The 144,179-nt window shown below is 38.0% G+C and overlaps 1 protein-coding gene across 1 annotated transcript; it reads right to left on the bottom strand.

Annotated features, from left to right (window-relative positions):
• Positions 1-39,569: 39,569 nt before the first annotated feature.
• Positions 39,570-115,195, bottom strand: Macc1 (MET transcriptional regulator MACC1). The gene is made up of 5 exons (XM_060388299.1): positions 115,106-115,195; positions 62,169-62,291; positions 58,423-60,464; positions 56,238-56,426; positions 39,570-42,131 (listed from the first exon to the last, which is right to left on the bottom strand). The coding sequence occupies exons 2-5, from the start codon at positions 62,281-62,283 to the stop codon at positions 41,919-41,921; spliced, it is 2,559 nt and encodes an 852-aa protein (XP_060244282.1). The 5' UTR covers positions 62,284-62,291; positions 115,106-115,195; the 3' UTR covers positions 39,570-41,918.
• Between the last annotated feature and the right edge of the window lie 28,984 nt (positions 115,196-144,179).

Here is a 144,179-nt window from a genome sequence, read left to right as displayed (position 1 = left end):
TACCTCAGTGGTGATTCAACCAAAGGAAAAGTGAATGCTGCTGGAAGTTGGGAAATCGATATTTCAGAGAGGTCATAATGTTGGCTGAAAATGTAGTGTATGAACTAAGATTTGCAGGAAGGAGGGGCAGAGATTAGCTGAGTAAAGAGGCATTGCTCTAGGCAGAGGCAATAAAATAGTATGTGATCTGTTTTGTGAAAGGCAGGCCTGTTTAAGTGAGTGAAAGAAATCAGTTAAAGGGCACTGTGAAAAGCAAGATAGGTGAGAGTGGGTGATTTCCAGAGAAAGGGGCCAAATCCTGGCCAGGACAAGATTAGGGATCCTTATCTTTGGGTAAATAGATAGACCAAATTCATGTTACTGAATATACAGAGAATCGCCTTTAGCTAGAGCACACAGAGAAGAAACAAACAAATGAAAAAACTACTGCAGACTCCTTAGAAGATAGATAATGATTACACAAAAAGAGAAGGTTGCAAAATAAAGTTACAAAATAGTTGGAGGGTAAAGTTACAAGACTTGGAAATGAATGTGGTGTAAACAGTAGTTACCTATAGCTACTGCTGATACTGTGTCTTGCCTGGTGGGATGTCTCCACCATACAAAAGAACAGAGCTGTCAACCTGACTAGCCTAGAATCACAGAGGGCCACGACTCCAGACTTACATGGTGGAATATCTAGATTCAATTAACTAAAGTGGGAAGATCTACCGTATTTTGAGATGAGGTCCTGGACTGATGGAAGATGAGAAAGTGAGCCCAGCAGCAGCATTCTTTGCTCTCTCCACCCTGACTGCAGATGCAATGTGCCCAGCTACCCCAAGCTCCTGTTGCCATGACTACTCCAGATGACTAGCTACATCCTTGAACCTTGAGACAAAGTTCAAAGTTCATGCATGATCTGTGGCATTCATGATCCCTTTGGCTTTATTTTCTAGAAAGCCTGGATGGGTAACAGATTATAAACTACATTTTAAAGAAAGAATATGTGAAAAGAGCGTCCAACTGCTCAGACACAAGTAAGCGAAATTAAATAGCACAAGTGTAAAGGAAGCATCAATGTTGAAGTTATCATAAGCCTACACCAAAATGCACCTTATTCTATGAGACATTGGACTGGAAAAGGAGCAACCAAATACATTTGTTCTATATGGGCAGATGCTTTCACTGACAACCAATTATAAAGAAAGCACTAGTAGCTTAAGGGTGTAAAAAACACCAAGACAATTTGCCTGACTACTCAGCAATGTATTGTACCTCAGTTCTAGTTTCTTGGCTGGAATTTAATAGTTGTGTGACCTTGGACAGGCATTTAATCAATCTGTGTATCTAATTACCCATCTTTAAAATAAAATGGCATCTTCCTAATAGCATGGAAATAATATACAAATACACTTTTTTAAAACTTAAAGCAGTTTTGTGTTAATGTTTTGCACTTATACATGAGAGTTAGTATTGTATTATCAGCAAATATAAATATTGCTAAACAACCGATACTGAAAGAACTAGACATATGAGAAGTAGACAAGCATCTAACAAGTATAAAGTACAGGCAAATCTACAGGGAAGCGATGTGTTTAAGAACAGGTAGGATAAAGTCAGCACTGTGTGTTTATGCTTTGAAAGGTCTTTCAGGTACAGAAAAATACAACAGTGGAGCAAATGACAACAGCAAGAAATTATTCTGATATTAGAAATAAATTGGGACTTTGTACTGATGTTCATTTAGGTGTCAGAGATCAGACCTCTACTCTTGCCTGATGCGTCCAAAACAAAAAGGGGGAACTGTAGAGAGTTGCGTAATGCCACGCCTGAAAGATGGAGCTGGTTTCTGCCTTCCACCTTCCCGATGGTGAGTGCTCTCTGTCACAAACAACTCCACATTTGGCTAAGGCTGAGGATCTGGCTTGCTTCCATGTATGTGGACCTATCTGCATTGCCCACGTGGCATGCTGAGGTTGGCTACCCAGAGGCTATTTAAAGTGGGCTGGCTTTACCCAGGGTCAGATGATTGTTCAAGGTTCCTGAATAAACTGCATTGAAAAAAAAAGAATATTTTAATGTGGGTATATTTAATAATTTTATCAAAATTATGAATGTAAATTTAAAAAAAAAGAAATTATTCTGTCAAGAACAAGAGCTCAGAGGAGGGCTTCAGGTAGCCTTCTTCCCTCCTTTCTTTCTTCCTTCTTTTCTTCTTTCATTCTGTTTTAGTCTTTCTCCTAGAAAGTTCTAGAAGACTTTGCTTTTGAGTGTATGAGGGCTGGCAACATTATCTTTGCTTTAAATTGTGTGGAGATGTATGTGTAAACTTTTTATCTCCTCATATTTTAATATCCAGAATGTTTTCTTGGAAATTGCAGGAATGAAGTGCTTAACAGCTGATCCTAGAAACCAGTGAAGATTTGAGTGAAAGAAAGGTGTACCACAATTATAAATGTAAGTATTCAAGAAAATGTTGTACATATTCATTCCTTCATGCTAGGACATATTGTCCTTCAGTTTTTCACATTTCAAAAATTGGGAGGCAGCTTATAACTATATGTACTTTCAGTGTAGAATAACCTTATATACACATATATCTTCTATTTTATTGCTATAGCTATGATAATTAAAGGTATATTTTAGTGAGAAAACATACTATGCTGACTATATTAGTCATTTTTATATTACTGTGACCAAATACCTGACAGATATGACAATGCAGGAAGAATTTATTTTGCCTCATGGCTTCAGAATGTTCAATTCATGTTCATTTGGCCTCATGTGTTTGATGAAACTATTATGACTGAAGGAAGCAAGCTCTTTCACTGCTTGGTATACAGAGCAAGAATAGGGAAATACAGTGAGTTATGGTTCCAAGAACATGGGCCCAGTGGTATGATTCTTCAATAATCCCATAGCTCTGCTTCTACCACCTTGAAATAGTGATATCATATTATGAATCCATCAAGGGAGTAATTCCTTGATTAAGTCAGAGCTCTTGTGACCTAATTGTGTTTGGGAATGCCCTCACAGTCACATCCATTTCTAACACTCAAAAATAACCATCACACCAACTTACATAGATAACTATTTCTCAAAATAATTTTGACAATAAAAGCAAAGCGGAACTGTTGTATTAGGCATTGATATTTACTATTGCTATATCTTTTAGTAATGCTGCGGTTAATCCTAAACAGCTGTATAACCAAATTACCACACAGAGACTAGGTTTTATTTAGTTAACCTAGAACACAATGTTGGGCAATAGTTACTCCATCCTAAACCTCCAAGCCCGCATAGTTCCTACTATTCAGATTTTACCCATTATACTTGCTTTTAGTGATATCTTAGGTCCGGTTCATTTCTCCATGTCATTCCAAGACCTCTCCTCCAGCCTCTAATCTCCCAGCTTCTCTCCTGCTGCTTCTCCTCCTCCTCTGCCTTGCACTACTTCCTGTCCTCCTCCTCCTTCCTCTCCTCCCACTCGCTGAACCAGGATCTCCTACCCTATCCTCTCCATTGCTCAACATTGTGGCTGGTTGTTTTGACAGTATAGAGAACAAATGGTGGCATGTTTACACAAACTTGAGACAGGATGCTTAGAATAAGTATCACAATGCAATGTCCGGATTAAAACTAGATAGTAGGGGAGAGAAATCAGCATTTGAATGAACAAGGGTAAGGTGTATACATTTCAAAAGAACATTATACCAAAACAGAACAATACATAATTACTTTGTAAAAATATATCATTTTGAAGAGATTATTAATATTCACTTAATACACTTTTATTAATAAAATGTTAAGGTTGAAGTGTGAAATACCCCAGTAGTCATACTTAGTTCCTAGCTGGTGCTGTTTTGGGGTGGTTGCAGTACCTTTGACAGGTATGACCTACACAGGCAATAACTATACCAGAAGGCATGACTGTGAGGGTGGGACCTGTTGTCCTTTCTCATTTTCTGTTTCCTGTCCACAGGAGGTGGGACATTTCTCCACCACAGTGATTCAAAATGAGGAATACATTAAATGGTACCAAGAACCATAGACTGAAATTTCTGAACTTGTAAACTAAAGCAAAATTTTCTTCTTTGGGGATATCTTGCCAGGTATTTTGTCACTGGAATGCAAAGTAAACTAACACAAAAATTCAGTACCAGAAAAATAGGGTTGATATGATTAAGTCTGACTGTGTGTGTTGTTTTGGAACTGGTTTTCAGGAGAAATTTGGTTTCCAGAAAATGACTAAAGGAAATCTAGAATGCTTTTAGATCATTCTGTGGGTTCTGATAACTAAAATGTAGATAGGAATATATGCATTTAAAACTGTATTTATTTTAATATTGTATGTGGAAAGAACTCTGACTAGAAGTCACACAAAATATATTCTAGCAAATAATTTGCCTATATTTTGTTTGCTTCCTGAAACTATGGGAGGCTGAGTTTTAAAACAATAGACTATTATTCACACAAAGGAACTTTTAAGGCATTCTAGCCTCGGGGTGTTGGCATAGTTCCTGCTGGCCACATTAAGGTAAATTATAGGGAGCCTCAGAAGCAACATAGATTGGAATAGATTGATAAACTTGTCGTATGATCAAAATAATCTATGTAAAGTTAGGGCTAAAAAAAGCATGGCTTCTGAAAAGCTTGTCACCATTAAGAGGAGCCATCTACTTTGCATTAAGACAATAGAAAATATTCCTTGGTATCATTCAGTAATTATTCAGGCCCCAGCCAAGGTAGGCTCACAAGCATGAAAGTAAAGCCATTTAAGACTGTCTTTGAGAAAAGAATACTCCAGGGCACCCTGCTCCTCCTGCAGGTTCACCTACTAAATTATTTCCTCAGCACCCTTTTCCATGTGTTCAACCATTTATTTAGACACTGAAAAGCTAATGTGCTTACAGTTCATATGGACCTAATTATTGCTCCAGCTGCTAGCAGACGATAACATTGTCTACATGATACTGATTTTTCAGGAATACAGAATTTGAGAGTTATGGGATCATGAAGGTTTCCACCATAATTTTTTAATTAAATTTTTATTTTTATATTAATTACAGTTTATTCACTTTGTATCCAGCTGTAGCCCCCTCCCTCATTCTCTCCTAATCCTACCCTCTCTCTCTCATCTCCTCCCATGCCCCTCTCCAAGAATCAATCCTCACTCAGAAAGGCTAACTGGGATGGAAGAAGGAGAAAAGAGGAAACAGGACAGGAGCTTACCACAGAGGGCCTCTGAAAGACTCTATCCAGCAGGGTATCAAAGCAGATACTGAGATTCATAACAAAACTTTGGGCAGAGTACAGGGAGTCTTAGGAAAGAAGGGGAAGATAGTAAGATCTGGAGAGGACAGGTACTCCACAAGGAGAGCAACAGAACCAAAATATCTGGCACAGGGGTCTTTTCTGAGGCTGATTTCCACCACAGTTTACAGGAATGAATAGTCAATACTGGTGTGGTTGGAGCCCCTACAGACAGTCTCTGTGGACCAGGTCAGAATCACTGAGGTGCATTCTAGGCTGAAATGGAGTTCCCAAGATAACAGAGACACTGTCAATATGTGACAGACAAGGATCTGAATTGAAATGAAACCTGAAATAGCGAGTTAAAACAATGACTTTCTCCCTTACAATTGTTTGTGTGGGTATTTTGTCACAGCCATAGAAACAGAACTAGAATAGGCCTTTTGGGCACAGAATGAAACTTTTTGGCTTGAATTAAAATATCCCCCATAAGCTCATGCTTGATTCCCAGCTAATGATGATCTTTTGGAAGTTTGCAGAACCTTAGGAGGTGGGGCTTATTTGGAAGTAGGTCATTAGAGTCATGACTTCAAAGGTTAGTTCTATATTAATTTTTTCCTATCCATCATGAGTTGAAGAGCTTTTCCCATAAAATTCCCCCACACCATGTTTTTTTCAAACTTAATGGAGCTGAAAACTATGAACTGAAATCTCTGAAATTGCGAACCAAAATAAATTATTCCTTTCTATTATGTTCTCATATCTGTGCAAAAGTAACTAACAGAAATGGTTAATAAGTGTTAGTCTTAATAAAACAGAACTAATCTTATATGCTCTTAGAGGGGTATATAGAGAAGCCATCCTATGTAGTGAGACCATTATTCCCAACTGCTCCTTGGATGACCTTTGCCATGTTTCAAGGAATCTTACCTTGAGGCATCTACTTGCATTGTCTCTCTTTTTTCACCTTAAGTACTCTGTTCAGTCTAGTAAACCTTCAAGGACCATCTGGCTCTTACCCAAGGTTGAATGGAGGTCAGTGATTATGAACTCCTTTCCAGAAATCATGACCTATTTGGGGGTTTCCTTACTATAGGATCCCCAATCAACATGTGTGTTCACCAGTTAATTCCAATGAAATATAAGGTGAATATTAATAAACAGAATTCCTAAGGTATAACAGTAATATTCAGTTTTCTCAGCAAGGCATTTAAGACTTGCTACAGTTTGCATATAGTTGAAATGCCTCCCATATTTCATGTATTAAAATACAAACTTATTGTGATAAAGTAATTGTTATTCTAGTGGGTTTTAACACAGATTAGATATTTCTAGTATAAATTGAATTCATTATCTGCAAGAAAAATGAAAGAATGTAGGAAAAATACTCATCAAGAAACCAGATGTTAATTATTTTGTATTTATCCTTCTTTTATTAGAATACTACATACCATGATTCATGGGATAAAGTTAAACTGTTACTTAGCTATTTCAGTGTCCAAAATTAATGCATACTGTAGTTTCTGTCTCTAGGTAATTTGTTGGTAATAGCTATGAAATAAGTTAGGTTAACATGTAATCCAAAAGAACAAAGTTGCACACTGACTTAAAAAAAAAGTTCTTATAAAAATGCCAGGCCACAGAGGAAGACAATGCAGCCAGTCTTGATGAGACCTGATAGGCTAGGATTAGATGGAAGGGGAGGAGGACCTTCCCCATCAGTGGACTTGGGGAGGGGCATAGGGGAAGAAGAGGAATGGCAGGTACAATTGGGAGGGGGCCACAGACAGGATACAAAGTAAATAAATTATAGTAAATAATAAAAAATTTAAAAATAATGCTATCTAAAAGAAGACTTTAATATTTCTTTTATTTCATATGAAGAAATTAAGACATTAAAGTATTTTTTAAAGAAGATTATTTGGGTGGGTGAGACAACTCTTCCTGCCAAACCCAAGTACATGATCTCAGGGACCATATAACAGAAGCAAAAAACTAACTCCTACAATCATCCTCTGGCCTCCATGCAAGCACCACAGTGTTCTTGTGCTCATCCACATACATGTAAATAAATGTATGTATGTTATACATATATATATATATATATATATATATAAAACTTATAATAAGAAGTGCTGGAGAGACATCTCAGTGGTTAAGTGTATGAACTGCTTGTACAAAGACCCAAGTTTAGTTTTTAACGCTCACAAAATAGTTCCAGAATAATATTGCAGCACACTCTCATATAAAATCACCTTTCTTTGAACTGTTAATTGATAAATACAAAATTTAATCATTAAACCAGATGTAACTGTACCAAATTGCAGCAGCATCAAATCCAAGTTTCTCTGAAAAGATATAACATGATACTTCATTAAAACAGATGTATTATGTCTATGGTTTGCAACTAACATGTACAGTAATTCATGAAGACAAAAAAGAAAAAGAATGACATAAGTTTTATAAAACAATGTTATTACTAAGCTTATCTCATGTTCCCTTCCCTGACAATCAACACATTCATCAGGCTATATAGGTATATGCAAGGTACCACACTAGGCAAGAACTATGAACCCAGCCACATTTTAAAGTCAATTAGGATTTTGTGAAGAGATGATAGAAATATTTGCCATTTAGAGTTATGTCAAGAAGAATACGTATGTAAATGTGTACATATATGTATATGTTACTAGAAAGAACCATAAGTGGAGAAAGTGGAACTTTTAAGCAAATATGCTATAGACCTTCCTTTGTCACAATGGCTTAAGCTTATAAGTGGGGAATATGAGAGACAGAAGATAGTCATTTGGGCAAAGGAATCAGAAATTGTCATGCATCTTCAGAAGCGTATAATGAGAACCAATATTTGCACTGCTAATATTGTTGTACCTAAATCCAGGAGTAGGGATGAATAGCAAAATAACTAGTGCCAAACCTGTTTTAAAACTCAAAGAGCCTGATCCCAACAGTCTCTAGACAAACCAGGTAACAACAAGCAAACTACAAGCCTTTCCCCATTGACTCTGAAAGAACAGTAGAAATAACTATCGTCTTTTCCCTTTGGTTGATAAGAATAAATATAGAAGTGATATAATTTCATGTAATAAATCAATGTCTATTAATAGAAAAATCCTACTCAGCACTGTGTTTTCATTGGCTTGAAAATGGATGCTCAGAACCATATATGGTTAGAATTGAAGTTCAGCTCCTCAGCTTGCTGTAAGTTTGTTAACTATGAAAACTATTATAATAAATGTTCTTAATTAAGCTTATCTCATGTCCCCTGGCAATCAACATATTCATTGTCCTATATAGGTATTCAAGGTACCACATTAGGCAACAAGATGTTAACCCATATCTGTTCCTTATAATTTAATATTTACTATAGTTCAATATTTCTAAAATGCTTGTTATAGTTATCTGACAAACCTGCATGCATACATACTAGCTCCTTAGATGTGTCATTTTTTTTCTGTGACATATTGGAATACTTGTGTTTGCTTCAGCATTTTGTCTTTGCAGATGGTTCATAATTCATAATGAAAAAAAGGAATAAAGATTCATCTGTTTTCTTTTCAGTTTGGCTTCTTATATATCTTGAGGACACATAACATTCCCAAATGCTTTAGAATGAAGGATCAGTATCATTAGCCATTTTGCCTCTTTGCTGCTCATTTCACTTTTAACTTTTCAGTTCTCAGTCAGTCATGTCATCCTCCTCAGTGGAGCAGAATGTCCCTGCTTTCCCTTCTCTTGTCTGAAATATTTGAGTAAACACAAAATTGATTCTTGAAGCAATATTTACTTTATTTTGAGTGCTTATGACCTTCCCTTTCATAATCGTAACTCATTATTTCCGAAGTCATTTCATTTCAGTATTGAGCTATTCAGACTGTTCAGCTTTTATCAAGCCCAAACACAGGTATCAAATTGTTGACCCTATTCTAACTTATGAAACCAAATAATAACAGTTAAATGTCTATCCATGTGCAAATATAGCCTTATGTTAACTAAAGTTTAAAAGAAATTTTTATTTCATGTGCATATATGTATCTATTTGGCTGTATGTGCACCACATGTGTGCAGGTGACCTGAGTTCATAAGACATCAGATCCCCTGAGAACCAGTTACAGTTGGTTGGGTGCAATTTCTCCATTTCTTAGATAACATTTTCATCAAGGATGTGTCACATACATGAAGGTAGCTCTCATAAGATTATAGTGATGAACCATCTTAGTTTGTATAAATATGCCATAAAGAAGTCATCTAGCCACACACTTTCAAAATCTCTTGGTGTTGTAAAACAATAAGGCTTTTATATAATCCTATTAAATGTTAGCATTTTTTAGTTCAAAAGTGACAGTTTGACTTGGTTTACTAATTAAAATGTCTGAATAAAATGTTTCTTTGTACAGACAAAAATGTTAATTATCTTATAGTTTTTTATTGAATTATTGTTTCACTCATGTTCTCTGTTTGAAAAATAAGAATGACTATTTCAAACTGACTCTCAAAGACACATACAAAATAGGGTGTTTACATAAACAAACTGAAGGAGAAAAAACACATGATCATCTCCTTAGATGCTGAAAAAGCATTTGACAAAGTCCAACATCCATTCATATTTAAAGTCTTGGAGAGATCAGGGATACAAGGCACATATCTAAACATAGTAAAGGCAATATACAGCAAGCATATAGCCAACATCAAACTCAATGGAGAGAAACGTAAATCAATCCCACTGAAATCAGGGACAACACAAGGCTGCCCACTCTCTCCATACCTCTTCAACATAGTACTTGAAGTCCTTGCCAGAGCAATAAGACAACTAAAGGAGATCAAGGGGATACAAATCGGAAAGGAAGAGGTCAAAGTGTCACTATTCGCAGATGATATGATAGTATATATGAGCGACCCCAAAAATTCAACCAGAGAACTCCTCCAGCTGATAAACACTTTCAGCAAAGTGGCAGGATACAAAATCAACTCAAAAAAAATCAGAAGCCCTCCTGTATACCAAAGACAAAAGGGCTGAGAAAGAAATTAGGGAAACAACACCCTTCACAATAGCCACTAATAACATAAAGTACCTTGGGGTGACACTAACCAAGCAAGTGAAAGACCTGTTTGAGAAAAACTTCAAGTCTCTGAAGAAAGAAATTGAAGGAGATATCAGAAAATGGAAAGATCTCCCGTGCTCATGGATTGGTAGGATTAACATTGTGAAAATGGACACCCTGCCAAAAGCAATGTACAGATTCAATGCAATTCCCATCAAAATACCAACACAATTCATTACAAACCTTGAAAAAAAAGATTCTCAGCTTCATATGAAGAAACAAAAAAACCAGAATCTCCAAAACAAACCTGTACAACAACAGATCATCTGGAGGTATCTCCATCCCCAATCTCAAGCTGTACTACAGAGCAATAGTAATAAAAACTGCATGGTATTGGCATAGAAACAGAAAGGAGGATCAATGGAACCGCATAGAAGACCCAGAAATAAACCCACACACCTATGAATACTCGATTTTTGACAAAAAAGCCAAAACCATTCAATGGAAAAAAGACAGCATCTTCAACAAATGGAGCTGGACCAACTGGATGTCTACATGCAGAAAAATGAAAATAGATCCATATTTATCACCCTGCACAAAACTAAAGTCCAAGTGGATGAAAGACCTCAACATAAAACCAGATACTCTGAATCGGTTACAAGAAAAAGTGGGGTACAGCCTAGAACTCGTTGGCACAGGAGACAACTTCCTGAACAGAACACCAACAGCACAGGCTCTAAGAGCAACAATCAATAAATGGGACCTCATGAAACTGAAAAGCTTCTGTAAATCAAAGGACACTGTCATCAAAACAAAACGACTGCCTACAGATTGGGAAAGAATCTTCACTAACCCTTTATCTGACAGAAGACTAATATCCAGTATATACAAAGAACTAAAGAAGCTGAAAAGCAGCAAACCAAGTAATCCAGTTAAAAAATGGGGAACAGGGCTAAATAGAGAATTTTCTGTAGAGGAATATCGAATGGCAGAGAAACCCTTAAAGAAATGCTCATCCTCATTAGCCATTAGGGAAATGCAAATCAAAATGACCCTGAGATTTCACCTCACACCCATCAGAATGGCCAAGATGAAAAACTCAAGTGACAACACATTCTGGAGAGATTGTGGAGTAAGGAGAACCCTACTCCACTGCTGGTGGGAATGTAAACTGGTACAACCACTTTGGAAATCTATCTGGCACTTTCGCAGACAATTAGGAATAGTGATTCCTCAAGACCCAGCTATACCACTGCTAGGTATATACCCAAACTTTGCTCAAGTACACAAAAGGGATACTTGCTCAACCATGTTTATAGCAGCTTTATTTGTAATAGGTAGAACCTGGAAACAACCCAGATGTCCATCAACAGAGGAATGGATAAAATGTGGTAGTTTTACACAATGGAATACTACTCAGAAATCAAAAAGGAGGAAATCATGAAATCTGCAGGCAAATGGTGGGATCTAGAAAAGATCATTCTGAGTGAAATATCCCAGAAGGAGAAAGACAAACACGGTATATACTCACTTATATAGACCTATAAGATATGACAAACATAATGAAATCTATACAACAAAAAAGATAATCAAGAGAGCGGACATGGGGTAAGATGATCAATCCTCATTTAGAAAGACAGATGGGATGTGCATTGAACGTATGACAGGAGTCTACTGAAGGCATCTGAAAGACTCTAACTAGCAGTGTTTTCAAAGCAGATACAAAGACTCATAACCAAACCTTCGGCAGAGTACAGGGATTCATATGAAAGAAGGAGAGTTAGTATGATGGGGAAAGGATAGGAGCTCCACAAGGACCAAATATATCTGGGCACAGGGTCTTTTCTGAGACTGACATTCAACCAAGGACCATGTATGGCTATAACCTAGAACCTCTCTCGGATGTAGCCCATGGTAGCTCAGTAATCAATTGGTTTCCCATAGTAAGGGGAACAAGGACTATTTCTAACAGGAACTCAATGGCTGGCTCTTTGACCTCCCCACCCCCCAAAGGAGGAGCAGTCCTGTTAGGCCACAGAGGAGGACTTTGCAGCCAGTCCTGAAGATACCTGATAAAACAGGATCAGATGAATGGGGAGAAGGTCCCCCCCATCAGTGGACTTGGAAAGGGGCACAGTGGAGATGAGGGAGGGAGGGTGGGATTGGGAGGGAATGAGGGATCGGGATACAGCTGTGATACAGAGTTAATAGAATGTAACTGATAAAAAAAAATAAAATTAAAAAAATATGGTGTTTAAATTTTAAAAGCCAATTTAGTTCATTAATTCTTTACCAAATGAAGAAGTTTATATTTCAAGAAATCTTAGTGAAAAAGAAAAGGCATATTATTCAACAATTAGTGAGCATTTTCTCAGAATGCAGGAAATTAGAACTGTTCTTTATCTGGCTTAAATAACATCTTATCTGTGGAGCCAGCCTCCTTCCCGCCAGCCTCAACCAGCCTTCAGCCATCCCACATGTTTGTTTGTTTATCTAGTGATGATAGCTCTATTAAGATTTGATGTGTAGTGTTTGGCTTTCTATCTAAATAGTGGGTTACCAAAAGGAAATAGAGTTAACCATTTCTACCCCAGGAACATGGTGAAGGATCAATAGACACAAATTGACTGGAATTAGAAAGCTGAATTAACTACATATCCCAAAGACAGTCTGAATAACTTCTATCAATTTGTTCTAAAGTCATAGAAAATGATGATTTAGAAGGAAGCCAATGCAGCTTTTCTGGTTTGCTCTCTATTACACCATTTAGGCATATCCTGAAAACACAGCCATGAGAGAATCTCATAAGTCTTAGTATGCAGAGCATACAGAAATTTTTCATGTTACAGTTTATAATATTGTGTGTTTATAATTTATAATATTATAATACCTACTCTCCTAGGTAAGGGGATATTTTCTAGCATAGTTGCTCTCAGATGGATTCCTTAAATGGCCATTCTGTTTTATGCTGAGTCATTATCTGCAGAATCTCAGACATATCCTAATTATTTATTCAATTTTCAGAAAAAGTTGTGTTATTTAATTATCTGTGTATTTATAGAGGATTTTTATTAGTCAAAAAAAATAGAACATTCTAAGCTTATTTGAGTAAACAATCTAATTCCATTGGAAAAGAATAGTTCAATAATAAGCTAGATTCTAAAATTCTATTATTAGCTGAAAATGAACAGGCTAATGAAAAAATACACCTAAAGAGCAAAAAATAGATTTTTTGTATCAGATTACTGTCACCAACCCCACAAAATCTAACTTTAGGACATTGACAGAGGCCCCATTACTATACAGTGATTAAATTTGCATCACCTCTGAGACTTACCAATGTCTAGGAAAATTCTGAAGCCATCTAAGGAAACACATGTGAGAGCGTGTGTGGCACTGCTTAGTTCTGAGTGTTTGAATTGTGTCCTGACATCCTGGCAGTAGAGCAGTAGAGTTGTTTAGCTGAAACCTAAGTTATTGCCCTTCTAAAGATAAGTGATGCCACCTTCCCTCAGCCTGTCCATACAGCTACCGAAGATGCAATTGACTTAGAGGTGAATAACCATAATATTGAACCTAATAATTCAGTTCAACTTCTTCTCCCTGTCGGTATTTATTTAGGGACTGATCCCCAAGCGTCCAGTTATTTTAGGAGCATCTAATATATGAGAAATGTGCTGAATTCTAAAGTGCATGGAGTGTACTCCATGTACAGACTTGTAATTCTGTGTACATAAGTTGCCTTTGACTTCTTCAGAACTTCAATTACCTGTCATTAAAATTAAAAGTGTAGAATTAGGTATTTTTCTCAAGTTTTGTAAATAGTTAACAGACCAAATTAAAAATCTTGTATTTTGTCTTTCCTATACTTTATTTAGCAAGATTTATCAGTGCTAGAAAATAGAGATTCAGAGCTGCCACTGAGAGCGTTGAAATCATGACATCACCATCTCAGAGCAGGCTACTTAGCACACTAAGGGATAGACTCTGACAGTCTTAAGCAAATAACTCAACCTATGTCTAAATTCTCACATAGATGCATATGAATATTTTGTTTTGAATCAGAAATGAGTCAGCCAATCCATACTCCATTGGTGTATATGTATTTGAACATTTGCTTTCCAATTGGTTCAGTGTTTAAGAAAACTGTGGAACCTTTGGAGTGAGAAGCATGGCTGACAGAGGCGAGTCATGAAATGTGTGCCTTTGGAGGTTGTAACTTGGCCCCATTTTCTGCATAAATTTTCTGTTTCCTCTCTGAACCCAAAAGTGAGGAGCACCACCAGCAGAAGGTTCTCATCACCAACCCCATGATGCCTTCTCCACCATAATGTGGAAAACAAGATAAAACGGCTGTCTTTATTTATGTTCTTTTTGCCAGGCATTTGGTCACAACAAAGAGGAAAGTGAATATTAGGAAGATTTACCTATATATTTATCTTTGTTTCTTAAGCAAGCCGCTTTCCTTCTTGACATCTCTTTTAGCAGCTGAAAGTTAAGATTATGGTTACTGAATAACTATTTAACAACAATGACAAAAATTAAGTTAATAATTGATACTCTTGATGTGTTTTACTCAACTTTCAGCATACACTGTTTTTATTTTCATTCTTGGTCAACATAGAAATCTGTGACCTGTCTCCAAAGTCTCCTGCTATATACAACAGAGGTCTCTAGAACTGTCTAAAGAGGCCTGTTGAACATGGGTAATTCTTTGTGTCCCACATAAAACATGAACTATTACTGACATATTTGTGTTTCAGATTATTGTCATCTTTCAGAGATAAAACAAAAAAATTGTATTTAAAAAACTAAACAGACTTTATTTTTACTGTTTCAGCTTTGAAACTAGTATTGCCATCTATAATGAAACATAAAAATGAGTTCCTTCTGTGTCTACAGAGTGTATAAAGGTGGTGTGGAAAGTATGTTGTTTGTGAGTTAGCTGTAATAGGAACAGAGCAAGTCTGATTATGATGCTGTAAATGTCAACAGCAACCAGTAGCAAAAACACACTTTATAGTGACATAAAAGAGCTTTTGATATTTCACCTGCTTGTTATTGTACTCCTTAGCTATTGAGGCTACATCTCACAACCTTTTCTGTCTTATAGCTGAAGCCACAGCTTTGCCAACTGACTTGTAGTTTTCATAACATACCTTCTTAGCACCCATTCTTGCTCCTATCTATGTTGTTTAGGCCATGTGAAGACCTCATCTCTATCTTTTCTTCTCTTCTACATTTGTCCTTTAAAAATCAAGAGTTGTGTCTGCAAATCTTGCAGAGTATTGACTAGTGAATGGCATGAAATATATGTACAACTAAACTATAATCAATGTCACTAAGAAAGACTTAACTTAGAGTTCATTGGCTTAAATTTGAGAACTATTATTTGATTTCTGTTTATTATAGATGAGAAACAATGACTTGGGAAAAGGACAGTTTCTAGAGAAGATCCTGGTTATCAGTGAGTGTTGGAAAAGATACAACACAGTAAAGAAGACTCAGAACAATTTAATGCTTTTATAGATGGATGAAATGCAAAGTAATCTAAATTATCAGAAATAGTTTTACTATCTATAGAGTAAACTTAATATGCATAGGAAGAAACTATAATATTTTCTTAGAGGCTGAGATAAAATATTTTAAACCATTAAAGGAATGATATATGAAAAGTAATTTTATTTATTTGAACAGATTAAGGTTATGTGGAATATTTACACAGTTCTAGATAAAATAATACTTTTTCATTTTAAAGTTATATAGAGAGACTATATATATATTCCAAGATGGCAGCGCACAATGCACATAGTATCTGAAAGCCAGGTGAGCAGAGACTGCTGACCAAGCATATATCCTGGCTGAGGCTCCAAAAGGCTATCTTTTGTGTTTTCCAGACCAAAGGAGGCATCCTGGGAGCTAGGGATACACAGTCCTTGTCCCCAGTGGACAACTCCCAGACCTAAGGGACACATGGACATTCAGTGCTTTCTGCCTACCTGAACACAACTCCCAAATACCAGAGGTCCAGCCACTGGACACCAGACACCTTCAAATTCCTAGAGGACAGTTCAGTCTACAGGGACATGATCCCTATCCTCTAGCCCATGGTTCTACCTGTCTCCCTGGGGGCACCAGCCAGACAATAGGAACATACAAAATCTGATTCCAAGATGGCAGAGCCTAGCACCCATGGAATCTTAGTATCTACTGTGAGCTCAAAGCAACCACCCATGCTAATGACTCCTAAATGCCAGTATCCATTCCTGTTTTCTTGGAGAGAGGAAGAGGTCACAGCAAACAGACATGCATGGGTCCAGCCTCAGACCTCCTGGCTAACATAAGGATGACTCTAGATTGAAGAGATTTAAAAATCCACCCTATGGTCCATAGCTCTAGCAACTACACTGAGTAGACATTCCCAAACTCAGGCACACACACAAGGTAAACACACACACACACTAATCTTCCTGCCTATGGGTCCTACTGGGAAAAAAAAAAGCCAGAAGAGAAAAGCTGTAGGAGTATTACAGAAACCCAGCCCTCAGCACGAAGCCCAGGGAGCGTTTCTCCTGCATGTCTGAAAATCCCAGTTGACTACAAAAATAACCAGCCAATACCAGCAACCAACAGATGCCTAAAGACCAGTGTCAGAACAAAATCAACAAAAAGTTAGGGCAATATGGCTCCACCAGAACCTGTAATAGCCACTGGATACCCTAAAGCAGCTGAAACAGGGGAAAGTAGCCTTAAATCAATGCTTATGAAGATGTTAGAGGATTTTAAAGAGGAAATGAATAAATATCTCAAAGAAATACAGGAAAATTCAATAAAACAGAGATATACAGGAAAATACAATCAAACAGGTGAAGGAAATGAATGAAAATGTTCAAGACATGAAAATGAAAATAGATTCAATAAAGGAAACACAAACCGAGAAAATCCTGGAGATAGAAAATCTAGGGAAGAAAATAGTAGCTACAGAGAAAAACATCACCAACAGAATACAAGAGATGGAGGAGAGGATCTCAGGTGCAGAAAATACAACTAAAGAAATTAATATATCTGTCAAAAATATTTTTAAAAAATCCTGACATAAACATCCAAGAAATCAAGGACATAAGGAAAAGACAAAACCTAAGAATAATAGGAATAAAAGAAAAAGAAGACTTGCAGCTCCAAGAAATATTTTCAACAAAATCGTAGAAGAAAACTTCCCCAATCTAAAAAATAAATGCTTTACAATACAAAATACTTACAGAACACCAAATAGATTAGAGAAAAATAGAAATTCATCCCACTACATAATATTTAAAACACTAACTGTACAGAGCAAAGAAAAATATTAAAAGCACAAGCAAAACAAGATCAAATAACATATAAAGACAGACCTATTAGAATTAAACCTTACTTCTCAACAGAGACTATGAAAGCCAGAAGGGCTTAGACAGATATCATGCAGACCTTCAGAGAGAACAGATGTTAGCCCAGACTACTCTACTCAGCAAAATTTAAATTACCATGGAGAAAACAAGATATTTTATGACAAAACCAAATTTAAACAATAGCTATGCACAAATCCGGTCCTTCAGAACATACTTGAAAGAAAACTCCAAGCCAAGAAGGATAACTAACCCAAGAAAACACAGGATATAAATAACTTCACTGCAACCAAACCAAAAGACAAGCACATACAATTACTGCCATCAACATTAAAATAAAAGGAACTAACACTCATTGATCACTAATATCTATCAAAATCAATGGACTGAACTCTCCAACAAAAAGACACAGACTAACAGAATGGATACCTAAACAAGTCCAAACATTCTACTGCATACAGGAAACACATCTCAGCAACAAAAATAGACTTTACATCAGAGTAAAGAGGTAGAAAAAGGTTTTCCAAGCTAATAGACCCAAGAAACAAGCCATCCTAATATCTAATAAAATAGACTTTCAACCAAAATGGAACAAAAGACACCAGAAAGGCCTCTTCATTCTCATCAAAGAAAAAAAAATCCACCAAGAGGTCTTCTCAATTCTGAACATCTGTGCCCCAAATACAAAGGTACACACATTTGTAAAAGAAACATTATTAAAGCTAAGAACAAACACTGATTCCTACATATTAATAGTGAGGGACCCCTCTCTCACCAATGGACTGATCATTAAAACAGAAACTAAATAGAGAAATAATAAAGCTAACAGAGGACACAAGGAACCAAATGGACCTTATAGATATCTAAGAATATTTCACCCAAACACATACAAAAAAAAAATACCTTCTTCCAGCACCTCACAGAACCTTCTCCAAAATCAACTATATAGTCAGTCACAAAGCAAGCCTCAAACAATACAAGAAAACTGAATTAACCCATTGTATCTTATCAGATCACCATGGATTAAAACTGGATATCAACAACAATAGAAATTAAAAAAACCTACACACTTACGAAACTGAACAACTCCCTACTCAATCAAAATTGTGTCAGAGATAAAATAAAGAAATTAAAGATTTCATGAAAATGAAGACACAGAATTCCCAAATTCATGAGACACAATGAAATCAGTACTAAGAGGAAAATTGATAGCACTAAGGACCTTCATGAAGAAATTGGAGCGATCTCATACTCGCAGCTTAACACCTTATCAGAAATCTCTAGAATAAAAAGAAAATAAACATATCCCAGAAGAAGAGACAGCACAAAATAATCATCAACCTTGGGGCTGAAATCAATAAATTAAAAACAAATAACAACGGAAAGAATCAAGGAAACCAAGAGCTGGTTCTTTGAGAAAATCAGCAAGACAGACAAACCCTTAGCCAAACTAACTAAAAGGCAAAGACACTATCCAAATCGAAAATACCAGAAACAAAAAGGAGGACATAAATACAGACATTGAGGAGACCCAAACAATCAGGAGGTCTTACTTCAAAAGCCTGTATTCCACAAAACTGGAAAATCTAAATAAAACAGACAATTTTCTTAATAGATTCCATTTAGTCAAGATCAGGTAAACAACTTAAGTAGTGCTCTAACTCCTAAGGAAATAGAAGCAGTCATTAAAAGTCTCCCATCCAAAAAAAAAAAAAAAAAAAAAAAAAAAGAAAAAAAAAAAGAAAAGAAAAAAAGAAAAGAAAAACCCACAGCCAGATGGTTTCAGCATAGATTTTTACCAGGCTTACAAAAGAGAGCTAATACCAATATTCCTAAAACTATTCCATAAAATAGAAACAGAAGGATCTTTATCAAACTCATTCTATGAGGCCACAGTCATGCTGATACCTAAAACCACACAAAGACCCAACCAAGAAAGATAATTTCAGAACAATTTCTCTTATGAACATTGATGCAAAATTACTCAATAATCTTAAGCCAAAATCAAGAACACATCAAAAATATCATCCACCATACCAAGTAGGTTTCATCCCAGGTATGCAAGGGTGGTTCAATATATATGTAACAAAAAACTGAAAAAAACCACATGACTGAAAAAGCATTTGACAAAATTTAACATCCGTCCTTGATAAACATTTTGGAAAGATCAGGGATAAAAGGCATATACCTAAACATAATAAAGGCAATATACAACAAGCCTATTGCCAACATCAAATTAAATGGAGAGAAACTTAAAAAATTCCATTGAAAACAGGGATAAGACAAAGCCTCTCACTCTCTACACATCTCTTCAAAATACTACTTGAAGGTTTAGCTAGAGCAACAAGACAACTAAAGGAGATTAAGGACATACAAATTGTAAAGGAAGAAGTCAAATAATCACTATTCACAGATGTTTTGATGCATATAAATGACCCCAAAAATTTTATCAGAGAATTCTTAGTACTGATAAACACCTTCAGCAAAGTGGCTGGATACAAAGTTAACTCAAAAAAAAAAAAATCACTAACTCTCCTGTACACAAACTGGCTGAGAAAGAAATTAGGGAAACAACACACTTCACAATAGTCACAAATAATATAAAGTATCTTGGTATAACTCTAACCAAGGAAATGAAAGACCTACATGAGAAGAACTTCAAGTTTCTGATGAAATAAATTGAAGATGGTAAGAAGATGGAAAGATCTCCCATGCTCATGGATCAGCAGAATTAACATAGTAAAAATGGGCATCTTACCTAAAGCAATCTATAGATTTAATGCAATTTCCATCAAAATACCAATGCAATTCTTTATACACCTTGAAAGAACCATTCTCAACTTCATATGGAAAAACAAAACATCCAGGATAGCTAAAACAACCTATACAATAAAAGATCTTTTGGTGTGATCTCCATCCTTGATTTTAAGCAATACTACAGAGCAACAACAGTAGTAAAAACTGCACGGTACTGGTGTAGAAACAGACTAGTTGTTCAATGGGATGGAATTGAAGACACAAAAATAAATGCATACACCTACAGACATGTGATTTTTTGATAAAGAAGCCAAAACCATATAATGGGGAAAACAAAGCATCTTCAACAAATGGTGCTGGTCTAATGAATTTCAACATGTAGAAAAACACAAATAAATCCATATCTATCGTCCTGCACAAAATTCTAATCCAATTAGATCAAAGACCTCAACATATAAGCAGAAACACTGAATCTATTAGAAGAGAAAGTGGGGAAGAGCCTTGAAATTCGCTGACACAGGCAACAACTTCCTGAACAGAGAACACTAACAACTAAGGCTCTAAGATCAACAATTAATAAATGGGACCTCATGAAGTTAAAAAGGTTATGTAAGGCAAAGGACACTGTCAGTAGAACAAAATGAAGCCTACATATTGGGAAAAGATCTTCACCAACCCAACATCTGACAAAGGGTTAATATCTAAAATATATAAACAACTCAAGAAATTAAACACCAAAACCCAAATAATCCAATTAAAAAACAGAGAATTTTAAACAGAGGAATATTGAATGGCAAGAAACACTTAAATGCTTAATTTCCTTAGTCATCAGGAAAATGAAAATCAAAATGATTCTGAGATTCTATCTTACACCCATCAGAATGGCTAATATCAAAAACTCAAGTGACAACACATGATGGTAAGGATCTAGAGAAAGGGGAACACTCCTCCATTGCTGGTCAGAGTGCAAACTTGTATAACCACTCTGGAAACCAATCTGGTGCTATCTCAGAAAACTGAGAATAGGTCTACTTCAAGACCCATTATTGGGTATATACGCAAAAGATGCTCTATCACACAACAAACACACTTGCTTAATTATGTTTATAGCACCTTTATTCTGTAAAAGCCTGAATCTGGAAACAACCTAGACGTCCCTCAACAGAAGATGGGATTTAAAAAAATGTGCAGTACCCCAGCTCCTGAAATAACGACTTTGAGGTTTAAATATATTTAGAAAAGTCTAATCCAATATAGCTAGGCATGTTTTCTCACTTGCTTATTTATAACTAATATCCTGTTTATTCTAGTCTAAGTTCTGCCACATGGCTGGTTACCTCTATTAAGTTTTATATGTCCATCATCTTCAGAATCCCGGGGCAAAGCCCAACTCTTAACTGTCCCCCAGAGCCTCTCTCTCTCTCTCTTTCCCTATCTCTTCCTCCCTCCTTTCTTTCAGACAATGGGCCATTAGCTTTTTACTGACAGGTGATACTTCCCTACAGGCACAAGAGAGTCCTTCTACACTGGGAAATGACTGGGATAGGGGTGCATGATGTGAAATTTACAAAGAATCAATAAAAAATCAAAATATACATATATGTATATTTATTTATTATATTTAGTATATATACATATATTTCTATGTATGCACATATATACATATGTGTGTATATATACATATATATAATTATATATATATATTTATTTATATGTGCCTTCTGACTTTATAATCAATATGAACAGCTGCCTTCTAAAGCTCCTGCCACCATTTCTTAATCACATTGATGAACTACTCTCTGGAACTGTGATCCAAAATAAACCCTTCCTTTTATTGCTTCAGTCAGAATACTTTATCCCAGAAACAGGAAAGTAACTAATAGGTGTAGTGAAAATTTTTGGTTTCCTTAAAAACACAGAAATTTTTTGGGAATATGTTTCATTTTAATCTAAGGTGTGAGATATGGGGCTGCTTCAGATTGATCATAGCAGCTAACTATGATTTGTCTCATGCTCTGAAAGGGCATGATTTTGCCAGCAGAACATAGTTTACATTTAGAATTCTGGAGAATCTTATAAATGTGAGAGCACCGAGGGGAGTTGAGAACATCAAGGGGGGTTGGGATGGCTGGTGCCCCCCGCCCCGCTGCTGCTGCCCCTGCTGTTGCTACTCCTGATGACGATGATGATTGCTGTTTGTTGCTTTTTGCTGTTGCTGTTGTTGTTTGCTGTTGGGAGCAAATGCATGCTGGTTGGCAAAAGCCAGAAAGTGAGCTTGCCTCCTGGAGGAGGCTTACTCATGTCTGCATGGCTGATGAATGGGTGTTTCCCTGGTTTGGGCAACTCTAATCTTGAGGATTTTGAGGATTTTTGCCTCAAGACTGCTTACTGTTAGTATACCACTTTCTTCTGCTTATCTCATATATCTGGCATGGCAGAGACCCTCACTGCCTGTAACATATTATCCTTCCATAGGCACTACTTTCTCTGTTGGACAGATTTCCTACAAATGATTTTATAATTCTTGATAATGATTTCTAAATTGATTCAAGTAACTTTAAACCCTCCTGTAATATAGCAAAAGCTGTTAGGAGCTCTATGAACCTCCATGTGAATTACACCAAGAAGGAAAACAGATTGAAACAAATTACTAATCCAGGAAATAGATTCATCCTAGGTTTAGTCCAAGGATAAGGCCCAAATGTACACATGGTAAGAAAAACCATATGACCACGACAACCCAGCAGCCTTGAGGGAAGACAGCAACCCGAGAAGGCCATCGTCCTTTACAGGTGTTTGATCAAAGGACGTATCAAAGCAGACACTGAGACTCATAACCAAATCTTTGTATCTATTGTATCTATTTTCAAATGAGGTATTTTTTTTCCATACAGAGAGAACTATTGTATTAGACTGCATAAAATATGAGGCAGATTTAAAGTTGTTGAAGCAGCTTGCTTCATCCAAAAATGTGTCTGTCTGATTTTATATGTATGTATGTACGTATATATGTGTGTGTGTGTGTGTGTGTGTGTATGTGAAATTGTGAAACATGTTAGAACTAGTTTGTTGAAGCTTCCTGCTTCATCCAAAAATATGTTCATTGGTCTGATTGTTTATATATGTTTTTATGAATTGTCATGGAAGCTCCCTATGTTTGTGTGAATATATAGTTTTCTCTCTTTCTTTCTCTTTCTCTTTCATTTTTTAGCATTTTATTTTTTATTTTTTTTAAATTCTTTATTAATTACACTTTATTCTCTTTGTATCCCCTCTGTGGTTCCCTCCCTCCTCACGTCTCAATCCCTCCCTTCCTCCACCCTCTGCATACATGCCCCTCCTCAAGTCCACTGATAGGGGAGGTCTTCTTTTCCTTCCTTCTGATCCTAGTCAATTAGATCTCATCAGAAGTGGCTGCATTGTCTTCTTCTGTGGCCTGGTAATGCTGCTTCCCCCTCAGGGGGAGGTAATTAAAGAGCAGGCCAATCAGTTCATTCAGAGACAGTCCCTGTTCCTATAACAATGGAACCCACTTGGATACTGAACTGCTATGAGCTACATCTGTGCAGTGGTTTTAGGTTATCTCCATGCACAGTCCTTAGTTGGAGTATCAGTCTCAGGAAAGACCCCTGTGCTCAGATATTTTGGTTCTGTTGCTCTCCTTGTGGAGTTCCTGTCCTCTCCAGATCTTACTGTTTCCCACTTCTTATATAAGATTCCCTGCACTCTGCCCAAAGGTTGCCTTTAAGTCTCAGCATCTGCATTGATATTCTGCAGGGCAGAGCCTTTCAGAGATCCTCTGTGTCAGGCTTCTGACTTGTTCCCTCTTTTCTCCTTTTTCTGATGTCCATCCTCTTTGCCTTTCTGGATAGGGATTGAGCATTTTAGTAAGAGTCCTCCCTCTTGATTAGTTTCTTTAGGTGTACAGATTTTAGTAGGTTTGTCCTATAGTATATTTATGTCTCTTTCTCTTTTTTCTTCTCACTACCCCAAATAACAAGGCTACCAGCCTGAAAGGTTAAGAGGTAAAGTACAGCAGCCAGAGCCATCAGCCTGACAGTTGAGAGTTAAGAAAGTTCAGAGTTTCTCACCTTGATCAGCAGAAGCCTCTAAATAGCCAGAAAGCTTGAGCAAAGTCTTTGGAGCCTCCTTTTTACAGACACTGCAGTCCCAACTCAGCCACCCCTGAGCCCCGTGGATGTAAAAACTTCTTTTTTTTTTTTTTTTTTTTTTTTTTTTTTTTTTTTTTTACTGTTTGCAGTTTGTTGCTGTTTGTTAGATTGGTGGTTGCTAGTTGGAGATATTCTAACAAAAAAGATCAGACTTGTCCCTAATTAGCAAAAAGTAATCTAATTATATTGATACACCCTTTCCCCTCTAACCTCCTTTCTCTCCTACCTAGTGTTATGGGGATAGAGGGAATAGGAGTGGTATAGGGAGGTAGGAAAAAAGCCCAACAAATAGCTTCAGAAAGGAAGGATTTATTTTGGCTTAAGTTTCCAGAGGGATAAAGCCCATCAGCACAGTGGAGTCATGTATAGTGGCAGAAGGAAGAAGCTGGCTGATAACATTTTCATTCCAACACAGGAACTAAAGGGAGAGAATACAACAAGTGGGGGAAGACTACAAACCCTCAATACTCTCCTTCAGTGATGCACTTCCATTGTCAAAGCCCTGTCTCCTAAAGGCTCTACAACCATCCCAAGCAATGCCACCAACTGGGGAGCATGTGTTCAAATACATGAGTGCATGGGGGGAATGCAGTACTCATTTTTAAAACTCTATTTTACTTGGGATATTTAGGCCTCAACCTCCCTTCCAACCTCCCAATGCTACGTAGGAGAGATGTTAGTGGGGAGAGAGGGTCTCTTTACCTCTCCTGGCTGTTTAGGGTTTCTATACCAATCTCCATCAACAGCAAAAGCAGCCAATAGTCTCCTTCAAGATGCTGCCTTTCCCCCGAAGCATTTCATGTGTCTGTCTGCTCCAAACCCCTACACTGTCCATCTTTTGGGTTTCTCCAAACTGCTGCGCACCATGTGCCACACGCCAACACAGCACATCATGCCACTGTTTCTGGGCTTTCAATTTCTATCCTCCGAGTCTTAGACCACGGCCCTCTCCATGCTGAATATGGAAGGTAGTTACCAGTTAGCAAAAGCCACGCCCCACAAAAGACAATTAACAAGTATGGACAAACTATGTAGCTCAACTGAAATCACACACTTGGGATAAAAACAAAAAAACATATTTACATAACATAACTAGTTTACAAAGAAATCAAAACTTCCATTACAGGGGAACTTTCCCCATTAGAATACAGTATTTTGTAGCACAAATATGAGTTATTCTCAAGATAAAATGCTCTGTCATAGAGCACAGAGGGGACAGACTTCCCAGGCTGAGATTAAAATGACAGAGAAGTGATGTTTGTATCTAAGATGTTGCTTGGACTGGGTCATAAGCACAGAAGCTGACACATGGGAGAAAAAGAAGAAGAAAGACAGACAAACACTATTATCTCATAACGCTGAAAACATAAATTTACTTGCTTATGCCATAAATATTTGCATCTTTTCAAACTGATAGTGATTAGAAACATGTCAATATGCTCTAGCTTACCTCTATCCTGTAAAGGTTTGTTTTGCAATTATTCTGTTTCTCCTGTTTGTTGTTTTTATTTCTGTTTGGGTTTTGAGACAGAGTCTTACTATGTAGCTTTGGCTGTCCTGGATCTGCTATGTAAACCAGGCTGACCTCACATTCACACAGATCCACTTGCTTCTGCTTCCCATGTGCTGAGCTTAAAGGCATTTGTCACTTAGACCAGCTCTATTTCTCATGTTTTAAATTCTGATTTCGCTGCATCTTCTGCTGCATCTCAAAGTCTTCCATTACACCCTACTTGCTTAACTCAATAAACTTGCTATATTTGGCCTGTATATGGAGCTACAAACCTGTTAACTTAAAACACAAATTTAAGTCACAAACCTATGATGATCCATTTCTTTATTTGCATAGCACAGGCTAAAACTGGAAGTATTTTTACCACAATTAGGGAAGCAATTGTCTAGCTCAGTCATTCTGAAACTTGGAACATGAGCCTCTCGGTTCAGCTATTATGTTGTTTGGGTTTGTGTGAGAATGCTCTGAAGACTTGTATATTAAAACTTTGGTTGCCAGGTGACTGACATTTGGGAGTTGACTGGGTCGTGTGTGTATGAGTCCATCCATTAGTTTGATGGCATTATTGGAAGGTGATAGTGAAGCACCATGATGACTTGCTTACTATGGGCAGAGAAACAGTGGAATCTGCCGACCATCTTCAGTAACCTGTGACATTATAAGACAAATCTTTCCTCTCTCTGTTGGGGAGTTGGTCTGGTGCTTGTATTTTGATACAAATTATTAGCCCATAAGATCTTGTTAGTATCCTGTCCTTGCTGTGTAAATCTGCCTAAGACATTACTCCTGACTGGTTAATTAAAAAGGCCTGTACCTGGGTAGGGTGGAAGGAAGTAGGCATAACTAAGGTTCCTGGGATTTTAGGACAGGAGAATCACAGGAAGAGACAGATAGATGGGAAGAGAGAAGGAAGGAGGACACCACGATGGGTTAGTGTGTAGAAGTAACCATATGGGCAGGGAGAAAGGACTCCAAGAATGGGGTGGAAAGGACCAGATGAAAAATACAAGCAAGTATCATGGGATTATGGATGGAAGGTAGCCCACATAGGAATGGCTAAGGCAGATGACATAGGATGGGGCTGAAAGATATGAGACAGAATAGGTGAAAGATCTGCCCAGCTCAAGGTAAATAAGGATATTATAAAATCTAACAGGTATCTGTATCTTACTGATTGTGATAGTTAAGTAATATTGCCATAATAATTAAAGAATAATAATAAATAATAAAAATAATATTAATAATAATGTTTAGCCCAATACCATTTATTTTCAATGACATCTCTCTAGAGTATTTTTCTCAACTATTTGTCACAGAAAAAAAAACCTCTAAAACATGGCTGTATTCATACTTGTATAACATGTAATAAAGTCTAAAACTTTCGAAGTTTATGACTGAACAGATGAGTATGCTCCAGGTGAGGTCGGGTCTCGTTCTGGGCATATAATGAAGAGGACTAAGAACAAGCCACAGGGAAAGTCTTGTAGGCACTGAAGAACCAAACAACTGTTTGAAATAGAGTCTTTTTAGATGTGCAGCTTAGGGAGGAATGTTTAAACATTTGACAGAATAATTATCTCCAAATGCCTAAGGAAACACATTCAAAAGTGGCTTCTTAGCAACTTCAAAACCCATGAAAATAGGGAAGTTATCTTGTGTCATTTCATCCCCAGGCAGGCTATGCATTTGATTAATATATATTAAATGATGAATTCCTGAATGAACGGGTAAAAAAGGCAGATTTGGGATAAAGTACCAGTAGATTTGTACCAAAGCAGAAATGTTCAAAACCTGAGTGATCTGCATTTTTAGATAATCAATACTGGAATATGTAAGTTGTTGGTTTTTTTTTCGGGGGATGTTGTTTGTTTTTCTGACTGTCTGTCTGTCTATCTGTCTGTTTTCTGAGACAGGCTTTCTCTGTGCAACCCTGGTTGTCCTGGAACTTGCTCTATAGACCAGGCTTAAATTCAGATTCACCTGCCTCTGCCTCCCTAATGCTGGGATTAAAGGTGTGCACCACCACCATCAGGCTTGTAATTTGTAAGTTATTGAAATGAAATGTAAGTAACTATCAGATGGGTTTATAAATTGTAAGATATTCTAATTATAAAATGGAATTGTAAGGAATTTCTCTTTTATGTCCCTTTTAGTTCTAAAGATGTATATTCAATATGAATGTGACAAATTGCTTCACCAGGAAAATTATCTAACAATCTAGGTATTGGTGGTATCAATATAGAGTCATTAGAAAAGAAATACAAATTGGCTATGTCAGTCTGTCATTTCTATCAAAATAAAGTCACTGGGACCACAACAGGACTTAAAGTAGACTTTTTATACAAGTTAAATAAAGTACCTTTAACAATGTTTCTTTGTTTCAAACAAGACTTTTATAAAAATAAAAAAATATAAATTTTTGCATTTTAGATTTCTCTAAAAGAACCTTGCAGTTGATGGATTGATTGGAAAGGGCTTTTCTATGTAAAGGATCCCACATAGATCTAATTCTAGATAACACTTCATAGCTATGTCTTGATACTCTACAGATTTATGTGTTGATGTGGTTTTGGGAGACAGAACTAAAGCCTTTGGTGCTCCATCTTATCTAATACCTAGATTTTTCTATCTTCAGTCATTGAAACATTTATTTTTTTCAAAACACAGAAGGAGCCTTGTCAAAGTTATATCTTTATAAGTAGTACTTTCAGGGCCTTTTCTAGCTTCAAATATTCAGTGGTAAAATTATTTCTTTTTGAGTATTCTTTACCCAAAACTGGTAGTATTCTAAGATTCCTTCAAACACAGGAATGCTGTGGAAATATAATCTCCTTCATTAATGTAAAAGGCCTACCCATAAACTTGGGCTCGTTCTGTTGAGTCAGTACTTACTGATAGATTCCTGAATTATACAGAGCTTAAATGTTGTGTTTCAAGTGCCCTTTGATCCCAGGAAAATCAAACAATGAGCTAATGTGGTTCTTGATGTAATATTTAATAAGGAACCTCGCATAGAATTTTAGAAACTTTCCATTTGAGGGTGCATCCTGCTCCTAAATAATACAGAAGATATCAATAAACAAATAAGGGTAAGATGTTTTATATTGTGATTAAGCTGCATTCCTAGGACATGGAGTTTAAGAAGTCCAGAGGGAAGGAAATACCCTGTGCTACATGAAACACATACCCTCTCTTGTCTCATACGTACATATGCACATGGAATATCTTACTACAGTTGATATTTCCATTTTTGGATTACTACTTGCACATGTGGTGTGTAACTTGGTACAGATCATGTTCATAAATGTAACTAAAGCATTTGTCATCTCACTTTCTATTCTTGATAAAATACTACAACAGAAGCAACTTAAGGAGCAAGGGTCTATTTTAGCTCACAGCTCCAGGTTCGGACCATCATGGCCCAGGAGGCTAAAGCAGCTGGTCACATCACATCCACATCCAGGAAACAAGAGACAGGTGAATGCAAGATCAACTCTCTCCATTTTAAACAGTCCAAGATCTCTGCCAGAGTATGACACCATTTCCATTGGGTGTATTTTCTCACCTCAATGAGCAGAGTTAAGCTAATAACTCACAGGCTGTTCAGAGGCCCAGCTCTCAGGCAATTCTAGATCCTGTCAAATTGACCATTAACACTAACCACCACTGTTAGTGTAAAATGCATTTTAAGACACTATGTACACTCTCCTGAAAAGTTTCTTAATGCTCTTTATACGTTTTTTCTCTCTTCTATATCAATTATTAATCAAGAAAATGCCCAAAAGATTTGTCTACAGGTCAAGCTTATAGAGACGTTTTCTCAGTTACAAGTCCCTCCTCAGAGATATGTCTAGGTTTGTGCCAAGGTGACAAGCAGCACTTCCAGTTGCTTACTTCAATTCTTTTATTAGGGGTCTACAGTGAGGGGAGGCACTTTGTCTCTCATATAAAAGTCTTAGTTCAGACCTTTGCCACACCCTGTATCAAATACCTGCTCCACTTGATCTAGTTTCTACTAAGACCAGGGTGTCCTTTTACTGTTCATTGTACCAAGAGGTTTAAGTCCCTCCATGGGTTCAATTTGCTCTAGAGACATTTTCCCCCAGGTATCTCAGAGTTCACCAATTAAAATATATATTCAAAGTGGTTCATATTCAAGTCTTAGACCCTACCAATGATACCAAACTCTTTGACTATCTTCTTTTTCTACTTGCCAAAACAACACTCCACACTGAAGACTGAGGTTTGAGTACAGCCCAGGAAGCATAGCAATACCATCTTAAAACACAGCAAAAATAAGCCACTGTTTGTTTGTTTTTTTTTTCTGTAGCACTCATATTTTAATAGAACAACAAAGAGAGCCATTAGACCTCGTACAAACATGCATTGTCTTTATGGCTGTGGCTCACTATTAGTTCTAGTAAGCAAAGTCGACTAAAAGTGTAGGCACTAGTTTTTTAAATTCTGCTTTGAGTTTTCTTAAGCCTCTACCTCCCTTCCAACCTACAGCCCTAGGTATGAGAGAAAGAAGGTTAGAAGGAAAAGAGGATGTAGACCTCTTTACTTCTTCTGGCTGGGTAGGGTCATCAGGTTCTTTGGGGGGCAATACCAACCTTGATCATCAGGCTATAGAGCAGTCCAGGTAACCAGCAAACCAACAATCAGTCTTTTTTGAAGCCTTATCAAAGTGTTTTGTCCATCTGTCTCCTCCATGCTGCTGTGTCCCCTCTCTCTGGGCTCTCATATTTATACCTTTCAGAGTCCTCAGAATTCAATTAACTCCATCTGGCAAAGACCATGCCCCTGCAAAAGGCAATTATCAGCTGTGGACAAACTAAAATCTCACACTTGGGATTAAACCAAAAACATGTTCATATAACATTATTGAGTTTTTTTTAAAGAAACCAAAACTCCCATTACAAGACAGTACGCTGGAGATTAGAAAATGATGCAGAAACAGTTCCAGATGTTGAGATTAGCTGGTTCTGTCATTCTGTGGTTCTGAGTAACCCTTCATTCCTCAGCCGTTGTTGACTTTCTGGTGATAAAAGCATGATCAGGATCATCATCATTATCATCATTGTCATCATCACATCATCATCATCATCATGCTTACTTTCTGTAAAATTTATTTGACAAAGTAGTTAATTGCAGTAACAAACAAAAATTCTGCTAAGTCATCCATGAAAAATAAATTAAGACTATAATGAAGCAAATATTTAATGGGAACTAAATGCAAAGAAAAATGACTATGGGGTTAAAAAAATGAACAGGTGGGTGGATTAAATGTTATCTGAATTACATCTTAATGAAGCTGACATGCATTTAAAAATAAATAGCACCTTTGCCTGTAATATTCCTTTCATTTTGTCTTAAAGCCATCTAAGTAATTTCAGTCTTTATTTCTATTGCTACTTGGGTGGCATTTAGGGTTATTATGTATTCATAAGAGACATTAATCACTTCAGTGAAATCTCAGATGGCCAAGAACAGTGGAATAAACAACTAGCCTTAAACTGTCTCCTATTTTTCTTCAGGTATTGCTCCATGGGATCTTTGAGATATTCTCATTGCTGTCAAGTCACTCAATCCTAAATTTTTGCTTTTCTGAGCTGGTATTCTGGAAGCACCCCCTCTCCCTCTGTGTCCACCAGTTTCTTTTTAACAGCAGGCGAAGTGTATCTCCATGGTGTTAGGGCCTGCAAAGTAATAGATCTACAAGAAAGATTCAGGTGGCTCTGTCCTGTAATGGACAGTCTAAATTGGCATACGAAGGGCAGAAATGGTCTATGGAATTCTGATTAGTTAGTATTGAGTTAGTGCAGAAGTTGACAGAAGCAGACCCATTGCCCAATCTCAGGTACAGAACTCAGACGATGAGCTTCCTAAGTTAGGCTTGAAGGAGAAAGGTTTCCCAGGTTAATCTCACAGAACATTTTTAGAAGAAATTTTAGTAGAAAAACTCACTGCCCTACCATCTACTTATTTGAGTTTCTAGGAAATAATTCTGTTCTCACCTGGAGAGATCAATGATTTCTACTCTCTGACCTGGTGGTATTGATGAGGTACCAATGAATTAACAGGTGACTGAGGTCAGACCTATCAAAACAAAGAAACAAACAAAACCCCACTAATTACAGCCCTCAAAGACTGGCTGAGGGACAGGCACTAAGCTACAAGGTCCATATATTGGCATGCTCACGAATGTTATTCAGAGTTTCCTCTGGCTCTTTCAGTTCCACCCAAAGGTCAGATTGAAGGAAAGAATTTGCTGAGATTTGTTGGGCACTGGCAGATAGGTTTGTCTTTCCTTGACAATAGCCTTGCTACTATGAAAAGCTTACAGGAGAAATAATAGTCTGGCTGTAGAAGGGCACTAACTCCTGACAGGAGTTTTAAGAATGAGAAGCCTGGGATTCTGGGAAACTTTTACTGCAGGTCATTTAATTGCCCTTAGTCAACAAGCTGAAGCAGACACTAGAATATGGCTTGACATGTATGCACTGTCTAAGATATTCATCTGGGGCATACTGTTACCTGTTAAATCTAAGCCTAATTTCTCTTGTGACTAGACCAATCAGAGCAAGGAATTCTGGGAAGCACTGCATAATGTAGGCCATATTGGCACACTTTGAGGCCAGAGCACCTTGAAATTTAGGTATAAGCGTGTTGTCCACATGAAAGCAATGCAAGGTGAGCCTAGAACTGTTAGACAGGTTTGGGGAAGCCCCAGAGTGAAACTTGCATAATAAAAACAGAGGAGGAGAAAAAAATCAAACAAGACCAAACAGTAGCTGAATTACACATTTTAAGCCCAGAATCACTAGATGACTGAAAGTTCCCCCAGGGATTTCAGTTGATTGAATACACATTCTTTAAGCATACCACACTTTGAATAGACATTCTAAGAGCAGACCTTCAAAGAGTGATAAAAGGTAACTTTAGCCTGGGGCTTCTGTAAATGGCGTGATTTAGTCACTGTTTTGTTGCTGTAAAGAGACACCAAGACAAAGACAACTATTATAAGAGAAAACATTTAATTGGGGTTTGCCTACAGTTTTATAGGTGATCATATTTTAAATCTCAGGAGACTCTGTATTCTTACATAGTAATGAAACTGAAAGACAGGGACTTTTGAAATTGGACTGGATGCAGTTTGCTTTATGATATGGCTACAAGTCTGTGGGGACCTAGGTGTAGAGTGTGAAGTTAAAATGAAAATAGGTTCATACATTTAAATATTTGGTTTCCAGTTGGTGGAACACATAGGAAGTATTGGGAGGTATGGCTTGTTGAAAAAGATATGTCACTAGGAGGGTAACCTGTGAGGTTTCAAAAGCGCACATACCAAGCCCAGTCTCCCTCTCTAAATGCCTCTTGTCTGTGGATCAGAATGGAAGTTCTCAGCTACTTTTTCTTTAGCATCATGCCAGCCTGCCTGCCACCATGCTTCCCACCACGAGGATCATGGACTAACCCTCTGAAGCTGTAAACCAGCCCTCCAACCCCCAATGAAATGTTTTCATATATAATATACCTTAGCCATGGTATTTTTCATAGCAATAGAACAGTAACTAAGATAGGACCATAAGAATGGGGCTTTCAAGGGAAGGGAGCACAGTGGTCTAATGGGCTAAAGGGGAAAATTGGAATAAGAATAGTTAAATGGGGAGAGGGTTGGGAGGACAGAATAGTAAAGGAAATATGGAGAAGAAAAACTGACACTAAAGATTTTTTCAAAAAGTCATATGGAATCCTATTGTTAGAGAAATTTCTTTTAAAAATTTTATTTACTATAATTTATTCAAGTTGTGTCCCACGTGTAGACCCCTCGCTCACCCCCTCCCAATCCTGCCCTCCTTCCCTCTTCTCCTGCCATGCCTCTCTCCCAGTCCACTGATAGGGGAGGTTCTTCTCTTTCATCTGACCCTAGCCTATCAGGTCTCATCAGGACTGGCTGCATTAGCTTCCTTTGTGGCCAGTTAAGGCTGCTCCTACCTCTGGGGAAGGTAATCAAAGAGCCAGCCTCTGAGTTCATGCCAGACACAGCCTCTATTCCCCTTACTAGGGAACCCACTTGGAGACCGAGCTACCATGGGCTACATCTATGCAGGTGTTCTAGGTTATCTCCATGCATGGTCCTTGGTTAGAGGATCAGTCAAAAAGACTCTAGGCCCAGAATTTTTGTTTCTGTTCTCTTTGTGGAACTCCTGTCTCTTCCAGGTCTTAGAAGTCCAATGTGCTATCCATTGTACCACAGAGCCACCTTAGAAATTTCTTAAAACACATACACACAATCACACAGATACCACAGACACACACACACACACACACACACACACACACATTTTTAACAAGAGAACATCCCAAACATTTGTTTTTACCAATAAAGACTCAGGAGCCAGTTGATGGGGTGAAAACTTGCTAGCTCAGAGAGGCAGAAAAAGCTGACCTTCCTAGTCAACAGAAATCTCAGAAGGAAAAAGCTTTTTCTCCTTCTCCAAGCTGTCTTAAATACCCTTCACCTAAATGTCCCTCCTTTCTGCTTCCTGTGTGTCTCTTATATATCCTCCAGACTTTCTCTTATTCTTTATGGTTTTTGACCATGTTCACCTTCTGTCAATTAGTTTCCTGCTTTGGCTCCTGACACAGGGTTAACTCCACTTAATCCTGTTTACAGAAAGCTCTTGGATTAAATGTGTGTGCTAGGGCTGAGCCACACTACAATTAGAAACAGTTTTTCCAGTACACAATCTTGGAGTTCAGTGTGATCAAATATCCTACGACACATACATCAAGCATTAAAATAGAGCAACAGTGTCCCTACTAGATCACAGAGGGTAACAAATAAAAAACTCAGTCTATAGAATGAGTTACATTTTTGGTGTTGAGCTGTTGGCCAGTGAGGTTCCTTAGTACACAAATGTTACAGGCTATTTTGCCAGTGCTCTTGGGTACTCTTCAGAGCTTGAGGTAAGATTCTATTACTGAAGACACCATGTACTCTTGTCATAGACTCATAGATATAAAGACTAATACTGCCCTGGAAGCTTCATCTTTACTAGGTAGCTATCATAATGCCCTAAATAGAATATCTATAGCACACTCACTCCTCTCAGTGCTAAGAGGTTCTTATGGCAGGAGTAAATATAATCAATATACATTCACAAAATTCTCAAAAACTAATAAATAGGACAAAATAAATACAAAATAAATTATGAGCAATTCAATTTTGTGGTTCTGGGGATTAATCCAGGGACTTAATACATAGAGAAAGTAAGTTACTAGGGGTGTGCCTTTGAAGGTTATACCTGGGCTCCAGCCTCTGCTCCCAATCTAGTAAGGGGCTTTCCTCCACCACACTTACTCACCATGATGTTCTGCCTCATGGCAGACGTGGTAACACAAAGCCAAAGAATGAATGGGCTGAAACTTAGGAACTGTGAGCCAAAATATAACTTTTCTTTCTAAGTGTTTTCCTATTAATTATTTACTTCAGTGATGGAAAGTCCAATACAGTATATTATTTATCTGCTATCCATCATCCATATTGGTAATTGTTTTGATATGGATGTTTTGTATTCAAATTTTTGTTCTTCACATTCTCCCTCCTAACAAAACAAATAAAGCCACAATGTGCTCAACTTGTTATATACTTATAAACACTTAAATGTAAGGAGAGCTTTAGCACTTACCTACCCTGTTTTAACTTCTTTTACTAAGAAACCAAAGTCCAGAAGGCTGAGTGACTGCTCTAAGGGCTTACTTAGACTAGCGGGCAAACGCTGGAAGCCACAGCCCTCTACTTCTGCCTATCCACTTTAACAGGAAGCTTTCTATGCCACTCAAAGTTTTCTCTTTGGTTTAACTAATTATTATCCAGTACTGATCTTTCACCTGATTCCCTCTCTATAAACTGATACTATTATTCAAAAAAGAAAACTATTCATTAAATGTAAACTATACATACATAAATGATCAGTGTGTACTGTGTATGTATGTTCTGCAGCAATATCCAGTGAAATCCTGAAATCAATATTGACACATCACACATTAAATATCAGATATATATCAGATGCTAGCCCTGAGCAAACGCAACATTTTGTGCATATATAGTCACTTTATAGTCTGTAAACCAGTGAACATGCATGAAAGAAACCAGTTTCATATGTTATTTCATATGTTATTCTGAAAACTGTCTATGTATTCTCCTACTCAGCATGATGGTGAGTCTTTGTGTTATATGGCTATACATCATTTCTCAATGTTCTATACAGCAGCACATAAGAAGAGGAACTAATTATGTTGTATAAACAGTAGAAAATCCATTTTAATTTCAAAAACCTACACTGACTTAAGTTTTGACTTTTATATTACTTCAAATACTCCTTAGGCATAAAAAAATCAGAAAATATTTTATGTATAGTAATGTGACTTAAAATTTTAATTCGAAAACTCATGTCACATCTTCAAAGTTGTTTCCTAGCAGCACCTTTTCAGTTCGGTGGCATCCAGTTGATTCATGACCATACAAACTTAGTTATGTGCAAGCTCACAACTTACACAGTATTATCCACATGACATGAAGCGTGATGTTTCTGTGATTGATAGAGTTAGTGGCACACTTGAAGGAATTCTTTGGTGGATTCAAGTGAAGCCTCTGAAGAAAGAAGCCAAGGAACTGGGAATTACAAAGAACAATTGTCACATTCTGAGCTAGGGACTTAACTAGACTCCCATGCTAATTTGTGCATCCTTAAATGAAAAACCTGAGGAACTGAAAAGACCATCTAATCTGTCCATTTTTGTAATGCTTAAAGAAGTTTTAGATTAATAGCTTTTGATGCTTCAATGATGTCAAAGAGAGGCTGTGCCTTATTAATTCCATTGACTTCCTGCCAAAAGAGTGGCAATTTGTGATTACTGAATTAATCTATTCTGATTAGGAAAATTCATCACAGCAAAGAAATTATAAAATGCAGAAAGTAGGAACAATTTATAAAAATTATATAAGAACACATTTAAAAGGATAGACTGAACATAGGTTTAGAATTCACTCAGAAAGATACAATAAGAAATAATGAGCTTTATGTGTGTGTTAATATCTAAGCCACTGTTTCATCCTTAAATTACCAAGATTGTTTTCATTTTTTAAAACTATGCTTAAAATTATCAACTACCTTAAAGTGTGATAAGATACAAACCTAATGTGTTTTATTGGTTGTGTGTTTTCCTGTTTGTTTTGTTTTGTTTGTTTGTTTGTCATCTTACTACACTGACCTTGCAGTCTGGAAAAATCCAGACACTAAATCCTTGCTATCCCTTCCTGAAATATTCAAGTTTGCTGACATAGTAACAAGATTACCCTCCATTGCTGGTGGGAGTACAAACTTGTACAATCACTTTGGAAATCAATCTGGCACTTTCTCAGAAAATTGGGAATAGTGCTACCCCAAGATCCAGTTATATCACTGGGCATATATCTGAAAGATGCTCCACCAAACAAGGGCACTTGTTCAACTATGTTCATAACAGCTTTATTCGTAATAGCCAGAATCTGGAAACAACCTAGATGTCCCTCGATCAAAGAATGAATAAAGAAAATGTACATTTTCACAATGGAAAACTACTCAGCTATCAAAAACAAAGAGATCATGAAATTTGCAGGGAAATAGATGGAACTAGAAAAGAACATCCTGAGTGAGGTAACCCAGAACAGAAACACACACATGGTATATACTCACTTCTAAGAGGATATTAGCTATAGAATACAGGATAACCACACTGTAATCCACAGACCTAAAGAAGCTAAATAACAAGGAGGACCCTGTGGAGGATGCTTAATTCTCATTCAGAAGGGCAAATAGAATAGACAGTGTCAGTGGTTGAAGACAAGGAAGAGGATCTGAGCCTACCATAGAGGTCCTCTGAAAGATTCCACCCAGCAGGGAATTGAAGCAGATGCAGAGACTTACAGCCAAACTGGGCTGAGTGCCAGGAGTCCTATGGAAGAGAAGGGGGAGGGGATAGAAGGACTCAGATGTGACAAGAGCTCCACAAGGAGACCAACAAAGCAAACAAATCTGGGTGCAGGGGGCCCTGAAGTGACTGATAAACTAGCTAAGGACCATGGAGAGGAACTAGACTCCCTATTCAGATGTAACCCAGAGGAAACTCAGTCTCCATGTGGATCCCCTACTAAGAGGAACAGGGGTTATCTCTGACATGGACTCTGCTGCTTGCTCTTCAATCACTCCACCTTGGTGGGGCATCCATGCCAGACCACAGAGGAAGAGGATGCAGGCAGTCCTGATGAGATTTGATAGGCTAAGGTCAGATAGTAGAAGAGGAGGGCTCCCTGTTTCTGTGGACTAAGGGAAGGAGTTGGGGAAAGAGGGAGGGATAGTGGGACAGGAAGGAGATGACGGAAAGGGCTGTAATCGAGAAAAAATGAATAAATTGTAAAATAATTAAAAAAATAAACAGGATTCCAACAATGTTCTAAAGGAAGCAAAGTCACCACTTTAAGTCACTGTGCCCTAGGCTAACAAATTGGCTGATTTTTTTTTCTTTCCTCTCTTTGAATTTATTTTCAGCTAAAATAAATTCTGTCCTTGAACATGTGTCTACAAGCCCTTGGTCAGACTGTGTTATCATCAAGTAGTGAATGTCTTTAAGATTGTTCTAAACACTAGTTCAAATTACCTTTGCCAATCAAAACGACCCTGAGATATCACCTTACACCCATCAGAATGGCCAAGATGAAAAACTCAAGCAATAACACATGCTGGAGAGGTTGTGGAGAAAGGGGAACCCTCCTCCACTGCTGGTGGGAATGTAAACTGGTACAACCACTCTGGAAAGCTATCTGGCGCTTTCTAAGACAAATAGGAATAGTGCTTCCTCCAGACCCAGCTATACCACTGCTAGGTATATACCCAAAGTTTGTTCAAGTACACAAAAAGGACACTTGCTCAACCATGTTTATAGCAGCTCTATTTGTAATAGCCAGAACCTGGAAACAACCCAGATGTCCATCAACGGTGGAATGGGTACAGAAATTGTGGTATTTTTATACAATGGAATACTACTCAGCAATGAAAAAGGAGGAAATCATGAAATTTGCAGGCAAATGGTGGGATCTAGAAAAGATCATTCTGAGTGAAATATCCCAGAAGGAGAAAGACAAACATGGGATATACTCACTTATATAGACCTATAATATATGATAAACATAATGAAATCTATACACCTAAAAAAGATAATCAATTGAGCGGACATGGGGTAAGATGATCAATCCTCGTTTAGAAAGACAGATGGGATGTGCATTGAACGTATGACAGGAGTCTACTGAGCGCATCTGAAAGACTCTAACTAGCAGTGTTTTCAAAGCAAAGACTCATGACCAAACCTTTGGCAGAGTACAGGGAATCATAAGAAAGAAGGGGAGTTAGTCTGATGGGGAAAGGATAGGAACTCCACAAGGACCAAATATATTTGGGCACAGGGTCTTTTCTGAGACTGACATTCAACCAAGGACCATGTATGGCTATAACCTAGAACCTCTCTCGGATGTAGCCCATGGTAGCTCAGTAATCAATTGGTTTCCCATAGTAAGGGGAACAAGGACTATTTCTAACAGGAACTCAATGGCTGGCTCTTTGGTCTCCCCACCCCCGAAGGGAGGAGCAGTCCTGTTAGGCCACAGAGGAGGGCTTTGCAGCCAGTCCTGAAGATACCTGATAAAACAGGATCAGATGAATGGGGAGGAGGTCCCACCTATCAGTGGACTTGGAAAGGGGCAGGGTGGAGATGAGGGAGGGAGGGAGGGACTGGGAGGGAATGAGGGATCGGGACATGGCTGGGATACAGAGTTAATAAAATGTAACTGATAAAAAAAAAAACAAAAATTAAAAACAAAACAAAAAAAAAAACAAATTACCTTTGCCAAAATATCAAATACATTAGGGTGGGAATATTAAAAGCTCTAAACTGATTATCCTTTTAGTTTTTACCCAAATGGACATGTTTTATTCAGAAATCCACAAACAAAACCTATTTAGCTTATCCAAGTTATCTTTGAGTTGTATCATTCCTTCCTAAGTCCTACAGGCTTTAGTGACATGAATGTAGTCTCCCACCCTCTACCTTCACTGATGTCCTTTCACCTTTACATCTTTATCCTCTCTTTTTACTCATCACTCTGTTCCTTTATTGCCTTCAACCCTGAGCTATCTGTACACTATCTGAAAGAACCATTGATTTTTAGGTCCCCCACCCCAACATCAGGTATAATGCTTAATTCTCTTCTGGGTTATCATTTGATTCTCAGATCTTGTTGAATCTACTTTCCCCCATTCATATGAAGCCTCTACTTCAGCATCACAGTTTCTCCATTGCGCCTGCCATTGTAGATGTAATTTTACATTTAATGGTGTCATTTTTATTATGCATCCCTAGCATTAATAACACTGAAGCCAGAAACCATGCATTCTTCCTCATTATTATTTTACATCTCAAACACCTGTATGCCTATCATTGGATTCATTCTCCTTTAAGAGAAGTACAATAAGTAAAGAAAGGTCAAAATAAAAAAAAATATTGGCAGCCATTGGGTGATTAGACAGAGACCATATTTTGTCACCTAGGCCAATCATTAATGTCTTAATTGACTCAAGATCTCACATTAGCCTTATTTTCCACAAGTTTTGTGTTGCACTCTGAGATGTTTACACACACATTGCATGTCTTCATGTGAGCACACACACAACAATGTCAGTTTTTAGGACTGAAAGTGTTTTAATGATAGCAATTGTTTGTAGTAACTCAGTGTTATATATCCTGATTGGTAGAAAAAAATATTTTGCATTCTGGTCATGGGAGAATACTTCAAATTAGGTGGATCACATATAGTCCCAAGACACTAAAGGAAAATAATAAAAATTTCTAGTCCATGTTTGAAGACAGTTTTTCTGACAGTGACATATTTTCCTGCTGGTAATTATTCAAGAGCTGTTTAAAAAGAGGAATAAGCTTTGCTTCTCAGTATGCATTTTATTTTCATTTTTATTATTATTATTTTTTCACTATTCTGCTATGTGATATGATTTTTCAATAGCCAGAAACAGTATTTGTGGGTTCTCTTCTGTGGGCATTCCTGGCAAGTGACCATTGGGGCTAACCTGGGGCCACTTCTTCTGCAAAACTATTTAGGCAGAGGTGCTCACAACTTGCTCACTCTTCCAGGAATAAACTATTCTGCATCCTCTTGGCCTAAGATTGCATTGACCTAACTCCTGGTGTCACCAATGGGCTGGTCTCTTGGGAGGAAGACTAACACTCTTCCACCCTTGATTTTTGCACATAGAACTCTGAAGAATATAGGAGGAGATCTGTAGAGAAAAGATGCAGCCTTTGAAGGTAAGTGTCTTCACTCCTATTTTTCTGCCTCATGGTAAACCTCAGCTGCCTATGATAAAGCCTTCAGTTTATTGAGGTATCTGTTTGATGTTATTAAACACTCATGTGTTTTAACTTAAGAAAACTGAAGGAACTTTGAAGGAGAGAGAAGGGCTTTTCTTTCTTTCTCAATAACAGAGCATTTTATGATTTTTCTTTGCAACATACACAAAAAGAGCTTTGATTCCAAAGCCCAGTTCTATTAATAGTTGCAGGCTTTGTTTCAGAAGGGAAAACAGATTTCCAAATCTAAAACATCTTTGTGAGCTCATCCCCCAACCCCTTTGTCACACACACCTTTCCCCCTACCATTCTCCTTGCTCCCAAAACTTGCTTCATTCTATATTTCCTGAGAACTAGTGAAAGCAGTTACTCTCAAAACCTCTAAAGAATTTACTAGTATTAAAGTTCCAGTTAAATCTCTCCACCGTTTGGTGACAGGGTTTTTCATTCTGTCCAAAGCTGATTGAAGGTCTTGTAACACATCTCTGCAGCTATTTCCATAGTGAGCACTCCATGCATAGAGGAAATCATAGGCAGGTTTCCACATTGCCTGTAAAGAAAAGAAAATAGACTGAAGTGAATAACACACAAGCACAGAGAAAGACAGAGAAAAACAGATTTTTTAATGTAAATACTTAAAATAAAATGTAATGCCTACTATGTGAATTTTTGATGTTGCAGAAAAATAATCACTATTATTCCCTGTATCTCTCTGTTTCTAAAATTAGGATTTTCTTTTACTATAATGGCTGTAAGTTGGGCATTTTAATCCTTGATATACTATTCTAGCGGATATTGCTTTGATGTTAATATAAAATTCCTTGCATTACTAAATTTTTACATTTTATTATTTATGTATTTATTTCTTCTGTGTGTGAGAGGTGGTTGAAAGTGTGCTCCAGATACATGTGGCAGTCAGAGGACAATTTTCTGGAATCAGCTCTCTTCTACCACGTGAGTCCCAAGGGTCAAACTCAGCTGTCAAGCTTTATGGCAAACCCTTTACCTACTGAGCCGTCTTGTCAACACCATAATTTTTATAATAACAAATACAATTGAAATAAACTTTTAACTCTCTGATTTTTAAGATTAAAGTTTGTTACATATATGTATTTGTGTTTTTAATGATACTACATATCTTAACAATGTGCCATCCGATATGTTTTGCAATTTTAGTTCATTCTATTCCAGTTAATTTATACATAATGAAAACTGAAGCTTGAGGAACAAATCCAAATAAACACAAAATTATAGTTTATTAACTCAAAACTTACTTTCATGATACATTTTATGATCCAAAGGAGGACAACATTCCATGTTTCTTTACCTTGATTCACCTAAACATCTGCTCACACCAATGACATCACTGTTTCCATAGAAATAAATACAGGTCAAAGGAGAACCTCTCATACAAGCACATACATGATAGTTGCCAAGGCAACAGGCTAAGAGTGAGAGGGAATGAAGGCAAAGGCAAACTAAATAAGACAAGTGGAAGAATATAGACACATATACAGGTTACCATGAATTTATTCTAAGAAAATAACAAGCCTTATGATTAGAATATATGGAATATGAATTTTACTCACTTCTTATTTGGGCTAACCAAACTGACTAATTTATAATTCTACCACGTGTAAAATGTTAAGAGTACTGGCTTTGAGCTAAGCATTGCACATAATTTCTTTCTAAAACTGGTATCTCCATTAACATCAATATTCCATGCAACTGAATATAATTTTTCAGTTGCCTGCCCTATCACCCATATAGTCTATAATTGACGTGGGAAGAATTAAATCTCTATGAGATACCAGTGTGTTTTTCTCCAGTCCACATTAAAAAAAAACTTAAATGGTAATATGATGCTATTTGTTCAAATAGGTATTTCTGAGGAAACATGGATACCCAATCCCTCACCTCTCTTGCAAAGGATAATTCAGGGAAAATAGACAACCAAGTGTAATTATCAAAGTCATGTCATGGTAAGGTGGATGAGACTGAAGCAGAAGTCATCTTAGAACAGTTTTTCAACCTGTGGGTCACAACTCCAAAAGCATCAAAAAACAAAGTTATTTACATCACAATTCTTAGGAGTAGCAAATTACACTTACAAAGTAGCAATGGAATAATTTTATGGGGGACACTGCAGCATGAGAAACTGCAGTAAAGGGTCACAGCATCAGGGAGATTGAGGACCACTGCTGCGGAGTTTCCTCTACAAGCTTCACCCTCACCAATCCTGTTTATGGGAATCTGATCTTTTTATGCTTAAATAGGCCAGGGGGTGACCTTTTGTTCTGGAGGCTTTTGTTGAACACAAACTACCCACTCTACTGGTATTACGAGTTCAGCAAGAAAGACAAATTGACCCATATTAATAGAAGCTTATGTCATGCTCTAGCTCAACCATCACTGTGTAAACACAGAGGTGCACTAAACGAGTAGATTAATCTCTGCAGATTTATCTTGTCTGTCCATGCTCTAAACTTATATTCTACATTGAATCCACTCAGTCACCAATACTCATCTAGCTGAGATAATACTTTTCAGTTTTTCATGCATCGTTTATCATAACGACTGTATATTTAATGGGCCTTAAGACCCTTTGTGACTAAGTTGTTAAAGAAACATATTTAGAAATATTTATAATAGGCGGTGGCAGTAGTAACAGGTGGTAGCACAGAAGATTAGCATAAAATGTCATAGAAAGCAAGTATCTTTTGGAGATTTCAAATGGGTAATTTTAGAGTTCTTTGCTACGCTCTTCATACAAGTGCCATTATATAATGAAGCGTTAAGCCACCCCACTGACGTTCTGGGGCAGACAAGCTCTGCACGGCATGCCTTGCTGCAGCACAGTATGTTAGCGTATACAGAACAGCCTGAGGTGCGTTCAGAAATGAATTGGCTTCTCTGTGCTGTTAGAAGACTGGAAATATACCGAGATGATATATAAATTAGAAACTACATCTCTCCCTGTATTTGTACAGAGTACTATGTAACCTCCTCACATTAACCAGTTTATACAGAGCACAGAGTAGTGCAGCCATCCCTGGATATTCAGAGAAACATGGATTGATTGTTAAGCTCTGATCTCTATCTATGTCTTTGGAAAGAACAAAGGAAGCTCCCAGGAGTACCTACATTAGTCAGGGGGCATATAGTAAGAGAGCATATTGCCTTAAACTCATCTGAGGGCCCCTGAAGTCCAAATCATACCTAGGAAGAAATGGGTGGAGGAGTGTAAGGATGGAAACAACAGGATACAGGTAATCTTCCTGATTTGCACTAAAACATGAATGGGATTTTCCATCCAGTTTTTGTTCCTCAATACAGCAAACTAAGCCACTGGATGTCTTCAGTAAAAAATCTGATTTCCTATACACAAAATCACTAGTGGCTTTCAACCCATATCGTAGAAAAATTCTATCACACACAGTGTAAATGTAAATACATCTTTGTTCACTAATTACTTTACTTCCTAAGTCAAGATTTACCCAGTGTCTATATCCCTCCAAATTTTTGTTGTTATAGCAAGGCATAAAATGAGGAATAAGCATGTTTCTTACTTTTTAGCAGCTTACAGATATGAACAAGTCAGACAGCTGGAAAAACATCAGCACAATGGATGAGCAAACAGGACTCGGTAATTAATAATTACAAAAAGTCTCTCTCAACTGACTTGCTCCAATCAATCTGAGAAAGACATGGCTCTCTCTTCTTTTCAAAAGGTTTAATTGTTCGGTGTGTGTGAACGCTTTGCCTGCATATGTGTATGTGGGCTACGTGTCGGACTGGCACCCTCGGAAGACATAAGAAGGGTCTAGAGCTCCTGGAACTGGGTTACAAGTGGTTGCAAGCCATATATGGATTCTGGGACCAAACACAGTACTCTGCAAAAGCAACCAATACTTTTCTGATGCGTCACTTCTCTTGCCATAAGACATGATCCTGCTCTTGAATGGGGAGTGGTACGCTGTAAAGGAAAGCAAATTTTGTTGCAAAATTTTATGCTCACATCAAGGTTCCATTGCTTATTTGATAGTTCTGTTTGAGCTTTAGATTTTTAAAACTATAAATTGTGTATAATAATTCCCTAGCTTTGTTTCTTCACTAAGGCACCTCAAAAGTTACCATATTATAGTTTACATTAATACTTGTCAGTATACATGGAGGAAAATATGTAAACTTTAAAAAATCAAGATAAAAAAGCTCCTTTTAGCCTGATGGAATGTGAAATAATGGATAGTGGTTATCTGATAAGAATTTAGAATAGACAAATGACCTGAAAGTGGTCAAGGACTGAAAATAATTCACATCATAGTGATTAAAAACAAACAAACAAACAAACAAACAAAAATCCACTGAGTAGAATAAAATGTCAAAGAAGAAAAAGGGATGATGGAAATATAAATTTTAAAGTATACTCTAGTGGATACAATTAAGATACAGAAGCAAAGGTGGAGAGACAGTGGAGAGACAGGGGAGAGACAGTGCAGAACAATAATAATGTTTCAAAAAACAGTATTTCAGAGTTGACTCAAAAGGATATGTAGTGGCTTGTCTGGAGTCAGTTCCACAGCCCCACATAACTGGCTGTTTACGTGTGTGTGCACGCTTACTGTTAAATAAGTAGATTAAAATCATACAAGTTGGGAGTCTATATCATGGAAATTAGCAAAATCAGTGATACAGAAGTTTTCCCTATTGCAAAACCAGTAGTTAAATATTTACTGCCATGCAAAAGAGGACATCCTTTTCTGTCACCCCCCTTACATCCTGTAACACCAAGTGATACAATGAAAATGTAACACAGGCAAGGCTGTGGACATTCTGTCCACCTGCGGCAACCCTAGCGATGTCAGTGTAAAGTGCATAAAGGGGGCGTGCTCCAGCTGTGAACAAGTGCAAAGCAATAGAAACTCCCAGACAAATGAAGCGCAGACGGCATGTGTGCTGGAGGAAGAGAGCCATAACCAGAGGAATGATCAGGGCATAGGTGAAGTTTTTAAAGAAAATATATATATAAATGAACATTCCATAAAGGAAAGCAATTTGTGGTTTAAATCCTAACTTTTTCAGATAGTTATGATTATTGAGGACTGAAGATAGAGTCCATATAAAACATTAGAGAAGAAAGGTTGACTTTCATTAACCAGAAACATAAAACAAAAGGATGATTTTTTCAAATCATTTTGAACTAGATCAGTAATTGTATTAGTAACTTTTCTGTTGGTACAATAAAGTGCATGGCCAAAACCAACTTATGGAAGAAAGAATTTATTTTAGTTAAGGTTCCAGAGGGCTAGATGTCCATAATAGTTGGAGATCTATGACAGAAGGCAGCTGGAACAAGAAGCTGAGAGATCACAGCTCAGCCTCACGTGAGAGCAGAGAAAGCTTGGAGTGTAACATGGCTATCCACTCTCAAAGCTTGCCTCAGTAATGAATGCCCTTCAGGAAGGCTCCGAAAAGTCCCATAACTGCCCTAACCAGGACCGGTAACTGGGGACCAAAGTGAACAAATACGTGAGCCTATGGGGAAAGTCCCCTTTTAAACCACTACAATAAGTAAAGGAACAAGTGAAAATGAAGCTGAGAAAGCGCACAGTTCTTTAAACAGCTATAAACTGCATACAGTGAGAGAAATAGGAAAGTTTAAGAAAACAAATTTAAGTAAACTAATATCAGGTGTACATAACTTTTATATATTAAGCTTTTCTTTCACAAAGCCAGATTTCCTCAGTGCAATGAATGATTCAATCAGATTTTATCTTTTACAGAGAAGATATATGATACTTGGATTCAAGTTCTTGGATATGTGCACATTTAATTTTCAAAATTCATATTTTATTTATACTTGCCTCCATAAAACAAAGATACATAAAGACAAAAATAAAGAAGGTGACTTGCATGTATCAATTGTGTAAAATTCTATATTAAAATATAATACAGGCCCAGGAAGTTCACAAAGAATTTACATTTTATAAGAAATTACAGAGAAAATAAAGTCTTCAACTCTGGAAATGATAGAAGGAATAACATATGTTGAATCAATAATTTTCTTTTCAGATCAACCTAAGTCAACACCCAAGATGAGTTGTAGACTAACAAGACTCCACATTTCTCTTATCCTCTATCTAATCTAAGTTTTAAAAATAGTTTTTCCAGTTTTGTTTAATATCATGACTACGGTAAGACACGCAGCACAATGTTTTTGTGCTACGGATATGAAAAGGAAATGTGCTGAGGAGACTTTGGTTTCACTGAGTTAGTTAGTCTTGACCACAAAGCAAATTCCCTCAGCCTTTTCATCTCTGTCACAAACATTTGATGCACAGCTTCATCCTTACTCCTTTGCTCTCAGATATCCTTTTCTATGTGTATGTATATGTGCTGTGCATTTGTGTACATGTGTACATGTGGGGGCTATGCATGTATGTGTGCCAGAAGGTAGACCAATGATTCCAACTTTGTATATCAAGACATAGTTCTCTTGCCTGTTCACCTAGTCTATCAACTTGTTCCAGGTATTCCCCTTTTCTGCATTGTAGTTGCAAAGGTTGTAGGCAGCTGCCATGCCCACCTGGCCTGTATATGGAAGCTGAGGTTCAGTTAAAAACCTGGGGTCTCTGGCTCATGGTCAAAGTCTTTACCCATGGAGCCATCTCCCCAGCCATTTAGAATTCTTAATAGTAACTTCCTAGCAGTATAGGATCATCCTGGGATAGAAAACATGAGACTAATGGAGGCACAACAGCCTTCATTTTTCATCTAAGTCTTTATACAGAGAGCATTTAGTTTATTAAGTTAAGTGGTTTTCCAAAGCCACAGTATATGTACGAAAGAACTATGTCTTTCCTTTGATTTATCTTCTCTGTATTAGTGGCTACAGTAAAAGTAAGGGAGCAATGATGATATAGCATGTGGGATGCTAGATGAAATGAAACAGAAATAGATACAAGAACAATAAAATTTTACAATTTTATAGCACTTATTTCTGGAAGCTAATGCAACTCATTAGATAATGTACCACATGAGAAATTGCAGCAAGAACAGGAGCAATTCAGAACTGAACACCCCAGTTTGTCTTTTTTTTTAGCTCATAAAATAGAAATAACATAAAGAATGTAATTGATTTTAATTACTCTTGGATAATTGCATTTTGCCACATGAGAGGATTAATAATCTCCGTATTCATACTTGATAAAATTACAGGACCAGCATTTCATTTTAAGCAGCATTAGCTGCAGGGTACTGAGGCATGCTTGCCTTCCACATGATTATTGTATGTGTTCTTTACTATGTCCAGACAGGCATGATGCCATCTCTGATTAGTAAATATGTAAGTATTACTTAAAGAACAGGTGGCTGTTGTCTTTGGCAGAGAAAGAAAGCTCATTTCTCTAGGACACCCTTCTTCAATAAAGATACTGATTAAAATTTGAACGAAGATCGTTTAAGAAACAGAAATATTGGTCTCATAGTAGCCAGCTGTCTTTGCAGTAAAGAATAACCTTTTGGGACTTCTTGGACAAATCATAAACCAGACAATGATGGTGGATCCATTTCTTGCAAGTCATCTGCTCAAATTAGTCAAGCATGAGATGAAAACCTGCTGGGTAAGACATTCTCACCAATTCCTAGTTAGGGAGGCTCCTTATTACCTTCTCCTTCATAGCTACTCTCACCCATCAAAAAGATATCTGAATGTCAAAGCTTGCAAAAATTAAATTTTCTCAAATCCATTCTTTCCTATGTAACTATTAAAGCAGATTCTAGGAAATATGATGGCAAGGATTTAAAAGTGCACATGCTGGGTTCAATGTTAGCCTCGTGGCTGAGCAACTCCAGGATCTTCTACAAAATCTATACTTTTTTCTCTAAGCTTATTTTTCCTGCTGTCAAATAAATGGAACCTTACAAGATGCCCTAAAAGCACCAGTAACCACACAAAGCAAAAGACCTAAAAAATTCTCACACACATTGCTCTGGAAACCTAACCAGGGTCATAATGTTGCATAATAAGTATTGTATCTAAATCACAACAGTTTCTACATTCTCATTTTTAATTTACATATAGGATAAAGTACTTTGAGCACTCCAGATTTAAGTCGGAATAGGAAGGTAAACAAAAAGTGTTTTTAGAGAATACGAAAGAGAATAAACCTGCACTAAGAGACTGTTACACTGTTCTGCATGTGAATAGTCAGAGATGAAAAACAAAGGGTGACTTAAAAGCTTAGCCTCACTGTGTCGCCATGGAGACAGTGGCCCAGTGTGCTTGACAAAGGAACTGCCTCTCTGCAGGCTGCTGGTGTCTGTCAGAGGGGAGGGGACTGGGCAGAAGTAATTTAAAGTGGAAAAGGAACCTAAGGTCTTTAGGGAACAGGAAAGGAAGAGCCCAGCCTTTATTATTAGAGAAAGTGTCCATGGAAGAGAGTCACAGAGAAATTATTCTTACATTTGTTAATGATAACTAGAAAGCTGCCTGAGGATCAGCCTCAGGCCTATGAATACATTAGCTTTGAAATCCCCAGATCTTCTTCTTGTAAAATCAGACTTCTATTCTAATGTCTGCTATTTTTCTAATACATCATTCATTCTTGTATTTTTAAATTAAATCTTCAAATACCCTCAGAAAACTAGAAGAAAAAATTTTATTATTAATTTATTCTCTCATATATTATATCCTGACTGCAGTTTTCCCTTCCACATCTCCTTCCAGTTCCCCTTCCCCCACATCCTCCCTCCCTACTCACCCAACTTCTTTTCTTTTCCCCTTGAGAAAAGGGCAGGCCTCCCAGGAATATCAACCAAATATAGGTTATCAAATTGCAATATGTCACCTCCCTTCATATTAAGAATGGATGAGGCAACCCAGGAGGAAAATGAGGGTTCCAAAAGCAGGCAATGCTAACTATTTAATACTAACTTTCACAGAAAAAAATTAGCATTACTTACATCTTTGTATAGTATAAACACATTTTCTGAAAGGAACATTGTTTTTAAATGTGTTTTTGCACAGGCTAGAGAGATTGCTCACCAGTTAAAATCACTGACTTCTCTTATAATTTGAGGAGGTGCTTATTTTAAAAAGTGACATTTTCAGAATTCTCCAAAGAAGGATTTTTTTCTTCACTCAGGAAAGAACACTAAATGGTCAAAAGTATTAAAATACATACAAAGGGTATATGTTTTTTAAGTATCCCCATTCTTTAATCTGTTTGAGGCTTGATGAAAATGATCAGGCAGATTTTGGAAACAGTAGAACGCTGTTGTTTTCAAGCTAAGTCCTGAGAGAACCTACTGAGATTCTCAGGTTCTCCTGTCCTAGAAGAAAAAAAACTGTACCAGAGGCATAACATAGTGGTAGAAATAGAGGTATTTAGTAAGAAAGAGAATAGTGTTCCCAAGAAGGGACATAGGACAGAGGGCTGGGAAAGTGATAGCCACAGCTCAGGAGGGTCAATGACACAGTACCCTCCTCCCACATTTGGTGACTGTTTCTTTTCCCTCCAACACACAGACTCTGTGACCAGGTTTCCAGTGGGTCTATCAACTGATTTCTTCCAGTTGATATCTATCAGTTTCTAAGTTAATCTACTGCCATGCTAACATAGCTTGAAAAGAGGAAAGGAAAAAGTGAGTAGCCTAACCCTCCAGCCCTGAGCACACGATGTTGGCCTTGTGGTGGTGTGCAGGCTTTAATGCCCAGTCTTGAAGTAGAAGCTCTTTGCTGTGAAGTTAAGTTTAAGGTGTGCTAACTCTAGGACTCATTTCCATATGTCAGATAATATTTTTGTGTCTCTCATAAGCTTTGTTACTTTAAATATCATATTTTTATATTATTTCTTAAAAAGTGCCCAGTACAAGAAAGTGCCAAGGAACTGTCAAACAAAAAGAAGAGAAACAAGTTGAAAAGGAGGGAAACAGAGCAAGAGCCCAAATGTAGGTACTGACACACATGTAGATCATCTATCTGCCAGAGTGGATGGATAAAGAAAACGAAGATGGCAAAGCAAAGAGACACTAAATTTGTGTTTTCTCATCCAAAGCCAGTTCTTTCCACCACACCTTCACATAGAACTATTTATAAATCAACTACTTGACTTGTCAAATTGACCATGTTTAAGCATTTCCAAGGCCTACATCTAAGATGGAGTTATCTCCAAAATACAAAAGGTACTTCCATGAATCAATAGCAAGTAAACAAATGTCTTTATAAACCATCTTAAAAATATTTTTCCCAAAACAATTGTAGTAAATAATTATTTATTTTTTTGAAAAAAATATCTATCTCTTTTCAAGGAGACTAAAACCCTACAATATTTTAAGGGCATGGAAAGTAGCATATACTATCCCTTTAAGTGACCTAAAGTAAAATTTAGAATGACTTCAGGCCAAAATGCCTTGAAGTTTTCCTAAGTGATAACATGGGTCAGATACTAGCTGTCATGATTAGTTACAATGAATTGAACAATTGCCTCTAGAAAACATCTAGGGGCTTTCCTTGATGCTTTTGAGATTTTATCAGCCTAGGACACAGACGTAGTCACTTAGGATTTGGGCTGTGTGAAAGCAAATAATAGAAAAATAGGCTGTGTATTAGAGAGAATCCAGATGCTTAGGAAGGCTGGCAGGATAAACACCTCTCCACTAAGTCTAAACAAAAGTCTTAAAAACAAGGACTTTCTTCTGATGTCCATCCTCTTTGCCTTTCTGAATGGGGATTGAACATTTTAGCCAGAGACCTCCTTCTTGGTTAGTTTCTTTAGGTGTACAGATTTTAGTATGTTTATCCTATATTATATGTCTAATATCCACTTATAAGTGTGTCGTTCTGCTTCTGGGATACCTCACCCAGGATGATCTTTTCCAGTTCCACAGGGAACAGGACAGGAGCCTGCCACAAAGGGCCTCTGAAGGGCTCTACCCTGCAGGGTATCAAAGCAGATGCTGAGACTTATGGCAGAGTTCAGGGAATCTTATGAAAGAAGTGGGAAATAGTAAGACCTGGAGAGGACAGGAACTCTACAAGGAGAGCAACAGAACCAAAATATCTGATCACAGGGGTCTTTTCTGAGACTGATACTCCAACCAAGGACCATTCATGGAGATAACCTAGAACCCCTGCACAGATGTAGCCCATGGAAGTTTAGTGTCCAAGTGGGTTCCATAGTAATGGGAACAGGGACTGTCTCTGACATGAACTCAGTGGCTGACTCTTTGATCACCTCCCCCTGAGTGGGGTGCAGTCTTACCAGGCCACAGAGGAAGACAATGCAGCCACTCCTGATGGGAACTGATAGACTAGGATCAGAAGGAAGGAGAGGAAGACCTCCCCTATCAGTGGACTTGGGGAGGGACATGTGTGGAGAAAGGGGAGGGAGGGTAGAATTGGGAGGGGAGGAGGGAGGGAACTATGGGGGATACAAAGTGAATAAAGTGTAATTAATAAAAATTAAAATAAAATAAAACAAGGCCCTACCACAGACAAAAGAAGGGAAGCTTTCAATTAGATAGCTTTTTAATTGGTTAACTGAATGTCAAGACCAAGTTTCATAATACTCTTTTCTCAACCTCAAAGTTCCTGAATTTTCAACTCACTCAATAAACATTTATATGTATCTGTGTGCTATGCTCACGCTAGAGTCTATTCATTAATAGGCTGAATTCCTTCCTAGGCTTATGGAGATAAGGTAGCTGGTAGGTGGGACATCTGTGTCCAGTCTGGCTGCTCCTGGATAGTTTGTTTAGAAGTCTGTGCCTGTGAGCTGGGCTTCAGGGCTTAGCAGTTGTCTAACTGACCTGCTGCTCGAAGCAGTCAACTCACTGACTGACTAAACCCCTCATGGAAAGGCTGCAGCTTGGTTGTCCAACAGAATTGTTGCTTCACAATAAGAAAAGGAATCTCAAAAGTAAATATCCATCTGCGTGACACAAAATGACACAGAACATGTAGGTTGTGCTTCTAACAGCACCATGTCAAAACAGAGAATATTTGCCTTAATTTAAATACCCTGAAAACGTTTTAACTTGCTTAAAGATACAGTAATCTAACATGCTCATCACTGGAAATATTTTTATTTAATTCAATGAAAATCAGATCACTCAGCTTTTATGTCAATCTAAAGAAATATGTATATGTTATGTGTATAGCAGAAGCGATGTAATAATACTGCTGGTTTCGTGATGAATATTTTTTTATTTAATGCTTTAGTTCTGTGTATGATATTTATAATTCTTACTGTGCAAAGAATTCCAAGAGAGGATATGGCTCTTTAATATCTCCATAGGTCATTTCCAAGGGTTCCACACCATCACGTTCCTAGTGTCCACCCTCAGGCCTTTATTCCCCTTCATGAGTGATTAACTGTGTACTGTGTGCTGGTACTGACTAACACATCTTCTGTGGGTTGACATGGTTGATAGTATTGTTTGACTCCAAAATGTCCCTGCTCTATGCCTAAATTGTAGACTTGTGTCTTCACTGTCACAGTTTAATGGATTAATGTGATCAAAATCCATGTTAATATGAAGCCCAACAAGAGAAATACATTTTTTTACAAGTACAGTCCATATATTTCAGACATTTCTAATAAGATTACTAAAACAATAACTTCAGTTATTAGGTCTCCATGAATGTTCTTTCAATTAACTCATGGATATAGAGAAGACTAAATTGCATTTTCTTTGCTTGACTGCAATTTGTGAACACAAAATGGAACCTACAAAAAAATCTCACCTCATAGGGTGAGTCTCAGGCTAGGCCAGCCATTGGTTGGACATTCCCTATATCTCTGCCCTATCTTTATCCCTGAATGTCAGGCAGGGTAAATTTTGGGTTGAAGTTTTTGTGGGTGTGTTGGTGTTCCCCTCCTGTTTCGTTAGAGGGTGGCCTTTTCAGTCTCCATAACCCCTGGTACTAGGCGTTCAGCTAGAGTCATCCTCATATCCTCCCTGGGACCTACCCTGCCATAGGTCTCCAGCTTGTCACAGAGAAGTCCCTGCCTGAGGTTTCTCTTCTCTCTGCAAACCCTCTGTCATCCTGAGCCTGCTCTACCCATCTCTGATACTGACTTTCATTTCTCTCTGTGTTCCCTCTCTTGCCCTGTTCCTTCTCTTCAACCACTTTCACTGTCTATTCTACTTGTGAGTGGGAGTTAAGCATCCTACCTTGGGTCCTTGTTACTTACCTTCTTTGGGTCTGTGAGTTTGTAGTGTGGTTTCCTGTACTTATAAGTGAGTACATACCATGTGTGTCTTTCTGAGTCTGGATGACCTTACTCAGGATAATCTTTTTCTAGTCTTATCCACTTGCCTGCAAATTTCATGATTTCCTTGTTTTTAATAGTAATATAACATTGTATAAATGTACCACAATTTCTTTATCCATTTTTCCATTGAGGGTTGTTTCCAGATTTTGGCGATTAGGAATAAAGCTGCTAAGAATATAGTTGAGCAAGTGTCCTTGTTGTATGATAGAGCATCTTTTGGGTATATGCCCAGGAGTGATACAGCTGGGTCTTGAGACAGAGCTATTCCCAATTTTCTGAGATGGTGCCAGGTTGATTTCCAGACAGGTTGTACAAGTTTGCACTGCCACCAACAATGGAGAAGTGTTCCCCTTTCTCCACATCTTCATCAGCATATGTTGTCTCTTGAGTTTTTGATCTGAGCCATTCTGAAGTGTGTAAGTTGGAATCTCAGAGTTGTGGGGAGACAGTTAACCCCTGTCATATTAAATGGCAGTCTGCTATCCTTGCAGACGAGAACCTAGCATAGTGTCCTCTGATTGGCTCCACCGAGCAGCTGATGGAAACCCACAACCAAACGTTGGGTGGAGTGCAGGGAGTCTTGTGGAAAAGTTGGGAGAAGGATAAAAGAGGAGACAGGAGCTCCAAAAGAAGACTTACAGAGCCAACTAACCAGAGCACTGGAGGGCCTGTGGAGACTAGAGCACCAACCACGGACCTTGGTGTGGACTGGACCTACGCCCCTTACACAGATGTAGCCAATGAGCAGTTCAGTCCTCATATGGGTTCCCTAGTAAGAGGAATGGGGGCTGAATGATGTGGACTCTGTTGCCTGCTTTTCTAACACTTTCTCCTGGCGGGGCTACCTCTCCAGGCCACAGGGGAAGAGGATGTGCTCAGTGCTGATATGACTTGATATGCTGGGGTAGGTCGGGGGCTGGGCTCCTTTTCTCTGAGGAGTTATGGGAATGGGGATAGAGGACACAGGGAGCGAGGGTGGGACCAGGAGTAGAGGAGGGAGGGGGCAACGACCAAGATGTAAATAAAATTTAGGAAGGAAGGAAGGAAGGAAGGAAGGAAGGAAGGAAGGAAGGAAGGAAGGAAGGGAAAGAAAGGAAAGGAAAGGAAAAGAAAACAAGAGAAAAAAGAAAAGAAGAGTAAAAAGAAAAGAAGGGAAGGGAGGGGAGGGGAGGGGAGGGGAGGGGAGGGGAGGGGAGGGGAGGGGAGGGGAGGGGAGGGGAGGGGAGGGGAGGGGAGGGGAGGGGAGGGGAGGGAAGGGAAGGGAAGGGAAGGGAAGGGAAGGGAAGGGAAGGGAAGGGAAGGGAAGGGAAGGGAAGGGAAGGGAAGGGAAGGGAAGGGAAGGGAAAAAAGAAAAGAAGAGAAAAAGTGAACCTCACCTCGGCTGACACAGCTCCAGATTTTCCCCGGTGAGGGATCTCATATGCCTGTATCTGATGCTTAGTGAGTCCTGCAGACTTCTCAGCAAGTTCCCTCCAGCTTCTTCCAAGCTTGACCGCTGAAGTCAAAATAACAGCCTCTTGGATAAGACTTGCCACTAGCCCTTGGCAATCCATCTTTAGCAGAGCCTGCAGCAGCAAGTACATATCATACTTAGAAATACCTCATTGACTTTTTCCCTTTAAACTATAATTTGCATTATGTTTTCTAGAAATTGGCATCCTTTCCCCACCACACATGTAGTTGAGGCTTTTAAACTCAGAACACTGATTCACATTTAAGAAAGACACACACGGTATATACTCACTCATATAGACATGTAATATAGGATGAACCTACTGAAACTATACATCTAAAAAAACTAATCAAGAGAGAGGACCCTGACTAAAATGCTCAATCCCCATCCTGAAAGGCAAAGAGGAAGGACATCAGAGGAGGAAGAAAACAGGAAACAGGCTGGAAACCTGCCACAGAGGGCCTCTAAAAGGCTCTGCCCTGCAGACTATCAAAGCAGATGCTGAGACTTATGGCCAACTGTTGGGCAGAGTGCATGGAATCTTATGAAAGAAGTAGGAAATAGTAAGATCTGGAGAAGACAGGAACTCCACAAAGAGAGCAACAGAACCAGAAATTTGAACACAGGGGTCTTCCCAGAGACTCATACTCCAACCAAGTACCATGCATGGAGATAACCTAGAACCCCTGCACAGATGTAGCCCATGGCAGTTTAGTGTCCAAGTGGGTTACATAGTAATGGGAAGAGGGACTGCCTCTGACATATCTGATTGGCCTGCTCTTTGATCACCTTCCCCTGAGTGGGGAGCAGCCTTACCAGGTCACAGAAGATGACAATGCAGCCACTCCTGATGAGATCTGATAGACTAAGATCAGAAGGAAGGAGAGGAGGACCTCCCTTATCAGTGGACTTGGGGAGGGGTATGTGTGAAGAAGAGGGAGGGAGAGTGGGTTTGGGAGGGGAGAGGGAGGGGCTTATGGGGGGATACAAAGTGAATAAAGTGTAATTAATAAAAAAAGAATATTCAACAAGCAACCACAGTGATCATAACTATACTAGATTTAGGGGAGTGTTAGTATAGCCTCAGTAGCTAACCATGGGATCATGGATAAACCATTCTACTGGTATGTCTTAATGCCTTTAACTGCTAATAGAACAATATCTGCCCTTTTCTCAGTACCCACAGCTCCTGCAGTTGATAGTTTCTGAATCTAGAGAATTACTCACTCCCCGTAACTTTCATTCCTTGCCTTACCAGAGGATTAACACAGAATCTATTTTAGTAAAATATAACTTAAATTTTTCTAGAATGATGTTTATTGAACAAACATATGATACTCCTTTAATTTTGAACAAACATACAGAAGTTTCTGAATTTAAATCATTGGTCTCCCTCATTATTAATGTGGTTCTATCAATATAAACCACAAGGTAATAAAGCCAAACACTCTCCTACAATGGGAAAGTGGAATGCTATCAGTTTCTCTTTATTTATTGCACACTTAAACTTTCTCCCTTACTATGTGTTTCAGGCAAGTATAAGAGTTGCTTTTAGTACGTTTGAAAAACATAGGAATATAAACATACATATGTATGCAAATGTATGTAAAGTTTCAGACCTGAACCTTCAGATCAGTAGGGCAGCAACTTAACATTAAACTGATAAAATAATTGTTAATGCTTATATATTTGAAGAAAACAAGCACTCAAAAATGAGCCTCTAGTAAGGTTAGGTGTTTTTGTTTAAGTTTGTTCTTATTTACTTTCTTATTATGGAGCTTCTCTGATATTTGAAGGACTGTCTAAATATTTGAGTAAAGAAGAAATAATCTCTTAAGTTTAAAAGATAAGTCCCAACACAAACACAACCTTTAAGATTTCTTCCAAGGTGACCTATTATGGACCTGTTTTCTGAGAAAAATCACAAATGACTTTCCAATCATGAATCCAAAGCTATTACCGTGTAGGAAAAGTTCTCTGTTTCCTGTTCAGTGACTTCAATGTATTCGAGACTACAAGTTTTTCATTTCACCTCTTATCTTTTTGTTTATAAATATCAACAAGTTTATGAACTTCTTTAAAATGAGTTATGATCAACCAGTACTCACCACAATCAGTTCATAAAGAAATTTCCTTGTATTTCTGTCTTCATGGCAATCTTCTTTTAACTTCTTAACAATGTAAGAAACCCTTTCTGCTTCCTTGTCTGCTTGAATTCTATCAAAATTTTCCTGTACCAGATGTGAGTAGCCCAGGACATTAGCTAAAACTTTCCAGTCATGAACTTTTTCTGACACCAGGGTCAATACAACAGAGTATATATAAGTCAGATTTTTAAATGGCAAAGCAATTTGTTCCAGAAGATTCTTAGTTGTAAAAATGCCATCAGACATAGACATCACTTGTTCTTTGGAAATCACCTTGACATTTTTGCAATGCACAAGTCCGATTTTACCTCGGAGAACTCCTACATACCATTCTTTCACTTTGGACTGTCCAATAGCTCTTACTGTACTTTCTCCAAGAAGGGCAATTGTGTCCCCTTTCAAATAGTCAAGTAAATAGTCAATCTTACTTTGCCTCAGTACTGTCTTCAGTGTGACCCCATAATTGGTAAAGTCCAATTTTTTATCATGGAAAGTGGGGTACTGAACAAGCACTGTCGATAATAAAGATATTCTCTGTCCTTTTCTCTCCTTCTGGAAATAGCCTGGCAGATGTGAAAACCTTTTTAAATTTGGGGCTGGATCAGGTGAAGTGACAAAGAACTGTGTGACTGGTTTTCCACTGGTGTGCTCCACTTGAACCCGGAAAACAAACAAGTCCATCTTTCTGCGTTCAACTGAAGAAAAGAAAACGTGTTGATGAACTACCACACCTGTTTCCAATTGCCTTTGTGAAATTACTTTCTTTTCTCCCTCTACCTTTACTTCAAAATCAGGATCACAGGAAAAAGTTGAAATAATTAAATCTTGTGGCTTGTCAAGTAAAAATGAATGCTTCCCCCAGAGGTGAAATACGACTGGAGATGTACTTTTTCCATCCTTCTTAATGTCAGAGACTGTAAACTTTCCTGGCACATAGTTGTGTCCACAAACTGTGAAAACAGCAGTAAAACTTGGATGGATATATTTGGGTCCATAAATTCCAATGGAGGTGGTTTTGTGAATATAATCCCAAATAGTAGCAGCTGGTGGCTGAATGGTCTTAGCTTGTGCAGCTATGACTATGTACATTATCCGGCTCAGGTCAAGAAGCTTTGCTTGGATAGTGTCTTTGTAGAAATAGCAGTTATTTACTGCTCGGAAAGGGCCTTCTCTGTCCAGGCTGTATAAACATACCATTTCTGTCATGACTTGGCTCAGGGGATCTGTTTTGACTTCTGCCCCAATTTTCATCTCCAATAAAATAGCTTCCATGGTATTCAGGTTGTTTAACCTGATTTCCAACAAGGGGCTTACAGTACAGGAGAGATCATGGTTCAGCTTTGGTGGAGGATCCATAAACACTCTCAGAGATATCTCCTGGAATTCTCCTACAGCTACGTGTCCTTGGGGTACATGAATAGTGATATCTGAGTCAGGAAACTGGACTGACCCTCCTTGATGATTTAATTTATAAACTGCAAAGTTTTCTGCAATTTGTGTTTGAGCCCACCCAGGACTCTGATTAATTGTATTCAGTTCCAGGCAAGAGCGGGCCAGCTGACGTTGACTTAGCCAAGCCATTTTATAAGCTTCTCGGTCACTTTGAAGCCATTCTAAGTCTTGCATTAGGATCTGGTCAGAGCTATTCATACTTTGATGAGTGTATGACATATAATCTAAGGTATCCAGGAGTTCTGAAACACTCTTAGACCTTCCTGACTTCCTTGAGGAAGATGGCCTCAGCACCTGATCCATTTCAAGTTCATCACCAGAGGAATCAAAGGAATTTCTTGTTTCTATTTGTCTTAAAAAAAGAAAAGGATCTTCCTTCAAGATAGACATATTATCCCTCTTTTGGTTATTTCTTAGCTGTGTGATGTCATCCAGAAACGGGTTCGAGGCAGACAGCTTACTCCAGGACAGACATGTAGCTTTGGCATCACTATTACCATGGACAGTAGAAACATCTGGCCAGTTGTGAGGCAAGCCTAGTCCTTGGCATGCTTGTTATTAAAAAAAAAAAAAAAAAAAAGCAAACAGAAAATGAAGTGGGAGTCTGAGATACAACCATGATTAATATCTCTAGACTTTAAAAATTCAAAACTTTAGGTTTTCAATTTTGATCTCCACGCTGCTATCTACCACATTCTCAGTAGGAAATGATATCAACTGTTTATAATGAGGAAAGGAAAATTTTATACCAAGTTATTTTGAGTACAGATACATTAATTTTATCTTAAGGTATCATGAAATGTAAAGAAAATGAATGTACAGTAGATAACTTCATATAACACATTAATAATGTATTTACCATGTTTACTTATATAATATAAAGTTATACCTTATTATATTATGTTACATTTACCCAAAGTAAACTTCTGAAAAAAACAAACATTTAGGTTTTTCTAAACATTAAGCTACTGGTTTCATTATATCCAGAGATTAATTTGATGTCTTTTTTTTCAAATGATGTCTAAAAAAATATCAAAGATATCCATGCACAGTCAAAATAGTTTTCAAAACAGTCTTCTAACTTAACATCATCATTAATTATTCATTTTCTGGTAACACTGTATTAATAACTTTAACAATATATTTTGTATGTGTGGGAAAGACACACTGAAAAAACATTTTCAGTGAATTTACTGCCTGTAGTAATTCATTGGACTTTGAGATATTATAATGGTAAAGGATGGGATGCACTAGAAACAGAAACACTTTAGTATTTCTCTGGAAAGGGCTTGAAGAATACCTGAGAACTGCATCCTGTAGCATCAGACATTTCATATTTAGAGTGGCATTTGTTTGGCTCTTTCATAGAAAATATTAGTCACAACCACGAGAACTTTGTGTTTTTAATATTGCTTTAGAGACAATGAGAATCATCATAGACAACTGAGTTAGCTGAAGTTCTTTAGAAAATAATTTAGAAAATTGTTAGACATTTTTTCCTAATATTTGAAGAACATTTATCTTAAGTGAGTTATGCTCTTATGAAAAGGTACAAGGCAGATTCTGAAAAGCAGAAATAAGGTTTCTCTTATTGCCACATATCCGCAATCATCTACCCTAACTCTCTCAAAACTCCTTTCCCCCTCACACAATTACATCTACACATGGAGGCCTGAAGTTGAGATCAGGTGTGTTCCTCTATCAAGCTTCACCTTATTTATTGAGACAGGATCTGTCCCTGAAACCGGAGCTCACTGATCAGTTACACTTGCTGGAGAGTTAGCTCCGGGTATCTGCTGGTCTCTGATGCCCTAGCACTGGAACTACAAATACACGCCTATGCATGGCTTTTAATATATACTGACAAAACAAAGCTTGTCCTTATGCTTAGGCAGCAATCATTGTACCCATGGAGGCATCTCTAGCCCTATTGGCTAGAGATGTTTTCTTATGAAAACATTTATGTTTTTTAGAATTTATTTAATTTTATTTTATGTGCCTTAGTGTGAAGGTGTTATATCTGTTGGAAGTGGAATTACAGATAGTTGTGAACTGCCATGTGAGTGCTAGGAATTGAATCTGGGTTCTTTGGAAGAGCTGTCAGTGCTATGTTTAATGATATTTTAGTCTGTGATAGTACTTACACTTGATAATTTTGTAAATCTTCTATAGCACTTTTTTAAGCAAACATTCCATATGTACTAGAAATGATTTAATTTATTTAAACAGAAACATCAGATGATAAATTTCTGTACCTGTCATATTGTGACTTTTTGAGAGTTTTAAGGCTTCCATATCTATCAAATTTCCTTCAGATCTACTTCGAGCACTTACTCTTGGCCAACAATAGGCTCTTTCACTGGTTAGCATTTTGACACCTACAAAGCAAATATAAACATATTAATTATAAAAACATAAAAATAAGTTGGCAGAGGAAACGATCTAAAAATAGTCATTCATACTCAAATGGAAAACTTCATTTAAGAATATCTACATAGGTTTCTGCTTCTGGTAGATAGCAGAAATACATGTTAGCATTTTTTTTTGTTTTTGTTTTTGTTTTTTGAAAAATTTCAATTTCAGATTAACCACAAAGAATTTACTTTGAAAACATTTATTAGTGAATCAATATAAAACAATAAAGTCTCAAAGATAAGAGAAAGAATAATAGACGGATAATTTCTGTTCAGTAGAAAATTAAATATAGCAAATCTGAAAATTCTCTCTCAAATTCTTCTAAACATCCAATGCAATCCCAAGAAAAATTGCATCATGCATATATTATATATGTGAATATGTCAGTAATTTCTCCATTTTATTTTTAATTGAAAAATCAAAACTGTTATGTTTATCATACACAATATGCTGTTTCTGAAGCATGCTGTTTTAAAACATGCTTGCAAATACTTAAGACAAATGTTAAGATAACCCAGAAAAGGAGCATGGCAGTGCTCACTGTCCACCAGCCACCAGCACTTGTTATAAATGTGTACTAAGTAACACAATTTGAAATCAAAACAGAAATTTACCAAGGATGCAGAATTGAGACCCCAGAAGAAGTTTCACACTCATGAAACCTTGATGTCTGCCTGACTGAGTCAGCCATGAAGAACAGTGAAGAAGTTGTGGGTTATTGGTTGCTCATGTCAAAACAACAATAATACCCCTCCACCTCTCCAGTGTCCTCCTATGTTGCTCTGGCTGGCCTGGAACCAACAGTGTAAACCAGACTAGCCTTATACTCAAAGAAACCCACCTGCCTCTGCCTCCCAAGCACTTGCATTAAAGGCATGCACTGCAGATGGTATTAAGGGAGAAATGAGTAATATGGGGAGTGGGGGTGACCTGAGGATGTGGGAGGAAAGACAATTCAGAGGGAGGAGAGATAAATAATACTAAAGATGTTTGAAAAGGTCATGTGGAATCATATTATTTGTTTAATTAAAATTATGTATATATGTCACACATGTATATAGTTTAAATGAATTTCTGCCACATAGGGTGACAAGGATCCCCCAAAGCCATAAACTATCTAGGAAAACCCCAAGGAAAGAGCACACCAATTGGTTATACATTATCAAACGTTCAGCCCTGAAAACATACATACAAGTATTGTTATTCAGACTGAGCAAGGTATAGTTTTATATTTAGGAATACATATATATGTAACAACAAGAAAAAAGGACCCTGAATTTTAAAGAGGGCAAAGAGGAGTATAGCAGAGGGTTTGAAAGGAGAATAGAGAGGGGAGAATGTAAATAGATTATAATAAAAAAATAATAGGAAGATCAACGTGAATATTTATTAATATGTAAACACAAACTGAACTTAAACAAAATATCTTTTATTATATAAGTGGATAAATTAATTGTGGTACTTTAAAATAACAGAGTACTATTCAATAGTGAAGACAGAAGAATTACAGTTAAAAGTGTAAACTTTTATGTTTAGAGTTCATTTTCTCAGTGAGATTCAGTTACTGTTGATTTTCCTCTGCTTCTTGACTGCACTAAAAACAAATGCTTAAAAATCTGATTTTTAGTGGACTAAAATAAGCCTCAAGGGGTTGGAGAGATGACTGTGTTTAAAGCAGAAGACATGGGTTCCCTTGTAGTGGCTCTCAGCCACTGGTAGCTTTAGTACCAGGGCATTCAAGCCATATTCTGGCCTCTGACAGCACGGCTTGCAGGAGGTACAAAGACACATGTAAGCAAGGAACCCGTGCATATAAAAGAAAGTTTTTTTCAGGCCAAAGTAATAGGATATGACTAACTGGAAAAGCAAGTGACTGACACAGAAATTTTTTTTTCCTAATGTAAGACCCAGCATATATACCTAGTCACACAAGATCCCTGTTTTCTCTTTCTTAACGTTCCCAGTGTTGCACCCTAAGACTACCCAACCTTCCAGCCACATTGCAGCAATAGTCTGTCTTCTTGTCCTGAGTAATATGTTGACCTTCAAGTTGACCTTATTATTTGGAATAATTCTTTTAAGTTATTGACTTCTTTTCAAAAGAAGTTTTTGGGAGTTTGTTGATTTCCGAGAAGTGATGATTCATGCATTTAATCCCAGGTCTTGGGAAGCTGAGGCAGAGGGATTGCTGTGAGGTCAAGGCCAGCCTGGACTACTTGGTGAGTTCCAAGCTAGGGTGGAGTACCAAGAGAAATATAGCTTGCAGAAGGAAAACAAAAGACTTAAAAAATGTGCAAGCCTTTTCTGACTTTATAAAGGGGAAAAAAGATAAGAAAGGACAAAAAAAAAAAAAAAAGGAAGGGAAAGAGAGGCATTTTTTAAGACACAGGTAAGAATATCTTAAAAAGTAGCATATTTAAAAACCTAAATGGTTCAAGAACAAGTTTTTCTGTGATAGGGGAAATTACATTCAAAATCTGAGTAAAAAATGGATTATGCAATATGAAAATTTCCTTTAGTCCTCAAGTTTCCTGGCAGCCCTTTAAAAATTCCGTGGTTGGATTTTACCAAGTATGATGTCCAAAGTTAAAAGTCCTTAGCACACCACAGCTGGCAGCAAATGCTAGTTAACAAAGAACAACAGGTTTTTTAATGGAAACGCATTTTCAGAAAGATGAAGTACATTTTAACTGAAATAATTTAACCATCTCTCTGAGCGCTTTCATTTCTTATGGGGGTGCAACAAAGGACAATTTACATTCCAAGATTCTTTGAAATGAATAACCTTCCAAGTTAAAAAAAAAAAATCTAACCCTTTGAAATAAAACAAGAAGTCCTTACATGGAAAGCCCCCACGGGCCTTGGGTAGTTGTATTAATATTACAGAAGGACCGTGGCACTTCAGGAAGGCCAGCACAAACCTCTTGCTGAGGATTTGTAGCATCTGGGGCACACAGGCATGGGGTCTTATTACTGTAGTTCTTCACAGATTCACCCTTCATCCAGCCACCCCAGTCATCCATATTCCTCAACCTGGTTGTTCAAACCTGTATAACCAGATTCACCTGCAGTTCTAATCAAATAGAGCCTGCTGAGCTCACCTCTGTGTTTCTGCTGTAGAAAGTCTGGGGTTGTAGCCAAAAACCTGAAACCAAAGTTGCCCAGTGATGTGTTTGCTAGAGCCACAGTGAAGAAACACTCCAGTGCTTTCCCAGCTAGGCTGCAGGCTACTCCCAGCCACCTCCTGAAACTCTTCCTGTCCCAATCTTTCAGAACATAAAATTCACCACAATACTATATTCTAAATGTGGATTAGTATGTGGGCAGGGGGAAAAGTGGGATGCGGCAAACAACGTGGACTAGAACGCAGAGCGAAGAGAGTCCACTGCTAAGAACAGGGCTGGTTTACCCAGAGTGGCGAAGAGCAAGCCATCACTGACCTGTGTTGTCTAGATGTTTTACTTAAAGGCAGCATTTGTCATCAAACATTGTCTAGAGAAGCATGAATCTGTGTTTTCTGGAATGAGTAGATGTCCATCTACTATCCACATAATTTGGAACACAGGCTTTCTAAAGTGCCTTTTACTTATTCCGAACCACTACCTTTTCTTAAAGAATTGATGAGCAAAGTGCTGTCCTTGAGTTATTTTGCTAATAGTACACCAGTCCTTAAGCAACTGGGAACCCAACCAAACTCAGAACTTAAGTGTTCCAAGGGTTTTTTGAGGGAGAAAAGAATGGGGAAGGGTGTGGAATTTGGTTTATAAAAAAAAAACAAACTTGAAAATAATGAAAACAATGCACTTTACAAGATTTCTTTCTTTAACGAGTGCCAATGTGTCTTCCCTGTGCTGGTGACGAAGCCAGATGCCTTGTACATTCTAGGCAAGTGCCCTAGCACTGAGCTGCCCCAGCTCTTCGAAATGTTTGCAGTAATCTTTATATAATGAAAATCATTATGTTGTAGGAACAGAATGCTCCAGGTCTCTTTAATAGTCTTTGAATGTCTCAAATCCCTGTGATTTCCAAAGACCTGTATTATTTAGTTCTCTAAATGGTGTGTTATATGGCATTAAAATATAAATATGTCCACATCAGTTATCACTTTTATAGATGACAACAAACACTAAAATGTCAGGAAAGAATCATCCTGAGTGATGTAACACAGAAACAGAAAGAAAGGCGTGGTATACAATCACTTGTAAGTGCTATTAGCCATATAATATAGGATAGCCATCTACAGACCTAAGTTTAACACTAAGGAGGACCCTACAGAGGATGCTTCAGTCTCCTTCAGAATGGCAAACAGAATAGACACCAGAAGCATGGAAGAGATAAAACAGAACAGGAGTCTACTGTAGAGGGTCCTCTGAAAGGATTCACCCAACAGGGGATTGAAGCAGATGCTGAGACTCAGGGTCAAACTCTGGGCAGAGTGCAAGGAGTCTTATGGAGAAAGAGAGGGATAGGAATAGAGCGACATGGAGAGGACAGGAGCCCCACAAGGAGACCAACAAAACTAAAAGATCTGAGTCCAGGGGGTCCTGCAGAAACTGATGAGCAACCGAGGACCGTACATGGAGAGAACCTAGACCCTCTGTTCAGATGTGGCCAATTGGCAGCTCAGTCTCCATGTGGATCTCTGAGTGAGGGGAGCAGGGGCTGCCTTTAGCATGAACTTAATTGACTGCTCTTTGATCATTGGCCCCTGGTGATGCGGTCTTGCCAGGCCACAGAGGAAGAGGATCCAGGCAGTCCTGATGAGACTTAACAAGCTGTGGGCAGATGGCAATAGTGGAGATCTCCCCCTTTCAGTGGACTAGGGAAATAGATAGGGGTAAGAGGGAAGGAGGGTGGAGTTGAGGGGAGTTGAGGGAGGAGGCTTTCATAGGGATATATAATGAATAAATTGTGAAGAGAAATAAAAATTAAATAGATGTATATTAATAACTCTCAGTTCTCGTGCCATAAAGCCGATTAAACAAATATAATCCATTCTCAATTATTTAGGTGTTAGCAGGGTTAAGAGAGAAGCTGTAAAACACACACACACACACACACACACACACACACTTCTAAAAGTAACACTAACACAAAGCATTGCCTTCAAAGACACACTTGATGGCCTATTTCTTTAAATTATTCCCATCCACTAGTAAGTATAGTTTGGTTACAACAGAACTCTCATGATCCAATCAAATGTCCAAAGTGTGTCAGCTGGCAGCCGAGCCTTTGTTTAACACATGAGCCTTTGGGGAGGCATTCCATATATTCAGATAATAGCACGGTTCTACATTTTCATTAAACACTGTCAACTATGTAATTACCCTTCAGAACCAGATAGATAATTGAATTTACAAGTGGTTGTGAAAAGGGGGAAAAAAGCAGTGGTTTGAATAAAAAACGTTTTACTCTTAATGAAACTAAGCTGTAGTGAACTGAAGTCTGAGTATGGCTAAACTTAAGTTTGTCATTGGTAGGTTTGGGAGTAAAACAGCCACTGACTGGCTGTGCAATCCACAAGAAGGAAAGAGTTGTGGGGACAGCACTACTCATTTCTGTTAGCTCCACTAGTGTAGGAAATTCATCATGGCTTAGAATTTAAGACAAATAGAAAACATGGCAAAAGTTTTGTTAAGGAACTAGACATAAGCTAGATATAAGCAGGTATGAAAGCCGCTGAGGATAGACTCCTTTACCACATCTTAAAAATTTTAAATACCAAATGGAAATATCAGAGGTTCATTGAGGTAAATAAATAAACAAACAAACAAATAAGCAAATTAATAAAATAGAGCATATTTGTAAGTTCAGAGCATGTTTCCTGAAGAAAGGAGTATTCAGTGAAGTATTGTAGACATCTGATAAAATATACAGTATAAAATGATAGTCTTCTAAGACTTAGGATAAGGACATAATTGTCAGTTGATATTTTCTATTTTAATTTAATCTATTTTCAAGTAGTTCATTTACATGGAAATGCACATATACATATACATATACCCACACCATTCTTCGGTTCACAAAGAATTTGAGAATACTTACAAAATATTCAAATAACACAAGTTTAAACATAGAAGTGTATATTATTCTTGGGTAAAAATGTTAAAATCAAAACAAGTAAAAGAATAAATAAAGGGTGACATTTGCAGGAGGTTGGTGGGAAAATAAAAAATAAAAATATTTTCAAACACCATGCTGAGGGTTTCAGTTTACTTAGTAGTGATGATCCATAAATGGGGCTCTTTGTAAAAAGGAAAAAAATATTATGTCCAGGCTTCCCAATGAGCATGTGTTACAAATCAAACACTTAGCGGAAACACAGCATTACCAGGAAGGAGGAGGAATGAGTAGTATAGCTAACCAACTGAGAATAATTTCTCAGTCACTTCAACAGCAAATCCCTTTGCCTGAACTCTCCTGATAGACATCAGTGGCAATGTCATTTACCCAGGGCCAATTCTGTCAGATCACAAGGAAAATGTGGATCCAGTTAACCCTGTCTCTCATCCTAACATATGAACACATACCAGGCAAAGTCCCAAAATGAGAAGAAATGTACCTGCCTAGTGAGAACTAGTGGACACAGCATTTGTCATCTAAATTTCTGTTGATAGGATTCAGGTTAAACAGACAAGTTCCGACTCCCATATTCTGAGCAGCTTTCCCAAGACCCTAAAAGTTGGCAATATAAAATTTATACATTCATCAAGGGGCTGAAACACAGGCTTGGGCAGAAGGTGTCCCTGTCTTTGTATACTACCCTGGGATATGGGTTGTGGTTTTTCAAGGCTGCAGAGCAAGCATTTGTACTTTACGGAAAATCGTTAATGAACTTATTACCATTGTCAACATAGGACATTTCCAGCACCCTGTTGCTCAACACTCACTTTAAGTAGCAGATGTTTCTAGCAAACTCTCAGGGATGAATTAGCCCAGAGTTGAGTTGCTGCTTGAGTTGTCAGCTGTGACTTCTATGACATAATTGTTGATCTTGAGACACATACCCCCCACTGCACCCCACCCCCACACCTCACCATGCAAGAGAAATATTCTGTGTTGTGTTTTTCTAAAGGCATACAGATCAGCTCATGACTCAAAGGGGCTGAACCCAAAGTGAGATTTACAGTGTAGCAATGAATCTGAAGCTTCAGGCCTCCAAATTCCAAGGAACTGAACTTGTGTCAGAGTTTGTTTTCTTGTTTGTGTCAAAGCATCCTTGCCAGTAAATCATGAGCACTTCCTGGCTGTCCATGACCCATGTTTTTGGTGTTCTTTTCTTACACACAAATCCATTCTGAGAAAGCACAAGATTTCGGAGTCAGAATTCTCCTGTTCCAGATCTTAACATATAAATTTTGGAAACAGTAAACATTTCTATATTCTGCATGTTGTCTGTAAAATTGCCTTGTCAGGCCTCAGTAGGAGAGGATTCCCTTAGTCCTGCTTCAACTGAGATGCCAGGGTGGGTGGGAACTCCTTGGGAGCCTCTCCTTCTTTGAGATGAAGGAGAAAAGGGGGCAGATGGAACATGAGGGTGGGACTGGAAGGAGAGGAGTGAGGAGACTGTGATCAGGTGGTAAAGTGATTAAATAAAGGAAAAAAAAATAAAAATACCTACTTTTATTAATTTTTTTAAGAATTTCAGTCTTTGCCATGCCACTTTAGGGATTAAATAAAATGTTGCATAAAAATGGCCATGTTAGGAGATCCATCTTTTTTTTCTCTGCTTCTCTGGATTATTTAGAGGGAAAAGTTAGAAATAACTTGGACAAGTTGTCTGCTTCAGTGGTGCCTTCTGACATAGGTGGTTTGAGAATCCAGCCTCCCTCCCTTCCCTTCTCCCTCCTCTTCTCTCCCTTCCTTCCTCCCTCCCTGCCTCAGAAACAGAAATCCCTGACAAATAGTTGAGTATTGGGGTCCTATAGTATCCCTTTTCCACACTAACATACAGTTTCACCATCTATTGCCATTATTTCTGTCAAAAAGAAGACTGGACTTACGACAACACAGATATGCAACGTGGGCTTCAGTAGAAAGAATATTGCCATTGTAATTAAGGGTATAATTTTTAATCAAAGCCTAGATGAATTCACTAGTCTGAGCACCAATTTTCTCATCCACAAAAGAAAGATAAAATAATACTTTCAACTGCAACTTAAAATTTTAAAATTAAATATTATGAGCTTTCAATAAAAACAGGCTCTGTTTAAAATGACTTTCCTTTTAATTTTAGCACATCTGTGCCAATTCTGATTGTGTAGTTTGTGTTTGGATTCTTACAGTCCAGGTGGGCCTGGAATTTGCCATGTAGTAAAGGATGACACTTCAACTACTGATTCTCCTGACTCTGCCACCCAAGTCATAGGATTCTAGGTTTGTACCACCATACCTGACCTTAAGTCTCACCATTTTAAACAAGAATGAGAAGAGGTTACAGACAATATGCTAAAGAACACTGGAAAAGAAGGGGCCTGGATATGCAGCTTGCCAACATGTCAAGGACCCTGAGGTCAATCCCTAGAACGAAGAAGAAAAAGAAACACTGTGTATGTTTAAGTGTCATTTAGTTAAATTTATTGTTCAAGCTGACTGTAGTCCTTGGATCTCACTGGAAAAGATAATTGAAAAATATTGTTATCATTATCTACTATCAGTCTTTTTGCAATAAAATTTAATGGCTTTTAGCCTATTCTTGCTCCATGAGTCCCAATACACACAGAATCATACTCTCAGATCAACATTTTGTGTATACCCACTGTTAAACATAATGTACATATGAATTTACAAGTATATGAATTATAACTATATTAAATATATTTCTGGGGAAATGGGAAAATAAATACAGAGGAAATCATCAGAACTCAATCAGCAGAACCATCCTTCAATATTTTTCCCTAAAATCAACTTAAAACTTGAAGTTACTAAGTAGCCCAAAGCAACTAGGAGCCTTTGTAAGAGGTAATACCCATCTCTTCATACACTCTTCACTCCAAGCAAAAGGACTTTGCTCTCTGCTGAGAGCCTCTGCTACTCCTTGGAGCTGGTAGGCAGGCACCTTGTGATCAGAGGACACTGGAAGAATGTCCTGAGTTTTGCCTACAGCACCACCTGGTGCCAGCTCAGGGTCTATCCAGTGAGCAGTGCTGAAGTTCTATACCATTCTTGCTTGCTGACTGGCTTCTCTGAACACCAAAACAGTGGCTCTCAACCATTCCTCTGCATCAAAATCAAATTTGCACCTTAAAAAATTAAAAAAGCCAAGAAACCAGCTGGAGAGTCTGACACAGACTTCATACACACACACACACACACACACACACACACATACATGCAGATAGTCATGCATACACCTACCTACATACACACACACACACACACACACACACTCCTGGAGATTCTGATACACAAAGAACACTGTGGAGAACTAAATTAGAGTATGAGGTGGTGAGAATATGGATGCTTCATTTGTTTTTGTCTATTAAAAGCACATTTCTGGGTATATAAAGTAAATGATAGTTCAAAATGGACATTTTTTAAGACAATAGTCCACCAGCCAAGATGATTTTTGGGACTGTGTTATAGATAGAGCATTTAAATGTAAAGAATCTTGACTCCTGTAAGGCATGAGCATCTTGGCTGCTGATTTCTGCTCTAAGCTTTAGGGACAATTACTTTGTCATTAAGAATGATATTTTGGGATCCAGTGTCTCCTTGTTTTTTCTCAAGCTTAGAACTGTAAAATCTAGACCAAAAAATGCCCTTGATATTAAAATAAGTAAAGTGTGGGTTTTTTTTTCCACAAAAGCCTTTTTTCACAAAAAATAATTTAGGCAAAATTATTTCTTGTAATTCAGGTGGAATTTTCTAGCCCAGCAACAAAGTCAATTGAGGATGGATACTGAGAACAGCTATGCCCATAAAACATTTTGTATTTGCTCATCATTACTCACTTCAAAAGCATATGACACACAGGCAATCTGATTCATCCTAGCTACATGTCATCTTCGCCCATGCCATCATTCCAGATGTACCAGAGACACTGCTAGTAGGGTGCTTTTGGCCTGACAAGGACAGTTGAGAATAACAGTGTTGGTTTTGTTGAAGAGATAAGCTCTGAATGTGGGGCTGAATGAATGACATTATATTTTAAAGAGCAATTGTGTCACATGAGCATGGGTGACATAGATAATTTCTTTTCCTTGAATACAGAAGTGCTAATGTGAAGTTTAGAAGCTAACAGACTCAAGGAAGTGAGCAAGTGGACAGATGTTTAGGTCAATGAAAGAGCACTACAGACTGAGCCCTGCAGTGTCCCTTCCTGAGAGCAGGACTGTCCAAGTCATTCTTGGATCCTAGCAAGCAAGCTCTTAGCAACACTGATGGAATAGTTCAAAGTAAATAATGCTCATATGGAATGTATGTTGAAAAAATAAGAAGATTAAACAGGAATTGGCAGAGAACTAGATGGCTGCTTATCTGCAATTATCATGGTAAGACTTCCCCTGTCTAAAGTGCACAGAACTCAATATATTTCAAAGAAGAAATGTAGGAAATCATTCCAAAATTTTAAAGTTAAAAAACATTGAAAATACTTGCTAGAACTCATGTGAGAGAAAGACTTTTTAGAGTGTTTAGATAATTGTTATATCAACAAACCCAGGTTACAAAATACATAATGATACAGGTGATTACTACCTGTAGTAATTGTTCAAAAGCAAGATGTATACTTAGAGGGATGTAAAGCTCTTCAAGGGGACCCGAGTTCAATTCTCAGCACCTGGGTTAAGAGGCTTACAGCTATCTGTTAACTCCAGCTCCAGTGAGATCAAACACCTCTGGCCTTTTCTGGCACTGCATAGGTACATACAGAAACATATACATAATAAAAATAATCAAATGAAATAAAAGCAAGAAATATATTATAACTTGATGTCTGTGTGTATACAAATGCATTTAACACAGAAAAATACAAATAAATAAAATTCTCATCCCCCAAAATACACTTTTGACATTTAATTTAAATCATTCAAAATGGCAGTTTCTCATTTAGTCACATAAATATTTTCATAAAAGAAAATGTAAATGATGCACTAAAAGAATATATATATATATATAGCCAGGCACACTGATGGATGCGTGTAATGCCAGCACTAAGGAAATTAAAACAGGAACATTTTGAGCTCAAAAATAAAGTTAAAGTATGTACTATTTGTTTATGTCTAAATGTGAATTAATATTCACATTCCTTGTAGGAATAATAAATCACAACTTCTGTACTAGTTACTTTTCTGTTGGTGTCAAAAAATACCTTTACCAAGGCAACTTACAGAAAAGTTTATTTGGAGTTATGGTTCCAAGGAAATAAAACTCTCGTGGCAGGGAGGCATGGCAGCAAGCAAAAGGCATGGCATCTGAAACAGAATGCTGACAGCTCACATCCTGAACCATAAACACAAAGCAAAGACAGTAAATTGGCACTGGCAATTCTCAAAGTTCATGCCCAGTGACATACTTTTCTAGTAAAGCTGTACCTCCTAAACCTCTCCAAACAGCACCTGTAACTAGGGACCAAGAATTCAAATGCCCCAGGATGAGGAGAACATCTCATTCAAACCACCGCAGCTCTACTGTCCATCTATATCATCTTTTCACTTTGTGAAATGGTGTATCACACCATTTATTTTTTAAGAAAAATTAGTTTCTTTTTTCATTTATTCATTTAGGGAAAAGGGTAAAGCATGCCATGGTCATAAACACACATCTCATAAGGCAGGTTAAGAAATAAAATCAGATGTCAAAAATGATAATGATCATAAATGAAAAATAAGATATAGTATTTTTAAATTTAAATTTGTTTTTATTTCTAAATTATACAGGGAGTATTGTCCCATTGCATAAAAGATTATGATTTCATTTCATCATATATTCATGATATGATATGAAAATATATTATACAGATTAAGTATCAAAAATCTATGCCAATTATACCTTAATAGAACTGGGAAACAGAAGTTAAAATTTACAAAGAAGAGTTAGAGAAATCCATATGAAATAAAACAGCATATAACTGCAACAGGATTAACCAATTTGCCAAATCACACAACTGGGAATGGTAGTACCAGATTTAACATAATGTCCATTTACTTCCAAATCCCAGGGCAGAGCCACTGTGATTTTTATTTATTACTTTCCAATGAGGACAAAATAATTCTTACTTTAAAAGATTAATTTCATTGAATTTCCTTTACAAAGCCAAACATATACCTACTATATATCCCAAAACTGACATTCCTGGACAAATTAAAACATCTTCATGAAAAAACCTTGACACAATTGTTATACCAGGTTTGTTTATAATAGCTAACTTATATAGGCAAACAACAAAAAAGCCCTTCGATGAGTAAATGATTAAACAATGATAGAATGTTACTCAGCAGTCAAGAACAACTTGTATATCTCTCAAGAATCATACTATATGAAGCAAGGCATTTTTCAAGGCCATACATTGTATGATTTATTTCATAGGGCATACTCTAAATGAAAAATTAGTGATCATTGGGGCTAAGGGTAGTGGAGGAAGAGAAGCTATAATAGACTAGCATTAAGGGGTGTTCTGTGACAATGATTTTAATCTTGGTAGTTACACAAATCTGTGCACAATCTACAGTGACAGAGGGCATGTGCCCACATTATACCAATACCAGCTTCCTGGTTCAAATATGATGTAGTTATTCTAACATTGTCCCATAAAGACTGCAACTCACTGTGAATACCTCATCATTTTAATGCCTTACACATTAGAAAATACAAACACAGAACTTCCAAAACTAAATAACAAAATATTAGCATACAGTAGGACATTTCTGTCCATTTGTAGCACTACTACCTAACACAGGTTTGTAAACTATGCTATTCACAAGCCTTAACCAGTTAGTTTATGTGTGTGTGATTTCTGTTTTTGCTAGAGGTGTATGAATTTTTATTATTATTTTGAAGCTGTCAAGCTTTGTTTTATTTATGACAGAATCATACCTACATGCAATGTACTGTGATCCACCCACTGCCCTTTCTTCTCTCTCCCATCTCCACTAGCTCCTGTTCCCTGATGCCCACTCTCATGTTCCTTGCTTCCACCACCACCACCACCCCCAGGCACCAATCAGGCAGTCAGAGAGGCTGTGTGAGTGCAATACATTGTGGGAAAAAAAAGCCATCAGTGATCACATCCAACAGTAAACTCTGAATGCTGCAATACTGAACTGCCTGGAAATACGGGCCTTTTAAGCAATAATGGTGTGAGTGTTCCTCATTTCTTCCTACTACCATTTTCCTCTGACAAAAATCTAAAGCAGTTTATATTTCATGTGATACAGACACTAACATATCCAACTCTGTTTGGATTGTCACAACTCATAATTCTATGACATTTTCATTCTCATAGTAGAAAAAATGAAACCCAGAATATTGAGGTCAGGCTTTAGTATTGTCAGTGTAATGACTCCTCCTCCTCCTTCTCCTTTGGTGTCTTAAAATAAGGAAGATATTTATAGATATTTATGGAGCCTAATCTTTTCTATGTCCTTACTTTAACTATCTGACTGAATGCTATTTACACCACCATTAGCAGACAATGGTCAGATCCTAAAACATCACAGAGGCTAGCAAAGGCTCTGCTTAAATAACCGAGCTCTAGTATTCCAAATCATGTTTAAAATATGCACTTTTATTTATTTCTACCACTTGAGTGTTTGTTTTCATATTTGTTTTTATTCATCTCTTCCTTATATTCTCCGCTGTTCTCTAGTTCAGATGTCTAAATACATCTTATCTTTATTCTTTATGTTACATTTTAGTTCTTCAGATTATGAAATTAATGTCTGAATATTTCTTACTATCCTAAAACCACTGAATGTAACAATGTGTTCCTATTAAAAAGGTATATTGTTATTGGCCCATATGCTAATTTTAGGTTAGATGTACACACAGCCAGTAACTGATTAAAATGATGTCACTATTTTATTAACCCTCTGCTCGCCCTTATTCTGCTGTGGGCTATTTTGTAATTCACTAGATTTATCATTGAATACACTATAGTTACAACCAGTTTTAATATAAATACCCTAGATCATATGGAATTATGGTTCTTCTTAATAAGCATAGAGTTGTTAAATAATGTCCATCAATGGAGAAATGGAGACAGAAATTGTGGCACTTTTACACAATAGAATACTACTCAGCAATTAAAAACAAGGAAATCATGAAATTTACAGGCAAATGGTGGGATCTAGAAAAGATCATCCTGAGTGAGATGTCCCAGGAGCAGAAAGACACACACAGTATATACTCACTTATATGTGTATTTTAGACATAAAATATAGGATAATCATACTAAAATCTGTACACCTAAAGAAGCTAATCAAGAAGGAGGACCCTGGGGAATATGATCAGTCCTCACTTAGAAAGACAAATGGGATGGACATTGGAAGTAGGAGAAAACAAGTAACAGGATAGGAGCCTATCTCTGAGGGCCTCTGAAAGACTCTACCTAGCAGTGTATCAAAGCAGATGCTGAGACTCATAACCAAACCTTGGGCAGAGTGCAGGGAATCATATGAAAGAAGGGGGAGTTAGTATGACCTGGAGAGGACAGGAGCTCCACAAAGACAAAAGATATCTGGGCACAGGGGTCTTGTCTGAGACTGTTTCTCCAACCAAGGACCATGTATGGATATAACCTAGAATCCCTGCTTAGATGTAGCCCATGGTAGTTCAGTATCCAAGTGGGTACCCTAGTAAGGGAACAGGGACTATTTCTGACATGAACTCTAGGACTGACTCATTTACCTCCCCCAACCCCTGAGGGAGGAGCAGTCTTGCTAGTCCACAGAGGAGGACTTTGCAGCCAGTCCTGAAGATAAGCTAGGGTCAGATGAAAGGGGAGGAGGACCTCCCCTCTCAGTGGACTTTGAAAGGAGCAGGAAGGAGATGAGGGAGGGTGGGGTTGAGAGGGAATGAGGGAGGGGGCTATGGCTGGGATACAAAGTAAATAACCTGTGATTAATATAAAAAATAATATTATTAAAAATATACTTATAATTTAAAAAATAAAAATAAATTATTACAGGAAATGGAAATGAATGTAAAGTTAAACAATACCTATAAAGTATGAACAAATGACATCCATAAAAAGCATTGAGTGAGTAATACATGCTGATTCAACCAGCTTCCTTTTGATAACATATTAATAAATATAAAACTAATTTAATACGTAAAAAAACCCTCTCACTGCCTTGTGAAAATTGTTTGTTAAAAGTCTACTGTTAATGTGATGCAAAAAAAAAAAAAGCCCAAAAACAAAACATGTCAGCAGCCTAAGAATATGATGGAACATTTTCTCTAATGTGCAATCTCTGCCCCAAGCCTCCTCGGTACTCACAGTTGATGAAAATATTAGAAGCCCTTAGTCTAGAGGCACAAGGCAAGGAAATCATGTTACTGCATAATTTCTGTAGCTCTCTAGATTTTATAACCAGTGCAGTGAAAGGGAAAAGAAATTTAAAATATAAACATTCAAAAAGAGAAAAATTGCTTTCTATAAAACTGTGATGACGCTCCCAACAAAGCCAAGAAAATAGATGGCATTATTAAAATTAATGAGAAGTCTAGGCAGCCAAATATAAAATAAATATATACTCATGAATCAAATAACTAAATAAGTTCTGGGGAAGTCCCATTAACAACTAAAAATACCCATAAAAGAGACCAACAATGAGAGAAAATGCTACAAATCTAGGAAGCAAATTGCACAGAACCTTTATAAAGCTTGTACTTGTACAGTTGTCAGTTCTTCTACACCAAGGAGTATTTGGTATCGAATATTTAATATTTAAGTGTGACTAGTGCAAGAGGCTGAGTTCTAAGACGGTCTTACCGGAGTGAGTTTCACCAGCCTCTGATGTCTTCCCTTGACTGAGAGTTCGTCTTCTGTTCTGATAAGATGCATATGCATGACTGTGTTACATTATGTGGTAAACCCATATTGCTATGGGCATAAGTGACTCCAGTGAGCCCTTGACAAGAAGAATGTTCACTAGCTGGCAGCAGAATTAAGGGGGCCTTATAAGAATGTTGGCATCCCTTGGGAGCCGCACGTGGCCCCTTCCTATAAGTGTCAAATTCTCTTACTTTTGTTTCTGCGTGTTTCACTTGTTTACACTGCAACACGTTCATAGTTTCTTCCTCCACACACACCTGATGACCCCATTCTCCCTCTCAACTAGTCCTCCTTTACCCTCCTGTTCCTGTTTTCCTTTCATCCCTTTCTCCCAGGCCCCATGCTGACAGTCACAGCATGATTGTGTGTTCATGACTGCAACCATGTCATATCCAGATCAATCAAGTAAAGTAGTAGCCTAGAGAATGGAGAAAACTTTGCCAGTCCTACTTAACAGAAGATTAATATTTAGGATATACAAATGACTCAAAAATTAAACATCAAGAAAACAAATATTCCAAAATCTTTCTATTCCTTCAAACTAATTTTGTGCAGTACATAAAGGAGATTAGAGGTTTCCACCAAAACTCTCAAAAGAATTTAGGTCAGGTACTGTGTAAGTTTTAAGATACCTTTGAGAGTGAGGACCCACCTAAATGTGCTAGTTTTACTAAACAGAACAGTGAACCTCTATGTGATTGTTCATTTTAAGCATCTAAGTTGGTGGTAATTTTTCTTGGAGTAATAAATGACTGAACATCTCTCCAAGCACCACAGCCCTTGACACTTGGCTTGAAAAAAAATCGGATAGGAACAACAAAAGAGAGCTTATAAGCTTCTAATCAATCTGCCTAGCTTATGGCAATTTGTACAATTATGCCCATGCCATTTTTTAAATAACTGCTCACAAGAATAATCAGACAGAGCGAAAAACAGATCTGCTCCTCACACATTAGAGATGTTAGAGGCATACAAGACATCTGTGGCTTATGGCACAATATTTTTATTTCAGTTTTTACATTTTTATTATTATTATTATTAGTTACATTTTATTAACTCTGTATCCCAGCTGTATCCTGCTCCCTTATTCCCTCCCAATCCCACCCTCCCTCCCTCAGCTTCTCCCTGCCCTTTTCTAAGTCCATGGATTGGGGAGGACCTCCTCCCTTTCATCTGCCCTGTTTTATCAGGTATCTTCAGGACTGGCTGCAAAGTTCTCCTCTGTGGCCTAGCAGGACTGCTCCTCCCTTGGGAGGTGGGGAGGTGAAAGAGCCTGCCATTGAGTTCCTGTTAGAAATAGTCCTTGTTCACTTACAATATTCTTACAGATTCATCAACATGCTTTCCTCTAATAAAAATACATTTCTTTCTATACGGAGTGTAATTTCCAGAAATATTGATTAAAATTTAAGAAAAAAAAACATCATTTTCTCTTCTAAAGCAACAAATTACTTTGTGGATGAGCACCAAGGCCAATCAAAGAAAATTGGTCAAACAAAGACAATACAATATCTTAACTAGTATTTCACTTTCTTTCTTATTCTCTTCAAAACTTTATAATAATAAACATTATAATAAAGATGCCTAATATTTATTTGCATATTTAAATGTTAGTCTTGGGACCAGCATGTCATCAATTTGGAATTTGAAGCTCAGTAGAAGGCGGCCTTTCAACTATGACAAGCAGACACCATTCTTCCTTGTTTGGAGTATAAAACACACATCATTCTTGAACCTTATGTCAAGATTATTAAGGATAATAATATTAAGAAGTAGGAAAAGCTAAATCTGCATCACCAAGAATTGATTTTCTGAGCGAAGTCCTACTACTTGTTATTGTAAGGACAGAAGTAAGTAGTAAGGCACGATCACTATTCCAGAGAACAACCTACTGTAAGCTTTAAGGCAACATATTACAATTGTTATTTTCTAACATACAGCTTCTGCATTTGAACAATATTAAAAAAAAAACACCTCAAATAAAACTCAATAAAGGAAACATAAACTGAGTAAAAATGGCACAAAACCATTAAAAAAGAGACAAGAACTAAAAAATGCCCTTCAACTGGGTTGGATTATCTGCATTCTCAGAGGGAAGCAGAAGTATTCTTCCGGACAGACTTTACTACATGAAGAAAAATGAAAAGCAGTCCGTCTTTATGTAAATGGTGTAGGATGAAAGTAGAGAACAAAGTAAAAACTAAAACCTTTAGTCGTTTAAACCATGTTAATAAAATGAGATAATGGAGCTTATATTGGTATTATTTTTTATTAAACCGTAATCACTGTTCAGCACTTCTTGATTTTATTTTGTATTTTGTTTTCACTTTTTAAATTTTTTTATTAATTACACTTTATTCACTTTGTATCCCCCCATAAACCCCTCCCTCCTCCCCTCCTAATCCCATCTTCCCTCCCCCTTCTTCACGCATGCCCCTCCCTAAGTCCACACTGGTAGGGGAGGTCCCCCTCTCCTTCTTTCTGATCTTAGTCTATCAGATCTCATTAGGAATGGCTGCATTGTCCTCTTCTGTGGCCTGGTAAGGCTGCTCCCCACTCAGGGGGAGGTGATCAAAGAGCAGGCCAATCAGATTATGTCAGAGGCAGTCCCTCTTCCCATTACTATGTAACCCACTTGGACACTGAACTGCTATGGGCTATATCTATGCAGGGGTTCTAGGTTATCTCCATGCATGGTACTTGGTTGGAGTATGAGTCTCTGGGAAGACCCCTGTGTTCAAATTTTCTGGTTTTGTTGCTCTCCTTGTGGAGTTCCTGTTCTCTCCAGATCTTACTATTTCCCTCTTCTTTCATAAGATTCCATGCACTCTATAAGAAAAATGCAACAGAAGTAAGGAAGAAACTGCTTAAAGCAGGTTACTTCCAGTCTGCAGTAGCTCTTTACAGCTCTGTGAAAGAAGGTTGAGTACAGTTGTCATTTGTATTAACTGTCACTCTCACAGGAACACTGTGGGACTGATCAGAGGCATTGCTTTAAATGTTTTCTAGCTGGGGAAACTACAGTAAACAAGGACCAGTTACTTATCCAACATCATATTGCTGGGAAAAAATGGCAGTGGAGCCGAATCCTAACTCCCCCGTTGCCAGTCCACATTCTCACAGTCACATGCTCAGGGAGTCCTCACACTGAGAGCCCTGAGTCTTCTAGGGAAACAGCACATGAATTACATCCAAGTCACCTCAGTCACTGAAGAACCCAGGACACAATTGTTCCAGCTCAGTAAAGTCTAGCTTTTTGACCTCTCACATTGTTTATTTTCCTTACTTTCTTGTGAGGCCTTTTTGTAAACTCTCATAAGCTGAGAACATTTCTAAATGGAATGAAGTACAAAAGAATGGTTCAGATGTTTGTGAGATTTCCAATAAAGTATGTCGAATTTACCACCAACAGCATTATAAAGGATCCAGGGAATCTTCAACAGAAAAAAAAAATGGTCCAAAAGAATAAAATGTTTACTAAACTATTCAAAGTAGTTAAAAATTAAAATAAATTACTGTTTTAATCAACCTAACAATAGTCAGGTTGAATGAAGTTATAACTGTGGTCAGAAGGGAGCACATATATAAAAACTATAGCACCATATTGAAAAAAACTGGTAAAACAATAAATAAACAGAGTCAAACTTAGTGAAAATGGAAGATGAGTCTATCATTCTTAATTCCACTGGGAGTATTACTTAAATACTATGTGGAAACTTTGGGAGAATTCATATGACAAAAACATAAATGTCAAATAATTGGTTTGAGGAACTTGAATTGTTATGTTTAAGAAAAAGGAAGAATGAATTTGGTGAGGAATCCTTAGGGAAGATTTTTAAAGAATTTTTAAAAATTATATGAAGATGTACATCTCCACATAAGTCATGGATCTAAAGCTATGACAGTCATCCATGCCTTTAAGCATGGACACAGATGGAAGTCCTCTTTCTACCCACTCTAGCAGCCAGGTAGGACCTCATCATCATCTCTAGCCAAAGAAATGTGAGTAGGCGTGCAGTGTGTTACTCTGTTATACAATCACCATTGAAAAAGGCTGTGGGCTGACATTTTGACCTGGAATGAGTAATGTTTAAAATTCATGCTATTCGATCACTCTCAACTCTTACAGGTAATAAAGACAAATCCTGCCACCACATCCCCCAATAAAACTAATTAAAAAAATGGAGCAAGGCAACAGTAAACTAATTTTTACTGTGATATAAAAACCTTAGTGACATAACATTTACTGCAATTGCCTGCCCTGGATCTGCAGTTATCTCAATTTGAAATAATATATAAATTTTGAAAGTATAAAATGATAGTGAGATTGAATGTATACAATTTAACACAGTTGCACTGCAATTTTCCTAAATTCCATATGGTTACAACAATATTCAGCAGGCAAAAAAAGCAAACTTCCTGATTCACAAGGTACAAATTAATTTTCAAAATAAGCATATTAATTGAATGTCATGGAGAATATTGACTGATGGAACTAAATTAACACCAGATCATAATAGAGTATCAACATAACTCAGTGTCCTTTGACGATGTATGATAGCTACCAAATGCCATGAGTCGTTTTTCCACACATTCCTACAATAAATCCTCTACAACTATGTCCCTTTTGTAATGCATTGTGAGATTATATAACACCTATATGACTCAAATGCATTATTCCATGACTGTGTGTCCCTGTCTTATTATTTTGCCGTGAAACAAAGTAGTATTTGTGAATGCTCACTAAACTGCATGTTGCTGCATATGCTCAAAAGATGACCACCAAGGATGACATGGGTAACATCACATCAAAGTAAAAATGTGGTAAGTTCACTTACAATGTGTATAGTGTCTAAAACTTGTGCTATTAACTCTGGGTTGAATGTGTTGTTTGTGTTGAAGGTGCTGAGAGAAGAAATCCACAGCCGACTTTTCTTGCCTAAAGGATCTTGAGACTCAGTGTTAACTTTTGATTTTCTAGTCCTTTTTGTTTTTCATAAGGCCCACTCTAAAGATTTTAATAGTTCATTCTTGATCTAGCTTTCAAATCAAGTCCCAGTCCTTGACCTCAGCTTACAGAGGCAGTCACAGGAAGTAACATTTTAAATCAGTTGCGACTCACTTCAATGGATAAACTTCTACTTGCATGAAGGCCAGTCTTTCAAATACAAGATTTACTTAATAATAAAGACTTGTACTTAAAATATAAATGATTACTAATAGCAGCCCTAAAATAATAATTATCAAATTTAACATTAGAATGTATCTACTAGAACTGCAGGATTAGGCAAAAAAGGTATAAACCTGATTTTATATATTTGTTAAAACACATTATGCCATTTTTATTTGCTCAATATAAGGATATTAGACATAGAATATAGGATAAACATACTAAAATCTGTACACCTAAAGAAGCTAAGCAACAAGGATCATCTTACCCTGGGTCCTCATTTAGAAAGGCAAACAGGACAGACATGAGAAGAGGGAGAAAACTGAGAACAGGACAGGAGCCTACCACAGAGGACCTCTGAAAGACTCTACCCAGCAGGGTATCAAAAACATATGCTGAGACTCATAGCCAAACTTTGGGCAGAATGCAGGGAATCTTATGAAAGAACAAGAATGGGAAGATGAAAGACCTGGAGAGGACAGGAGCTCCACAAGGAGAGCAACAGAACCAAAAAATAGGGCTCAGGGGTCTTTTCTGAGCCTGATACTCCAACCAAGGACCATTCATGGAGATAACCTAGAACCCCTACACAGATGTAGCCCATGACAGCTCAGTGTCCAAGTGGGTTTCCTAGTAATGTGACATGAACTGATTAACCTGCTCTTTGAACACCTCCCCCTGAAGGGAGAGCAGCCTTACCAGTCCACAGAGAAAGACAGTGTAGACAGTCCTGATGAGACTTGATAGGCTAGGGTCAGATGGAAGGGGAGAAGGACCTCCCTTATCAGTGGACTGGGGGGAGGGCACAGGAGGAGATGAGAGAGGGAGGGGGGATTGGGAGGGGACCAGGAAGGGGGTTACAGCTAGAATACAAAGTGAATATATTGCAATTAATAAAGAAATATAATAAAAATAATTATTTTTATCTTTCATAAATAAATATTTAATTTTGAACAATTTCCTCTTTAGCTAAAATATTTACTGTTTTAATTATTTAACATATTCATAATATTTGATGGCCAGATATAATTTAATAAACTATCATATCATAATTTTAAATATCATATGATAATTTTAAATTTTATATAATTTATAATTTTAAATATAAATTATATAGAATTAGAAAATTAGTACAAGGGCCAAGGCATAATAAGAAAGATTCCTCTCTGCTAATTCTTTTGGAAATAGGAGAAAACAAGTAACAGGACAGTAGCCTACCACAGAAGGCACCTGAAAGACTCTACCTAGCAGTTTATCAAAGCAGATGCTGAGACCCATAACCAAGCCTTTGGCAGAGTGTAGGGAATCATATGAAGGAAGGAGGAATTAGTATATCCTAGAGGAGACAGGGAGCCCCACAAGGTCCAAATATATCTGAGCACAGGGGTCTTCTATGAAACTGTTTATCAAACCAAGGACCATGCATGGATATAGCCTACAACCCCTGCTCAGACATAGCCCATGCTAGCTCAGTATCCAAGTGGGTTCCCAAGTAAGGGGGACAGGAATTGTTTCTGACATGAACTCAATGTCTGGCTCATTGAGTTTCCCCTTTCCCCTGAGGGGAACCTTGCTAGGCCACAGGTAAGGACAGGGATGGATGGAAGGAGAGGAGGACAACCCCTCTCAGTGGACTCAGAAGAGGGCAGAGAGGAGAAGAGGGAGGGAGGGGAGGATTGGGAGGGAAAGAGGGAGAGGGCTACAGCTGGGATACAAGTGAATGTATAAAATGATTTAAAAATAAAAATATTTAAAGAAAGAAAAAAGAAAACACACATATTAAAGAATAATAATAATAAAAAAGAATCAACTAATACCGTTTCCCCTTCTCAAGAGCTACACAAGTAATTGTAAAGAGTGGAAACTCTGGAGCAGTTCCTGGCTTCAAAGGGGCAACTCGTGAAACTCTGCTTCTATTTTTCAAATCAGGAAAAATGAAATGTTTTCACCGTAACATCTTTTCCTATTAACAACCTACTTTTTGAAGTGAGAGTATGCACATGAACTGTTAATGACAGAATAATTAGTGGACATGAGCCTGTGACTTCAACTTGAAAATTCTTGAAAATTCAATGTGGCGTTAACAATAAATAAATAAATAAATAAATAAATAAAGCAAGCTCCTAAGAATGCTTGTTTCCTTGAGAAGAACAATTGGTTACTTGTACACAGAGCCCATAAATAAGGAATGACATAATAAACACAGAAAATAATGGAACTGTATTTCATAAATGACTTGTTCATATAGTCATCTTTCTACCACACCTACTATACTAATCTGTGTATTCTTCTTTAATGAATATCCCAGTCTTATCTCCAAGTGACAGACAGTAACACAGCACCTACCATATTGTCATGGTTTGGTAAAGTGTAAGATATTTCAAGCAGAGAGAATTAGTTTAAAAAGTATTTAGACAAACACGGTATATACTCACTTATATAGACCTATAAGATATGATAAACATAATGAAATCTATACACCTAAAAAAGATAATCAAGAGAGCAGACATGGGGTAGGATGAACAATCCTCGTTTAGAAAGACAGATGGGATGTGCATTGAACGTATGACAGGAGTCTACTGAGCGCATCTGAAAGACTCTAACTAGCAGTGTTTTCAAAGCAAAGACTCATGACCAAACCTTTGGCAGAGTACAGGGAATCATAAGAAAGAAGGGGAGTTAGTCTGATGGGGAAAAGATAGGAGCTCCACAAGGACCAAATATATCTGGGCACAGGGTCTTTTCTGAGACTGACATTCAACCAAGGACCATGTATGGATATAACCTAGAACCTCTGCTCAGATGTAGCCTGTGATAGCTCAGTAACCAATTGGTTTCCCAAAGTGAGGGGAACAAGGACTATTTCTAACAGGAACTCAATGACTGGCTCTTTGGCCTCCCCACCCCCCAAGGGAGGAGCAGTCCTGTTAGGCCACAGAGGAGGGCTTTGCAGCCAGTCCTGAAGATACCTGATAAAACAGGATCAGATGAATGGGGAGGAGGTCCCCCCTATCAGTGGACTTGGAAAGGGGCACGGTGGAGATGAGGGAGGGAGGGAGGGACTGGGAGGGAATGAGGGATCGGGACACAGCTGGGATACAGAGTTAATAAAATGTAACTGATAAGAAAAAATAAAATTAAAAAAAAAAGTATTTAGAATGTCCTTATATGGTTTAGCATCTTTCGGTTATATGCACAGGAGTGGTATTGCTGGATCTTAAGGTAGCACTCGTCCTAATTTTCTGAAAAAGTGCCTGATTGATTTCTAAAGTGGTTATACAAGGTTACATTCCCACTAACAATGGAGGAGGGTTCCCCTTTCTCCACATCTTCTGCAGCATGTGTTGTCACTTGAGTTTTTTTATCTTAACCATCCTGATGGGTGTGAAAAGGAATCTCAGGATCATTTTGATTTGCATTTCCCTGATGACTAAGGACTTTGATCATTTCTTTAAGTATTTCTTTGCTATTTGATATTCCTCTGTTGAGAATTCTCTGTTTAGCTCTGTACCCCATTTTTTAATTGAATTACTTCATTTGTTGCTGTTTAACTTCTTTAGTTCTTTATATATTCTGGGTATTAGCCCTCTGTCAGATGTAGGGTTGGTGAAGATCTTTTCCCAGTCTGTAGGCTGTTGTTTTGTTAGCTTTTCAGTTTCATGAGGTCCCATTCATTGATTGCTGATCATTGATTGCTGTGCTGTTCACCGTCCTGCAGAGACCTTTACTCCAACCAAAAACCATGGAGGGAGAAGACCTAGACCACTTGCTCAGAGGAAGCACATAGGCTACTCAGTTTCCAAGTTGGTTCCCTAGTAAGGGGGCAGGGGCCATCTCTGACATGAACTCAGTGGCAGGCTCTTTGATCACCTCCTCCTGGTGGGGAGGGGGTACAGCCTTGCCAGGCCACAGAGGAAGATGATGCAGCCAGCCCTGATGAGATTTGATAGGCTAGGGTCAGATAGAAGGAGAGGAGGTCCTCCCCTATCAGTGGACTAGGGAAGGGGCATAGGGAGAGAAAAGGGAGGGTGGTTGGGACTAGGAGGAGATGAGGGAGGGAACTACAGACAGGATACAAAGTGAATCAATTGTAATAATAAATAAATAAATATATTAAAAATAAAATAGAATAAACACACAAAGTAGAAGTCTTTTGGTTTTTGTTTTTTTTGGGTTTTTGTTTTGTTTTGTTTTGCTTTGTTTTTGTTTAAAAGTCTTAAAGAGCAAAAAAAAAAATAAAAAAAATAAAAAAAAAAAACCAGCATGTGAGTTCATCAAGATATATTGATAACTACAGAAAGCAGCCTTGGCCTGAAAAACAAAAGGAAGAGGTGGTAGGAGAAGCCTGGGCCTACTTATTGAGGCAATTCAAAGATGACTGAAGAGATTTTAGAAATACAAAAACACCCCACCCCCCCGCCAAGCATTAGAAGCATAGGTGAGGTACCTAGAAGAAGTGCTAGGACAGCCAAGGGGGAGGTGTGTTTTAGGCTAATATGGAAACAGCCTGGCCAAGCTATCTACTTTTAAAAGAGTTGTTCCTCTCCTTTGGAGATGATATATGGGCTCTGCTTACAGAGAGCCTACTTGCTTGTAAGCTTCCCTGGGTTAGGTCGTGGAAGCACCACAGGGCAGAGAAGCAGTGATGGCTATGCACCAGTTCTGGAACCAAGGAAGACTTCTGAGCTAGGGGCTCTGCGGTCCATAGCTTCCTGCTGCTACCCAAGGAGGCCCAGAAACTAGGAACAGCAAGTGACTTAGTTTCTCCTTTCTTTATTTCTCAATCTTTTTCCAGAACCTCTTCTGGAAAAAATCCGACTGAAATCCTGCAATAGAAACTTGGAACGGTAAATTGGTCTCAGAAACCTTCAATACACAGAAGAATGGAAAGAAAGGAAGTGAATGCCTAGGGCAAGATGTCTGTAGCAGTAACTTTTGTAGAGTTTTTGTTTGTTTTTGCCATAATGACAGTTATTAAAAATTGATATATTACTTTTATTTTCTCAGATAACAAGATGGCTAAGCAGAAAAAGTGTTTGCTCCCAAGCCTGGCAATGTGAATTTGTCTGAGAAACTCACATAATAAAATGAAAGAACTATCCTCTGACTTCTATGTCTGTGCTATGGGTTGTGCACAAATCCCCATCACATGCAATATGAATTTAATTAGAAAGAATAAATATGCTACATAAATATACAATAAAGATAAAACAATATAAAATAAAACAATAAAGTAGGGACATCATTTAAGTTTAGTATTAGAAAAATTATTTTTATACTTTCCTAAAAGCATATAATAGATTAACACAAGTTACAAATTAATGCCAAATCTATTTTCTTTGTTCTCATAAAAACACATTAATATTTTGCTTGCATATTATTCTCTTCCAATTCTAGTATATGATGTTATGAAATGGATAATTTATACAATTTCTAAACACCCAGGGAAACATTATCAGCCTGTGGTAGGTTACAGATGGCCTTTGATTCTTTGCTTTTCTCACTGAGATTTGTTTTGTATCTGGATTGCCCATAGAGACTAATAAAAGTATATTAGTTACAAAGGAAGTATTCAGAGGTTTCCAAATCTAGAGCATTAAAAAATCCTGTATCTTCTGCTTAAAGTCCTTGAAATTTTAGCTTACTCAAAAGCAGCTGCCAATGAGCTGCCAAGTAAGAAGCCGAATTGTCCCAAGACCACCATCTAGGAAAGACCTCATAAAGATGATCTTATGGACAGTCTCAACTGATACTGGCTTCTAGTTATTTCCTCCAAATATCAGACATGAATGTGAAGCCATCTTGTGTCCTGCGGAAGATGAAAACGATAGCTTCAGAGAGGCAAGCAGGACAGGGCAGCCCATCCCCATCTGATCTTGACCACCAAATTTCAAAACACAAGAAGGCTGTTATTTTGAGCTGTGAGCTTTGGGGAAGTTTGCTATGGAGTAGTAACATATAATGTAATATGCCACCTCAACAACCAAAAAATGCACATTAAAACAAAATCTATGCTAAATATGATTGAATTAGCTATCAAATCTATATTATAACACAGAATATTCATGGGGTTTCAAAGACAAGAAATTCTCATTTCCTACCAATGAAGCAGAACTACTGCAGTATCTAGAAGCCTGTGTCTGACAGGCAAACTGGATAGATCGGAGTTCATGGTTTTCCACTGTGGAGTCACTGCACTGTGGGAGGTTAACTGGAAGTCTATGGTTATAATTTTATATTCTTATTTCAAGGAAACCCACTCATCAAGGTCTAAATTTCAGGCCTTATATAAAATCTATTCCTGAAGAATACATCAGTAATCATAAAATTCTTTTGGACATTCCCAGTAATCAATATTTTCTCCAAAAATATAATTCAGAAGAGGGACAGCTCTGATTTTATAAATCTCTTTGTCAGAACATTTTACATATGATTGCAAAGTAAGCTGAAAATGACCCAAATGTTCTACAACACAGGAATAATTTAATAAATTGTAAGTTATTAATTTAGGACATGATGTCATCTTTTAAAAAGAATTCACAAAGTCCTTAATTATATGAGAAACTTTTTAATGTCTAATAGAAAAGCTCATGATGAAAGGCTACATAGTTGTAAGTATGCAATGTATATATTTAAGATAGAACTGGAGGGAATTTGGAGAAGTGAAAATTCTTAGGTTGAGGTAATGGTCATGAGACACAACTTTTCCCTTAACTTCTTTCTAATTCTCATTTCTCATCTAGTTGCACCCTGTTACAGACAGTAAACAGTTTCTGGTGTTTGTAAGACTCATACTGCGAAAGATGCAGGTAGGCCAAGGGAACCATGTACTAGCCAAACTAACAAGACATGTCTGGCTGCAAAGAACCACTTCCTGCTATGTTATATGTAATGTGGAAACACCAAACTATCATTAGGAAGGTAAACTCAGGATCTGGGAGAAGTCTGGCGCCTTTCTGTTCTCCTTTTGCCTCACTAGGGGCAAAGTAAAACCATTAAGAGCCGGAAAATAAAAAGCCAAGATCTTTACCCTCTTAACTATCTTCACAGAAAGGGTCAAACATACACACATATGCACTCTCTCTCTCTCTCTCTCTCACACACACACACACACATGCACACACACCTCCAATAAATATTTTGAAAGAGAACACACTATTTAAGACAAAATTTTGGATGCTGATGGAATAGTAGGACAGCAGGATCAGAGTCTAATTAGGTTTGTAAAAAGTGGCTTCCAGCACCTACAACTGTTCCCTGACTGTTGGTAGCTTCCATCAGTGAAATAAGGAATTCTTACTCGTATGACTCTCATTCTCTGCTCATAAATTATGTTCCCATGTTAAACAAGAGAATATAGTTGCCAGGCATGGTAGCATGCACTTGTAATCTCAGTACATGGGAGATTAAGGCAGTTGAGAGCTCCAGGCCAGCCTGGGCTACAGAATGATTGAGACCCTCTAAAAGAAAAAAAAAGTGAAATAACTTTTCTGAGTATTTTAAACCTCTTTAGTATTGTTTATATTAACTTTAAATCATTCTTAAATGCTTAGAAGATAACATTTTAAACTATGAAAATAAATTTAGATAGGAGAACACAGTTTCTGGGCAAGCCAGATTCTGATATATAGCTCAATGGTGCCAGATGGAGGGAGCTGAGCTCTTACTCTTTTTCCAAATGTAGACCACAGCACAGCAAAGGAGCAATTATTGTTCATATTCCAGAGCAGAGCACTGCAGGAGAGATAGCTAATATTAAAGATCTTTGAAAATTCCATATGAAAACCCACTATTTTATAAACTTCATATTATATACATATACAATACAAACACACACATATGTTCATATGAATGAGCTTAATTGAAATTCCCCTACAGAGGGAAAAAATGCTCCCCTAGAGGCCATAAGTTACCAAATGAAAAGCCTAGAGGCAGACATAAGCTACCTGTTGTTGGCCAGGGGTATCCCAGAGAACCATAACACAATAAAAGCTATTTTCACTCCTCTTAGTTGCCCATCAGAACTCAATAAGACAAATTGCTGAGGACACCATACACTTTTGCCATAGGACATAGAGAAATCTCGTTGATGACGATCAGGAAGTTCTTCCCTGCTGTCTAGCTTTCACAGTACTGGAGTGGCTATGTAGGTTGCTGTGGGGCTGAGAATGGGGTGGGGGGATCATCAATAGCTGAGAACGCTGGGAACTATAAGAATGACCAGTATAGCAAGTTATGCCATGGGTGCAATTGTGACAGAAATATTATGGAGTAACAATTGCTTTATTAATGTATTTATGATCTGTTCCATAGGAGGAAACATGACTGCTACCATATATCTGGTGAAGTACTCATGCTTGGGGAGCTCATGGACCCTGGAGATGAACCTATTACTATTGTTTCGCTGAGTGGATATAGTATCAAACTTCTCTCTATAATAAATATCTCTATGCCTATATATTACTTTATCAGGTACTCCTCATCAGAGAAGTTTCTTTGTGCATTGGAAGATAACGAATGCAGAAACTCATAACTGATAAACTATAAAAATAAGCAACAGTGGAATTCTCAGCTATAAACAGAGCATCTTCCAAAGCTCAAAGACCTTCGTAGAAGAGGAAATGGAAAGATTTTAAAAGCCAGAGGTCATGAAGGGCCAGAAAAAAACTCTGTCTTCTGGATGTGAAAGGACTGCTGCATTCAAGAACTCACAGCAGCAGTGGCTAGCTGCAGAAGAACTGAACAAGATGAAACCAATGTTCTAGCATGGAGAAGGAAGGATCTTACAAGACATTATCCCTAAATGAGAGGCTGTAGATGGTTGATAGCTTCTGGGTAAAGATGGGTCAGTTTTCTTTAAAGGAGTAGCTTCTGATAGGTCAACCATGTTCCTAGGAAAGGCTCTACATTCATTAATATGTATGGGGGCATATATTAGACCTGGTGGGTTATTTAAAATAATTATACACACAAAGTTGGGAGAGGGTGAAAAGTTAGGGGGTTTATCTGGGAGGAGTTGGGGGAAGTGGGAGGTAAATATAACCAAAATTCTTTGTATCAAATTTTCAAAAAATTAATAAGCAGAGAGCAGTCACTGGCATGGACTCAGTTGCCTGCTCTTTGATCACCTACCCCTGGTGAGGTGGCCTTATGAGGTCACAAAGAAAGAGGATCCAGGCAGTCCTGATGAGACCAGATAGGCTAGGATCAGAGAGTAGGGTAGGAGGACTGCCCCTTTCAGTGGACTAGGGGAGAGACATAGCGGGGGGGGGGCGGGGGGAGGAAGAGAGGGCGGGACCAGGAGGAGACAAGGGAGGGAACTAAAAGTGGGACAAATAATAATAAAATAATAATAAAAATAATAAATAATAAATAAATAATTACATTAATTAAAAAATATAAAATTTCAACAATCCCATCTATAAGTGCATTAACTATATAAAGCTAGTGTGTTCTCATCTTAAGAGTTTACCCTGAAATTCCGTTCACCTGCCCAACAGTTGCCTATCCGGCTCAGCATCTGCTTTGATAGTCTGAAGGGCAGAGGCTTTCAGAGGCCCTCTGTGGTAGGTTCCTAGGTTGTTTCCTGTTTTCTTCTTCTTCTGATGTCCATCCTCTTTGCCTTTCCGGATGGGGATTGGACATTTTAGTTAGGGTCCTCTCTCTTGCTTAGTTTCTTTAGATGCACAGGTTTTAGTGGGTTTGTCCTATGTTGTATGTCTATATGAGTGAGTATATACCATGTGTGTCTTTTTGCTTCTGGGACAACTCACTCAGGATGATCCTTTCCAGATCCCACCATTTACCTGCAAATTTCATGATTTCCTTATTTTTCATTGCTGAGTAATATTCCATTGTGTAGATGTACCACAATTTCTGCATCCATTCTTCAGTTGAGGGGCATCTGGGTTGTTTCCAGCTTCTGGCTATTACAAATAAAGCTGCTACAAACATGGTTGAGCAAATGTCCTTTTTGTGTACTTGAGCCTCTTTTGGATATATGCCCAGTAGTGGTATGGCTGGATCTTGAGGAAGCGCTATTCCTAGTTGTCTGAGGTAAGAACTGGGAAATAGTAAGAGCTGGAGAGCACAGGGTCTCCACAAGGAGAGCAACAGAACAAGAAAATTTGAACACAGGGAACTTCCCAGAGACTCATACTCCAACCAAGGACTATTCATGGAGATAACCCAGAACCCCTGCACAGATGTAGCCCAGGGCAGTTCAGAGTCCAATTGGGTTACATAGTAATGTGAAGAGGGACTGCCTCTGACATAATCTGATTGGCCTGCTCTTTGATCACCTCCCTCTGGGGGGGAGCAGCCTTACCAGGCCATAGTAGAGGACAATGCAGCCACTTTTGATGTGAACTGACAGACTAAGATCAGAAAGGAGAGGGGAACCTCCCCTATTAGTGGACTTGGGGAGTGGCATGCAAGCAGAGGGAGGAGGGAGGGTGGGATTGGGAGGGGAGGAGGGAGGGGCTTAGGGGGGGATGCAGAATGAATAAAGTGTAATTGATGAAAAATTAAAAAAAAAAAAAAGAGTTTACCCTGACTACAAAGGCATCTTAGCCTAGGCTTCAGTTAATTGTTAATTGTCACAGAAATATTTGTCTCAAAGACTGAAAAGAACATAATAATTTAATTGAATGATTTAAACATATATGCACGAAGAATCTGTTTCTTCAAACAGTATTTCCCATAAATTAAAGAATATGTTTAAAAAGATGAACAAATAAGAAAGGTAGGAGGAGAAAAGCTTATCTTCATCACCTGGAACCTCCCCAGTTTCAGTGGGAACTCTGGGGTCACCTGAAGGACTGAAAGGCTCCCAAAGGCATTCATCTGAATACCACATTGACTTTAGTTTCTTGCAGTATGAAAAATGAAGTACAGCACAGCTGTGACTTATCTGTAAGTACTCGCCTACCCCGTATCCAGGTCTTCTCCAAAACTGGATCCCATGATACACAAGTATACACTTTTTGTTAACATAGAAAGATCCATCCTAAAAAATTAAAAACTGGCCCAAAAGATCATAATTGTGTTCATGCTTTTGTATTCAGGGACCAGTTAGTGTGGTTATGAGCAAAGTCTCTGGAGCCAGATGTTCTTAGAACGACATGTCCAGCTATCTTGGTACAACTGTGCACTTCACTTTTCAGTTCTATGAAGGGTTTTGTTGCTATTATTCTTCCCTCATTACCGTTGGGCTTCCTGTGGCTCCACAACTGGGAGCAAGGCCTTAGCCCTTCACTCAACTATGTCGTAATGTTGACCTTTAAACTGTATTTATATGGGCCTAGAGATGGCTCAGTGATTGAGCACACTTACTGCTTTTCAAGGGGACCTGAATTTTGTTAGCACCCACACATAATAGCTCAAAATTGCCTGTAAATCCAGCTCCAAGGGATCCAACATACTTTTTTGGTTTCTATTGAGTGTGTGTGTGTGTGTGTGTGTATATGCACATGCACACTCATACATACACACACACCAATGTAAAAATAAATTAAACTTTAAATTTATTTTATATATTAATTCATTTATGCACTGTGGAGAGCTACTGCTGCTTGTTTTCACCATAGCCTTCACCTGGAGACAGGGATAGGCAGGATGTTTTGCTAAGTTCGTTTCCTTTTGTTTGTGTGATTTTTCAGTGGTCAAGGTAAACAAGTTTGACTTCTCGATGAACCCCTTCATTGTATCGAGGACTATAAAGAGGAATTGTGGAATAAACCGGTGTGACAGTTTCTACTGGCAGCCCTTTTGAACGGATCCCATGTGTATTGTGTTGGTTTTTAAATTTTTTTCAATCTTCACTCCCCACTCAAGAACTGTTCACTTCTGCTGGCACACTCCAGCAATTCATAATTTGCCACAGAATGTGTTTGGAAGTCAGAAAACAACATGATGGAAGGAGAGGACCCTCTCCTTCCACCATGTGTGTTCAGGATCAAATCTGCTCCTTCAGGCTTTGTGACAGGGACTTTTATCCACTGAGCCTTCTCACTAGTCCCATCCTCAGAACTTTTAAATGTTAGCCTGCCTTTGGTTTTGGACATATGCATAGGAATCTCTCTATCCATTGACTAAAACTTGAGCATTTTGTCAAGGTCCTGTTTTCAATAAAATGCTAATGAAATAGCAGCTTAGTGACAAATAGTGGAGGTATGCCTCATTTTATAAACATTTCCAGGCAAAAAGTAAACATGAAAACACCTGTGTTTAATAAACAGAGATTCCTGACAGGACTTAAGCTGGTCATCAGAAACTTAAGGAGCTTCATTTGAACTTTAAATTTTAAAGTCCTGATCTTACACACTATATTTTAAATGGAACAGGAAAGTTTAAGAGAATCTTTGGCATTTAACAGTATATTTAATATCACAGCTTTCAAGAGAAATAGTCCTAAAGCTACCATTGATGTTTCCATTTTTTCTCTTTACAATATATATACATTGTACGTATACATGTGTGTACAATTGGAAACATACCTGTTTGATTTATTATGATTTATTAGAGTGACTTCAACAGTCTCCTAGACCACAAGAGAAAGGCATCACCCTCTAGTGACACCCTTAAGCAACAAGTCCTGGGGCAGCCTGCCTTCTGATCCACACTCTAGCTAACCCCAACATCCCATGAAGACCACAGCATCTGGATGTCCTGAGAAGAAATGATCCTCCGGGGAAGGATGAAAGTAGGAGGAAGGGAAGTTAAAACACTTCTTTAGAGATACCCATCAAAGCAATGTCTGAGGTGTTTTTCCTCTGAAGCTGGAGAAACTTTGCACTAATTAAACTAGTGTTCGAATAAAGTCCCAGAGACTTTCTGAACAGCACTAGGCATCAGATGCAAAAGTAGCATGGGAAATCTCAGAAGGATAAAGAGCCAAGCCTATCATGCTTACTCATAATGTAAACAATGAAGAGAGCAGCACAGCCAAGGAGTTGGTCACCTAGTGGGTGAAAGGAATGAAAAGTGGGCCAATGTAAACATTTCAGCCTTATCCAGATCAGTAAACATTTTGATCACCCAGTTCTGTCTTGATAAGCTCCTAGAACTGGCCCCAGGTTAGGTTTCACTCCCAGACTGGTCCTCCTGACTTCAACCTCCCCTACACTGTCCCCAGTCCAAAGTTCTTTTAGGATATCTATGTAAAAGCAAATACATACATAGTAGCCAATTAATTCAGTCAAAATAATAAATCCCATGAACCCTGGTAGACTGGACACAGGACAAACCCTTCAGGTTGAAAACTCACTGAGGATAAAATAGTAATAGTTTGAAAAGACAAAACAATGAAGAGTCAGTAGAAAAGCAAATGCTACTGAGAGCATTTAACAAATCCTTTCACCACATAAATGTGATGCTGAAACCAGGGAGAAAAAGCTGTCTAAATGAGCAGGCACTGTCAATCACTTCTTCAAATGCAAAGCTCACTATCAATGCTGACTCCTCTGTGAGGGTTACTGCTGGAGGACAATAGGAAGGGTGGCTAATCATAGTAATTTGAATCTGTGGAAGGTCTCTCATCTTACACATGAATCCTCAGCAGTATCTTAGAAGAGAAGTAGTCAGTGTCATTTGCCCCATCGAGATGTGGAAATATTATTCAGCTTATATAAGGCTTGTACAAAAAAGCTGTGAGTAGAAGGGAAAATCATTAGTTGCTAAAAGAGAAAACAGGTTCACATATAAACAACTTGCAAAATGTGACCTTTTCCTGCCCACTTCTCATAGAGAAAGTAGGTGCCACCAGACCAGTTATCTGAAACAAAGGACAGACTGCACCCAGAGGGAATATGGGAGAGTGTGGGCAGTGTGTGAGGTAGAAACTCAACTTAGCTGATACCAAGGAGATGGCAGAAGGCTACCTCCGACCTTACTTAGTGAAATGGATACTTTGGCATCCACTTGGTCTGATGTCAGCCCTCCATTTCTGCACCACTTTGTTCTAACCACACCATATGACAACACCAAAGAGACCATTATCATTATCAAAAACAATTTCTTGATAGCCATGCTCTGAAAGTAACAGATCAAGTAGAATTGACCAAATTAAGTAGGGAAAAGAAAAAAACCCTTAGAGGGCTGAACCCCAGCACAGATGAAGAGGCACTCACATAGACAGGTGAGACAAAGCATATAGTTTCACTCAAAGATAATACTAGGTGATCTGCTTTCAAGCTGGCTCCCTTCTTTGTTTAAAAAAAAATTAAATGTGCATTTTTTAAACTTTATAAGACAATATCTTATAATTCAAACTAAATGTTCTAGAAGATGAATCGAGAAGAAAATAATGAGTTATATACATTTTTATAAAGAGACCCATGCAAACTTAACTTTAAAGATCCAATAAGTTTTTCTGTACAGTCATAAACAAGCACAAAAGAAACCAAGAAAAGCCAGTGCCTGTATCCCACATATGAAAACACACATGCAGCTATATACCGTATATGCTCATATAAAAGCTTAAAAGAAATAGTTACAGATGAAAACACCTCTCCCATTAGCAAATAGTATGAAGTTATAGTTCAAAATAATAAACACTGAAGAAAACAACTGATGACATTCAAAGAAATGAGAGGTTACCAAAAGACCTTTTGGATTAGTCCTCTCAACCAACTTACAGCTCACAACAACAAATCCTGGAAGAGAAAGGAAATCGTTGTCAAATTGCAACAGGCAAGAGTGCATAGGTTAATCACAGGGAATTCTGAGTTTAGCAAACAGCCAGATTTAGCCCAAGATGTAAGAAATCAAGCTGTTGCGTAAGAGGGGAGCTGAAGCAATGCTTCAACACTCAGTGCTGAATTTTCTTTTTGCTTGATCCAGGGAAAACATTTCCCTGAGTGCAGTATCAGACTTTTAAGCCATCTCGGGTCGTTGCAGCCTAGAAATATGGGTACAGTCCACTAACGGAATTTCAGAAAGTCTGCAAGCGATAGCACATGCTGGAGAGGTTGTGGAGAAAGGGGAACCCTGCTCCACTGCTGGTGGGAATGTAAACTGGTACAACCACTCTGGAAAGCTATCTGGCGCTTTCTAAGACAAATAGGAATAGTGCTTCCTCCAGACCCAGCTATACCACTGCTAGGTATATACCCAAAGTTTGTTCAAGTACACAAAAAGGACACTTGCTCAACCATGTTTATAGCAGCTCTATTTGTAATAGCCAGAACCTGGAAACAACCCAGATGTCCATCAACGGTGGAATGGGTACAGAAATTGTGGTATTTTTATACAATGGAATACTACTCAGCAATCAAAAAGGAGGAAATCATGAAATTTGCAGGCAAATGGTGGGATCTAGAAAAGATCATTCTGAGTGAAATATCCCAGAAGGAGAAAGACAAACATGGGCATGGGATATACTCACTTATATAGACCTATAAGATATGATAAACATAATGAAATCTATACACCTAAAAAAGATAATCAATTGAGCGGACATGGGGTAAGATGATCAATCCTCGTTTAGAAAGACAGATGGGATGTGCATTGAACGTATGACAGGAGTCTACTGAGCGCATCTGAAAGACTCTAACTAGCAGTGTTTTCAAAGCAAAGACTCATGACCAAACCTTTGGCAGAGTACAGGGAATCATAAGAAAGAAGGGGAGTTAGTCTGATGGGGAAAGGATAGGAGCTCCACAAGGACCAAATATATCTGGGCACAGGGTCTTTTCTGAGACTGACATTCAACCAAGGACCATGTATGGATATAACCTAGAACCTCCACTCAGATGTAGCCTGTGGTAGCTCAGTAACCAATTGGTTTCCCAAAGTGAGGGGAACAGGGACTATTTCTAACAGGAACTCGATGACTGGCTCTTTGGTCTCCCCACCCCCGAAGGGAGGAGCAGTCCTGTTAGGCCACAGAGGAGGGCTTTGCAGCCAGTCCTGAAGATACCTGATAAAACAGGATCAGATGAATGGGGAGGAGGTCCCCCCCATCAGTGGACTTGGAAAGGGGCACGGTGGAGATGAGGGAGGGAGGGAGGGAGGGACTGGGAGGGAATGAGGGATCGGGACACGGCTGGGATACAGAGTTAATAAAATGTAACTGATAAAAAAAATAAAATTAAAAAAAATAAAAATAAAAATAAATAGTTGAACAAATATTATAAAAAAAAAAAAAAAAAAAAAGAAAGTCTGGGAAATACTTTCTTGTCTATCTTTTGTTAGGCAAGATGGATAGTAAGAGTAGTCATGTGCTATATATTCTGGCCAGCATCCATTCTGATGGGTCCAGTGGCCATTCCACAGCACTGATGAATATTCTCATTAACATTCTGCATCCCCAAACTCCAGCCTATGCCTATCTGCCTACCTAAAGGCCAAAGGTAACTTCCAATAATTCAAGTGTTCTGTTTTCCTCCACCTTCTTATCCTCAGGCTGTGGAACTATTAATACTCCAGCAGCTAGAGGCTGGGTGATACTAGAGCTGTAGAACCAAGGAAAGAAGCAGGCTGTATCCTCTGCTCAACTCCAAACAGGCTGTAGACCCAAATGGTGGGGGAGATTGAATAGGTAGTCTCAACCTGTCTTCTTGGAAAGGAAGTAGGTTTTATATCTCACTTAGAGTAAATTAACCACCTTTTCTTGTGACAGATTCTCACCAACCAACATAAGACCTGAACTCAGTGTGTAGCCAGGACTGGCACTTATTTTCTCTTGCCTCAGCCTCCCTAGTGCTGGGATTTTAATGCTCTATTCCCATGCCTGGCTCTTATTCTCTTCCTATTGACCCCTGTACTACTTACCCTCCTCCTTAAAATGAAGGAGTTTACTTCACAGTGTGAAATATTTAATATTTTTCATGACAAATTTCAATTGTTTTCATTTGTAAAGGACAACCATCTTGTTTATTTTTCTGTTGCTGTGATAAAGTGCACTGACAAAAAACAATTTGAGGGGAAAGGGTTTATCTTATGCCACAGTTCTCTCTGAAAAATAAACACACAAAATACCTTTACAGACAACAGCAGAGGTGTGCCTTACCAGCTCCCATGGGATTCCAAAGTCAAATCCAGTTGACAATGAAGAAAATCATGCCTTTCTGCCTAGACATTGAGCCTATAGCATGTTTCTGAAATCAGAATATTGAATAGTGGACAGGATGACTTTCTATCTAATAAATATAAGTTACAAACTTCCAGATCAAAAAATATTTTCCTTTCCAGCTGATAAGTAAAGTAGATTATCTACTTCCACATGTCTGTCATTCAGGGACGTTTCCATTAGTACAGCAAGCACCTGGTGTAGATCAGCCTCCCCACCATCTGGGTCCACAACCTTTTGAGAATTGGAAAGAGGGTACAGCCTGCTCTACTCTTTCCTACAGTGCCTCCTCCATCACCCAGCCTCTAGCTGCTGGAGCAGTGATGGAGAAGAAGCATAAGGAACACGTGTATTCTATTTGAATGGTTTCAAGTTGCCTTTGAGGCCAGGCATGGTGGCATACACCTTTAATCCCAGAACAAGACAAGAGCAAGCGTATCTCTATGATTTCAAGGCCAGCCCAGTCTACATGATGAGTTGCAGAATAACCAGGGATATATTGAGAAACCCAGTCTCAAACAAACAAACAAACAAACAAACAAACAAACACAAAAAGTTGCCTTTGGTTCTCTATTATAGATCTGTCAGATGTGAATCATTACTAATGTTGCTGTTAATGTGGAGATCTACAGGAACTTTTTAATCATGATTGCAAAATAGGTGATGTATCTAATTCTTAAGACAGGCATACCTCCTCTGGAACTCTGATTGTTATCAGAGAAACACATTGTTTTTTTAGGAAGTCACACCCTCTCGGATGGCATTCTCTATCTCTATCTTTCAGGACTGGGATAACCTTTGGAAGTCATTCTCACAAATTCCTGTCTGTTCATGCTTGAGTTTAATTACAGGTGGAATTCAATTTAAATGTTATGAAAATGTTCTCAGCTGGGATTTTTGCCATTTAAGGTGTATGAAATCAACTGTCTTAGACTCTGAGCTAATTTTCCCCTCTTCACATTGTGTTTCTGTATAAAAATGATTACTGCTGATCAAAACTGGCTCTCTGGTAATTATCATCAGGTACTGGAAAGTGTATGATCACCACGGTTTAAGAAATTTGTACTTTCATACACAGTAGGATTCCATCATTAAATATAATTAGTAAAATATTGGGAGCTATATACGCTGAATTTGTATATTGAAATATAAATTTATGCATGTATGCACTTCTATACTCTATGTACTCTATGAAATTGCTTTGTGTGTAAAAATGATTTTAGATCCAGGAATGAATGGTAGAGTACCTGCCTGTTTGACACTTAAGAGTACAAAGCATTATACCTTTTTTTACATTTAACTTATTGATTTCATGTCCATGTCTGTGTGTCTATGTGGTATGTGTATAAAAATGTGAGTGCATGCATGCCACTGCCCACATTCAGAAGACAGCTTACTGGAGCTTTTTCTCTCTTCTTACTATGTAGGTCTTGACGACTGAACTCGGGTTGTGAGGTTTGACAGTGAGCACCTTACCTAGTGAGCCATCTCACTGGCCCAACAACATACTTTCTTATTATCCTTACATTGAACACTAGGAAATATATTGAAGCCTACATTTGCTTGCTTTGTTTTTAGTGTGATTGTTAAAATTTATTTATTTATTTTATTAATTACAGTTTATTCACTTTGTATCCCAGCTGTAGCCCCTCCCCTGGTCCCCTCCAAATCCCACCCTTCCTCTCTCATCTCCTCCCATGCCCCTTCCCAAGTCCACTGACCCTAGCTATCAGGTCTCATCAGGACTGGCTGTACTGTCTTCCTCTGTGGCCTGGTAATGTAGCTTCCCTCTCAGGGGAAGGTGATCAAAGAGCCAGCCACTGAGTTAATGTCAGCAACATATTCCCATTACTAAGGAACCCACTTGGAGACTGAGATACCATGGGCTACATCTGTATAGGGGTTCTAGGTTATATCCATGAATGGTCCTTGGTTGGACCATTTCAGTCTCAGAAAAGACCCCTGAGCCCAGATTTTTGGTTCTGTTGCTCTCCTTGTGGAGCTCCTGTTCCCTCCAGGTCTTTCTATCTCCCCCTTCTTTCATAAGATTCCCTGCACTCTGCCTAAAGTTTGGTTATGAGTCTCAGCATCTGCTTTGATACACTGCTGGGTAGTCTTTCAGAGGCTCTCTGTGGTAGATTTTTTCACTGCTCTCTGTCTTCTCCCGCTTCCCATGTCTATATTGTTTGCCCTTCTGAATGAGGATTAAGCATCTTCCCTAGGGTCCTCCTTGTTGTTTAGCTTCTTTAGGTGTACAGATTTTAGTATGTTTCTCCTATATTATATGTCTAATATCCACTTATAAGTGAGAATATACCATATGTGTCTTTCTGCTTCTGGGATATCTGACTCAGGATGATCTTTTCTAGTTCCCACCATTTGCCTGCAAATTTCATGGTTTCCTTGTTTTTAATTGCTGAGTAGTATTCTATTATGTAAATATGCCACAATTTTTGTATCATTCCTCAGTTGAGGGAGATCTGGATTGCTTCCAGATTTTGGTTATTACGAATAAAGCTACTATGAACATGGTTGAGCAAATGTCCTTGTGATTTTTTTAAGTCTTTGCACAATATCCCCAGCATCTGGGTTTTTTTTTTTTTCAGTTTCAACAGCCTAAGACATTGGAGATTCAACCCAAGTCTAAGCAGAAAACCAATTAGTTAATTATGCTAACCTGAGTTTACAAGGGAGTTTGTGTCTACCAGTTAACAAATGATCTGTGACATTTCTTTACACATGACATAATAGAAAATAGTTTGAAACATGAGCAGTATTCTAAAATATAAACTGTGCCTCATATAAGTTCATAAGTAACATGACAGTAAGAAATATTTAACCATTGTACTTAAAAATTTGATAGAATTATTTATATTAACAGCAAATAATAGTTGCTACTTTCCCCTGATTATTAAAGCTATCCAAAGAGAGAATGAGAAACTTTGTCTGAGTGCAAACATTGATGAGAACTCCCTATTTCTCATTATAGAAACATTAAGGGGGTCTTCCCATCACCTTAATATATAGATCTAGTATCAAATCTCTGCTATGCTTATTAAGGGGAAATTTTGATCAAATATGTTTTTAATATATGTACTAATACCACTTCTGACATTGATATGGTTTATTTTCTTAAAAATTGCATAAGAAGAAGGAAAAATATGAAGGGAAGTATATAAGCTTTACCTTTCATAAACTGCTATAGTGTCAAATTAGGTCATTTCAGGGCTATGTAGCCAAATCATAAAGTATTATTATGAACTTATTTAATAGGAAGTTAAAGGCCATTTTACAGAATCCACTGTAAATATTTAATATCATGCACTTTGAAATTGAAGTTTACTTGAAGACAATGTAAATAACAATATCACAGAGCTTTCCCAAGATAAGACCCAGATTTTGTTTGGTTCTCTTCTTGCTTCTCTAAGATTGTTGTATGATTTTTCCCTTGACCTTGGTTGTCTATTGCTCACTCATCTTCTGCTTTCTTGAGCTAAAGTTCCCATGATTTTCCTGCTGTTACTTGAACATTCCTTCCCTGCTCCCTGCACTGGTTTCTTCTCTATTACATATTTATTTAACTATGTTAAAATGTTGTCTTATTTCTTCTCTTCTCATATCCATCAAACTCCTTGAAAAGCTACAGCCTTCTTCCTCCTTGCAAATCTCAGTTTTTATAGGAAAATTTGATATTTGAGTCTCATCTTGATCCCTCTGGAGATACAGAACCTCGACAGTCACTTGTGAGATGTCTGAGAATGCTGCTCAGGCCTGTGTTTACCTCCCAAAAAATTTCAAGCCACAGCTCCTCCTGCCACATTTTCACCCACGTCATTATGCCTTTGTTGACTGTTTTACAATCTTCACATTTATTTCCAATTAAATTCTTAGATCCTTCTTCCAATGTCCATCCCACTGGAAGAAAGAGAAAACAGGAAATGGGACAGGAGCCTACCACAGAGGGTCTCTGAAAGACTCTACCTAGGAGTGTATCAAAGCAGATGCTGAGACTCATAATCAAATTTTGGGCAGAGTGCAGAGAATCATATGAAAGAAGGGAAGATAGAAAGACCTGGGGGGAACAGGAGCTCCACAAGGAGAGCCACAGAACCAAAAAATCTGGACCCAGAGGTCTTTTCTGAGACTGATAGTCCAACCAAGGACCACTCATGGATATAACCTAGAACCCCTGCTCAGATGTAGCCCATAGCAGCTCAGTCTCCACGTGGGTACCCTAGCAAAGGGAACAGGACTGTCTCTGACATGAACTCAGTGGTGGGCTATTTGATCACCTCCCTGTGAGAGGGGAGAAGTCTTGCCAGGCCACAGAGGAGGACAATGCAACCACTCCTGAGGAGACCTGATAGCCTAGTGTCAGATGGAAAGGGAGGAGAAGCTCCCCTATCAGTGGACTTGGAGAGGAGCATGGGAGGATATGAGGGAGAGAGGCTGGAATTGGAAGGGAATGAGGGGGGGGGGCTACAGCTGGGATACAAAGTGAATACACTGTAATTAATATAAAAAATAAAAATTAAAAAAATTCTTAGATCTGTTGACCTCACCTTTCTTTCTCATATATCAAAGACTTCAAGTCAACAAATCCAAATGCCTCACTCGCTTTCTATTGACGCCATACCCTGTGCTCTGGTTTAGTATTTATTGTTCCCGTCTAGAATCTTCTCCCAATTACCTAAGTTCCTCACTTTATTGTTTTTACTTTTCTGTGGAAGGCATTCTAACCACTACCCAAAATGTAATTTTCCTGAAACACCAGTTTCATGTCACCTGATACCTGTCCCTGCAACACTGAAGAAAAGGCTCCAGACAAGATTGGCAATGAAACTTACAGGACGTCATTCATTCTTCCTTGACCTCTCTGTGACACCCACTATCAACGTCTCCATTCTTGAAAGAAAAATTTCTTTTTTGTTCACTGATTCTGTCCTAACTTGGATTTTCCCTATTTTTTTTAGCCTTTCCTATTCTTTCTTGACTTTGTCTGTTGCTTTGACAGAGGCACCAAGTGGATAAGGGAATCACAACAATAAAGGCAGCTACACCTAGAGTCTGCTGATTCCATAACCTTCTCCAACCCTTTTACATTGTTGACTCAAAACCTGTTTAGTTACTTCCTTGTAGGAAATACCACAGCATGCCAAAGTCCACTAGCCTCAACTCAAATCACCTACAGCCCTTCCCCAAAAACATGTTGCTCCAGTCTTCCAATCTAAAGGAACAAATATACTATTACCCACCCAATAAGATACCAATATGAGAAAACATAAGGTCATCCAGACTCAATCTGACCCCTCCCTGCTTTTCAGGCATAGTCTTCAATCCATTAATTTCTATGCAGTTAGTATCACTCCCATTATACTCCATCACTAGTTTCATTCCTTTTGTAAAGACTCTACATTGTTCTCAAAAAATTTGTTGCAATAAATGCTCCACTGCTCTTTTTTATATTAATTTTATTTTTATTAATTACAGTTTATTCACTTTGTATCCCAGCTGTAGCCCCCCCAGCCCTCCCAAACACACCCTCCCTCCCTCTTCTTCTCCTATGCCCCTCCCCCACTCCAGTGATAGGGGAGGTCCTCCTCCCCTTCCATCTGACCCTAGTCTATCAGGTCTCATCAGGAGTACTGGCTTCATTGTCTTCCTCTGTGGACTGGTAAAGCTTCTCCCCCCTCAGTTGGAGGTGATCAAAGAGCCAGCCACTGAGTTCAGACTGTCAGACACAGTCTCTGTTCCTATTATTAGAGAGCCCTCTTGGACATTGACCTGCTATGGGCTACTTCTGTGTAGGGGTTTTAGGTTATTTCCATGCATTGTCCTTGTTTGGAGTATCAGTCTCAGAAAAGACCCCTGAGCCCAGATTTTTTTGGTTCTGTTGCTCTCCTTGTGGAGCTCCTGTTCCCTCCAGGTCTTTCTATCTCCCCCTTCTTTCATAAGATTCCCTGCACTCTGCCTAAAGTTTGGTTATGAGTCTCAGAATATGTTTTCATACCCTGCTGGGTAGAGTCTTTCAGAGGCCCTCTGTGATAGGCTTCTGTCCTGTTCCCTGTTTTCTCCCTCTTCTGATGTCCATCTTGTTTGCCTTTCTAAGTGAAGATTGAGCATCTTACCCAGGGTCCTCCTTCTTGATTAGCTTCTTTAGGTGTACAGATTTTAGTATGATTATTCCATATTATATGTCTAATATCCACTTATAAGTGAGTATATACCATGTCTATCTTTCTGCTTCTGGAATACCTGACTCAGGATGATCTTTTCTAGATCCCACCATTTGCCTGCAAATTTCATGATTTCCTTGTCTTTGATTGCTGAGTAGTATTCCATTGTGTACCACAATTTTTGTATCTATCCCTCAGTTGAGGGACATCTGGGTTGTTTCCAGCTTCTGGCTATTACAAATAAAGCTGCTACAAATATGGTTGAGCAAATGTCCTTGTTGTATACTTGAGCATCTTTTGTATATACACCTAGGAGAGGTATAGCTGGATCTTGAGGTAGCTTCTTCCTAATTGTCTGACAAAGAGCCAGATTGATTTCCAAAGTGGTTGAAGATGTAGAATAATGTGACAGTGATAAAGAATTAATAATACATAATAAAATGAGATGGAAAGGCCACGCAACCTTTTTGTCACTTAGCATTCTGGACATCTATTTTAGGTACAAACAGACTAAGATGCGCACACATAAACTTAAATGTGTTTGTCCTGGTAACATGATTATGATTCTTAAACTTACTAAAGTAAGCAGACAATACTTCTAAAATAAAATAAAAACGTATTCTTTTCGTGAAATTCTAAGTCTATCTTCTTTAAGAATATACAATATCCTGGCCAGGGGAGTTCATCCAACTTCTAAAATGATATAGGCTTTTGCTGTTGCCTTTGGTTGCCTCCCAGGTGTTGAAGATAAGTCCCTATTGCTGAAGATTCTGTGTAATCTGGACACAGGACTTGGAGAATCTGAGATGAATCTGAACTAAAAGCTCCCTGAGGACTAGCGTTGATGGTACCTGGAGCTTCCATGCAAGCTTCCAAGAGGGAAACAACTAACATTCCCACCCAGGTGTGATGCTTCTGAACCACAACAAAGACCAGCACTGCAAGATGACTCTTAGGATACTCATCTTGACAGTAACCAACAGCGTTCTAGTTGGATTTAAGTCTCTCTCAACAGGAGGGAAATCACACCTGGTACTGTAAACCTTGCCAATTACCTGGGGCTACTAAAGTCATTTATCTTAAAGGAGAAGCTATTACCACTGCTTTACTAAAGCAGTATAGTCCCTAACTGCATTGTAAATACTTATCCATATATCCATAAATAAGTGTACTTCTCACCCCTCATCAAAGAAAGTACTTTTTGCTATAGATAAAGGAGAGCAACAGAACAAGAAAATTTGAACACAGGGAACTTCCCAGAGACTCATACTCCAACCAAGGACTATTCATGGAGATAACCTAGAACCCCTGCACAGATGTAGCCTATGGCAGTTCAGTGTCCAAGTGGGTTACATAGTAATGGGAAGAGGGACTGCCTCTGACATAATCTGATTGGCCTGCTCTTTGATCACCTCCCCCTGAGGGGGGGAGCAGCCTTACCAGGCCACAGTAGAGGACAATGCAGCCACTTTTGATGTGAACTGATAGACTAAGATCAGAAAGGAGAGGAGGACCTCCCCTATCAGTGGATTTGGGGAGTGGCATGCATGCAGAAAGGGGAGGGAGGGTGGGATCGGGAGGGGAGGAGGGTGGGGCTTATGGGGGGTACAAAATGAATAAAGTGTAATTAATAAAATAAAATTAAAAAAGAAAAAAAAACATTATAGAAAACCACAATTGTCCAAAATGCAGAATATAATTGATAATAGGCTTTCCACCCCTAATTGGTAAATCTACAATAAAACTCCTGTACTTAAGGTTCAGAAAACATTTAAGAAGAGGTGGTGGAAAGATTGTAAGAGCAATGGGCCAGAAAACCTGCTGTAAAATTATGCCTCCAAGTCCTTCTATTCCCACCTCTTTTCCACAAGGCTCCCCATGCTCCACCTAGTGTTTGGCTGTGAGTCACAACATCTGTTTCAATATGCTACTGGGTGGACCCTCTCAGAGGACATCCATGCTAGGCTCACTTCTGCAAGCACAAAAGAGTATTATTAATAGTGGCAGGGGTTGGCTGCCTCCTATAGAGCAAGTCCCAGATTGGGGCAGGCATTAGACATTCCTTCAATCTCTGTTTAATCTTTATCCTTATACATCTTGTAGGCAAGTAGATTCTGAGTCAAAGTTTTTGTGGGTGAGTTGGTGTTCCCCTCTCTCTACTAGAAGTCCTCTGTCTAGGAGGTGGCCTCTTCAGTTTCCATGACCCCTGCTACCAGGAGCCTTAGTTAGTCACCCCCATATACTCCCAGGAGCCTAATCCGTTATAGGTCTCCTTGTCTCAGAGAGGCTCTTGTCCTTGCCCTTGGTTTCTCTTCTTTCTACAAGGCTTATGCTTAGGGTTGGGGTTACAAGAACTCCATAAAAAGACCAACAGAGTCAAATTACCTGGGCCCAGTGGGACTTAGAGAGACTGAAATGCCAACCAAGGACCACACATAGAATGGACCTACACCCCCTACACATATGTAGCCTATGGGCAGCATAGTCTTCATATGAGTCTCCTAGTAAGTATACAGAGGGTATCTCTTTCATGGACTCTGACGCCTGCTTTCAGATCATGATTCCCTGGTAGGACTGCCTTGCCTGGCCTCAGTGGAAGAGGATGTGCTCAGTCCTGATGTGACTTGATATGCTACGGGCTGGTGGGGAGGGCTCCCCTTTTCTGAGGCATAGGAGAGAGGGGAAAGGGAAAAGAGGGAGGAAGAGTAGGACCAGGAGAAGAGGAGAGAGGTAGATACAATTGGAATCTAAGGTGAATAAATAAAATAAAATAAAATAAATAAAAATGATAACAAACAAATATATAAAGCAAAAAGTTTGTGCCTTCTAAAAATGACAGGGGAAGCTTCATCCATAATACCTCTACAATAGGACTGTCTAAACAGTCCTGAACAAGTAAAACATCTATAGACATGTTAACATAGAAGCACAGGAATTGTCAAAGGACCTCACCCATAAAACAAAGAACTAAAGAACTAAAGAATTCTGAGGGCTAAAGAAAGTTCTCTCTAAGGATGAGTGCCCTAATTGGTCATCCAAGTGGTCAGCCTGAAATCATACACATGCAAGTAATACTAAATGGACTAAACAGGGTACATTCAGACATCACAATTTTAAAATTTAAAAAGATATCCAATCACCCCAAAACATCTTTGTATGTCTCCTCCCTGGTCCTCCTTCCACTGGCCCTACTGCCACAGCCACAGTTAAGCATTTCTCTGATGGAAACACGGCTTCATTCTCATATTTCATCATAAATTTTATACTTTATCTGTCACTTCTACTTCACAATAACTTCCTTACTTACTCTGTCCTCAGTGCGAAGCAAACTTCAGGTAGAATAAATATTTAATGAATATAAAATAAATAATGGCTGCTGCCATTTGCTGGATAGACTTACAGAATTTTTTTCCTGCCTTCAGGGAAAAGTCCATACTCCTTAGGTTGACCCTTGAGAAGCCTCCACATTTACAGACCACCCACCTTTTCCATCATTTTCCTATTGCTCTACTGTCCCCAGATATTCCATCCCAAGCTTAGTCGTCAGTGAGGAGTAGTGCCATCTTTCGTATTAACTGCTGTATTTCAAAGCAGCTCAGCTCTCCTGTAGTACATGCTCAGAAATTATTTGTTGAATTAATGTTTGAATAATTGCTTAGCTTTCCCATGTAGTCTCCACTGTCTACATTGTTCAAAAGCTATTCCTTCCAAGTTTTACCTCTTTAATTTCCTCTCTCAAGTATACAAAGTTTTGTAAAGTTTGAACAACATATAAGCATGATATCTGATATTTACTAGGTAAACTTAAATTCTCTTTAGCTAAAATATAGCACTTATTGAATCTTTGTAATGCCTTTTTGATATTATCTAAATAAAAACTACCATCTGCCCCTCAAAAATTAGCTAAATGAAGAAAAGCATTTAATACAGTATTTGTATATGTAAATATTTTAGTAAAGTCAGACATTATTATTAATATCATTATCATAATTTCTAATAATTGAATTAAAACAAAACTAAATGTCATTTAAAGGAAAAGTCAGTCAATCTCTTGCATCATCAGCTAAGAAAGAAAGGAGCACTAGGCATGGTGGCACACCTTTTTAATCCCAACACTTGGAAGGCAGAGGCAGGTGGAGTCTGTGGCTTCAAGGTCAGCCTTGTCTACAAAGCAAGTCCTGGACAGCCAGGGATCTTGTTGCACAGAGAAACCCTGTCTCAAAAAAATATTCCAAAAATATCAGAACCTCCAAGATAACAGGAGTGTCTCACTCTCCTTTATATCCAGGAAAATTATTTGATTTTGATTTTATCAACAAGCTTGACCACAACGGGAATAAACAGGAAATCTGATTTTGGCTGGGGAAACAGTACTGTATAAACATGTTGGAACACAGTTCCTCAGTATCTCATAAAACAAGACAAATAGACCTCTGGCTCAACAAATCCACTTCTAGAAACATTCTCTAGGCTGATTCTGAAGTTTGTAAGATAATGTGATAGAGTGTCTTACAATTTCATTCATTATAATAAAATGAACTTGTAGGAATTAATAGGTCATTCTGTGAGGATCAATCTAGATTGATCTCTCAGTGTATAATGTTGAGAGAAAAGAGGGAGTCATAAATGAATAATTCAGACTTTAATGTCTGCCTAAGCATCCAAGGCAATGCTATACATTGCTTGTGGGTATGCTCCCATAGCAGTGGAGAAAATAAAACTTTTAAAAATGATAAGACAAAAATATACAGGATCTGCACACAGGATAGCAAGATCTTTGATTTTGGAGGAAACTAGGCTTAAGGAATACTTCTTTTTTTTCTCTTTTATCTTTAATCATATTCATTTCTGAATCTGGGACTTAAATACACAAATCTTTGTGATGGCTATCGTCAAATATCCTGTGTGTTAGAGAAACATTTTAATTAATTTCTGTTTTAGAAAATGTATAATATTCTTCTTCCTGAAAAAACAAACAAACAAATAAACAAACAAACAAAAAACACCACCACCACCAAAACCCATCTCTTGGTTTGAGATGAAAACATTCCAATTTGTTATGAGAAATAAATCTTTATTTTATCCCTGATAATGAACCATAATTGAGCAAGGTGATTATAGTTACCAAGAGAGAACCCCAAGAGAAAGTCAATCATTAAGTAAAGTTGGCATGTCTTTCCACTAGCTTCCTTAATCCACTTTGCACCTGAGGTTCTTTTTTCAGTTTTCCTCCCCAAGAGCCTGAGTGGGACAGGATGAAGACTGGGGCTAGTTCTTGTTCTTTTGGATAGCATTTGCTGTTCCTGCCATGCTTCTGGCTGCTCAATAACTAACTTTTCTCTTGATGAACAATGTAGTTTCCCTTTCTCCTTACAGATCCATTTCTCTCAATTTCCAATGGCCCAAGGTGTTACTGGCACTCTCTTAGGCTGTCAAGCTTGAAAACTTTGATTGTCATTATTGCTCAATGTTTTTATAGAATGATTATATTCTCAATTTTTCCACTAGTGTGTGTGTGTATGTGGGGGCGGGGTGCACATGTACATGTGTGTACTGATTTGGCCAGACTGTTTGGCCTGTAAGCTCTGTAAGATCTACCTGTCTCTGCATCCCCTAGTAGGTAGTAACTGTGGAACAATTTTTTGTACTTGTATATTAAGCACTTTACCAAATCAGTGAGCACCACGTTCAGTGGGAGATTTAGTCTCGGAAAATGAGGCAGACAATGATAAAGGCAGACAACCATTGCCAAAGCCTGGCCTTCACATGTGTGTCCATCTTCATGTAAATGTGTATACATATACCTGTGCCACTCTCCTTTTCTGTTGGACTCCTCATTATCCATGCTTAAATTATCAGTTTGTTTTCATGAGTTCCCCTTTATGCTCTCTATGTTCTCCTCACCTGCGTGCTATCTTCTGGATGCATTCTGTTTCTATGCCAGTACCATGCCGTTTTTATCACTATTGCTCAGTAGTACAGCTTGAGATCAGGGATGGAGATACCTCTAGACAATCTGTTGATGTACAGGGTTGTTTTTTTTAGAAATTCTGGGTTTTTTGTTTTTCCATATGAAATTGAGAATATGTTGTCTAAAATAATGTCATGGATGCAAAGTCTGGAAACTGCTGCTGTGCATACAATAATCTCACCATCTTTCTCTGAAGAGCTCAACTTTGTGTATCCTTCTAGACCCAGGTAATGGTCCATTACTTACCTCAGTATCCTCTAGAAGTTTATTACACACACTGTTACTGCTGCTTCTTAAAGCATTCTGGGCAAAATTATTGAGCCAGCACTTACCAACAGTAATCTTATGTTTACATGTAACAGTTAAGTTGAAAGATAAAATATAGTTTGAAATTATATTGAACTTGAATGTGTTAGTATTTAATTTTTAGGAAGCCCTTTCTTTAAGTTTTTGTTCTGCTTTTGAATGGTTCCTTCACTCATTCACTTTTCTAGCCTCCAGTGCCTTCAATTCAAAATAAAGACTTAGAGAAGCTGCTTCTTAATTCCATGAATCTGACCATCACACTTTCCATGCAGTGGGATTAGTCGTAGTAACTCCCTGAGCAGCCCCAGGTAACCAATCAGCGAGCCCTTCCTTCTGCTAACTATATTGAATAGCATCTTCTGGAATAGATGAGGCTTGCCAGAGACATTCTTATAGCCTCCAGGCCTAGCCCTGCTGGAAAGTATTGAAACAATGCTAGAAACATTTATTAAACAAATAAATGACACTTCTTTCCAGGAACCAGACAATAGGTAACTTCTACTAGTGACTGTGCAACATATAGTCAGTACTTACAAAGCATAACAACAACTATAATTTCATTATGTTTTTTCATAGCTCCTAAAGAGTTTACATTTGCACAACATATGTCATAAAAAATACTGGTTGTTACCTTCAGGGGTCACCAAAAAAATCTGTTCAAATATAGCAGGGCATACCTGGGCTTCCTAAAAATTAAATAATCACACATCCAAGTTCAATATAATTTCAAACTATATTTTATCGTTCAACTTAGCTATTACATGCAAACCTAAGATTACTGTTAATAAGCTCTGGCTTAACAGTCTTTATTTCTAAGGCACGGACAGGTAAAAAAAAAATTCTGCTTAAAAATTAGCTACAGGGAAGGCGAAAATGAAATAAATAATGCATTTGTTTTAAGTGTTATGAATTATAACTAAAGCTTACAAGTCCATTGTAGTAATTAATACAACTTCATAATTTGTAGGCTCTGTATACTACCTTTGAAATCCTGAGAAAATCATTACTACAAGTTAAAGGAAATCATATAGTTATGTAAAGGAGGGCATAAAAAATCACCACTAATATCCAGAGAACTTTAAAAGCATGTCTGAAGTACATCACTGTTGGCTCTTAACATTCTGGTGTGCACACAACACCCTAGCTCGGGCTGCTCAGGGTTAACCTGAAATTGGGCACAATGAACACAAATGTGTTTCAAGGAGTCAATAGTAACTTCATAGATGGAAGGCATCATATGTGTTTTTACTACTTTCCTTTTGGTCATTTTATTGTGGAAAAGTATAACATAACAACAACCTCCTATTCATAAATAGAAAGTAAAATAACATCAACTAAATTTATGCACTTGCAGAAACCATCTCCAGAATGGTTCCATTTTGCAAAACTAAAGATCTACGCCCATAAAACAACTCCTACTTCCTCTTTCTCCCAGACCCTGACAACCACTATTCTACTTTCTGTTTTTGTGAAACTGACTAACCTAGATACCTTATGTAATCTGAATCTTGTGTGTGTGTGTGTGTGTCTTTGATCAGTTCCTGAAACTTAATTGACAATTTGGATTATATTAAGTCACCTCTGCCAGGAACTGCCAAGCATGTGTTAAGTACAAGATAATGCTGTGTGGTAGACTAAGTGCACTTTACAGATGAGGAAACTGAGGCTTCACAAGGGGAAACACTGTACATTGGGTCAATCCAACTCCACTGGATTCCTAAGCTCAATCTTTTTAACACAAGCAGATCATATGCCTTTTAAAATAGTATCTTCAGAGGCATTAACCACATACACACTGAGCCAGGTTAAAGGGAGATTGTTGTTGTTTTTTTTTCCTTTCTTCATTTTTGTTTTAGAATTTGCTCTTCATGTTGTACGTTCATCCTTTTAAAAACAATTTTAAACCATATCTCAAAATGTTGTTCTAGCTCTGTCCCACAAGTTTTTTGAATAAGTTACCTCCCATTTTTCTCAAGCAGAGCTTAGATCATTCCATTAATTAATGCTTCTGAAAATCATGTAACTTTCCAGTGTGTAGCACATATCAACAATGAAAGGAATATTATGTTTAAAAAGTAACACTCACATCTGCGGAAATGAGTCCGATTTCTTCAGCTTAGGCACATGCCTGTCTTGGTGATCTGGAGCACTTGCCCTCTTCCTGACAGAGCTAGCTGCTATTCAAATCTCTACCAATGTGACAAGATGCTGCCCAACCAGAAACTCTGGAAGGCAAGAGAACTACAATACCCATAATTCAGCCTCCGCTCCCGAAACTATCCACTCAGGGAGATGGTGAGAGTTTCACTCTAAGAAAATGGAAGCTGTTGAAAAAGCAATGTGGGATTGGGCGAGGATGGGGGTTGGGGTTGGAAAGGAGAGGAGATGGTGCATCTAAGAGCAGACTGGACCTAAGGCCTCTTTCCATAAAAGGAAATTAAAGTGGTGGTGAGATGTTTGCCAAAAAAACTCAGTCTCCTTCAGTATTAGCAGGAAATGAAAATTCTTTGTGCAAACAAATGTTCTTGGAGCTGTAGAACCTGCCTGGCCAGATTCTCTTTGGGTGATTCAGAGGTGTGGGCACCTCTGTGCCTGGGGAAGCAGGTGAATGGAAGAGCAGAGGTGAGGCCAGAGAGGGCCTCAGTTCCTCTTACATCAGCACTTTTCTTATCACTTGGAGATGCTGAAGACATGTGGGGATGTTTTGATCCTTTGTTTTCCTAACTTTCTTTCTTTTAAACACTACACTTATAATTAAGTTTTTTAAACTATGAGTGAAATGAACCCCCCTTTCCATTCTGGGTTGATTTATTTCTTCTGCAAATTCCAGCATTATTCCCAGTTGTTTAGAATTCAGGAGAAAGAAAATGAACAGGGAAAAGTGTAGGTTAAAAAATGATGTATTAACTGTTTTACTATGCAGTATTAGCAGGAAAGTTTTTAAGAATATAAAACTAAGAAATATGTTTTATCCAATTTTTCATACAACTCAATCTAAACCTTGTGTTTCCTGTGAAACACAACCCAGAAAAATGAGAAAGAAGTAAGCATCAGCTTGATCTATATTTAAAAGCATAACATAGGGATTCATCAAACCAAGCAGAGGGATGACCTAGAAGAGAATCTTCCTTTCCCTACTTTCCTCTCTCTGTCCCACAGTTCTTTAGTCCTCCACTATAACCTAATCTCCTGGGTCTGAATCTGAAACCTTGCAGGTTCTTTAAAATTCTCCTTAATTACTGTTTTCCCTTACCCAGGAAAGAGAATTCTCAGCACTTAGTAGTTGTGTATATCAGTCTCTGAGTTGGTCTCTGAATCTTCGCATGCTCAGCTGTCTCTGGCTGTCAACAGTGGAGGAGGAAGTGAGTCAGATCCTGACTGTGTGACTCACTCAGTGATGGGCCATCAGACACAAAGGCAACCTGGTAAAGGTAAGTATTGTCTGGCTGTAATGACAGCATTCCCCTCCCTGTTTCTAATAGCACTGTACAATCCTCTCCATAGGCCAACAATAATAATTAAAGCTACCTAAATTAGATGCACCATCCATCCTCCACACAGAGATTAGGGTTACTTCTTTTTTTTTAATTAAATTTTAATTTTTTATATTAATTACAGTTTATTCACTTTGTATTTCAGCTGTAGCCCCCTCCCTCATGCCCTCCCAATCCCATACTCCCTCCCTCATCTCCCATGCCCCTCTCCAAGTCCACTGATAGGGGAGGTCCTCCTCCCCTTCCATCTGACCCTAGTTTATCAGGTCTCATCAGGACTGGCTACATTGTCCTCCCCTGTGGCCTGGTAAGGCTGCTTCCCCCTCAGTGGGAGGTGATCAAAGAGCCCACCACTGAGTTCATGTCAGAGACAGAGTTACTCCTTTAAGAAAATCTCTTTTGACCTTTCACCCCTTCCATGCTACCTTCCTAACTCCTTGTACTGACATGGACTTGTGAGTTAGTGCTTTGTGTGTGTTTCTCCAAGCTGCTTTCATTTTATTAGTAAAATCAAAGAAATTTGAAATATACACAAACATTACTTCCTGGTGTAGAGATAGTTTTTTTTGTTTTGTTTTGTTTTTTTCCTGAGAAAAATAGGGAAGCCATCCCCTTTTTATCCCAGTGGGTAGGAGGAGGAAACCAAAGGTAATGAGAATTTTACTGGGCTTTCTTGGAAACACACCAGTATGCACAGGTGAAAATGTGTGTTGGATGCAAGCCTTCTGTGACTAGCCACACATGGTATACCCATCCTTTGCATGGGCTTTTGGGAGGGCTATTTAAGGACTAACTATTCCATAATCCATGGAGATGCCAAATGGGCCAATGGACCTGCAAGGATCACGGGAGGGAAAATAGACTGTTGTGTGTTCACCAAGAATCACTTACCAAAGGGCATCACACTATTTAGAGCTCAAAAAAGCCTGCTGTTATGAAGCCTAGTTCCTTACAAGCCAGATCTGATACATGCCCACCACATGGACTTCCGGCCCCTTGCCTTCACTACAATGCAATGCTGATTCCCCCAGCATATACTTATTCACTGGATGAGCTACTCAAAGATTAAGAATAAAACAAAGTCCCTCAAAATAACAACCAAAAGACACAGATACACTCCATTAAAGTTTAAATTCTCCTCGTTTATCTACATACTCCAGTACTGAAGGTAAATTTAACATATCCTGCTATCTTGTCTGGCCTTATAGATAAGAGAGAGACAAAGTTTTTAATATAGTGAATCAGATACAGCTATCTGAGATAAAATTGGCAACCGGCAATAAAAAGAAGCAGGCAGAGGAGACACTCCACACTCAATTAAGAAAGGCAGCTGTGCAAACACCACCCGGCTGGATGTGATTGTAGCCCCCATTGAGGAGCTGGAATTTATGATGTTAGTGATTCATGCAAACTGTGGTTTCTAGAGCTTAGCAAAAATAATAAGCCTATCAAGGCACGTTGTTTGAACTGCTTCTGTAGCTTCTTAAGCTGTGTTCATGGCTGCCCAGCCCTTTCAGAATCCTGGGACTGGAATTTTAATTTAGAATAGCTTCAATTGTTTACTCTTGGTTAAAACTAGAGATTTTGATATAAACATCAATCACACCTTTTACTACTTTGTCACAGACATCACCTCGGCTCTGTATGTCCCACCATGTTTAGACGCTACTAAATCAAAGACTAGATATTACTTATTGCTAAATAGCTAAAACTCTAAAATTTCCAAAGTGCTTGGTCATAGTTCATATCTGTTGACCTAAAGTGAACCAAGAAGTAAATGAGGAAGTCTTTATTTTAAGGTCATTCTAATTTAAAAATTCTCTAAACACTTGGACCTTGTCAAGTTGCTCATTAATCTAGAAGCAGTTTTTTCTCTGGTAATGATGAAAATGGCTTATAATTTGAACTTTCTTGCCTCTCTGTATCTAGAAAGTGGTGGAGCTAGCGATTTCCCACTTTCCAGAGGAAAATCAAAGACATGAAAAGAAATTTAATGTGCCCAGGATGTTACTGCTACTTAATGGTCAAGATTTTTTCCAATAAAATGTCCTTTAGTGACATGTTAAATGTCACTTATGTCTGCTCTCTTTACTGCAACTGCACCAGAGTGTAAGGAAACAGTGTATTCCCCATGTTCCATTTTTCCTAATAGATTGTCATGAAAAGAGGAAGGCAAATTTTGAAGCTTCAAAAGACTTTCCCCTTGGAGTGTTTCTTTGCCCTGTTTCAATATCTAGACTCTAGTTTACTGTAACTTCAATTTTTGGGTGACTTTGTCCTTGAGTCATGATCATACTGCAAATTACCAAAACAGTTCATGACAGGGCAAACTACCATTTAATTGTAGAGAATAGGTCAATTATCATGAAAACATTAGGACCAGAGTTAATTTAGGTATAATTGGTCTTATTTTCCTAGAATAAGAAGCTGAGCCAAGTTCTCACAATTTCATATTTTTCTTCATTACATCTTTCTGGGTCTGGGCTCAGTCATGAGATGAATCATCCATAAACTGACCCCAGTAAGTAACAGGTTAGAAATCACTACTGTTGCCTTCCATTTGCTTCTAGGATCACCCTCAAGAAAAGGGGTCCACTCTTGACAGCACCACAGAATATTTCCACGCTGCCCTATGACTGCTAATCTACAGAGAAAAGGAAGTCCTCTACAGTTTTCACTAGAAGCCCCATAGACTGCTTGTCTCATATATTAGATGAAAAGTTTATATCTATTCACTATTTTATTAATATAATTAATAGTGATATAATATTTACTATATTATATAATTAATATTATTAATTATATTAATATATTCACTATTTCATTAATATACACTATTTTATTAATATAATTGCCATTCTCAGGCAAACATCACCATTTGGAGATAGCCTTTCATGTGTTTTTACATCAACTTGGATTCTATAGTTTTCATAAGACTTCGAAAGCATGTTTTTGTCAATAAATTCTAGAAAGATACAAATTTATAAATTCCATTAATAAGTGCACGCACATGCATGTATTTCTCTGGGGGGCATGCCCATGTATGTGTGTACTTGTACACAACATATCAATTACATCAGCTATTTGGGGGAAGAAATTTTAATCTATGGCATATTAATGGTAGGGTTTTTTTTTTAAACAGTAATGTCATCTTATAATTGTACTCTATAAAAATTGCAATCTGAAATCTCAAGGGCATGGGGGTTCAGACAACCCTAATTTATGTGTCTATATAGATTAGATACTGTATGCCATTGTTTGGAGTGTATGTTTCCGAAAGGATTGTTTTCAATGTGGTAATGTTGGAGCAAGCTAGAATCTTTGAAAGGTGGGATCTAGTGGGAGGTTCTCAGAACACTGAAATAGCCTCTTGAAGGGAATGCTTCGTCTTTTTCACTTTTGGTCTAAGAGGTGAGCATTATGCTCCGCTGGGTACCCTGTCATGATATGCTGCTCCTCTGGAGATACAAAAGTAACAAGAACAACCTAGCAAGGACTAAAATCTACAAAGTTGTGAGCCACCCTAAAGTCTTTTGTCTTTATAAGCTGACTACCTGAGGTGTTTGTCAGAGTAATGGAAAGCAATATGTCTATTTATTGCAGATTTTTAAACCTTTCACAAGACATAAAACATGTTTTAGAAAATAAGGAAGAAGTTGGCACACCCTGAGAATGCTACCTCTCATATTTCATGTTCTTAGTTAGTATTATGCAATAATGAATTTTACAATGTCATTTGAAGGTATGAGATAGAACTCTGTGGATACATATATAAACATATCTATAGGAATCAAAATCCCAGAGCTGTGTGGAAGAGACATTGGGTGCTTTACGTTGTCCATCCAATACTCTGTAAGTTGAATTTTTATCCAGAATGCCTAACCTATCAAGGTACCTTCTCCTAACATAGCATAATCCTCTTCAACTATTATAATATAAAATTACTGCAAAATTAGTTGCATGAGCTACAAATTTTAAATTTTGGGCTAGTGAGATGGCTCAACTGGTAAAGTCAACTACCACCAAGCCTGAAGACTCTAGTTCAATCAACAGGACCATGTGGTAAGAGAGGAACATATCTTGCAAATTGTTTTCTGACCTCTACATGCATGTTCCCCCAACCACACTAAATGTAATGTAAAATATCTTTCAGTTCTGGAATTAAAGAGACTGGTACAAGTCTGATTGGATTAGAGTCAAGGTGTCTGCATGATCCCATCTATTTATGGATATTGCAAGGATCCTTCATGTACATTCTCTAACTCAAATGCCTTCTTTTGTCTTCAATGCCAGAAAAAGTACATAGATGCTTTTTGTAAAATCTTTCTGATCTATCTTCTGTAATCATGTCTCTGAGACCACAGAGGAAAAGTTTCCTGGATTCGATGATCTATGATTGTATTCAAACAATCTGACTAATTCTACAACCCCCTTCTCAAAGCAATAGACAATTAGCTATGCCTGAGAAGTCCCTTTTCCAATGTCAGGAACATATTCATATGTGCCAGGGATTAGGGAGGGTGCATTATTCTAATTGCTGCATTGGATTATCTATGTTAGAACTGGAAAATTATCCATGTAGCATTCTTGCACAGGTCCTCCAATTTGAGTTGACAGAAAATATTTTGATCTTTACACAGGAACAATGTTAAGAAAAGAGGCTTTGGGTGGCTAAGATATCACATGACTTTGAATGTTCTATTGTCTTAGTATGACAGACTTATGATCCAGACCCCAAGTTGTTTCCTGTCTAAAATAATTGAGGTCTGTTAAAGAATAGATCATGTTAGAATAGAAATATGTCCCATAAGGTTCCCACTGCAGGACTCTCTGAAACATTGCAGTAGAGGTAAGGTTATAAAAAGCAGAAAGCTGAAGGTGGTGGTGGGTGGGGATAAATGGAGGAAGAGAAATTTGCCTGTATTTGAAAGTCTAAAAGGATTGCCTATCACACCACAATTTCCTTATTAAAAAAAAAAAAAACAAAAAAAAAAAAACAAAAAAAAAAAAACCCTAGCCACAGACAAAAGTTTTCAGGACATGCAACATGTGACATTACTTCTCTGATTCTTCACATGACTGGCCACAGTGACTAGACTGAAATTACTTTAAAAATGCATGGCATATAAATCAGTTTATCAACATTTTTAATTAAATAAAATAAATAAAATTTATCTGAAAGGACATGAATGGAAGGAATGGCACAGGATCAGCATTCATTGAAATAATAAACACTATTCTTGGTTATGGACTTGGATTGGCCATAGACTCATTTCAGAATATATGTAGAAGTGTTGGTGTGTGTATGTATGACCCTGTGTATGGGTGTTTGTGAATGAGTCTTAGATCAATTATGTAAGTATTGCCTTTCCATGGACAAACTCAAAAATAACACAACTAGTAGTCCAAATGTAGCTATGCACTGTTAGGCTGTTTTTATATTAGGTGAAAACTCACTAAATAACAGGTCAAATGTTTTCTCTTTGGCACACAAATAAAATTTTTCAGGTATAAATATAGACACTAGAAAACTAAAAATCTCTGATTAACATCTTGACAATATGAAAGAAGCCACAAACTCATCAAAGCTTCGGAAATACTCAGAGATTGTTGGAGTAGAAGGCCATAAGGGGGGAATAAGTGATTAGCAGCAGTACAAAAAAAGCAATGATGCAGAACGAAAGAGACTGGCCACAGGAAGGGCAAAACCACAGAAATGTTGCACACTCATTTACAAGGACAAAAATTTATTGAGTGTAAGGTGTCACTTTGTGTTCAACAAATCCTTCTTGGCTGATGACAACGTTCAAGAAACTGTTCTAAGAGCAGAACATACTATAGTGGAGAAAACATATATGTCTTTCATTCTATAAGATGTGCTATTTCCTTAAGCAGATAGAAGTTCTTCCTGAGTGATTACACAAACACGGTGAGTAAAATTCTGTGCTTATGCACTTTGTCTTTGGTCTTTTTGATGCATCTACAACAGTGTGATTCTTGTAGCATGAAAGACTTAACTGATGTCAAAAATAAAAAGTTGTTCACATGAAGTTTTGACTAGCACTAGTTCTCAGGAGAAAGAAGTCTCATTCTACAGAGTGGAAGTGAGAACCTGTCTTTGTTTCAGGTACCATTGGGGCCAGCAAAGAAGAATCATCCAGTAGTTAAATACAGTAAATGCTTTGTAACTGTTTCGTCATTATTTTGAATAAGGTTTATTTATATATCTTTTATTGCCCAAATACATTATTTTTAGAAAAAACCAAGGATCACATTTAAGTCAAAACTGCCCAGCAAATTTGTTAGCAATTTTCAGGTGTGTCCTTCTTTTCGCCTGAGCCATTCCCAGCCATATCTCTCTGCCTCCTCCTTAGTTTGGAAGCCAACTTTCACATTACTCTCAAATAAAATCTATTATCTATGTGCCTCATTCTTGTCCTTAAAAAAATGGTTACTTTCTTTTATTGATTCTGTGTATTAGTCACGGTTTTTTAATGGAACAAAATTGGTACTATTAATCTATATATTATAAGAGGGGATTTATTAGAATTTCTGCTCCAGAATGCTTCTGGATCCATTTCCTTGGAAAATCTTCTAGCCCTTTACTCTGAGGTGATGTTTATCATTGTTGCTGGTCTGTGTTTTTTAAATTTATTTATTTTTTTATTAATTACAGATTATTCACTTTGCATCCCAACTATAGCCCCCTTGCTCATCTCCTCCCAAGCCCACCCTCCCTCCCTCTTCTCCACCTATGCCACTCCCCCAGTCCTTCCCTTCCATCTGATCCTAGTCTATAAGATCTCATCAGGACTGGCTGCATTGTCTTCTGCTGTGGCCTGGAAAGGCTGCAACCCACTCAAGGGAAGTTGATCAAAGAGCAGGCCAATCAGTTCATGTCAGAGACAGTCCCTGTTCCCCTTATCAGGGAACCCACTTGGATAATAAGCTGCCATGGGCTATATCTTTGCATCGCTACATCTCTAGATTATTTCCATGAATGGTCCTTGGTGGGGGTATCAGTCCCAGAAAAAATCCCTGTGCCCCTCAAATTTTTTCCTCTACTTGAAGAGCTCCTGTCCCCTCTAGGTCTTTCTATCTCCCCCATTTTTCATAAGATTCTCTGCACTCTGCCCAAAGTTTGGCTATGATTCTCAGCATCTGCTTTTATACCCTGCTAGGTAGAGTCTTTCAGAGGCCCTCTGTGGTAGGCTCCTGTCCTGTTCCCTAATTTCTCTCTCTTCTGATGTCCATCCCATTTTCCTTTCTGAAGGAGGATTTATCATCTTACCCAGGTTCCTCCTTCTTGATTAGCTTCTTTAGGTGTACAGATTTTAGTATGATAATCCTATATCATATGTCTAAAATACACATATAAGTGAGGATATACCATGTCTGTCTTTCTGCTCCTGGGATACCTCACTCAGGATGATCTTTTCTAGATCCCACTATTTGCATGCAAATTTCATTATTTCCTTGTTTTTAATTGCTGAATAGTAGTCCATTGTGTAAATGTACTACACTTTCTATATCCATTCCTCAACTGAGGAACATCTGGGTCGTTTCTAGCTTCTGGTTATCATAAATAAAGCTTCTACGAACATGGTTGAGCAAATGTCCTTCTTGTATACTTGAGCATCTTTTGGATATACGCCTGGGAGTGGTATAGCTGGAATTTGAGGTAGCACTATTCCTAATTGTCTGAGAAAGCACCAGATTGATTTCCAAAGTGGTTTTACAGGTTTACATTCCCGCCAGTAATAGAGGAGGGCTCCCCTTTCTACACATCTTCTCCAGCATGTGTTGTCACTTGAGAGTTTGATCTTAGCCATTCTGATAGGTGTAAGGTAAAATCTTAGGGTCGTTTTGATTTGCATTTCCCTGATGTCTAAGGATGCTGAGCATTTCTTTAAGTGTTTCTCTGACATTCGATATTCCTCTATAAAATTTAGCGAGTTCCACACTCAGCAAGAGATCCTTTCTTAAAAACTAAAAGTAACTGAGGAAAACACCAGATAACAAATGGCCTGTGGCCTACACACACACACACACACACACACACACACACACACACACACAAAGCTTTGCAATTATTTGAATAAAAAGAAATATTCTAAGAAAGCATTTTCTAACTGCCCTCAGACCACTTCACACAGCAATAAACAAAATTCATTGTCTACTTTATTTACTATATTAAAACAATAAATTTGTGGGGGGAGGAAATCTGTAAAAAAAAAAAAAAGAGAGAATTCTCCATTTAGCTCTGTATCCCATTTTTTAATTGGATTACTTGATTTGTTGCTTTTTAACTTCTTGAGTTTCTTATATAGTCTAGGTATTATCCCTCTGTCAGATGCAGTTGGTGAAGAACCTTTCCTAGTCTGTAGGCTGTTGTTTTGTTCTGAGGACAGTGTCCTTTGCTTTACAGAAGATTTTCAGTTTCATGAGATTGTTGATCTTAGAGCCTGTGCTGTTGGTTGCTGTGCAGTCACTGCTGTCCTGCTCATCAAACACAGTGTCTTCCCAGTGCCACCATCTTGGATCTGACACAAGCTTTTTATCAAGGTGTGTATATATATATATTGTATGCAGCAGAGAGATGGATACTGTTTTAGCATCCATTCTGTGAGCATGTGTCTATTTATTGAGGAAATGAATTCATTGACTTTGAGAGATATTAATGAGCAATGACTGTTAATTCCTGTTATTTTGATGTTGATGGTATTAGTGTGTGTCTGTGTGTGTGTTTGTGTGTGTCTGTGTGTTCATGTGTGCTTCCATTCTGGTTTTGCTGGTGTGGACTTATTTATTTCCTGAGTTTTCTTTGATGTGGTTAACCTCCTTGGGTTGGAGTTTTCCTTCATAATATCCCAGATTTTCTGGGTGTTTTTTTTTTCTCTTTTTTTAATTTATTTTTTATTTATTACAATTTATTCACTTTGTATCACTCCCTGGTCCCCTTCCAATCCCACTCCCTCTCCCTCTTCTCCACCCATGCACCTCCCCCAGTACACTGATAGGGTAGGACCTCCTCCCCTTCTATCTGAACCTAGGCTATCAGTTCTCATCAGAACTGGCTGCACTGTCTTCCTCTGTGGCCTGGAAAAGATACCCACCCCACCTCTGGGGGAAGTGATCAAAGAGCCAGCCACTGAGTTCATGTCAGAGACAGCCCCTGTTCCTCTTACTAGGGAATCCACTTGGAGACTGAACTGCCATGGGCTACAACTGTACAGGGGTTCTACATTATCTCCATGCATGGTCCATGGTTGATTCATCAATCTCAGAAAAGACCCCTGGGCCCAGATTTTTGGTTATGTTGCTTTCCTTGTGGAGCTCCTGTCCCCTCTAGGTCTTTCTATCTCCCCCTTCTTTCATAAGATTCCCTGCACTCTGCCCAAAGTTTGGCTATGAGTCTCAGTATCTGCTTTAATACCCTGCTGGGTAGCATCTTTCAGAGGTCCTCTGTGGTAGGCTCCTGCCCTGTTCATGAGGCTCCCTTGTTCGTCCTGGATGTTTTGTGTCAGAACTTTTTTTCTTTTAGATTTAAATTTTTCTTTGACTGATGTATCAATTTCTTCTATTATATCATATTTACAACCAAAGTTTCTCTTCTATCTCTTTAATTTTGCTGCTGATCCTTTAGTCTGTTGCTCCTATTTTATTCTCTAGGTTTTCCATCTCCAGGATTCCCTCTTGAGTTTTCTTTACTTTACTTTTCTTCTACTTCCATTTTCATGTCTTGAACAGTTTTATTTATTTCCTTCACCTGTTTAATTGTGTTTTCCTGTATTTATTTAAGGGATTTTATTCACTTCCTTTTTAAAGGCCTCTATCATTATAAGGTCATTTTAGAAGGATTTAAGGTCATTTTCTTGAACTTTGGCCTTATTAGGATATCCAGGGTTTGCTGTAGTAGGATAGCTGTGCTCTGAAGGTGCCATATTGCCCTGGCTCTTGTTGATTGTGTTCTTTAAAAAAAAATTCTTTATTAATTACACTTTATTCACTTTGTATCCCCCCTGTGATTCCCTCCCTCCTCACATCTCAATCCCTCCCTTCCTCCACCCTCTGCATACATGCCCCCTCCCCACGTTCACTGATAGGGAAGGTCTTCTTTTCCTTCCTTCTGATCCTAGTCAATTAGGTCTCATCAGGAGTGGCTGCATTGTCTTCTGTGGCCTGGTAATGCTGCTTCCCCCTCAGGGGGAGGTAATTAAAGAGCAGGCCAATCAGTTCATGTTAGAGACAGTCCCTGTTTCTATTACAAGGGAACCCATTTGGATACTGAGCTGCCATGGGCTACATTTGTGCAGGGATCTTAGGTTATCTCCATGCATGGTCTTTGGTTGGAGTATCAGGCTCAGAAAAGACCCCTGTGCCAAGATTTTTTGGTTCTGTTGCTCTCCTTGTGGAGTTCCTGTTCTCTCCAGATCTTACTGTTTCCCACTTCTTACATAAGATTCCATGCACTCTATCCAAAGGTTAGCCATAAGTCTCAGTGTCTGCATTGATAGTCTGCAGGGCAGAGTCTTTCAGAGGTCCTCTGTGTCAGGATCCTGACTTGTTCCCTCTTTTTGGCTTCTTCTGATATCCATCCTCTTTGCCTTTCTGGATAGGGATTGAACATTTTAGCAAGTGTCTTCCCTCTTGATTAGTTTCTTTAGATGTACAGATTTTAGTAGGTTTATCCTATATTATATGTCTATATGAGTGAGTATATACCGTGTACATCTTTCTGCTTCTGGGATAGCTCACTCAGGATGATCTTTTCCAGATCCCACCATTTACCTGCAAATATCATCATTTCCTTGTTTTTTTTTTTATTGCCTAGTAGTATTCCATTTTGTATATGTACCACAATTTCTGTGTCCATTCCTCCACTGAGGGGCATCTGGCCTGTTTCCAGCTTCTGGCTATTACAAATAAGGCTGTTACAAACATGGTTGAGCAAATGTCCTTATTGTGTATTTGAGCCTCTTTTGGGTATATGCCTAATAGTGGTATAACTGGATCTTGAGGAAGCACTATTCCAAGTTGTCTGAGGAAGCGCCAGATTGATTCCCAGAGTGGTTGTACAAGTTTACATTCTCACCAGCAGTGGAGGAGGGTTCCCCTTTCTCCACAACCTCTCCAGAATGTGTTGTCACTTGAGTTTTTTATCTTAGCCATTCTGATGGATGTAAGGTGAAATCTTAGGGTTGTTTTGATTTGCATTTCCCTTATGACTAAGGATGTTGAACATTTCTTTAAGTGTTTCTCTGCCATTTGATATTCCTCTATTGAGAATTCTCTGTTTAGCTCAGCACTCCATTTTTTAATTGGAGTACTTGATTTGTTGCTGTTTAACTTCTTGAGTTCTTCATATATACTGGATATTAGTCTTCTGTCAGATATAGGGTTTGTGAAGATCTTTTCCCAATCTGTAGGCTGTTGTTTTGTTCTGATGACAGTGTCCTTTGCTTTACAGAAGCTTTTCAGTTTCATGAGGTCCCATTTATTGATTGTTGCTCTTAGAGCCTGTGCTGTTGGTGTTCTGTTCAGGAAGTTGTCTTCTGTGTCAATGAGTTCAAGGCTCTTCCCCACTCTTTCTTCTAAGAGGTTTAGTCTGATTTTATATTGAGGTCTTTGATCCACTTGGACTTTAGTTTTGTGCAGGGTGATAGTATGGATCTATTTGCATTTTTCTATATGTAGACATCCAGTTAGACCAGCACCATTGGTTGAAGATGCTGTCTCCTTTCCATTCTATGGTTTTGGCATCTTTGTAAAAAATCAGGTGTCCATAAGCATGTGGATTTATGTCAGGGTCTTCTATTCGATTCCATTGATCCACCAGTCTGTTTCTATGCCAGTACCATGCAGGTTTTAGTATTGTTGCTCTATAGTACAGCTAGAGATCAGGGATGGAGATACCTCCTGAAGATCTTTTACTGAAGAGAATTATTTTAGCAATTCTGGATTTCTTGTTGTTCCACATGATGGTGAGAATTTTTCTTTCAAGGTCTGTAAAGAATTGTGTTGGTAATTTGATGGGAATTGCATTGAATCTGTAGATTGCTTTCAGTAAGATGGCTATTTTTTTCTTAATCTGGCCCTAAGCCATCTTGCTGTCCCTGGATGTTCCTGGTTCAGCCGGTCTCTGGTGGGTAGTCTTGGAGTGGGTGTTCCTGGTGCTGAAGGCCCAGTGAAACCTGGCAGAGGAGTTACCAAACAATGGATTTCAGAAGGGCAGCACACAGCTCAGGGAAGCTGAGCATGCCCCGGAGGGATTCCAAAGCTCATGTTTTATTAAATATTATTGTTACACACTCATATAATATACACACATACAATCTTCAGAGTCCATTTAGTGACACTGAAAAAATAGATCTTAGACAGATAGATATCATGAAATCATATATATGTGATATATATATATATATATGCAAGCCTGGCCACTTGGTGTTAGATAAGCAATTACTCTTCATCCCTGGAGAAGACAAATTATCCCCTTCTCAGCTATTGTCTGCAGTTATTTGGAGGTGGTGTTCTGTGAGAATGTCACCTTCTGGTTTAGCATCTCCATTGGTGTGGTCATTGTTTAGGTCTTGTATAGGCAGCCATATTGCTGAGAAAATATGATAGCTTCCCTGCCATTTCTAAGAGATATAATTTCACAGCAGACTTCTGGGTCTTCTGCCTCTTACTGTCTTTCCATCTCAATTCTGGGATGTTTCCTGAGCTGTGCATGCAGGAGTTGTTTTTGTAGATGTATCCATTGGAGCTGAGCAGCACACCTAATCAGCATTTTAATAGCTTAAAAAAAAAGTGTGTGTGTGTGTGTGTGTGTGTGTGTGTGTGTAAAGCTCAAGTGACAACTTTCAGAATCATATACCTTCGGCCATATGAATTAAAGAATTATAGATATCAAATACAGATCATTATGGTTAAGGTAAATTCCCTTATTTGTTGAACAATTTCTTTAGCCCTTCATTACCATATGATAGAATTTCTCTTCTCAGTCCACTTACTCTTTCCTCATCATCTTCTTGGTCTTCATGATTTTTTGATCTGCCTTGTGCTCCATCAAGCTCTCTTAGGCCATATTTTAAAGCCTAACCTAAATTATTATTGTTTCTATTGATTTGGTCTTTTTTCCCCAAATAGACTGTATAGGTAATTTCAGTAATAATGATATAGATTGATTTATAGTCTTCCACTTTTGTTTATTAATATACTCAAAGTGACCCTGTTTGTGTTCCAGCTTCCACCGTCCACCAGGGGAAGCTCTGGTCCATAACTGATCCACAAGATACCTCAGGCTCATGCCTAGGCAGGACAAGTAACCTCTATGCCCACTTCAGCCTATGTCACCTCCAGTCCTGTACGCTATGGCTATTGCATGTGGTCCTGCTGGCAAGCTGTGGCTGCTCCAAGAGGCACCTCTGGGAAACACCCTGACACCTGTCAATTATTTCCACCACCTCCCTAGTCCTACCTGCTCCTCTTCTGTCTTCCAACAGAACTGGTTCATTTGGCTGCCCTAGCCACAGCTGGGCTCCATACAAGGCCCTGGCCCCTCCCTGTTCCCTGATCTCTTCAACTTCAGTTGGCTTTGGCCTATGAACGTTTCCATAAAACACCTAACCTACAATCTGAATTTGGAATTCTAGAGTGGTGAGCTAAAAATCCATGCCAAAAAGAATGAACTCCCTAAATCCAAGTGTCTCAGTTTTATCACAAAACAACAAATAATAAGCCAAGACAATATGTGCACCTTCAAAGACCTACCAACCCTATAGTGGTATTCCCTAAGCAGTATGACAGGCTAATGGACTAAACAGGCATTTTAAAACATTGTAAACAAATTCAATGAATTAAAAACATTCAAAAGGACACAAACACATAAATACAAAGGACAGAAATAAAATAATTGAAGTCCAAGAAAATCCAAACAAATAGCTGGACAAATAAAGAGGATAATTTAGGATTAGAAAAATAGAATTAAATAAATGAAACACCAAAAACCTCAAACTTAAAGGAAACAGGAAATGAAAAACCCAATAAGCCTAATAAAAAACTTAGTATACAATTTCACCAACAGAAATGGGTCACATAAAAAACAGAATCTGGGCTTGAAACTAAAGTAGAAAAACTATAGCACTCAATTAAAAATCAATTTAAAAACAACACACACATGCATGTGCATGTGTGCCTGTGTGCATGCAGGCAGACACACACAAACATTTCTGAATTATAGACATAGACAGAAAAGAATTCCAGGCCAAAGGCATAAAATCATAAAAGAAAATTTCCTAAATCTAAAAGATGCCTATTCAGTCACAAGAAGCCCACAAAGCACTGACCAGATAGAACCAGAAAGGAAACCCCTCCCTGCATTGTTTGTCCTGGTCCCCATGTCCTTTCATGAGAGATTTCATCCTTGCCATTGCTTCTGCCGTCTTCCATACACTCAGGGTTTTAGATTCATTTCAGACTGTTTTCTGTACATCAAACACTTTTCCATTTCAACTGTGAATCTCGGTTTGAAACTGTATCATAAAATGACTGAATACTTGCTATACCTGTTTTGTACCTCCAGGGATAGCCCCATGTGCCATTCATTTTTGAAAGTCAGACTCAGAGGACTGGGATCTATTCCAGCTCCTGTTATACACCTCCCAAACAAATTTCACTCCACACCATTCATTCTCCTTCCACAGCCACCAGCCTGCTCCATAATGTCCAGCTGACCCCTCTCACTCGTTTGTGCTGGTTTTCAATCTATTCTTTATGTTTTCCAAAATGTAAATTTCTATTGCTTCAGCTTTAAAATTCTGAAGTAGTTTTTCCCTGTTCTCAGGAAAACATGAGACCCTTATTTGTCCTGTGAGGCTTTCCCTGGTCTTCTGAGTTGCTTTCTATCTCTCCACTCTTCACTTATCAGCCTTGATGATTTGCTCTGTACCGTAGGACACTTATTTCGGTTCCAGAATTTTCCAAGTTTTCTTTCACTGAAATATTTTTCTTTATCATTGTATTGGGTCCATCCTTTAAAAAACAGTGTAAAGTTTTAAATTCCATGATAAATTTTATAAATAACCCATTTGTTTATTCTTTTGGTTGGATACATCGTGCCAGGACCTGAAACATTATTTTTCCAGTTGTTGACATGGAATCAGGAACTTGCACTAAATATACCTAAGTACATTATTGAATGGCCATAGCCCTTTTATTAGAATTTTTATGGAAACAAAATTTATTTGTTTGTTGAAACTGCTCTGAAAATAAAAAGTGGTATATATACTCTATATTGCCAGAGAAAATTATAGAGATGATTTTCCGGATAGATGAAGGTTTGTTAAAATGTGCTTATTGATAATTGGTTGTCTATAGCCCAGCTGACAAAAGGGGCAACACAGTATCTCGTGTCCCCATAGTTCATGAGTTCTTGGTGCATGACACTTAGTGTGATGCCTCTTGATGTGTGCAGCCGTTGGTTAGAGAGAAAATAGCTGGGATCTTGCTGCAAATTTTCCTCCTCTATAGTTCATAAAAATTATGCATTATCTAAGAGTACAAAGTCGTCTTAGATAAATACAAGCTTTCATGTTTTACTGAGCTTCTGAGAAAGGAAATAAACTAGTCTCCACACAAATGATTGAGGTAATGCATCATTCTAAGTTCCAAACTGGTATTTTTAGACAGTCACACTGCAGACTAACATTACCAGTAAGAAGGAAATAAATCCATTCAAATTTTGAATTATATCAAGTTGAAGTCACTCTGATTCCTTTGAGTGTATTTTAAATGTTGATAAATAAATGGTACCCTTTACATTCTAGAATTTACCAATTAATTTCCCAAATGCAGTTGTAAGAGCTAGAAATTTTATATTTAAAATTTTGTGTTTGTGTGTCTTTCTGTCTGTTTCTGTGTGAGTGAATGCCACTTGTCCATGGGTGCATACAGAGACCAGAAGAAGGCATCAATTCCTCGGTCTTGGATCTAGCAACCAAACTCTGGTCCTCTGGAAGAACAGCATGTGCTTTTAACCACTAAGCCACCTCACCAGCCCTAATTTAAAATCTTAAAGATCAAAAATCAGTGTTTGAAGCAAAGATATGATTAGTTGGGGCTTTTATAATATGACTAAAAGTTTCACTATATGAAAGATTCAAAATCTAATGTCTAAGTCTAAAACTAAAGAATATGAATTAATATTTATATTAATTTTTCTGAATAATTAAATCATTTTCAACATGCCTTAGCTTTTTAGTTGTTAACTTTTTGATGACAACTAATGAATAAATTCTGTTGCTACTATATGAAAGCTATGTGTTCCCATTTTCTGTACCTATAAAATAGATACTATCTAAATCTAAACAACAGACTTTCTCTGATCATATCCACCCTTACAGAAATGTACTAAGAGTATACTAATGTCTTAGGAATTGGTCTAGTCACTCATTTTTAATGGTGCCATAACAATCCATAGATATACATGAGTCACGAAGATAATTAAAAATATTTGCATAGAAACTTCAATGGAAGATATTTTATTTACTTCTATTAATTACTAATTGTTAAACTAATAATTTAGTGCCACAGCAACTTTCTATGATGTATAATTCACCCTTTTCTTTTTGAGATTGTAATTTAATTATAATGTTTCTCTTTTCTAAAATAAAGATTCTTATGATTAAATGGTACCTAAACCTTCTTTGCACTGAAGAGTGCCTTTAAAATATGTATAGCATATATGTGTTGATGTATAGGGGTTTTAACATCTTTCCATCTATCACAAGGGTCATGACTGGCACAGATTACTGAGTAAAATAACAAAAAACAAAAGCCCATGTCTGATACAGAATCCTTCTAAACTATAGACTCAGCTTCAGGGAACACTGATTGGATGCCATGAAGAATATCCAATAAAGCAGAAGTGTAATTAGACACAATGGAAACATGACCTCATAGTAATGACCCAGGGGAACTCTGCAGTTCCTGTATGCTCAGATTCTTTATGGCCATCCTGTGCAGAATTCTCTCCCCAGCTGGGTCTACTGCAGGACTCCTCAGGAGTGAGGCTGGACTTTCAGGCAGGGTCCCTGAGTAAATTCTCTAATGATCATGCATCATACTAAAAGACAGAGAAAATCAGAACATGAACTTTCTAACTCTTCTAGATTATACTTCAGAAAGAAATTTCACTTTTTGGACTTCTAGTTTTTATGGTCTGCTTGTGAAAGAACTGAAAGGGAGGAAACATGAGTGAGAGAAAGCCACAGAGAGCTGCCTTTTAAGAGTGCACTATCTCCTGCAAATCAGCATTCTTAGTAAGACAAGAGCCGTTATTTGAGGTGTGATATTCTCAGATCTAAAGCAAACATGTATAGCAATGTTCTGATACAACTCAAAGGACCCAGTATACCTTTTCAGTAGACCTAATGAATTAGACACATGTTATCATGGTCCTAGTTTTGTCAACTTTACCATGGTGATAATTTATACCACTCCCTCTGGAATCCTCAATGTTCCACCAATCCATGAATTGGTGGAACAATACAATTATTCTGTGTATTTTAAAATAATTGTTTTTATATAAATGGCTTATCACTTAGTGAGAAGGGAGTGATTACAAAATGTATTTAAAATGTTTTGGGGAAATGGTTCAGGATTCCAAAGAAGAAATTAAACTGAGAAAAGTCCCTTTTGGTTTTACTAGTAAGCTGATGAAAGTAAGAGCTCTGAGATATGAAAGAGCCCTGGGACCCATTTGGGTGTGTTTTATGGCCAAAAGCTAAGCCACATAGTATAAAATATTGCTACACAAATTTAAGATTCTTACAAAGGCAGTTTCTGGCATCACCACACAATTTCCTTTCATATTTATGCTATTGGTATTGATTTGTCCTTTGGTCGTTTTTCTGGCATACTTTTTCAACATCACTGAATCTGTTGGGATTACAATGCAATATTAGATTTTAAAAAATGTATCTGGTTAGTCAAGATATTAATGCCACTGTTTATGGCTGAGCAGTTAAAATGGCTTTCATTTCTCTGATGCAGTGAATCTCAAAATTTGTCCCATCACTGTCATGTATTTCTGCTCAGCCTCTCACTCTTCTGGTCTCCAGCATGGCTAACTCTCTAGCTTCATGCAGAGCCCTGGAGACTTATATAGGATGTTCCATAACTTACAGTTCTGAGCTGCTTGGCTTGTTTCTCCTTGAGTTGAGACTGAATGTATTTTGAAAGAGTTGTTAGAGTTACTGGCTTGTTCACAAAGAAACAAAATCTTAGGTACCACAATTTCATTTTTTCAGTTAGGAAGAAAGTATGAACATGCAAGTGAGTGTTGAGGTAATTTCCATACTCCTTCTGTTCAGATGCATTTTAAATATGAGATGGATAAATCTGTCCTATAGCGCACAGGCATTAAAAAATCAGTAATCCATTTACTTTTACCTATGCTACACAAATAAAGCAGAAAGTTTTCACTTTAAAAAAAAGTGTAAAAGAGAATTCCAAAGAGTCACTTTATGCAGTGTTTGGAATTTAGAATCAGACTGGTGCTGCAATAATCTAGCAGTAGAGTATATGGCTACTGTTCTTCTCATATAAAAGCCAGAAACTTGTGTGCTTATATTGCTGTGGAATTATTGTAGGATGATAAAAAAAATAAGACCCTCATGGACTATTGAATGACCCATTGAGTAATGAGTGGTCCTCTTGATGTTTACCTCCACTCTTCTTCTTCCAACTAGACACAGCTTCTGTCACCGGCCAGCAGTGACACCTGAGAGAGGGCCGGAGGGAGAGAAACACAAAGAATGACACCGAGTCTACATGCTGATTGAGGTGTCATTTACTGAAAGTCAAGTTAACACTGCAGGAAAGTACACGCAGTTTCTCATGGAGGCAATTTTTACTTAGCCAAAACATGTGAGGACTCATTCAAGGTTTCACAGAACCTGCTGTCTGGTTACCATGTTTGCATGGAATTTATTGTCTAGTTCTCAGGGTCAGAGCCCTCGGCTGTAGAATTGCCAGGGTCAGTCTCTGAGACAGCAAATTTTAGATTATAACCAGGGCCAAGAGGCTGAATTCCACTGCTCAGATGCACACTCCAATTTGCCATTAACTCCAAATAGGCTGCCACAAACTTCTACTGCTTTGATTGAGATTTTCCCAGAAAGAAAATCTCCTTGCATAAGTCCATGAAACCAAGAATATAATGGTGTGTGCGATCACTGTATTTCTATCTACTGAGGGTTCAGATTTTGTTGGCTAGTCTATAAATTCAATATCTATTTCAGCTACTGTTTTTTGGGGGAAAGCAACATTTATCTTCCAAAAGAAGTGACCAACACACAGAGGTGATACAGAGTATTAAAAACATATATAACTTGGTCAAAGAATAATATGAATAATAGGGTAAAGTAAATAGTTTAAGGGTTTAGACAATATTTCCAACCATTCTGCAAATGCTTGCAAATATTTTCAGTACTGCATAGTCAAAAGAGCAAGTGAAACAAGAATCCAAACACCCGGATTCCTGCTCTACCTTTCAGGGTGTGCAGCTGTATAACATTCACCTAAGACATTTCTTCTGAGCCAGGCTTTCCCTGGTGGGCAGTGGGTATAATCTCTACTTGTCACACCTCAGAATTGTGAGGCTGTGCAGAGCACTTAAAAGATTTGAACTTTGGTCTTGATAGATGGCTCAGAGGTTAAGAGAACTTCTGCTGGCTGCTCTTCCAGAGGTCCTGAGTTCCATTTCCAGCAACCACATGGTAGCTCACAACCATCTACAATGATTTCTGGTGCCCTCTTCTGGAATGCAGACAGAATAATGTAAATATAATAAATTAATAAATAAATCATTAAATAAAAACTTGGACTTCAGAGTGAAACAAGTATAACCTTGAATTTTACCTCTTCTGAGTGTATTATTGAATCTATGTGTTTCAATTTCTTACTTTTTGGGATTTAAAGGAATATTTAAAGTGATGTAAATCTAATAATTTTTTGGCTTATATTCTACCTCACAGCCAAAAAGGAGAATAGGTGGAATTTGAGACCTAAGTTCCAGAACCGATTCTACTAAATATAACACTTTAGTGATGTTAAAGATTTGTTCAATAAATGAATGAATCTTTGTTTTTCACAATCATTTAGTATCATTACAGATATAATGTTAATTAAACATGTTTTATGGAAAAGATGGATATTTTTTTTGTCTCTATAACAAATGACCAAGAAAATCTTTTTGGAATAATAGTAGAAAATGATCCTAATTTTTTAAAATTCTGAAAAACAGATCTGTTAAGAGTTATTTTTATATAACTGTGTTTGTTTTTCAGTTTCTCTCTTAATCTAGCTATCATACAAATAATTGAGACTATACTTGTTTAATAATAAACTTCATAGCACAAGAACTAAGCAGTTTTATTCTTAACCTTAAGCTAATTTGGTTTCTTCCCAGTGTACATCCCGAGAACTTTGTAGCTTTCCTTGCTCCAGCAGAATCTTCTTTTTTTAATATTTTTAATTTTTAGTTTTATTAATTATACTTTATTCACTTTGTATCCCCCCCATAGCCCTCTCCCTCTTCCCCTCCCAATCTTACCCTTTTTCCTCTTTTTCCATGCATGCCCCTCCCCAAGTCCACTGATAGGGAAGGTCATCCTCTCCTTCCTTCTGATCCTAGTGTATCAGGTCTCATCAGGAGTGGCGGCATTGTCTTCCTCTGTGGCCTGATAAGGCTGCTCCCCCCTCAGGGGGAGGTGATCAAAGAGCCAGCCACTGAGTTCATGTCAGAGACAGTCCCTGTTCCCATTACCATGGAACCCACTTGGACACTGAACTACCATGGGCTACATATGTGCAGGGGTTCTAGGTTATCTCCATGCATGGTCCTTGTTTGGAGTATCAGTCTCAGAAAAGACCCCTGTGCCAAGATTTTTTGGTTCTGTTGCTTTCCTTGTGGAGCTCCTGTTCTCTCCAGGTCTTTCTTCTTCTCTCCTAAATTAACTAGATTTCTCCTGTGGCTCAATCCCCTACTCCCTCTTTTAACTCCTTCTCCCCTGGCTGGCAGGAAGTCCAGTCCTCTGCTCAGTGATTGGCTGTAAACTACTTTATTGACATACCAAGGACAATTGAGGAGCAGTGTTTACACAACATTGAAAGAAGAGGTTCTCAGAACTGAGATTACAACCAGATATGGGGAATACAGAAATCAGTATTTAACTCACACAATAACCTTATGCCTACACATTAAATAAATTAATACACAGCCCCTTCTCACCAAATTCAGCCTCCCCCCTGCCACCAACCCGAGTAAATCTTTTGAAGAAATTTAATAGAAAAATTTGACCCTTGAGACATTATATCCTGTTATCATACAGATCCTAAGGAAACTGCCAACACTGAATACAGTTCTTAGATTATGCGCTGGCTTCATGGTCTTGCTCGCCTTTAGGCTGTTAACTTTGCTTTTCAGAATAAGCCCTCTCTACCCTCTTCCCCTGGGAGTCAGTTATGTAAGAGAAGTTGTCATGTGTCTGTGAAGCTTCTACTGGTAACCACAGTTGCCCTTCAACTCATCCCCTACCTCATTTTAGGAAAATAGGTAGCTGGTTTCAAAAATGTGATAATTATTATGATGGCCTTTATGTCTACAGACAAAAAAAAAGTTAAAATTATGATGCAGAGCAAAATTATGTAATGGGAACACATGAATTGGGCCCAGGTTACTTTCCCTTTGTACTGTAGTCCATTGCAAGGTTAATATTTAAAAGAGGCTTATTCTGCCTCTTACTCTGTCACCACTATCAAATATTACTCATGGCAAAGCCCCAGATCCCTTATATATTTTTAGGCAGTGCAATATCAGGAGCACAACTTGTACCAGTACTGCCATATGCCCCTCTGATACTGGAGTGATACGTTCATCCACTTTACATGAGTTTTCTTCTTCTTTTTTTTAATCCTTATAATATCCTACAAAAACAGTACTTCTCACACCTTCCACTCTGAGATTGCACATCTGGCCAAAGAGCCAAAATTCTACTTCTGATTCTTAATTTCCAAAACTTCCCCAAATATCCATACTCATGTACAATTCTTTGTAAAAACAATGTAAGATCTAAAGTTTGAGCATAGCTTGCGTCTTCACTTGTAAAAACACAATCAATACAGCAGTTTTCTCTGCAATACCTATGCCAACACAGACTTGTCAGGCACCTTCAAATCCATTGTTGTGCAAACACACCCTGACATTCCCAGTCATAACTCATTACAGAATTCAGTTGCTTTGTCTTTCATGGATTAAAAGGAAAGAAATTATCAAAACTATCAATTCAAAGGGTAAAACCTTTAGAATGTCTATGGAATGACTAACTTTGAAGGCACAGTTGGATCTGCCCTTTTTCTGAGGATTGCGGCTTACACTTAATTCATAGATTTCTCTTCTGTGAGAATTATAAGCATGATGAGGTAATCTCTGTATCCGCTTCTCTTCATTGTAAGGCTGCTATGAAGTGTGATGCCCAAAATTAACCTGTCAGCCCCACTTACTTGCCCAAGGGTCAAGTAGCCCCCTGTGATCATCATAAGTCCACCTGACTTGAAAACTGCTGCCAAGGTTAACTGACTAACATTAGCAAAGTGCATAGCATCCCTGACTCACAGCTGTTTAAACATTACACTTATAACTAAGTAGCAGGGTTTCCTTGAAAATGTACACAGACTTTAATCCTCTTTCTTCCTCTCTCAGTGCTGGGCAAGTTTCTCACAAACCAATAAACAAGGAACTTGAAACAACTAACTAATCATGAATAAACCCTTTCAAGAAAACACTAACTTATTCCTGAAAACAAATATTTTTTAAATCATTAATGGAGAAATGGCTGAAGTTCTGGAAACTCAAGTGATCTCTGAAGACAGAAATCTTATGCTATAGTAAACACAAAACAGTAGGAAAAAAAAAAGCTCATTGAGAAGGAGAAAGAAATAATTTTAGAAAATAAAAAGAACAGAATGTCTGATGGAGATTAAATGGAGAGCTTTTCAAAAGTTTTTCTTTCATCCACGAATAAAATATCTATCAATAGATTAATAGCATTACTTGCCTGTGGGTTCCTCAGTTGTGGAGTCAACCAGGCAAAGATAGGACATATTTTTCATTACATCGTAACTGAACATGTGTAGAGTTTTATTTTTAACTATAATTTCCCATATAATATGACTACTATCTATATATACAACACTGACATTGTTCAAGGTATTATAATTAACCTTGAAGTGGTTTAAAGTATGCAGGATAATATCTTTAGATTATCTGCAAATATTCTGGAATGTTTTACAAGAGACAAGCACATATAGACTTTGGTATCTGTAGAAATCATAGAATCAATTCTCTGCAGACTCCATTGCATTGATAGGCGAATAATGTGAATGGACAAATAAAGTGCTAAGCATGTTCTTAAAGAGTCATAATACGATAGCTGTTAAGCATAGACAAGATTCGTAGAAAAAAATGGAGCTCTGGACAAATACAGTGCTAAGCATGTTCTTAAAGAATCATAATACCATAACGGTTAAGTATAAACAAGATTTGTAGAAAAAATAAATAAAAAAGAAAGCACAGCGAGGAAAACAACTCAGCTTGTGTGGGTAGGGTATGGCTAACAGCCAACTTTTAACTTACTTAGAGGCTACATTTCATGAGCCTATAAATGAAGAATTGTTGATGGGGGGGCTGCTTCTCTTTCATCCCAGTTACATCCCAATAATGAAAGGGTCGTATGTATTCCACAGATTTGAGATTAGTGCACAACCGTCAAAGAAAGCTTTCCCTGCTCATTACAGCAATCTAGAAGTGCACATTCTCCCCTGTCCTCATGACCTTTGAGGGTCTTCATCAGTGAGAACATTGGAGAAATAGCTAGAGAAAATGACAGAACATCAGGTCACTTCTGCCTAGGTCTAAAGGTAGAAATTAGTGCAAGAGAAACTCCAGAACTGAACAGTCTATCACCTAGAAACCACTCAAAAATTAAAGACATCTTCCCCCTAGAAATCCCAGACCAATCTGGTTGTTTTTCATTTAGTCAAAGTGGTTACAAGCACATTTCTTTTGGTCATTAGTCACTATGGCCAGGAGTAATGTAATGAGCCATTTGATTTATCACGGTCATGTGCTCTTGCCTCCAGCAGGGTTCATGTGTTGGGCTGAGAAGGGAAAAGAGCAGACTGTAAGATATGGTAGAAGTGAAAGTGTGCTGAGAGGGAATGGCTCCTACACGTTCAAATGGAGATGAAGCCAGAATTCTGGATATATTTCAGGGTAACATAAAAATGAATTTTAATATGCTAATCAGATGAAAACCTGCCCCTAAAAGATAATAAAAATACAATTATGGCAAAGAACCAAATATGGGATGACAGCTTTGCCAAGAGGAGACCAGAGCATGTGTGGATGTGGAAGAGTCTAACACAAGTTGTTTCTGGTTGAAAACACAGATGATGATTCACCTAGAGGTGGGGGTTTACAACTGCATTTCTAACAAGTTACTTCAGATTTAGGATCTCATCTTAAGAACAAAGACTATGGGGCATTAAAAAAATGAGATATTTGACATGACATACAGAGCTGAGGGGCAAACAAAGAAGACCTGCCAAATGACTCTCCCCTTTGCTTCCTGGAACTAGCAATTTCCTAGCACAGCTATGCAAGTCAACTCTGGATCACACATGCTCTTTGAAGACTATGAGAAGAATGTTCTGACCTGGGGCTCATTTAGCATAATCATGATTCAGGGATTCTAAGCTTTCCATCCTCTCTTTCTCCCTTGCTAGAGTATTCATGTACAACAGCTGTGCCCGAGCTCAGACTAAGTGAAACAAAATGTGGGTGAATAGCTGGAGAATGTTCTGCAACTGCTATCTTAATGCAAACATGTGGGGGGGGGGGGGTCATAAGAGACACTACATTCTTCTAACCACCTCTGACCACCTAGCTATCAACCACAGAATTTCAATCACATGGAAATGGTTCCCTCACAATATATTATTTCCAGGACTGCTTAAAAATTGCCACTGAATGAATTAGAGATTCAAAAACCACACAGATCTGCTGAGTAATAAAGTGTCAGCACTCTGGAGTGAGAATAGTCCTAAAAAGTACCTTGTTAAAATGAGGAAGTCAATTTTTATTAGTGAAAAATTTATTTCTGCATTTTTGATCTGACACAAAATCATATCATTTTTTTCCCTAGATGTTGACCTCAGCAATGACTTTTATGAAACAATAAATGGGAGTATTGTCATGCCAAATACTTTCAATAAAGTATTTTAATTGATAATTCAAAATAAATCAAATAAAAATGTCCCCAGTGTGTCAATTACTGTTGAAAACCAGCCTCTTCTTTTCAATTGCACTTTGTGCCCTAAGATGTTTATTTTGCTATACTATTCTATAGACAGTCATTAATTCTCTAAAACTAAAATTATCCTCTGCAATCTTAAAAAACTGCTTATATTGAGCAGCCTTCCCTATTATTCCCTTACATATGGCTTTTCAATTTCTACAGTTCACATAACTGTACTCTAAATAAGAAAGTGTTTGTGATTTTGTTTTCTTTATTGTTTCTATTTTCCATTTTCATGTCCTGGTCATTTCCTTCTCCCGTTTGCATGAGGTGGAACTCCGGGGGTCCTGTGGAAGTATTGGGGGAAAGATGAAAGGATACGGAGGGGACCAGAACCTCACAAGAAGACCAACACCCAGACCCACGGGTCTTAGAGAGACTGAGGTAGATAGCTAAGGAGCATGCATGGTCTGGACCTAGGCTGCCTGCACACATGTGGCCAATAGGCGGCTCGTTCTTCATGTGCGACACCTGGCGAGGGGCGGTGTCTAACATGGACTCTATTGCTCTCTTGGAGCATTTCCCCTGGCGTCACTGCCTTGCCTGGACTCAGGGGATAAGGAATTTGCTCAGTCCCGCTGTAACATGATGTACTGGGGAGGTTTGATACGGGGGTGAGGGGTCTTTCCTTTTCTAGAGGAAAAGGGAGGGGGAGGAGGAAGGAGGAGCATGGGGAAACTGGGAGGAGAGGAAGAAGGAGCACCCTTGGAATGTAAAGTAAATAAACTGGAAAACAATGTAACATAAAGCTTAGGAAAAGCTTTAAGATGCTGATCCATTCTTGACTCTGCAAATAGCACTTCTAAAATACATATTGGATACATGTATTGGATAATACATTTTTTTTTCTCTTTTCCTCTCATTCTCTTATTTCCCAGGTCAGATATTTCATCTTTTCCTCCCCCCCGAGTTTCTTCCATGATGCCTATATGTCTATATCTCATCTTTTCACCTCAACATATATGGCATGTGCTCAGCAAAGTGTCTCTCTCTCTCTCTTTCTCTCTCTCTCTCTGCATATTTTTGTCTCTGACTTAGAATGGCAATGTATAAGCTCTAGGGGGAGTATTCTCTCCTACTTTGGGTTATAAACCTATGATCTACAATATTACATAGAGTTTTCCACCATAAAATGTGTTTACTGAGGCAGGGATATCTAGTGGTAGAACATTTGCCTGGTGTGTGTAAGGCCTTAGGTTCCATTATTAGTATCACAAAATAACAGTATGTGTTAACTATAGGAAGGAAGGAAGAAGGCATGTAATACAAGCACTTTTACAACATAAATTTCTTCAATTTTTATAATACCAATTTGAATGTGTTTAGTTTCCTGCAAAATGAACATTGAAGTTTAACACTTATTGTGAAGAATCAATAAGGTAAGGATATTTAATCCAAGTATGGTGTTCAGAACTTGCACCGTTGGGATTACTCATAAGTGAGTAAGGCTATCAAGCTGGAGCCCCCCATAATTGAGCACTGACAGATCCATGCAAAGGAAAAGAGATATTAACTGTAGAAGACAATGTACATATATTCACATGTTTACATATACACACAAGCTTCCATTCCTTGCCACGTCAGCAAGGCCGATGCCAAATGCAGTACTTCATCCTTAGGCCTCTAAGACTGAGAGCTAAACAATTTCTTTACAGATTTGCGCAGCCTCTGACTAAACTAACTGTAGTAAAGCGCACTACAGTAGAGCGCATTATAGTAAGGTAAACGGAGCAACATACCAATCCTCTAACCAGTGCCTGACAAAACGGACATTCTCAGTCAGTGCTGGTTGAATGAATAAACAGGTGATCAGAGAGGTAACGGTAAGCATCACTAGTTTCACTTTTAACATACACAGGAGTCAGAAAGTCAATAAGACAGATAAGCAAAGAAGACTAAAAGTCGTAAGTACTAAACCCCCAGTATCAACCAACCACAAGTACCTTTTTGAGTCCAAAATATTTGAAAGGATTTTCCCTACTCTTTCCAGGAACATCTGCAAATACTTCACTGAGAATCCTGCTGAATACTCTGGCAGAGAAAAGTTATCTCATTTTCCCCACAGTTTCTATTTGTATCAGCCTGCACTGTATGTTCAATAGCATCTCTGTTGTGGCTTTTAGTATCATCCCCAGAAAAATCAGACAGACATGAGAGCTATGGTTCTCAGCAACTGGACTTCTCCCTGAGACCAATGCCCACACTCAGACAGTCCATGACTTGTACCCTAAAATTTGCTATTTTC

The sequence above is a fragment of the Meriones unguiculatus genome, chromosome 7 (genome assembly GCF_030254825.1).
Source record: "Meriones unguiculatus strain TT.TT164.6M chromosome 7, Bangor_MerUng_6.1, whole genome shotgun sequence".
Taxonomy (NCBI): Eukaryota; Metazoa; Chordata; class Mammalia; order Rodentia; family Muridae; genus Meriones; species Meriones unguiculatus.
Note: the sequence above shows the minus strand (reverse complement) of the source record. Positions and strands in the feature narration are given on the sequence as shown.

Coding starts and splice junctions, on each gene's coding strand:
- Macc1 (XM_060388299.1), bottom strand. CDS start 62,283: ATGCTAACCAGTGAAAGAGCCTATTGTTGGCCAAGAGTAAGTGCTCGA. Junction 56,427..58,422: donor TTCTTTATGAACTGATTGTG/GTGAGTACTGGT, acceptor TTGCTGCTGCAG/GCTCTGCTAAAGATGGATTG. Junction 42,132..56,237: donor CTGGAGCTGTGTCAGCCGAG/GTGAGGTTCACT, acceptor TTTTCTTTACAG/GCAATGTGGAAACCTGCCTA.